The following is a 144,179-nucleotide window of genomic DNA, read 5'->3' as shown; positions in this document are numbered from 1 at the left end:
CTGCGCAAGGGGTCAACAGCAACCTGCCAGAGGCGGTTGTCATTCGGCCGGCCGCAACCGAAATCGCTCCAACCGCCAATCCAACGGCCACAACCAGTGGAATAAGGACAGGGCGAGACCAGACAATCCGGACGGTGGAAATCGCGGGGGGGTAATAATAATAATAATAATAATAATAATAATAATAATAATAATAATAATAGTAATAATAGTTTATTTTTCCTCTTTTACAAAGGAAAGGAGCAGCCGCGAAAAAGCTGCTTCAGAGAGCAGCTTGACGGGGCGACTGCCCCCTTTCTGACGGCATTTGGCAGCGCAGGATAAATCAACTGATTGAATTTTTGCATCAATAAATCAAAATTGAAAGAAATTTGTGTTAGAAAGCACAAAAAAAATCAAAGTACATCATGTACAAAGCACTAAATGCGGACATGGACAAACTGTTCAGAAAAACATTTGACGTAATTGTTTCACGGAAACAACTGTAAAATTTCCGAATATTGCGTGAGTGCTGATTGAGTAAAACAGGAAGCCTGTAACAAAGCATCTGCTTGCCATAGTTTGTGTGACAGCCAGTGATATGCCAACGTTCTGGATTTCGGATGTTATGTGTATTGATGTTTTGTTGAAGCACCGCTAGTAATGTTAGAGTGTCGTCCTTCTTGGTGATGCCTAGTCTATAAAGTAGGGAAAGTCTGTAGTTAGACAAAGATGTCATTTTAACAATTTTAGTTGCTCAAATAATGGCCCTGTGTGTGCGGCGAAAGGGGCTTTAGAAATTAGTCTGATTGCTCTTTTTTGCAGCAGTAATAACTTGGTGATATTTTCTCCAGTTGTGGTTGCCCACACTAGTGAGCAATTGTTTAAAATAGAGGAAAAGAGTGCATTGTATAGGAGAATATTAATCGAGAGAGGAAATACTGAAAGATGTCGACTTATGGAACCTATTGTGCGTGAGAGCTTTGTGGCTAAGTATTCTACATAGGCATTCCATGACATATTGTCTGAAAAATAGCGATCAAAAATTAGAGATCACTGTGGCCGCCAGCATTGTGAAAATGCGAAAGCATTGAAGCCTCCTCGGCACTCGGCGCCTCTCTTTGCCTGTCTTTATAATTTTCATATTGTTTGATAATTAATTTAACAACTTAATTTGCGTAATTATCGTGTGCTTTATTTAAGCATCAATTCTTTTGCTATGATTATACCTTCTTTTATCTTCATGAAAGATTTCGATTTTTCAAATATGACACCGTGCTTGTTTTTCCGTTCACTTACTATATTCCCGTCCCGCCTATTTAATCATGCAAGGTTTTTGTAATAATTAACAAATTATGTCAATGAAACTGTTTGTTGGATTAAATATCACTGATCTAATGGATTTCAAATCATTTCAAACTTTTTTTCACTCCATTGCCTATTTTTCCAATATTTCCGCTGTCCAGGGCGGTTTTTCCGTCGACTCACTATATCGACGTGCTCCCTATTTCGGCGGTTTTTCAGCATTTTTGGCTCTATATAATTAACTGATGATGCTATTGCCATATTTTTTTTTTTCGAACGTCGCAAGTGCTGCGGGCAGGTTTTGCATGCACATTTTGCGGAGGCGTTTTTGTGACACGGCCACGCCGACATAGCCTAGAAATGCTTTCGCATTAAAAACACAATTCTACACGTAACAGAGACCGCGTAATCACGCCCGAAAGTTGCCGAGCCCTTCCCGGCGACTTTTTCATGCTCTCACCCTCCTCCGTCGCTCGCACTTGCGTATATAAGTTGGGAGGTGGCTATTGGTTAGATTCTTTCAGACGTCAGGCAGCTACCATGGCTGCAACCAATAAGCCAAGCAGCTGCGGTGGGTCAGGGAACTTCGCTCAGGGTGGTTGGGCGGACGTAGGAGCGTCGACCTGCCTACGTGCCAAAACTGACTACAGATTTTGACTCCAAATTTGGACTCCAGAAAACTCACTTTCTACAAAGCGCATTAAAAATTCTTGCTGTTCAATATCAGTGAAGCGGCGGGCTTTAACATACCCGGCATACCGCAGTTTCATTAGAGCCCCTCACAGAGCCCCTTCAACGAGCTTCAGCTCTTTCTTACGTGAGTGTATACCAGGTGTTTCAGTGAACACTCTAAAATTATCAAGAATACGCCTTTTGGGGCAAAAATACGGCAGTGTTGGCGGACACCAAAAAACCTGCAGATCGTTTGAAGTGGTAAGATGGTTAACTAATTTTGAATAATTATCTTTTTAAATACGGGAGTCAGACGCCTTGTTGCAATTAGATATTTGTAGCCGGTCGTTAGTACCACCCATATTAGTTCTCAGAATTTCGAAAATGCGATTAACCTAGGCGCTGTGGCTCGACAAATTCTGGCTCCATGCTGCGAATATAGATGCGCTTACGAAAGCATGCAAGCAAAGCAACCGTTCCAGTGCCCGTAACTGGACGAAAAAGCGAAATTTTGTCGAGCGACAGCGCCAAGGGTAATCGTGTTTTCGAAATTCTGAAAAATGATATGGCAATTTTTGTCGACATCCTACAAATCTTTAATTTCAATTAAGCACCTAACTTCATTACTTACAAAAGTAATTATTAAAAATGAGTTAACCAGCTTACTGCCTAAAACGATTAGATAGTTTTTTGGTGTCCGTGAATGTCGATAATACTACACCGCAAAAGCCATAATGCCCAAAATGCCTATTTTCAAAAAATAAGCTTATTTTTGCCTATTTTTGAAAATAGGCATTCTGGTGTCGTCGAACACTGGTAACACTATGCGGCAAAAACCATATTTTCTCCCCAAAAAAGCGTATGCTTGAAGATTTTTGAAAGTATAGTCACTAAGACACCGGTATATGGTTTACGGTCAAAGCCAAGAGCACCGTAATGCTTCCACTAACCAGTGGGTTATAAAATTTCTGTGGCCGAGGAAGTAGAAAAAGGAAGTAGGGCATGAGCTTTATAGCAATATAGAGTAATATGCGTTGTGGGGCTAGTTGGTTTATGCTCAAATCTCTTTTATGCGCACAGAAAGACGACACAATAAGGCAAGGTAGACAGGAGGGAGCGCAACTTTCAACTGATTTCATTCCGGAAAAAGTACATGACATTTATACCAAAAAAGAATGGATAGTCGTTAGTGCCACGTGCAAGTCAACACCCGGGAAAAGCACATAGGAAGGGCACAGGTGACTCACCTCTTATGTAATTTATCTAAAAAGGCTATATCTTTATCATATATTGTCAAAGATGGTGCACTGACACATGAACTACTGCTTTTCCTTATATGGTAGGCCTCCGCCAATTCTCGCGCAAGCGTGTCAGTGCTCCTGCACAAGATGCTGGTGCCTTGGAGCGTTGCATCACACAGTTTTTTTGCTTTCTGTTTTTTGTCGTTATCTTTTCCACACTCACTGATGTGCGCCGGCAGGTGCGAACCGGTACCGTTCTTCAAAGACAAATTGTGTTCCCTTAGCCGCTCATTAACACATCGGCCCGACTGCCCAATGTACACCTTTCCAGACTTCAACGGAATTTTGTACACTACCCCTTTTTCACACTTCACAAACTTATTAACATATTTGATTTTCCAATCTGAGTACAGCTGTTTGCAATTTTTAGACATAAAATAACCCTTAAGGACGAAGGCTTTTGCTGGAAGTACCAACCGCGTGCACAGAAGAAATTGTTGCCTTTTGATTCCAAGCAATCAAAAACTGTTAAACGTGCTATCGCTTTAATGTGCCTTGAGTCATCTATAAGAAAGTCCTGTTGTCACATGGCGCAGGAAAGCTTTCACGATCAGATCGCTAAGCTAAAACAGGCAGGCTTTCCCCAGATAGTAGTGAGTTCAGTTGCTGAAGCTCTTCTCAAGAAGATCAAACAAGAAAGGAATAGGAACCAGACAATGGTAGCAGTTGCAAAAAAGAAAGTGAAACCTGTGGTCATCCCATATCAGCATAAAGTGGCTCATAACCTCAAGCGCGTGGCTAACAAGTTTAAGGTACCCGTGGTTTTCTCGGCCCCAAGGAAACTCTCTTCACTGTGTCGTCTAGTTTCGCAAGATGGTAGCCGCAACTCAGATTGCAAAATCAAGCATGTTAATAAGTTTGTGAAGTGTGAAAAAGGGGTACTGTACAAAATTCCGTTGAAGTGTGGAAAGGTGTACATTGGGCAGTCGGGGCGATGTGTTAATGAGCGGCTAAGGGAACACAATTTGTCTTTGAAGAACGGTAGCGGTTCGCACCTGCCGGCGCACATCAGTGAGTGTGGAAAAGATAACGACAAAAAAGAGAAAGCAAAAAAACTGTGATGCAACGCTCCAAGGCACTAGCATCTTGTGCAGGAGCACTGACACGCTTGCGCGAGAATTGGCTGAGGCCTACCATATAATGAAAAGCGGTAGTTCATGTGTCAGTGCACCATCTTTGACAATATACGATAAAGATTTTGCCTTTTTAGATAAATTACATAAGAGGTGAGTCACCTGTGCCCTTCCTATGTACTTTTCTCGGGTGTTGACTTGCACGTAGCACTGACGACTATCCATTCTTTTTTGGTATAAATGTCATGTACTTTTTCCGGAATAAAATCAGTTGAAAGTTGCGCTCCGTCCTGTCTACCTTGTCTTATTCTGTCGTCTTTCTGTGCGCATAAAAGAAATCTGAGCAATATAGAGAGATCCCTAATTCGTTTTTAAACTTCAGAGAGACAACTGGGCTACCAATGCAAAGTTATACTCATTGCAGACTGTGGCTGACAGACTCCGAGTAGTTCTGCCTACATTCTATTCTATGATTTGCACTACAAATGTTCGCGGAAAGACGTTCCTATTGTGATGTTGCAGTGACGGCAGTCCAGCGGTCAGGAAGACAGCAACAAGACTTCCAAACGAAGTTCTTTATTAGGGCTGCCTTGAGCCCGAAAAAGAACTAAAGCACCAAACATGATCGCGAGTCGTCGAACTACGAATGCCCGCCATTCGCTGCATCGTTCAATTTAAAGCCGCCAAGGAGACTTCGAGATAAAAGGTCAAAATCAACTGCAGTAATGTGGAAACACGTAGCTGCAATTCTTCATGGCTATGATCAATCGAGATTAGTCCGGTCGCTTCCCGCGTCACGAACAACAATGATAACGCCCCCCCCTCCTGCGGCCTTGAGCGCGAACGAACGCGCACTACAATGATATGGGGCATTATATAGCCTACCGCGGAGGTAAGTTTCAAAAGCTATTAGCAATGATTAACGTTTTATCTCGGTTAGTCCCTGCACACCATTTCAGTCTCTTTTTTTCTTCTTACTGCACTCTCTGCTTTGGAACTTGGCGTCTGACTCAACATATTTCATGAAATCTGCATACGTTATGCGTTTTCTTTGCAGGTGTTACACAACATCGAGGCATCGGGCTTGTTGCTACTCCATAACGCGCGAAACAGGGCGAGAACGACAAGCGCAAATTCACCTACCTAACATATCTTGAAAACGCCTGTTGACCGTCAGCATTCTTCTAGAAGCTCTTCCGTTACAGCTGCCCTCGCATCATAAAAGGATCATCACAATGTCATCTCCCATCACAGCTGATGCGTCGCAGTTTGCGCACGTGGACGTAGCTAAGGTGGTTCCTAGCGATAGTTTTTGCAGGACTCCAACAGGGTGGATGAGGCCTCAGAGAAAACGGCGTGCATAATTTCATTAGGGAATCTATACGAAGAGTTACGACCGCCTGTCTCGCCGCGTTTAACGCAAAGGCATCAAATAGTTTTCGCATACCTTCCGCTTCATTGAAATTGATGCATTAACTGTTTCAGAGTGAGGACCTATGTCGTATCCATATCGTAAGTCTAACGTTTGCGTTTTTTTATGCAGTGTTCGGATGTTCCTGCTGATGGCCTCATGCTGTCCCGAAGAGGACCAGGACCGCAAAGGAGCAATGACGGTTCCTTTGAGAAATTTTCAGTAGTAAAACATGGAATAATGCGTCAAAAGATAGTCTCGCTTATTCCATCAATACTGACAGAAAAGTCACGGTATATCCCTTCCCTTGCTAGCGGCCTCATCATGTAACCGCCTTTTTCCGAGCATATGAAATCTGCAGGCGATTTGGGGGAAGCCCGTTAAGTTAACTGCACGGTAGTATCATCGGCACGTTTTGAGAACTCCAGCTGAGGCATACCCTTTAAACTATCTCCTGCTTGCACACGTTGTCATTGGGTGGATGAGGCCTCAGAGAAAACGGCGTGCATAATTTCATTAGGGAATCTATACGAAGAGTTACGACCGCCTGTCTCGCCGCGTTTAACGCAAAGGCATCAAATAGTTTTCGCATACCTTCCGCTTCATTGAAATTGATGCATTAACTGTTTCAGAGTGAGGACCTATGTCGTATCCATATCGTAAGTCTAACGTTTGCGTTTTTTTATGCAGTGTTCGGATGTTCCTGCTGATGGCCTCATGATGTTCCCGAAGAGGACCAGGACCGCAAAGGAGCAATGACGGTTCCTTTGAGAAATTTTCAGTAGTAAAACATGGAATAATGCGTCAAAAGATAGTCTCGCTTATTCCATCAATACTGACAGAAAAGTCACGGTATATTCTTTCCCTTGCTAGCGGCCTCATCATGTAACCGCCTTTTTCCGAGCATATGAAATCTGCAGGCGATTTGGGGGAAGCCCGTTAAGTTAACTGCAGGGTAGTATCATCGGCACGTTTTGAGAACTCCAGCTGAGGCATACCCTTTAAACTATCTCCTGCTTGCACACGTTGTCATTTAAGGCAACGAGTTTGCTCACGGCGAAGCGTGTCCAGCGCCACCTATGACGACATTTGGACCGAAAGTATCTACTACCTCATAGGGCGAAAATGCGGTGCTTAGTTGGTGATAGGTTTTCACTTAAATTCTCAAGCAACGGTGCCTTATGGCCTTTTATCTTCAATGAGAAGCGGGAGGTAGGCTGCGCTAAGGTAGCGCGTATCAATCTGCCGATTTCAGGTAATGAGACACACCTGTGTAGTCTTCAGAGTAGGTAATGCTGTTCTGCTTTCGCTTTCGGTAATAACTTGCCGTGCTCGCCTCCTCCGCCTGCTGTTTCCGTGGCGATGGTCGTAAGGAGTGGGATGTGCAACAATGCTATTGGCAATTTGGATAAGTTCGTTACACAGAAAGAGAAACTCTGCATGGATCTGCATACTAATTAAAAACTACCCCATGATTCTTCGAAAATTTCAGCCCTGAAAAACATTCTCGTCAGAAGTAAAGAAGAATTGAGATTTACAACTCAAATTTTGAAGGTAAAATTTCGCATCCCGTGAACTGCCGCGGAGATAACGCTGTAGATCAGGTTGCAACGCTGTGAGAATGCTGGCATAAATGCGGGCCTCTCATTGGCTGTGGCTTCATCGACGATTCTCGAAAATAACCCGATATTACCCGAGGTACTCAGATCTCACAAGACAAGATACTGCCTCGGGGTGGCTACGTCCAGAGTAGTGTTTCCGCAGTATAAATTTTAAATATTGGAGGGGACCCTCCAGCTCCGCCTTAAGAATATGACCCGTTAGCCTTACTGGGTTTATATCTATATATGCGGAATTGGTGACTCTCTACAATTATTCTCGCTGGGGGTTCTCATTCACTCCTTCCGCAGTGGTGCAGCGCCAAAAAGACGACCACAGTAGAAAGGTGACGCGCATGCGGGTTCGATTTCTTTCGTCGTCATCGTTTTTGAGCTGCTTTTTTTTTCTACAAGCTACCCCTCGAACTCGCCCAGTTTTGCATCCTTGATCTTGTGCCACCCTGATTGGTCTTCCCGCCCAACCTCTCGCGACCAGTAATTCATATAATTGCCTCCTGCCGTGGTAGTCAGTTTGCTCACAATTCCGTGGGCAGGACGTGATCACGCCACAAGGTCACGTGCCCTCGGCGGGTTGCCGCAGCGGCTGGCGCAACCGGCCGCTCCGGATGCCAGGGTCAACGAGTCGCCAACGTCGACTCCGGACAATTTTTTTTCCGACATGGACGTACTACGCTTTTGTGTTAAATATGATTACAAAATTAATTTCACATTAATTAATACCGCTGAATGAAAAACATATCGCACAACGCTTTTTTTGTCTCAACTGCGTTGGGGATTTCTTTGGAGGCAAAATGCTTGAGGCCCATGCACTATGCGATGTCAGTACATGCTAATGAATCCTAGGTGGTCGAAATTATCCAGGGCTCTCCACTACCACATCCCTCATACCATGAGACACTTTATACATACACCTAACTATTGAACCAAATTTTTAATATCACTTCTTCCTAAATGAATGATTTGATGAGCGAAAGGGACAGGTTCACTTGAGTACAGAAACGTGTTCTACGGAGATATGGTTTTTATGTTTTATGTGATTTGTGCGAAATATTTTTTTCTTTTTTTTTCACACAGGTCTAGATGATGAGACCTGCCTCACTGCCGCACACAATCTGTGTTGTCAGGTTTTTCTCGACCTTAGTATCGGGAAGCGCACACTGAGATCTCTCTGCAAGTATAGCGGCTAGTTGCTCAACAGTGCTCATAGCAATGCGACCGCCAATTTCCTATGGACGAATATCACGGAATTTGTTCACGATTAAGGCTGCTTCACATGCTAGCGACTGAGCTATTTGGGCGGTCCGTCGCGGCGAAAAATTTCCAACTTGTTGGAACCTCGTCCCTCTGGCCGCTCGCCTGCCCCGACGGCTCGGAATGGGTTTTTCCTCCGCGCCGGCAGAAACCACGAGGGTTTTATCTTGCACCAGAAAGAGACTTCACAAATCCCTTTCCTTGTGACGAAAGTCGCCGGCCGCTAAATACGTATTCGAATAGTCAAGCGTAGTGCAGTACGCGCCTGCACATGTGCCATGGACAACAAATGCGTATTTTAAGTATGTGAACCAGGTACGTACGTCGCTAGAGAGTTTTTTCCGGAGGGGCGAGAAGTGACTTCTCGTATCGGGGGCCAGCAAGCCCTACAAGAGCACGCTAAAAGCAGTGTGTGTGTGTGTGTGTGTGTGTGGGGGGGGGGGGTGGCGTGTAAGTAATGGACTCCGTGTGCTACGCATCAGTTCTGCGTGAGAGACTAGTGCGAGGCAGTGTGTGCGGGTAGTCTCATAAAATTCATTGTATTGTGATATTATCAGCCTCCATTTGCTCTGCCTGCGTCTTGTTTTTCCTTCACATTTTCCCTCTGTGGTGTGGCAGGACAGAGTCACGTCAAGCCTCTCCACCTTTCCTCTCATTGTTTACTTGCTTTGCACCTCCTGTCGATGTAGTATAAATAAGCGAGACTCTCATTTGACGCATCAATCAATTCTGTTTTACTGAAATTTTCTCAAAGGGATTATATTATATTCCCAAAATTCTTCATCGGTGCCTCTCCCGGGTGCCTCCAGAAGAAGAAGAAACAGGCTGCTGCACCTGGCACAAGCTGCATAGAAGTAAGAATAGAGATACCATGCTCATTCTCAGTGCATAATGGTTTCAGTACGAGTATACACTCCACTATAGTAGCTCAAAACCACACACAAGAAAAGAGTTCGACTTCCAGCAGATGCCAATACAACCATCGAACTTACGCACATATACCTGTGTTTCTCCCAACAGTTCCATTACCGCATCGAAAGTTCTCCTACAACACGCTAGTACAAATAAGAGTCACTTCAGCGTACGTCTGCTCAAACGAGCTGTAAAGGCAATTTCTCACATCATTCAGAAGAGCCAACAAAACACGGAGTTCTGGATTATAGACAAGGCTTCCGAGTCATTTAGAGGCGATCCTTCCTCGTTTAAGGGCCTAGCCTGCAATGTAGCCATTCATATTAGGCGCTGTCTTCTGCGTCTTGCTGCTACACTGAAGTGCGAGCTTTATCGTGTGCTCCCTGCAATGGAAGCATTTATTTTTGCTTGGACTGGTGGTGCTAGGTTACCGTATTTACTCCAATAATAGTCGATGCGCAATACACATAGACTATCCGGAATCGGAAAGCAGAGAATGAAAAACAAGTTGAACGTTGTGCCGGAGACAAACGGATGATTAAAGGCAACATGATTCAGTTAAGGCGACTGGCACAGCGCATCATATATCGGAGCTTGGACAGCGCCGGGAGGAATCTGTCACCAAAATTTGACGCTTCGTCCTCAGCAACGGTCGATAAAACATCCGAGGCGTAGAAACATTCATTTCGTTGGATTAAAATAAGGCAGGCACGCGGAACATCGGAAGCGCCGCCGATGCCGTACATAGACGACAGTGGTCTTCAACAGAAGCACGAAACGCACGGCGCAGCGCATCAAGATCATTTTTCCGCAGTCTTCGACATCTCTTCACAAAAGACGACGGCTCACTTAGACACTGCCGCGCGGCTGAGCGACTGGGCGAAGTTCCCTTTTGAACGTTGCCCCCGTTAGAGCTGTGACGGCGCGGCAAGCCTCAGTGTTCAACTTCCTATGAGCCTTATCTGAAAATCCTCCGTTTGCGAAAGAAAAGCAGTTTGGTAGGAATGGTAGGAATGGAATGGTAGGAGTGTGGTAGTAATGGATTTCGACTTAGATGTCGTCAACCCGAGTATGGTCCCTCACCCACTCTACCTGTCTCCAGTCTCTTACCGTTACACTTGCCATTTTTCTTTCCATAGCTCGCAGCGTTGTTCTGGAGCTGAACCCTTTCAATTAGCGTCCACGTTTCTGCCCTACAGGTGAGTACCGAAAAACACAGTTGCATGCTTCTCTCTTTATGGGTATTGATAAACTGTCATTCATGATCTCAGACAACCTGGCATATCCGCTCCACCCCATTCTTCTTCTTCTAGTTAGTTCCCTCTCGCGATTCGTATGAGCGGTCACTACCTGCCCTAAGTAGACTTAAGTATTCCCTTAGCATTTCTAGCACCCCACTACCAACTGTGAACTAGTGTTCTGTTGCGAGGCTGTTGAGCATTACTATGATTTTCTTCATGTTAATCTTTAGACCAAACGTTCTGCTCTGATCTCTAATTCATTGGTCATTTTTTGTAGTTCGCCTCCTTAGTGACTTATTCAGGCAATGTCACCAATGAATAGCAGGTTAATTGGGTATTCTCTATTAACTCTTATCCCCTATTGTTCCAAAACCAGACCTTGGATTACCTCCTGAAACAGGTGGTGAATAGCATTGGCGAGATCGCGTCTTCCTGCCTCACACCAATCCTTACTGGAATTATAGTGCTGACTTTATGGACAAAAATGGTAGCCGTTCTGTCGTTATAGATATCTTCCAGATTTATCACATAGATTTTGTGCACCCCAATTCCACCATGCCTTCATAGCTGCTGAGGTTTCCGCTGAGTCAAATGCTTTCTCCTAATCCCTGAACGCTAAATATACGGGTCGGTTATATTCCGCCCACTTCTCTGTCACTTTATTGATAGCAGCATGAGTATGGTCTATTAACGAAAAATATAACGAAAGCCACCCTGGTTATTGGGTTGATTGAAGTCTAAGGTTGTCCTGACTCTACTGGCGATTACTTTAGTAAATACCTTGTAGGCAACGGACAGCAAGCTGACCGGTCTGTAATTTTTGAAGCACTTGTCTCCTTTCTCATGTATAAAACTAATGGTAGCGTTCCTCCACGTAATTAGTACGCTCGAAGTCGTAAGTCATTGCGTATACAGGGTGCCTAGTTTTTCTAGCACAATTTCCTGTTACAGATCATCTCTTACCTGATCTTGACCAGCTGCTATCCCCTTCTGCATTGCTGCTAAGGCTTTCTTTAATTCCTCTTCGTTCTTCGCGAGATGGCCCCTTGCTGAGCGCTACTGCCTCTATAACTGGCGTTCTGACTACATTGGCTATTGTACAGATATGTGTAGAACACTTCGACTACTTTAACTATCGTATTCATTATGTTAATGACATTGCCCTCATTGTCTTTTATCGCATACATCTTGTTTTTACCTAGGCATAGCTTCCCCTTCGCCGCTTTTAGGGTACCCCAGTTCTTTAGGCCACGCTCGGGTTCTTCATATTAAACTTCACTCTGTCGTCTGCATTCGTCTTATTAAATTTATAGCTCTGCCAGTTCTATTCTCTCTGTTGGGTTAGAAACTTTCACATTTTTGCGTTTTTTAAACATATCTTTCGTCTCCTGAGAAGCCTGCCGATATCCTGCTCATCCATCTTACCGTCTACTTCTGCAGTGAAATCCTTAATGATAGCTGGGAGATTATCGTCCACTGTTTAAAGAATAAGATTGCCTTCCACAGCTAAAGCTGAATATCTGCTCTGCGGCGATATGACAAATTTCTTTGCTTTCCATCTTACCGCTAACCCGTTAATCGGCTTCCGCTTCACTAATTTCTTTTGTTCCCACTTCAAATTTGAGCTAATTCAAGACCTTAGCACTCTGTGGTTGCTACAACGCACTTTTCTGAGGACATCTGCATTATGCACAATTCCAGGATGAGCGCAAAGTATGAAGTTTATGTCATTTTTAGTCTCAGCAGTGGGCTCTTTGACGTTTATTTCCTGTTTTCTACTTTGTGGAAGGTATTGATGATCCGTGGATTATTTTTCTCTGCGGACTAATAACTCGATACTGCTACTCCTAGAGACGATGCCGTGGTCGCCTATCACCTGGTCTCCGGCCTGCTTCTTGCCTACCTTCTCATTGAAGTTCGCCATCACTACAGTGTACTGTTACTTTACTTTGTTCATTGCAAATTTCACGCCCTCATAGAAGGTTTCAACGATCTTCACGGCTGGATGTAGGCGCGTATGCATGCACCGCCTTCAGCAAGCGCCTCTTATTAAGCCTAATTACGATAGCTGCCACCCTCCCGTTAATACTATGCAACTCATTTATGCTGAAAATTGAAAACCGAAAAATCTTTATTTCTCTCGAAGAATCTACCCTCAAAAGGGACACAACAAAAAAAGCTGCAGTATGCAGCTTGGAGGCCATTGTGCCTCCAAGTTGCATTCTGAAGAAGAGAAATCTAAACCTAGTTCTCGTTTGTCCGCTAATCCATGATAGCTCAGTACAAACGGCCAAATCCTGAGCTGGCGTGCGTGACGGTCGCGTTTTTCGTGCTCCTGCAGCTCATGACGGAGCAAACCTGCGAAAATATGTACTCTAAGCAAAGGCTCATTAAGCATGTTCTTAGAATTGAGCTTTCTGCAAGGTTGTTCCGTCGCAGACCGCAGTAGCGGAGAAAAAGCGGCCGTCGCGCACCCCAGCTAAAGATTTGGCCGGCTGTACATGCTCGTCCCTTAGCACCTGCATACGCCTCATCTGTCCTAGCCTCACTAAGCCATATCACATCCTATTTAATCATCGATAGTAACAGCACTGCTAGGTTAGCCTCACTGGAGAAGGTCCTAGGGTTAAACGTTGCCAAGATCAGTTACAAATGGCGGCCTGTCCAGAGCCAGAGATTCTCAGCACCCTCCGCTACGTCACAGTTCTGGTCGCCGCCTTACTCACTTCTTCCGTAGCTGCTGGGAACTGAGGGCCGAGGGTTAATTGGTTTGGTCATAGGAGATTGTGGCCGAGTTCTACACCAGGGTAGCCAAATCATGCTCTGGTAAGAGAGTGTGTTGTCGGCTCTGTGCTATCGGTCGCACCCCAGACATGGTTACGCGTCAATATCGACACCATGAGTTTTTTTTAAAACCCGGTAGAGACTTGAGCTGCATCAGGATTCGAACCCCGGTCATTTTACACACTCGGCGGATGCTCTTCCTCCACAGCATTGCTGAAGCTGAAACGTACAATGTCAAGCTAAGATAAGAGGAGGCCTCCTCCTTCACCACTGTTGTGTAGCATGAACTCACACAATAACTGTGGTCTTGACCTTATGAAAATGTAGGAACCAGATCAAACTGATTTAGAGGCAAAAGTGGCTTATAGGTCACTAGTGAAATCATAGCAAAATTTAAATAAGCAGTAAGAAAGTGCAGGCTGACACTTTTCGCCCTCCGGCTTTGTAAATACACTGAGGAGGTAAAGGTACCTCCAGCTGTTTGGTAATTGGTAGAGCACTCCTCTTTGGCACGCTTGAGCCGCCGAGATCAACCCCAAAGATTTTCGAGAGACGGGCGAGCCGCCGCTGCTGTTCCCTTTCCTAGTTCTTGAAACTACCTCAGGAGCTGTATGCAGGCACCGGTTAGATGCGGACGCTGTGTGCGTGTGCTGTTGAGGGGTACTCACGCTGTCGCAACGCAGTGCAGCCGCAGCTGCCCCGCAAAGGCCCGTCGTAGGACCACCGCCGTCGAGTGCGCTGTTCAGTCCGGTGCAGCTCCAGCAGAGTGGTGGTGGTGGAAGTCGGCCACGCCAAGGCCACCATGAGCATGGGGGCCACCACCCACACGCCAATTTGAAGGGCCCAATACCATGTTTTAGGCCCGGAAAGTGCTCTGGGCCATATTTTGGTGATGGGCTGCAACAGAAAGGTTTAGACAATTTGTATAGCAGCATCTACAACGAATACCTTAACGGACAACTTAACATAGGCGAACAGCTCCCGCGTCCTATTACAGAATCCGTAGTTTATAGACGGGAAACCTGTAGTTGTCGGTGGTTTTCTGATTTATGCCAACAGGTACTTCACAATAAAGTGGAATTCTGGAGGAAGGAAGATCACTTAATGGTCCTTGTAAATCATTTCGGACGCGCCCCTTTCACTGCGATGGCGTTAAAGATCCCGTGTCGCAGATTAGCCGGCGTCGTCGCTGCCGTTCGTTCTTGATCTCGGAGTCTATTCTCGGCATCGTCGACCGCGAGAGAAAAATCCACAAACAATCTCCTGAGAGGCAACCTATGCGGCAGGTGGTAAGCTGGGTCGCGCGATATTGCGGCTTTATCAGAACGTGCCCGCTGGACTGTGAGAAAACTCATCGAGCAAGGTTCCTCAAAAGAGTAACTTTTGTCGCGTGAACCTTAGCTTTGGCAGCTTATGCCAACGAAGGCCACAGTGGTGCGCCGCTTCTCTACTGGACCACTGCGCGATAAGTGTTGTGAGGACATAGGGGATCAATGAATGTGAGGTAGAGGATGAACAATTCCGCATATATGGGTATGAACTAATTAACGCTACCATGTCATACTCTTCAGGCGCAGCTTATGTGTACCCCTCAATTTCTTCAGTTCACTAGCACTACTAGGCACATGTTCCGATTTAAAGCATGCGTACATACTGCATACAATACGTTCAGTCGAAATGAAAAGGATTAGCACTATGACAACACCGGAGCGACAAAACTCGCACCATTCGGCTGGCACAGCGCTGTGCTTCGCGAGCACGAACTGCACTTTTCTAATCGGTGCGTTCATAACCACCGCGCCGAGCGCTGCTGTCTGCCGCTCCGGTGACACATGATAGTGCTAATAATTTTTCGTCCTGACTCTGCGTACTTACGTGGCTGTATCCTGCTTTGTAGTACGCGGCCCACCTTCCCACTGTCCTGCAGGTGTGTACACCTCGCAAGCCTTCACCTGAGTGAAGGCCTATGTGAAGGCCCTGAAGGTAAATATCTTCTAGGCAAACGCCTTCTGGTCAAATGCATTTAGCTTGTAAGGCTATTAAGTACATGCTGTAACTAGCGTTGACTACACGATATTCTGCCTTTAGCCATCATAAACAGTATGCAATTTTTGTGTGTCAAACTGCCACTTCAAGGGAAAAAATGCACCTTAACACCTAAGACCGCGACTCCACTGCGCTTCCTGGACATTATCAGATATGTGGTGTTTACCCTGGGTCAGACCAACATAAAAAAAATTGGCAGTGGCTTAGCCCTGGTTAAGCCTGGATATACAGGTACAAGCGAAAAGCCGCAGTTATGCTTGTTTGACACCATGGCTGTCGCAGTTCGTGCACAATGCACTGGGAGCACCACAATAACGGTGCAGGCAAGCGCGTTATAGCCCTCCTTCCGCATGCCTAGCAACTGTGGTAAACACGCGGCTGCAACGAATGTGCAAACGGTGGCGAGGAGGCGAGCGCGCAGTAGCCAGCTCCCTCGCTACCACTTCTGGGTCTTCTTTTCGTCCTTCCATGGCGAATGTCGGCGCCTCTTCTACGGCCGCCGCCGCCGCTCACGCGTTCTCCCAGCGCCTTGCGAAAGAACTTTCTCCTCTTGGGACTGCCGCGGCGACCGCGCGGCAGCGGCGAGGGGTAAAACGGTGGCGAGGAGGAGAAGTGGCGACGTAGCGCGCCGCCGCGGTGGCTTCAGACCTTCAGACTTTTTTATAGTCGGCTGCCTGATACACGAAGACGGATTGTACTTGCCGCAGGTTTACGGCATCCTCTGCGGAGAGCCAACGACGTGTATTTAATTTTATGCGCGCAAAGTTGAGCGCCGATGGATGATGCATAATTAGAGGTAGCATCTACAGCTGATCGAAAGGCAGGCTCCTCAGCTAGGAGATCGTAGTGAGTACTCCACACTGTGATGTCATCAGCGTATTGCAGAAATTTTATGTCTCGGATGTCATCTAAGCGCCATGCCAGCGGGATGAAAGCAATTTAAAATAATGCCAGAGGCAATACTGATCCCTGGGGCACGTCGCGGAGCGGAACAAAGGATCCGAGCGCTTCACCGCTCAGGTGTATTGCAATTTTTTTTTGCCTTCTAAAAAGGATTCAACAAAACTACGCACTCTCAGAGGGAGATGAAGCATGCCAATGGAGTTTAGGATGGCAGCATGACTCATGTTCTCATATGCATTTAAACCTCCATTGCTAAAACGGTACTCACATTGCGGCTGAGGGCAGATGACGAAACTGCGGATGCCAAGACAGCCTATTTCCAATTATCGGCCACGACGCCATCCAGCCATATTTTGTTTATGGTGTCTAGTAATTGAGGGAGTGCAGCGCTGCTGAGGTTCTTGAAAACTTCATAATGAGTATAGTCCCGGGCGGGCGCTGTTTTCCGTTTCGGATCATCTATTGCAGCCAGCAACTCAGGCATAGAGAGTGGTCATGCGACTCCATCTGTGCCGACATCAGATGGCAGTTTGTATACATGCGCTGGGATACCTGCCACAATAAAAGTAGCAGCTGAAGGAGGCAGCGCATCGTATTTTGAAAAAAACTTTCGGACTGCTTCTGTGGCTAATTCATCTGGCGACAAGTTAGCTGCGGAGCATGCGGTTGCTGCTGTGTCAGTACAACGGCGACCGTGTTCCACTGTACGGTATGTTCGCCAGGGAGAGGCGATCGAGGATTTTGGCGAAGGTTGTCCACATCATGCGTTCCACCGCCGTGCGTGCCGTGCCTTAGCAGTAATATAATGCGTCCGTGTACGTGACTGCGCCGAAGCGTAGCAACCAGCTCGGCGTGACGGCGTGCAGATCACAAATTTAAGTACAGAGGCCGAGATCTGGTGCCGGTCGACCAACATCAATCCAAGTGGTAGTTGCAGCACTGTTGAGCGCTGTATGAATGCGCTCAACTAGGAGATATAGCCGAGACAGGAGCGGAACCAGTCTCAATTGATCGCAGAACATTTGTAGCGTAAAGGCCGGAGATGTGAGGCATGATGACCGATGAGGATAGAGTGATGATCACTTCCCCAACAGTCTGGATCCATGTGCCACAAGGGAGTACCCGGACCCGACCACGACTTCAAGTCTGGAGCATAGGAATCCCTGTGAGTTTGACGCACTGGCCGTGCTGCTGTGCTAGGGTGGTTGAGCAAAACAAACTGGGCATCCGTGAAGGCGTCCCGCACACGGCTCCCACGAGGCCTCGCAGTGGGGTACAGCGAATCCAAGTGAGGGGCGTTAAAGTCGCCCCAGACTAAAATCGGGCACCCGTCGTACTGCTTGACGCACACTTAGTAACTACTCAAGATTAATACGGAGGAAGCGCCACCCCCTGGTGTAACGGAAAATGAAACGACCACGGCGGTTCCCTTCTTAACTTTCGCAGCCACTGCCACTACCGCTTGATATGATGTGCACCAGCTTTCAAGAGCAAGGCGTACATCGAGGAAAAATGAGTCCACACACACCGCCGCCTTTCCTGGGAGGGAAGCAGTGTGTACACGAGGGACTATCAAGGAAGGAGACGGGTAGGCACTTAAGCCAGGAATAGATGGAAAGGTGTTCGTTTCCTATAGCAACGTGGTCCGTACCTGGGGCTTGTTATTTCATAGTCAGGACTTGAGCTCACCCACTTTCATGAAAATGCCTCTGCCATTCTACTGCAGCACACCAGGACGACTGAAACTTGCCATTTACAGTGACTAGCGCGAGCGCTGGAGTATCATGGAGGTAAGGTTGGACAACTGGTTGATCATAAACGGTAGCAAAGATGTTGCAGAGTTGTCCAATGTCATTGCGGTAAAGTGGCAAGAGGAAGGAAATGACAGAGGTGGGCGGGAGGAAGAGTTCTTCCCTAGAGATCTTCTTGAGGAAGTCGATGTTGTTGCGCTACTGATTGACGTGGCGAATGATTCCACTGCCCGTCGACGACGAGCGAGCAGTTCGCGGCGTTGCCGGAGCTTGGTGACTTCCGGCAAAAGATGTGCGATTAGTTCGTCGACTGCGGCCAAAGAGTCCTGCTGTAGTTCAGGCATACTGCTCTGTTTTGTTGGCGGTTGTCGGCGGTATTCCTTACGCACCTTGTCGTTAGACGGCTGCTGAGCTGAACAATCGCGTCAGGTGTTCTCAGCAAGCTCCGACCACTCGTCGTCATCCCACTGGAGAGCTGCGAATTGATTGGATGCCTGCAATGGAGTTGCATTGTCGTTTATTGGCCAATGTTTAGTCATCCGACAACGAGCCTTTTGTGTGGCCTTTTGTATTCACGGGCAGCTTGGAGATGTTATTTCGTGGTAGATGGATTTACAGAGGCCGCATCAATAAGCCACATTACCTTCCGGTGTACCTTCATCGGCAGCAGCAAAGGGGATGTATATGCGCATATGACAAGTACGGAAGCAGTTGTAGCAATATACCGCACTCGGTTTACATGGCCGAGGCCGTAAATTACAGCCATAGTGGTGCAGGTAGCCTGGTAGTATCAGAGGGCCTTGCAAGGTAAAAATGCAAGAGCACCCCTTTGCCATGTGTCGGGCCTGGATGACATGGTGCCTGGGACAGTACAGCTCACGCTTAAGTGAAGTTTTATCCTCAGTGATGTCGACGTTGGAGACGACGCTGCGCTGCAAATCGAAGCCTTCAAATAAATACATTTGGGTAGGCACTGAGATTTCGGTTGTGACTGAAATACTTCTGAAAAGTGTTATCTTAGAAAATAAAGGGGCTATCATGCGCTGAACGATAAACACAACTCCCTTAATTGTGCTTCCTGACTCGCACACTACGCGCAAAAGCGGCATCCCGCCTGTTTTCGGCCGCTGACCGGCACAGCATTTCATTTCACGGCAGTGTCGAGAGGTGGCGCGTCGATTGTCTGGTTCTGCAAGGAGAACAGGGCGAGGAGAAAGCGTGCACAAAGCAATTTCGGAGAGCGAAGCGCAGACGAGGGAGAGAGGACACAGCTACGCTATGCGCCGCAGGCACGCTCGATGTTGGCGTGGTATTATCAAGGCCTTACGATTCGGTGCTCGATCCTCTCTATCTTACACCGCACACATGGCAAAGGGTATCGCAGAAGCAAATGCGAAAGCTCGAAAAAAAAAACGAGAAATAATTCACCCCATACTCAATACCAATACAGCCAGCAAGCCAAGCACGCGTATCTTGAAGGAAAAACGACCAAACAATGCTAAATAGAAACTTCTAAATTAAACATTGCCGAAGCCGTGCTTAAAGAAAGGCCAGCCGGTAACACGTTCAGTTATAGCAAGGTTTTTGGCACGGAAATGATAGTAAGAGGCCTAGCCCGACGTCTTGTTACATTCAAGCTGGAGTTTACAGGTCACTTCAAAACACCGATAATTTCAGCGCCTAGGTAAAAGCTGCTTAGGCTTGTTCAAAGAGGGTTTTTGGTTCCTCATTAATCGCCCAGAGATGTGCCATGGTTTCTTTGATGCTTTTCAGTTTTCTGGTTTTTGGATGACTAACGTCCCAATGAAACTCCGCCTATGAAGGACGCCGTACTTAAGTGCCCCGGAAATTTCGACCACCGGGGGTTACTTAACGTTAACTGACATCGCAGTCGACACGAACCTCTAGAATTTCGCTTCCATCGAAATGAGAATTCCATGGCCGGAATCGAACCCGCGTCTTTCGGGGCAGTCGCCGAGTTCCGCTCACCCACTACAGCTTTGCAACTAGACTTGGTTTTAGCGATACTTACGTCGAACCAAATACCAAGGAACTGTGTACGAAGACAACTATACATGAGGAAGCTCGACCTCACAGTTGCATCTTTCTCTGTGCCTTGACTTGCTCCTCCACATTGCGGAAGTATTGCTAAAAAATGGTTGATGATTTAGCAGGATAAGCCCAAATGCAAACTTTTTGATCTATCCCTTCAGTTTCCATTACGGTTTCGATTCAAAGCTGAGCTTTCAAGCAGCTCAAATAAGCTTCAGGAAAAGATCGCCGAAATCGCACTTAAGCTCCGCCTTAATGGTACAACGCGATTACATTAATGGCTAATGCGCCTATATGCATAATTGGTCATTTTCTACTTTACATTAAAAGGACGGTGGGAGTGCTCATACCATCCGTGCAGCGGTTAACCGATGTGTAACCTGACTGCCACGGCAGGTGCTGCCATGGGTAGCAGCACCTGCACGGGTGGCCGCACACGGGTAGCAGCACAAGCAACCTCACGGTCGTGGAGAGAGGCTTCGGTAAGACAAATATCTGCGAAATTTGAGGTTGGGGTTTAGCGCTGCCACACTATAAACAACCATGCGGCTTGTTTATAGAGTAAAATACACATGCGTCTTGGCATTCAATATGTTTGTCGCGCAAGATCTGCCAGTTTTGTTCGATTGTCCTTTCATTAAACTGATGCAGGTACTAACATGAAAATCATTCAGCATTGTTAATACCTCTTCGCATCTTGTGTGTTATAATCGAATTTTTGTTCGGCCATGCGGCCACATATTTGAATTTGAAGTGCTAAAATTCATTGCACAACACGATGATCACTCATACATTCAATAACATTGCACGTCACGACTTCAAATGGGTTGTCAAGAGTACTATTAGTAAAAGACTTTTATTCGATTATAATTTATAGGCCGAGCATGTCGACCACCTGGGCGACCAGAAGCCGGTGTTCTTCTTCCCCTTTAGCGCCAAGCCAGTCGAGCCAGGTGGTGATGGATAGAGAGGGTGGGGGGAAGGAACCCGACTGCTGAGCAGCCGGGCAATAGAAGAGGCAATGGGCCAGGTCCGCATAGATACAGGGGCAGTTGGGACAGGAAGGGTCCGACCGATAGCGATAGAGAAAGAGGCGGGACGGGGTGATAACTGCATTCATTTCGATGTGCCGAAGAAGGCGAGACTCCGGCACCGTGAGTGATGGATGAGGGTTAGTTTAAAGGCGTTTGTCGGGGCGGAGATCACGGTAGACCTCTTTTATGGTGCGGCGAAGGGTGAGTCTCCCACCGTCCTCCGAGGGCTTGGGCCAGGGGATCAACGGTGCTCGGAAAAGTGTGTCGAGGGCGAGCTGATGGGCCAGCTCCTGTTGGAGAGAAGGGGTTAGAGTGCGTTTCTTTATGTGGTGTATAGCGGCTTGGGAGTCTGAATAGACTGTGTACTCTTGGAGAGAGGGAAGAGGGGCAAATGACTGGAGGGCATGCGCAATGGCGAGGACCTCGAGGGACAATGTGTCTGGAGGGTGTAGATACGGCCCGCTGGTGTGGGTTTTAGGAGCAGGGAGGTGTGGATTGTACAGGGCCTAGCCGCAGGAACCTCAAGGAGCCACGAAGGAGGCATCCGTGTAGGCTACACACTGGATATCAAAGAGAGGGGAATAGTGCTGCGCGGCCGCATGACGACGGCTGGCGTGCAGGATGGGGGACATGTTGGTTGCGAGGGGAAGGATACGAAGATTGGTAGCGGGGGTGAGAATAGGAGAGGTAAACGGGGAGATTGGAATGGGCGAGATACCCGCTTGAGTCAATAACCACTGACTCTGACGGGTAAGGGAAAGCCGGGGAAGCTGCGAGTCACGATGGGAGACTGAGAAGAGAACGAAGAGGATGGAAGAGGCCTGTGGCAAAAAGCTTAGTGGTAGAGGTAGTGACAGGGAGGTTGAGAGCTGCCTTGTAGAGGCCCACAAGGGCAGTCTCGAGAGCGTTAAGTTGAGTCTGAGTGAAGGAAGCGTAGGGTGCAAAGTACAAAACCTTGTTGAGGGCCAGCGCGTGGGCAACTCGGCACGCGTGAGCCTCGTGGAGACCTGAGCGTTGAGTGACCACGCGCCGCAGGAGGTGAGTTACCGAGTGGCAGGTGGTGACAGCGCGGTGGAGGGCTTGCACATTCTTGGTCGCATGCAAAGGGAAGCCAAGAACTTTGCACTGTGTGACGACACGAATGGGAGAACCAGAAAGGTGGAGAGAGACGAAGTGGTTGTGTGAGCGCTTGTAGGAGGAATGGTTAAGAAGGAGAAGCTGGGATTTCTCAGGAGCAGGAGACAGGCCAGCGGTGGTGAGAAAGGAGTCAGTGAGATCTAGGCCACTTTGCAGGGTGTCCTGTACGTGACCGGGAGAGCCAGATGAACACCAGAGAGTGATGTCATCGGCGTAAAATATATGATTCAGGTCGGGAATTTCAGCTAGCTGGGAGGCGAGAGGGGTCATAGCGAGATTGAAAAGGATAGGAGAGAGAACAGCACCTTGAGGAGTGCCACGGGTGAGGTGGTGTGGGCCAGACAAGTGGGTGTCTACTCGAAAGCGAGCCACACGTTTATAGAGGAATGAGCGGATATAAGAGTACATGCGGGAGCCACAATCCAAAGAGGCGAGTTGAGAAAGGATGTGATCGCGGCAAACACCGTCAAAGGCCCTGCGAACATCGACGGTCACACTCGTATCTCTGGTCAACGTGCTAAAAAATTGTTTTAATTCAAAGTAATCAGTGATTTGGATCATTTAATACATTCACTACGCGAAGTACATTTGGCCGGAAGTTGATCCAGTCATTACCAGGATAGTTGAAATCAGTAGCCAGGACAACAGGGTATTTGGAAACCTTGGCTACACATCATCGAGCTCCTCAGAGTGATGATCAATATAATCTTCGTCAGCATCACGCGGTCTGTAACATCCACCGACCAGGAGTTTTGGAAACGTATATCTTATTGTTAAGTGTGGAATAGACAACTAAGAGAGAAGAAGGAGTTGTGTCCTTAACGGCAATCAGAACGCCTCCTGCCCTGGAACAAGACCGGTCCTTTTCCTATAAACCGAAAATACATATGAAAAAACTAGCTCGGCATCCGAGATACTTGGGTTTAGCCATGTTTCTGTTCTCAGAATAATATCTGCATCACACCTGTCAGTGATGGAAATTGTCTCCTTGTTTTGGTGTCAAACTACGTAAGTTAGCAACAATGAATGTTATAGGTCCAATTGTTTCAAATACATTGATTCTGAAATTATCACCGGAAGTGGGCTGCTGTCGCTTGATTGCATGGCATGGTTATGAATCTCGTCGTATCAATAAATTATATCCGTATTTGCTCAGCTTATCATAGAAGAACCAAAATTTGCGTTCTCCTGCATTAGCTTTCGGGAACTACGTCAACTTTTCCGTGGCACTTGCAGCTTCGGTGAAAAGTCTTCGTCCATTCATACTTTAGGTGAAGTTACGTCATTCAGTTTTGATGCGTCTTTTAAGATGGAAAGTTTTCTTTTGTAGTTGGAGGGAGGAAGAGGAGGAATAATAGGAAAGGCAGGGAGGTTAACCGTAAGAATAATCGGTTTGCTACCCTACTCGGGGGGAAGAGGGTGAGGGTATAAAAGAATGAAAGAGAAAGGAGAGTAACAGAAAATTGAAGTCACATGAAAGTTAGCATTCGTGAAGTCCCAGCCTACCATGCAGGCCAGTAATCCGCAAGAAGCGGAACAGTGCCTTTGAGAACTTCACCGCCGACGATCGCCGCGGCCAGTGGCTGAAAATCTTCATTGCCTCAGTGGGCGTGGATCTAGACGCTCCAGCGCACGTCTCAGACACTCCCTTCGACGCTGTAGGCAGGGCAGTCACAGAATGTGGGGTATAGTCTAGTTATACCCGCCGATGGCACATGCAGGCTATCAGCCATACCGATCAAGAAAGAGTAATGGTTGTTGAAAGATACACCAAGCCACAGGCGACACAATAAAGTTTCATCACGTCGTGGTAGGCCGAATGGAAGCCGGAGCTTCAGATCTGGGTCCAAGGATTTTAAACGTCAATCGGAAAATTGGCAGTAATTCCATGCGACAATCGTGATGTCCCGCGCAAGTGCGCGAAGCCTACCCGTTGCGTCTGATCTCGTAAGGGGGATCGACACAAAATCGCCGTCCTATTGAGCAGTTCGCGCGACCTCATCCGCGCGGTGATTCCCTGCTATGCCGCTGTGCCCCGGCAGCCATTGGTAGATAATGTCATGTCCTGCACTGATGGCAGAGTGGTGTGGTTGTCCAATTTCCGCAACCAGTTCTTCATGGGCTCCACGGCGAAGAGCAGCTTGCAAGTCTTGGAGGGCAGCTTTAGAATCGGTGAAAATAGACCACCGCTGAGGGCGCTGCTGATTGATGTATTCAATGGCGACACGAAGAGCGGTGAGTTCTGCACCCGTCGAAGAAGTCTGGTGAGCTATCCTAACTCTAATTTCTGTAGTCCTTGCCGGTATGACCACAGAGCCCGAAGAACTGTTAGGGTTCACTGAGCCGTCGGTGTAGACGTGCACCCGGTTTGCATGGAGCTCATAGAAATATTCCACAGTGGCTTGTTTTAGCTCAATTGGCGATAAATCGGTCTTCTTCCTGATGCCAGGTATTGAAAGAAGCACACGGGGATTGAGCAGGCTCCAAAGTTGCGAGGATGGTCCAGAGGTGGGTGTAAACTGGGACGGCAGAATGGCGCGATGTGCATCAATGGTGTCTGTAAACGATGCGCGCGGCCTAGTAATAGTAATACTGGAAAGGTGGTGGGACGGAACCCGGGATATGTGTCGGAAATGCGCCCTCAGTGCGTCAACTGTTAGGTAGGTAGGGAGTGGATGCTCCTGTGTGGTGAGTACAGATGCGGCCGTAGAGGCACATTTCGGCAATTCTATGCAATTCCGGAGCTTGGACGCTTTTCAGACTTCGTATGCTTGTTTTTCGAATGTTTCTAAGTGCACGGAGGCTGTAGCGAAGAAATCCCATGAATAAGGCGTTCTAAAGCTGCATCATCGACCACACTGGCGCTCCCCTATTGAAAAAACTCTGCGTGAGTTTGCACGAGAACAGTGATTTTTGTACGATCACGTTCATTTTGCACACGAATGCGCAGAAATTGTGCGTTACCTGTACGCATTCTGTGCGTCCTGTGTGTACATATGCGCGTACTGTGAGCTGATAGACGTTCACGCACACTCTTTGCGTGTAAAAAATCGTGGACTCTCGTGGAGAACTCTCTGTACGTGGACATCTGCGTGCTGAGAGGGGCTTGCCGAAGCTGTGCGTGCTTATGTGCATACTGAGCAAGCTCAGTGAGGCTGCGTGTGGCCATGTGTGCGTTTGCTTGCTTAGTAGCAACTTGTCGAGACTGTAAAGGCCCATTTAGGGTGAAAGCAAACAAAGTTCGAGCATTCAGTTCATGATTACTTCTCAATAATGAGCAATAAGCTCACGTTTTGCTGTTTTATAATTTTCGTCTTGGCGTAAGTACCCATTAATCATTTTCAACTTCAGCAAACAAATAACCAAAAAATTATCTTTTAGTGCAAAATGGTTCCCTTCGATACTGCAGGGACCTGTACATGACAACATGCACACTGAGCAAGAACTTGTCAACATTGCAAGTTCATTGTAAAATAATGTAAAAAACAAGCTGCTAATGACTCTTACAGCATCCTTCAGTTCTTCCTTTAACCAATTCTGAAAGTTACAGATATCTTATAGATGCATGATGAAAGCCATCCAGAGCACTTATGTTGTTGCCCGTCATGCAGACAGCCATATTTCGAAATCAGAAGCAACACAACCATTTGTTGCTTGCACTCGAAAGGAGTCAATCAATGGAATAAAGGGCAACAGTGTTTGTTAGGTGCAACAAACAAGCTTGGGGATATAATCAGGTTCAATCAAACATGACGTGCAGAAAGCGAATTGTGAGCTGTAACAGGAATGTTACGAGGCAATTTCCAAAACCATTTCCAAAGCAATTTCCAAAGTCATTAGCATAAATTTACATACACGTAAAAAGGCCATGTAAGCCTACACGAAAAGACAGTTTTGAATTCACAGTTGGTGTCAAAAGTTCAGAAATTAGTGCCCTCTCTCAATTTCAGTGACAAATCACAGATCGATTAATTAATTCCCAGTATGGCTCCAGAACAAATCCAATGAATCTCAAATGTGCGAAGTATATATACCACACATGTTGCCTGATTAGCACCAGCATTGCATGATGCATGACGAAGTATCACACTCTTCATTCTTCTTCAATCTGTTTTGAAATTTGCACTACCACAAAGACCATCTGGATGGACTATGATTCCATCATATTGCTGAGAGTCACATTCGGAGACCAAGAGCAACACAACAGTGTGCTGCACATGAGTGGATATAATGCACTGGGACAACTGTGCACAGTAAGGAACGCTTGTAAGGCGTCAGGTATTTGCTTGGGGAATGTAATCAAGTTCAGTCATGTTTCATGTGTAGAAAGGAAGATAAAAGTTGTAGCAGAACTACGAAATCCAACATACAATACTGAACTTCCCCAGGTGATCTACACACACATAAAAAGCACGAAAGGATAAGCTCAGCGGTACTGTTAAGTTTGATGCCCTTTGAGGTTTGACTTGCGCGTCTGTATGCAACCATCAGATACCATCTTGAAGTTACCAGAATGCCCAAAACAACTTTGTTGAACTGTTCTACTCTAAACTGAAATACTTTTCCTTAAAACATTTTTTTTTGCGACATGCTGTGTAGCTAATTATAAAATAAAGAAAAGAAGCTGATAAAATTTTCTCATCTCAAACATACTGATAAGTACACAAATCTGAGTGCTTTCAAGAGAGGTGACGCACCCGGTATTCAGTGTCCAGAAGCATACATAATGCTGCAGAATCCTATAGCAAGAAAATTTCTTTTGGTTGACAGATGGCTATGTCTGGTTACAAAGTCAATACCATTAAGGCGCATATCCTAACCTGCAATTACATGAAGCTGCACGTGCTTCATAGGCTGTAACTCCGCCAATAACTGCTACATATTTCCCACCTCTAGCACGAGTGCGGAATCAATATACAGCATGGAAACAGCAGTTTTGTTGCTTTAGCTTCTTTACTATGCTGTTTAGGCAAGAGACGAGTTGAAATATTTGCATGGGCAGTTCTCGATTGAAGTAACGTAAAAAACATCCGCACTCCTTTCTGCTGAAGCGACTGGTGGACCACTTTTGCATGTCGCATCTCGTATGACTTGCTAAGGGTCCAGACTGACACACGCACTTCGTCAAACCTTCACACAAAACACTCTTCGCTTTTGCTATAAGCTCCGGCCACAGGCAGTAAGTGTCCCGTCACCGTTCACGTCGCAAAAGAAGGCAGCGCTCGCAGGCGGGCAGTTTGAGCTGACAGCGACAGGCGTTGCAGGCACACCGCCGACTAAGTTTCCAAGGAAGCCACACTGTAGAAGGGCGCCGTCTTGTAATCGAAACACACCACAGAAACAATGGCCACTGTCGCTGCTTATGAGCCAGGCAGTTTTGCAACGAAGTTAGCAGTGCAATAGGCCGAAAGGTTCGACTCATCAAACGACGGCACCGCACTGCTGACCTCATTATCGTTGTCGACCAGACATCCATAACACATATGCCCCGACGGATCGCTTAACTACCACTCTTGGATGAGAGCGCGCCCACCGGCAGCACACACCGGTAATCCTTCTTCTTTTGCGATTCCAGCACAGTAACAGCGGCGCGCAAGACTGCCCAGCAGCAGCACAAGAAAACAAGCGAAGCTCACGGCGGTGATCTCAGAAACCACGCAGCATGTCGGATAGGCTTTGGATTTGACGCGCTAGACCATGCCCACTCACGCACGCACGCACGCACGCACGCACGAATGTACCGACACGCATATTAATGCGTCCATGCGTCACAAATTTCTCAAGTTTTTAATGCTAATATGTGCACAATAACTTAATTATTTTTGTAACGAAAGTTTCATTTGGTTTTAGTCCTTTGCTATCGCACTGCCCAAAAGCATAGAGCCCGAAAGAGACGACCTGGAGGAATGCCTGGAGGCGATGCCTTTCTAAACGGGCCGAAGGAAGCCGGAACTGGCCGAAGCGCTAGCCAACGAACGCAGCGTCTGGGGAGGGACAGCATGGCGGTCAGCGTTACTACGTTTGTCGTGGTCTTTTGTGGTGCCGAGGGCATGAACCGTCGCTGGCATGAGCATTTGTCACTCTTCCGATATGTGATGTGCCGACAGCAGTGAAATTCGCTGGTGCGATGTACGAAAACGTGGTAAGGTGCTGAGTAAACCTGTGTTTATAGCGTGCGGCAGCGGGCTCGACGGATAGCGCGTCGTCCTTTGCGCGCCTTCACTGGAAACGCTATGCTGACGGTGGGGCTCATTTCCTCCATGGCGGAGCAGCTGGTGGGAGACCACTACCCGGGTGACATCTCGCATCTTGGGGGTAAGTTAATTTTCTTCGAACCTGTTCATTATTTCAAAGCCTTTGCGCACAACTGGCCACGTCAACACAGCTAGTACAGAGACGCGAAGACGCAGTGCCTATCGCGGCAGCACGCAGCGCTGAAAGGTTGTTTGCTGGCGGCACACGGGCATGAATGCGCGTGTAGTGTCAGTGGTCACACGGTCATGGTCAGTATGCCATGCAAATATGCACAGCTGATCCGATCGCGGGGTGCACGATGTCGGCGCCGTACTGCCATTCATCTCTCGCCGAGAATGGAATATGTGCCCACCAATAGATCTTCGGCCCGGGCTTTACATTCTCGCCGCATGTTACGCTGTAATTGAAGTAACAGCGCTCGAGCAGTTTAACTACGTAGACTGCGATTCAGCTGTATGCGTTAGGATTGAGCTTCCTCCTGTTTCACTTGTATTTCACTTGTACTTTTATAAATTGTGTATTTAAGGTACGAAGCTGCATATGATCCAGCTGCGTTCGTACTTATAGCCGAGCCAGTGTAGTCGAGCCTTGAATAGCAGAACGGTGAGATAAAAACAAATTGCTCTGAAGTTTTCCGCCTCTATTTTGGCATTCGCTTTTTCATACTTTGGCTCGGAGCTGAAATGGTACAAACAACTGCAAAATGCACACAGGTGCCCTAGCTCCATTTGCCCTAAATCCCGAAGTTGCAGTGAAATTTAAGGGTAATTGAGCCTTTAATATGTACGAATAATAAACTTGATTGTTTCATGATTATAACCAATGGCGCAAATAAATCTGACTTTGACTTAAATATGCTGAGGTACCTCTCCAATACCTTATTTGATGTTAAAGGAAAAAGTGTGGTTTTTCTGCAATTGGCACTATTAATTCATCATACTTGTGAGAATGTGAAATCAGTGCTAATCATGCCAGATTTCAAATTGAGGGACGCATGCAGAATTTGAAGCAAACCAGCCTTCTACTGAAAATATCGTTCTGCTGTGGTCTGTTCTTTTGAATGGTGGCATGTATTGTAGAAACGATGCTGGATATCGATATGCAAGTGATGTCTCGTCTGAGGCTAGCTTGTGAATGACTGCCGTGGTTATGAATTTCTTGTTGCCTGGCCCACTTCGAAATGTGGTTAAACAGTTGTGTTCCATTCTGCGACCGGCTCCTTTTTGTGCCTTGCACTTTGCCTTACATGCTTGATTCTAGTCCATTTTTTGCACTGTGCTGCTGTTAAATGTGTCTTTTTACCTTGCAGCGATCTCCACATAGCTTTACCAGCAATGCCTCTTCCAAGCTCTCCAGTATGGCTGTGCCAGCCTTTCACTTGGTGCTAGGATGCCCAGCAAGCAAGCAGGCTTTTGAGGTAAGCACTGAAGACATCTTCCGACACAAGTAGCTTTTATTTTCCTAGTCCACTGCTACTTGTGTGACCCCTCGTTATGTTGATTTTCGCAAGTTAGGTTGCCTATTAAGGGCTCTCTTTTGTTTTTCACCTGCTGCTGTGGCCTACTGCATTGGTGTTCGGCTACTGAGCCCAAAGACGCGGGATTGAATTGTGGTGGCTTCGTTTCGACAAGGCGAAATGCATATTTGCTCGTGTGTTATGCAATGTCAGTGCATGTTAAAGAATCTTTGGTGGTCGAAATTTATGCACAGCCCTCCTCTATGAATGGAGCTATTGTTCAGCTTTGAGGCATTAAAGGGACACTGATGGCAAGCTGAAGTTGACCTGTGATGATGAAGTTCCGCATCCTAACCACAAAGACGACACTTTTTGTGAAAGTGGAGCTTTATAAGCCAGAGAAAGCAAAACATACAATTTTCATCAGCACCGGCTGATTTCGGAAGTAAATTGCGATGCGCTGACTCCGTTTTTTTTTGGCACAGATTCCAGAGGCTAGGCTGAACTGCCATTCACCTCAGAACGGTTATCATGGAGTCCTTTGTGTAGACTTCATGAGTTCAAATCGAGTGGCGGGAAAATTTTTAAATGTAATTTTTGCGCCAACCATTGTGTTGATGGCCTTTGCGCTGCTGTTAAAACCGGGATAGCAGTATGGTATCCCATAAAACTAGGTTCAGGACTTGCAGGAAGTGGTTTATCACATTCCGCTAGCTTGTGCAAGAAACTACTTCAGGGATATGTGCAGGTGTCTTTAATGTGTTCCTGAGTGAGCACTAATTTGTTAGGGGGAAGGCAGCTTCTAATCTGGCACTACAGTGCCAATGTCGTGAGTGTAAATCATAAGATGACCCATCAGAGTGTACGCCTGATTTCTGTGACACTTCAGTGGTGTATAGAAGTGGTAAACAAATCTGTAAGGTATTTGATGCATATCTCCAAGGCAACGGCTGTATGAGTAGCGAAGGCATTAGTCAATCTTCAACGGAAAGAATTTTCTCTTTTAGATGACGTGCTTGGATATCAGTGACAGTTATTTGTTGTCATGCCTTTCGCTGGTGTGGGTCATGTGTGGCGCATCTTCATGCGAGCCTTCTTTTCCTTTACAAAAAATTCAATTGATAGTCCAACCTGTTTTCTTCTCTTTTCCTGTGTTGCATCTTTTGGCTGGTTTTAAATCTGTAGCTGAGCTCAGACCGTGATAATTACTGCCGGTAAACAGAGCTACTGAATGTGAGCTTGGCATACATGCATACTGTATGTGTGAAAGTGCAGTTTACAATATTCAGAAATGCTTGATAGCCTTACAAGAATCTAAAATTTTGTTGGAATTCCTATTTGTTCTCTGTTCAAGTGTCGAGAGTTTTTCCGCTTCATCGTGTGATTAGAGCCACTTTGGTACTTAAGCTGAAATCTTTTCTTTAGCCTGCATGTTTCTCACTTTTGGGACAGAAACTTGGAGGCTAATGAAGAGAGTTCAGCTTAAAAGAGTATAGACACCTAATCTTGGTGGCATGTTCTCTTCTCTATAATGGTGCGGAAGACACTACTATGCATGAATCACCATCTGGTATTCGCGTGAGACCGCTAAATAATTTATAATCAACTTTTTCTGCCATCCTGTTTCGGTGAACAATTTGACTATGGCTATGACATCAAAGAGAGGTTATAGGTCACGTGAGGCGTGGGAAAACTGCACTTATAATCGCTGCTTCATCATTTTAATTCGCTACAGCGCTGACACCAGCATTCCTTAAGAGCCAGAAGTACCAATTGTATTGCAGTTTTTCATGCCTCACGTGACCAATAACCTCGCTTTGACGTCACAGCCATCATTCAGCTGTTGAAACCGAAACAAATACAGCAGGAGAAAGAAATTTGATTATAAATTATTTAGCGGTCATAGGAGGATGCCATGTGGTAATCCGTGTATAATACTTTATGCCTTATTACAAAGAAAAAAACACTTGCCAAACGATAAGGGCAGCAAAGTGAGCTATGGAAAGAAAAATGATAAGTCTAACATTAAGAGAACAAAAGGGGGCGGAGTGGGTGAGGGAACAAACGCGGGTTAATGACATGCTACTTGAAATTAAGAGGAAGAAAAGGGCCTGGGCGGGGCTTGTAATGGGAAGACAACATAACCGCTGGTCCTTAAGGGTAATGGAGTGGATTCCAAGAGAAGTCAAGCGTAGCAGGGGGCGGCAGAAAGTTAGATGGGCGGATGAGATTAAGAAGTTTGCGGGGATATGGTGGCCACACCTAGCAAAGGACAGGGTTAATGTGGAGACATGGGTGAGTCCTTTGCCCTGCAGTGGGCCTAGTCAGGCTGATGATGATGGTATGTGTCGCACCTGCTGCTTCGTGCTATCAGCTGGCCCATGCTTGGCCGACCAGACTAGCCAAATTTGTGATGTGGGTTTTCTATTGCACCTGCATTTGTGTACACAGAGGACTTGAATGGTAGCAGGCGATGCTGTGCATGTGTTCACGCCACAGCACACATGACCCACACTGAAAGCTTCTCTGCCTTTAGTAAGACAGCTGCATCAGTCTGGGACATAAGGTATCCCAGTGCTAGAGTATGAGTAAATTGCTCTGGAATTTTAATCTGGTATCAGGTAGCATAGTGCAAATGAAGGCTAGCGCGGCTGCCTAATATTCTCTTGGGCAGCTGTGTTGGATTTTCAGTGCCTGTTAGTGTAATCCGTGAAAGTTCACTGTAACCCATTCGTTTCGATGTAAATTAGGAAGTCCTTAGAGCCCTGTACTTTTTAATGATAATAACAAGGTAATGCAGTAATTCAATTGTACCTGTTCTCTTTCAACACAGTAAAGTGCTGCTGGGTCGAGATCACAGTTTTACTTTGTAGGTGTGCTCAGGCTGTCATCATCATCATCATCAGCAGCAGCAGCAGCAGCCTGACTACACCCACTGCAGGGCAAAGCCTCTCCCATGTCTCTCCAATTAACCCTGTCCTTTGCCACTTGCGGCCACTGTATCCCCACAAACTTCTTAATCTCATCCACCCACAATTTTTTCCTGTGTGTGTGTCTGAAATTCTATCATACAAATGGATTGATGCACGTAGTGTCAGGTGCGTAATGTGATACCACCAGCTCACCCCAAGCTGTGCTCAGATTTGCCTCATTGCTGCAGGAGCAATAAGGCAGGCTTGAGGCTGAGTGGTGCAAAAACATGATTTTTCAAGAATGTCTCTGTGGAAATTGCAATTAATCATGTGAATTTGCTTTCATTTTAGGAGCTGCTCACAAGCTGTGCGCCTTTCCATGCTGATCATGCTGGCCAGGTACGCTTATGGTTACATTACTAGGTTGTTTTCATAATGGCAGTTGTGGATTTCTGTGTGGTTTTAAAACATAAATTGTATAAGTATTTGGCCTGCCACAAAAGTATAGTGGTGCATTCAAGGCCAGTGTTACAAAGGGATGTTTTGATTGCTGCAAGAACTTGAAGGCCCCTGTGTGGTCACTGTGGAAGGCCCCCTCCCTACTTAGGAATTGCTATTTGGGTTACTCAGTCATTTGGCAGAGGAATAGTGTATAGAGATAAGGGATGGAAGAATGCTTCCAACTAAAGAAAAAAATCCAGCAAGCAGTCATAGAAGCAGAAGTACAAAAATGGCAAGGCTTTCTCTAATTTACATCGAATCTTTTTCACTTAGACTTCTTATTGCATACAACGGCTGATGCTTGGCTTACACACATATTTTCTTTAGGTATGCAGTAGGTCTCACATTCTTGTATGATATGGTCACGGTGCCAAAAAATGATGGTGGTGTTAGAAAACTCGGAATATAGAGGAATTTTATTGCTGACCTTATGGAGAACTATGGTAGCTGTGCAGTCGTTATAAATATCTTCCAATATTTTCACATAACACTCTTCTACGCCCTGATTCCACAATGCCTGCATGGCAGCTGTGGTTCCACCGAGTCAATTGCTGTCTGGTAGTCAATGAAGGCTATATATTGGGGTTGGTTATATTCTGCCCATTTCTCTATCACTGATTGATTGCATGAATGTGGTCTCTTGTTGAGTATCTTTTACGAAAGCCTGCCTGATCATTTGGTTGATTGAATTCGAAGGTTGTCCTGACTCTATTAGTGATTACCTTAGTAAATACCTTGTAGGCAATCGATAGTAAGCTGATCGGTCTGTAAATCTTCAAGTCCTTGACATCTTCTTTCTTATGAATTAAAATAATGTTCGCATTCTTCCAAGCTCCTGATACGCTCGTGGTCACGAGGCAAGCGTGTACAGGGTGGCTAGTTTCTCTAGCACAATCTCTCCTCCGTCCTTCAACAAATCTGCTGTTACCTGATCCTCACCAGCTGCTTTGCCCCTTTGCATTGCTCCTGAGGCTTTCTTTACTTCCTCCCTCGTTACTGGCGGGATGTCCCATTGCTATGCTCTACTGCCTCTCTCCGTAACGTTCTGATTACATTCACTACTGTAGAGATTTGTGCAGAACTCTTCGGCTACTTTAACTATCTTATCCATATTGCTTATGACATTGCCCTCTTTGTCTTTTAGCGCATACATCTGGTTTTTATCTGTGATTAGTTTTCTCTTCACTGATTTTAGGCTACCTCCATGCTTTAGAGCATGCTAGGTTTTCTCCATGTTAAACTTTCTTATGTTGGCTACCTTGCACTTATAAATAACTTCGATAGCTCTCCTAGTTCTATTCTATCTCTGAAGTTAGACGTCCTCATGCTTTGGCGTTTCTTCATCAGATCTTTCGTCTCCTGAGATAGCTTGCAGGTATCCTCTCGAATGATCTGACCACCTACTTCTGCAGCACGCTCCAATGAATTTAAATATGTATTTAAAGATAACAGTTGAGGTGGGAGATTGAGCTTCGAGATTTGCACTTCAACTCGGGAGTTATGCCACTGCTACACAGAATACTTGATCGCCGTAGAGATATTTCATCATCTGGCACCAAGCTGCTGTGGCGCCACTGTCACAGTTGATAATTTTGCTGGGAAGCTGTTGTAGCGCTCACACAGTTTTGAAAAGGTGGTATTCATTGTTTTTGTGCTATTGGCAACAGTAATAATATGCTTGCTGCAGTGTTTTGTGGCTAGCCTTCTTTTTTTTTAGTGAAATAAGTTGTACATTTCATGTTGAGTATTCTTTGAGCGATTAAATTGCTTTGATTTTATTCCTTCGTGTATAGTTGCGAGTGCTCCATGTCTGAGTGCAAATTTCTACCACTGAAAAGCCTTCAAAATCTTAAAAGATGTCCACACTGTTCTAGGGACTCAGTGGCTATTGGAAATGCCCATTTAGCTGTATTCAAGTGCCACTGAGTTAATAGCCATTTGAGAGCCTTCAAAATGCCTGTGTGACACGGTTATTAGATTTTGTGCAGGTTTGATGCTGAGCAGTCTGCGTGCTTGAGTCGGGTTTTCCAGTGTCTGTATTTCAAACCTGAAACTTTTCGAAATCATCATTAGTTCATTAATGGAAGAAGTACTTGTGCCCTTTTCTCGAATTTCCAGAAAACAGATTAACTGAACTTTTTTGCATATACTCCTACCTTTTTGCAGGTGCTGCATAGTGAGAACCTGTATCAAGACGCCAACCTGCTGGACTTGGAGAAACTGAAGAAATTGTTTAGCGACTGTGTGGCACCCATCATGAGGGATGTGGCATTAATAAAGCCAGTTAAGGTGACCTTATCTATGTCCTTTTGCAAGCATGCTACACACATGAGAACCATCCCACGAAGCACCGTTTCTGCAAAGCTTGTTATCTCACAACATGCATGCTGAATGAGGCAGTGACAGACAGATGAGGAGGCCTTAATGCAGTACATTAGCGTACCGTGTTGAGCAGTGATGTAGGAGCCTTGCAGCCATGCAAGGTATTATCGGCATCATGATGGTAACTCCATTAGACACTGTCTAGTGCTCTGTGAGCCAGACTCGGCTCTTGAACATTCTGGGACTCACCCTTGGCTCTCGGACATTCTGGAAGCCTCACCCGGCTTGCGCATATTACGCGAGGATGTCTCCTGTTGTACGAGCCTTACGCGGCTTGCGCACTTATGTGAGAGATGTCTCGCGTTTGCGAGCTTGCTCAGCTTGCGCAAATAATGTGAAATATGTCTCGCGTTCTGCGACCTCGTTCAATCGTCGCATTTTGCGTGGCAATAAACACGCAAAGATAGGCACGCAGAATTCACGCTCAATATTTTCAATAGGGTCCCCATGACTTTCCGCCAAGAAAGGCGACGACGTGAAAAATCGCTGTCAGTATCTTTTTCATGTACGAAATATGGGGGTCCATGATGGATTTCTATCGATGATTACTCCCTGAAACCGGTGGCTCATTACGTAGGGTATTGCTGTGCCGTTTATGCATACGGTATAATGAGACGTGTTCTTGCGTGTAAGGCAACAAGCGAGCACTTTTGGGTTGAAATCTTTAGACCTTGTAGGTGAGGGTAAGCCGCAAGAATATTTGACACCTTTTGAAGTCTCTCTCGTACTTGTGGGCACGTACCTCCGGCTGCCCAGATACAAATGTCGTCCGCATAGACGGAGAGTTACGCCGACTGCGGTAGTATATCGACGATCCCGACAAGTGTAAGGTTGAACAGCGTTGGGCTGAGCCCACCACCCTGCGGGACTCCACGGCAAGTGAAGTGAGTAGATGTTGGGCAATCCTTAGTCTGCACAAAGAGAGATCTTTTGGATAAACAACTGCGTTTCCAGCAGAATACACAACCACCTATCTCGGCAGCTTCCAGAGCGTTCAAAATAGCCTGGTGAGTTACCTTGTCGTATGCACACTTTATATACAGGAAAAATGCCGCAGTTAAGCGCTTCACATGTTTTTAGAGCTGGACGGATGACACCAGGTTGACCACGTTGTCAATTAAAGAGCGTCCACGTCGAAACCCAGATGTTATAGCCGGATATATGCGGTAGCGGATGATGCTATCAGACTTGCGCCTACTAATGACATGAACGCGTTCAATTTGGCCCGCTTAAACCTTCAAGTGGGTGGCGAAAAACTCCTTGGCGATTCTTCCCGTGCTTTCCCAGTTTTCAGTTTTCAGCTCTGGTAAGCCTTTAACTATCAAGTTATTTCGTCTAGGGTGATTATTAAGGTCATCAACAATGTCCGAAGACGCACACTGCGACGTTGCAGGCTGCTCCGTGTGAGCAGTCACCTTCCTCCTTGCTCATTGAAAATGTTTCCCGTCGATCCCGCACTCTTGCTTTCTGGCGGCAGCATATGTTCATTGCCAACTCATGATGTCCTGCAAAGTGACATTCTTCGGGGGCCTGTGCCATCGTCATGCTCCTGCGAGGACGCCGTTTCCGTTGCCTACTACCGCTGCTGTGAGGTAGCCGTCTCTCTAAAGACGCAGCCAGTTCCTCTCTCGTGCAACTGTGTACTGTTTTGGCTGGCGCGGCGCTCCGTGCGCGTTCCTCACAGACTAATTTATCAATTTTGACAAGGAAAGCGCTCAAAAAGACAAGGACGACAGAAAAAGAGAGACATACAAAGCGCTTACTTTCAACTGACTTTATATCAAGCAAAAAACAATTTTATACTCATGGTAACACCCTGCGCATGCTTACAAGAACATTACCAACGAGTGATAGCTGCCACGTTATTTCAGACAACCGGCGGGCCCGATGTAAGATAGGACATCTCTTTTTCTGACAACAAAATTGATGGAGCGCTTACGCAATCATCGCCCGCTCGTGCTATCTCGGGAGCCTCCATAATCTCTCGCGTTATTCGACATTTACTTTTAAAAAGCACTTTACAACTGTGAAAAACGGTAAGGCAGCCTTCCTTGCTTTTCTTGCTTATGTCCATGGACTTCAGACAATGGATACTCAAGTGCGCACCTTTTTTGTTTTCCACGTTGTAATTATGCTCTCCTAACCTCTCGTTTATGCATGTTCCTGTCTGGCCTATATATTATTTGCCACATGTCAAGGGCACCTTGTACACGACGCTTTCTACGCATCTAAACAAATAACTTCTGGTGCCTGATTGTGCAAGCGGCCTTTCCCTGGTTTCCGGAAGTGCTGTTCCTCCACAGGGCGCTCAACTTATTCGGGGCTGAAAACAAAACGTTTACGTTTACCCTGTTGCCAATTTTTCTCAGGTTGTATGATAGCTATGCTTATATGGAATAACAGCCAATTTTCTTTTGTCACTTGTCTTATCCTGCTCTTGCTTGGTCGTAGCTTTCCTTTTTTTCTTTCTGACAAGTCCTTCGGCCACTGATGCCAGCAAGTGAAGCGGATAACCCGCGTCTTGCAACCCTTTTGACTGCATAAACAGGCTCTCCTCAGTCACATGAGGGCATGACTTTTTTAGACAGTTGAGAAACCCTAAACGGGCTATGTTTCGTTTTATGAGCTTAGAATACCAGAAGTGAAAGGCAAAGGCATTTTTCCTTCGCTACGATTATAAGTCCAGCATGTGTCATCTTCTAAAAACATTAACCTGATGTCAAGAAAACGTATGCTATTGTTTTCAGACAGCTCATCTGTGACGACTAGTGGAGTTAAGCAGTCTGAAAAATGATCTAAAACACGTCCAACGGCGTCATTGAGGGGGACACAAGTGGTGTCTAAAAGTATTGAAAAATCGTCAATAAACCAAAACACCTCAACCACTCCTAGTGCTTTAACTTCCTAGGCTGCCGTCCCGTTTTTCACAGTTGTAAAGTACTTTTTAAAAGTGAATGTCAAATAACACGAGAGATTATGAAGGCTCTCGAGATAGCACGAGCGGGTGATGATTGCGTAAGCGCTCCATCAATTTTGTTGTCAGAAAAGGAGATGTCCTATCTTACACTGGGCACGCCGGTTGTCTGAAAAAACGTGCCAGCTATCACTCGTTGGTAATGCTCTTGTAAGCATGCGCAGGTGATTAGCATGAGTATAAAATTGTTTTTCGCATAAAATAAAATCAGCTGAAAGTAAGCGCTTTGTATGTCTCTCCTTTACTGTCGTCCTTGTCGTTTTGAGCACTTTCACTGTAAAAGTGGAAAACCAACTCGCCCACTCAATTCCTTTATTGAATTTACCAAATTTACAACTCGGTGGCGGTTACCTTTGCAGCATTCACTTCTTGCGCTCGCTAGCCAATCGTGCAGCTCTGGCGGACGTCGCCTAACTCTTGTATTCACTCCGCTCCACACAGGGTGCGAGAAGGCTCGGATTACATTTCCTGAATCATGAAGGTTGGTTTCCTCATTATTGCGAATTAATAGGTTCGATGCAAAAGAAAAAGCCTTTGGGGCGTGTGTTGCGCTGTGGCTCGTGGCCCTTCAGTTTGTCATCGTGCATACTGCGCTCATATTAGTAAAACTTGCTGATGATTCCTAATCGTACCGACATGCACTACGATCTGCTTAAGCGCTCTAAATGCGGCAGAGAAGCGACGATTGCTAGTAAGAGAACCATTCGACAGTGACTTAGCATGAAAACGCACCGCTGGGAAAGTGGCGGCTACCACTCCTCGGAAGCCCGACGGGGCAAAGAAGACCGAGGATACACACAAAGCGCTGGTATTTGTAATCCTTTATTAGTAACGGCATTACTTGGCTGCGTGCTCACCTTAGTGTTCGCTTTCGTTTGCGTTGCTATTTAAAGAGCAGAAATGCAACATGTCCAGATACCAGTTTCCCAGCTTGAAAAAAATTTGCGCTCATAGATTTCCGTGTAACACTTTTTTTTGCATCCCCAGGAGCATTAAGCTTTCACTGAGATCAGGCTTTGTTCGATGCTTCATTACGCTCCAGGTAAGAAAGAATTAGACGAAAACGGCGCTAGCGACGAAGTACGCCGTCCCCAAAAGCAGCCTAACAAGAATTCTTCAGGATAAGGACAAGCTGCGGGAGGCGTTCGAGACGTCACACTTTGGTCCTCAAAGAAAAAGACTGCGAGCGGCTGACCACGAAGACTTGGAGAAATGCCTGGTGCTTTGGCTGCGGAGAGCCCGCAGTGAAAACATCCCAATCAGCGGGCCACTCATTCGTGCAAAAGCAGAAGAATTTGTTCTTCACCTCGGCATCGAGGGTTTCTCGTGCAGCGAGGGGTGGCTGACCCGGTTTAAAGAGCGGAATGGACTGGTGTTTCGTGCTGTTTCAGGTGAAGCTGCCGCTGCTGACGCGACGGCATGCGGAGACTGGCGAGAAAGACGGCTCCCCGAGATTCTCGAGGAATACGATCCAGAGAACATCTACAATGTAGATGAGACTGCACTCTTTTACAAGTTGCTCCCCTCAAAATCGTTATCATTTAAAGGAGAGAAATGCACCGGAGGGAAACTGAGTAAGGACAGGCTGACCGTCCTTATTGGTGCCAACATGACGGGCAGCGACAAGTTGAAGCCGCTAGTGATCGGCAAATCGAAGCATCCTCGTTGCTTCAAAAACGTCGCAACCTTGCCCGTTTCATACCAGGCCAATGGCAAGTCGTGGATGACGCAAGCCATTTTTAGTGAGTGGATTTATCGCGAGGATGCGCGCTTCTCTCGCGACAAGCGGAAAGTTCTGTTCCTGGTCGACAACTGCCCTGGACACGGAACTATGACAGGTTTTAAAGTCCATACAGCTGGAATTCCTGCCAGCGAACACCACAGCACTGCTGCAGCCTATGGATCAGGGTATGATTCAAGCGCTCAAGTCGCGCTTCCGCAAAAATCTTCTTAGGAGGATGCTGTTATGCATGGACCAGGGGAAGGAGTACAAGGTGGATGTACTGCGTGCCGTTTACCTCCTGGATGATGCTTGGCGGCAGGTTAGTGCAACAACCATTGCCAGCTGCTTCAGGCATGCGGGGTTTGCCGCAACCACAGAAAAACCCAGCACACAGGGTGAGCCTGATGATGTCCACGACGCAGCCGAGGAAGATTTGCTGCTAGAGAATTGTGCTGCGATGGGCATTCAACTTGATGAATATGTCCAGATCGACCGCGATGTGGCAACATGCCCAGAAAATACCGTGCACAGCATTATAGCCGATGTCTGCCCCCCTGATGAAAGTGAAGACGAGGAAGAAGAGCTTGAAAACGAGACCGCTGACTCTGATCCTGTGGTGACACCTGTGCAGGCGGAATCGGCAGTCCAAATGCTGAAGAGTTTCTTCCAACGAGAAGAAGGTTCTGAAGTGTTTCTGCACAGCCTGTCAAGTATGGGTGATGCCATTAACAAAAAACGGCTGCGAGAGCTCAAACAAGCAAATATAAAATCCTTTTTCACTAGCCAATAAGTGGCAATTCCCACTGTTTTGACATTTTTTTTTAATTCCAGTACGAGTACTGGAAAAAAAATTCACTGCTTATCTTTCTCTAATAAAGTTTGTGCTCATAGGGTACCGTTCTTATTACCTAGATTTCGCAAATTGAGATCCGCTGAGACTGCCAACTGCGCGCGCGCGCGCCAGCCGCGTCGGGACCACGCGGAAGCGGATTGCGCAATGCTGAACCTATTCTCTCTATAAACGAAACTCCTAATAAACAGAACATATTTTCCCGGTCCCTTGAGGTTCCGTTTAACGAGAGTCCACTGTACAGTATTCTTTTCCTCCTCGCCACTGGACTAAAACTCACGTCAAAGGAAAAAATTCCTAATCACTATTTGAATAACAAAAAGAAACAAGAGCTGCACAAAAATCTGTCTTGGTATCAATCCAGTTTGCTTCTAAAAACAAAAAAACAGCCAGTGACAGCAATACTCGCATTTCATTTCAGTGCAAAAGTACTAGTTCATGACATCACCAAGTTTGTGTGAAGCTTGACCTTGGCAAAACCTAGCACAGCAATAGCCCATGCAGAAGTAAAATAAATATTGCCGCGACTGGGTTTCCAGCCCGTGGCAGAGTGAAGAGGTCAACTTCGCTGGTCACTGCACGTGGGCACTATGCTTATCACCGCAGCCGATTACGCTTTGTGTTTAACTGCAAGACACTCTCGCGCTGCTCCAGGCACTTTTCCAAAGGAGGGAGGGAGGGGGCCTGAAGCTTAGCTCCCCCCCTTCAATACAAAAAATTGTCTGGGCTCCTCCTGAAAAAATATTTCTGGCTGTGTGCCTGCGCTGCACACTACACATCGCCAGTCTTCATCAACTTCCATATGCGGCACAAAAAGCTCAGATGAGCTAAACCCGAGTCAAATATTGTGGCCAGACGTGCCGACGACCAAGCAAAGTAAAAACATGAGCCAACCAGGCTAAACACATGCTTTCGCACAGCTACTCAGGTTGGCTACATTAAAACCCTACCACTTATTTTGGTGTCTTTCTAGTTTACTAAAAGACGTATACTGTTCATTAAAAGTAGCCTCTTCGGCAACAGAATGTGAAAATCTGCTGACCCATGTCAACTTAAGTTAGTACTCATCCTCCCTTTAACCATTTTCACATCTTAACAATGCAGTGAATACACCCCAAACACACCAATACTCAAACGGCTCACAATTCACACAATTGTATGAAAGAAAATGTATGCACTGGCCTCTTTTCTTTTTTTCAAATTTTTTCTGCACAGCCTGTTGCAGAGAAAAATGCCCAGAATGTTCAAGAGGCTTAAAGTTTTGAAGTAAAAAATATATTCTAGCCCTGTACAATGAATTGTACCAGTTATAAGGCCTTCAGTGCACACTTTCAGCCACCGCAATGCTGACATGAGAAAACGTGTAATGACACTTAATAACACTACCTGTAGCACTAACGACAGCAGAACGCCGTTATTGCAAACTACTAGGACAATGAGAAATGTTTATATCCCCAAAATCACATCCACAATCCTACTTCAACAAACAAGACCTTATCTGGAATGTGAGCAAGGCCGACCAAAAAGGCATGGATGTAAATTCATCCATCCATCTGTGCAAGCTAATTATGTCAATATGCTTTTAAAATGCTTTTTATCATTTTATTTAGCAGACAGCTCAAACCCCAAGAGTTAGTGCCCGGTAAAAGAGGATTCAAACAATTCGTCGAGAACTTTCCAAATGTGAGGCAGAGTCCAGAAAATGATGAGAATAGTAGCCAAAAACTGATTGGTTGAAAAGAACCTAATTGTACTGACGTGATATCCTGTACGACACCCGAGAATCCACACACGCCCAGTGCTTGCACTATTTGGTTTTATGGGGTTTTACGTCCCAAAGTGACTCAGGGTGCACTGTCATCGTACAGTACACAGGCCTCAAGAATTTCACCTCCATCGAAAGCTCGCACTTTTTGTGGCAGCCTGCTGGAAAATAACAGTTAACATGATTACAACCAATGTCACAGCTTCCAGACGTTGTCCCCTGCAATGGAATGGCATCCAATCAAATGTGTCCTCAGACGGAAGAAAAGCTTTTGAAAAGCTGTTTAGAATAGAGGCAGCCAATGAAGTGTGAAGCAGTGCATTGCTCTCGTGAAGATCCACGAAACAGCAATTTCATGAACCAAACAGAAAACCCTCTTCCCCAGATGATCAATACTGTATTTAGTCGCACAACGGACTTACTTACTTTCTTTAAAAATCTCTAGATGTTTGCGGGCTGAGTTCATTATATGGCGTAATGCAACCACCAAGCAAAGGGTGCGTGCATTCATTATGTGTGTAGATACGGTAATTTTCAAGTGAAACAATATTTGACTTTGTGACCGACACTGCAGCATAAAATTTTTGTTAATCTCTCAAGAGTAAAAGGTGACAATCAGCATTAACTTCATTCTATTATTTTGCCCACACAAGTCATTGGTGAAGTCATGCAGCTAAGTGGCTGAATAAAACAAGATGTTCATTTCAGATTGATGGATTTCAATAATATGCGAAGTTTTCACTGCGCTGTTCTACGGTATTAAATGTCAGCTAAGGAACTGGCAAGCACCATTACAGACAACTTGCTGCTGTTGAAGAATTGACGGACTAGATGGCAGAGTCCACAGTAGTAGCATGGCATACTAACTTTGTGCAACTCCGCGGCCACAAACAGCAGCCTCAAGGTCATGTGAAGTGTTGGTAATGTTAGTGACAATCACTAATGCTTGATGCTATCGGACCTTTTTCACATTTATATGTGGCCCGCACAAAGCTACGTTTATGTGCTTTCTGGAAAGATTTCAGTCAAAAAGCCACACACAATGAAAAAAACCGCGAAGTTGCAGTTTCCCAAAGCCTTACAGGTTATTACTTGCATCAGCTGTTGCTTTTTACCGTTGCTGCAATGGCTCAGTGGTTATGGCACTCAGCTGCTGACCCAAAAGACGCAGGTTCGAATTCGGCCACAGTGGTCACATTTTGACAGAAGCGAAATGCTAGAAGCCTCGTGTACTGTGCTATTTCAGTGCACGTTAAAGGACTCCAGGTAGTCGAAATCATCCAGAGCCCTCCACTGCGGCGCCTCTCATAGCCAGAGTCGCTTTGGGACATAAAACCCCATAAACAAACAAAAATGTTGTTTCAGGTTTACTTTGCACTTCAGCACAAGAGCAACAAAACCATGAAAAACTTGCGTAAGAGTTGAACAAAATACAAAAGTTCTGCTACAACTGAATGCACTGGGAGCAACAGCAAGACTGCGCAAAAAAATTAAATACCGTATTTACTCGCGTAATAGGCGCACTCGCATAATAGGCGCACCCCTAGTTAGGGCGCGAAAAATCAGATTTTTTTATTTCCGCGCATAATAGGCGCACCCCGAACTTGGCACTGTGATCAGTACTGTATTTACACGATTGCAAGCCGACGCCTCGCCACCCCCCGCTTCCCAATCTTTATTTTAACAAAGTTTTTGCTGAACTGACTACTAGTCCCTACTAGTGCTGCTGCCGTCGCAGCTGCTGCGGACCCACAGCACGTACAACGACATCGCGTAGAACAGCCGCACACAGTTTTCAGGGATGCTCACTTTAAACGTCTGTTTGGAAAGCTTCATCTCCAGCCGGAAACGTTCCCGACTTAAGACCCGTTCACACTTGCGAGTCGCAGAGGTCGCGCGACTGTTTTGGTCGAAAAGCGACAGTCGCAAACGGTCGCCCTGGTCGAAATGCGACAGTCGCAGGCCAGTCGCTCGCTGCTCGATTTTTCAGCTTCGCGACTGCGAGTCGCAAACCGCTGAACCAATCAGCGGCGCTTCGGAAGTTGACGAAAGCGTCACCTACATCCGGTTGTTCATTCCCGGCGGCAAGATCAAAATCGGCGTCACACCAGCGTGGTCACTCAAAAGATGGAGTACTCCGCAGAGCTGCTCATCAACGCTGTGCGCGAGTACAGATTTTTGTATGACAAACACCACCCCGAATTTAAAAACCGAACTAAAAAGGACTGCACATGGGAAGAAATTGGAAGACTATTCGGCTTAACCCGTAAGTATCCCGCGTTTGTTTTTTAGATGTGCTCAGTTCGTATTGTTGTAGCATGCATGACGAGGGCAGCATGTTTTTCCTCACAAGAGCGCGTGCTCATGTTTACACACGATGAAAACATATTCCGAACTGGATTTTTCCTTCTACCGCTTGGCGTTCGTCCCCGTTTCGCTCGAAATCGGAGAAGACTAGGGCCGAGACGTGTGTTTTTACGCTCGCGTAAAAGCGTGCATTGTGTGCACGTAGACACGTGCGTTGGCTACTGCGAGGACAGTGTACGCTCGGCCTCTTATCTTTTTTTCTCTCCCCGCGCCTTGTGAAACGCTTGCTCAGGTGCAAGTTATTATTGCTACGCACTTCCATGCTCACCCAACTGCGGTACTTCGACGACAGCACAAAATGTGCACATGCGGAACATGCACGTGCATCAGCATCTCCATGCAGCACAAAGTTCTAGAGATAAGCCACAGCAGTGATTACTTGAAAGAAGCAACACTTTGAGCTTTCAAGCACAGTCAGACAAAACAAGCTGAATGCACAGCGTTTTTTGAATGATGATTATTTTATTTGCGATATATATTCATGAGAACGTTTTTATCTTCCAGGCACCCAGGCAGAGAAAAAATTTAAAAATTTGAAGGATATCTACATTAGGAAACGCCAGGAAATAAAAGAAAAGCAGAAGAGTGGAGCTGGGGCGGCAGATATCCCTACTGTGAAATGGCCGCATTTTGAATCCATGATGGAGCTCATGGAATCTTCACTGCAGCCTGCACTGTGAGTTTAATTTGCTTGTGTAATGAGAACTTCTGCAACACTTGATGTAGAAATACATGTGAAAAGGAGAACAGAGCCAGAGCAAGCATAATATGACTTTTACAAGGCCAAAAATATGGTAGTTGAACAACACGGGCATCTCATAGAGCACTCCATTGAACAAACGCAGGCACCTCATAGCATGAAAGTGATTGTTGGGGTAGTCTAAGCAGAAAGGCTAGTTTAGTGTTATCAAACTATATGCTTAGTGCCTCTAGCAGTATTCTTGTTACATATCTACACTGCTAGCAACATTAAGCTGAACGCTAGGATTTCTTTTGCTAAGGCAGTCAATGTCCAAGTCACATGTTTACAAGTCACCCTCTCATCTGTGCCTCAGTGCATTCAGCAGTAGTACTGTTATCTCTGCGTGTAATCAAGCAGCTGTATTTGCTTTCATGAGAGTGGATCATGAAATGTTGAACTACATAATTTGTTTTTCCAGAGTCCTATGCAGTACAGAGGAAGATGGTACAAGGTGAGAAACAAATAGGCCACTAAAAAAACAACTAATCTTGCGCAAACAAATTTCACAAGCAACTGCACTTGGTTATTCAAAAAGTTCATTCTGGTGTAAAATATGTACGTTAATTTCTTTTCAGCTTTGTCCATGCTGCTGATGACGGTGGTGAAAGGTTAGTGACAAAAAGGAGGCTTTTTAGGTACAACCTAAGACCTATACCGCATGGTATGGGCCTGCCAAGGCAACATGGAAATAAACATGATAAATGAACTGCCGATTGAGCAGCTGGCCAACTTAGGCCTGTGGAGATGGATCGTGGGCACCAGTCATCGTCAGGTCTCCACAAATATATTCGGCTGGACGTGCTCAGCCAGGCTTGGATGGAACAGCGCTGCGCCGGCCTTGCAGTTAAGCAGCCATGAAAATCCAGTCTGCGCGTGCTTGGCAGGCGTACTGGGACAGTCGTAGTCTTCGGCTGCCGGACCACGATGGCACGCTTCAGGGCCCCCCCCTCTAGCGATGAAGCCACGAGCAAGGTGTGAATGGCGAAAAGCGGATAGGCTTGGCGCAAATCGTACGCGACGAGGACTGGCACGGTCGGGAGGGAATGCAGCGGCACAGTTAGTGATGACGTCGGTGTCAAGATGAGCAGGTTTAACGCGGTCAACTGAGATTGTGTCCTGCCGGCCGTTGATGAGCAGGAGAAAGTGCTTAGGAGCACGCCGGAGCACTTGGTACGGACCATCGTATGGTGGCCGTAAGGGCGGGCGTACGGCGTCGTGGCGAACAAAGACGTGAATGCACCGCTGAAGGTCGGAGGGGACGTGGACACGACGGGAATACTGGCGTTGACGTGGTGGAACTACACTGCTCATAGCGCTACGTAGGCGGTAGGCGTAATCTGAGACGTCAGCAGGCGTGGGTGCTGAGGGCTCGAAGAATTCGCCAGGGACACAGAGAGTAGTGCCAAACGTTAGCTCTGCTGCACAGGTAGAAGAGTCACTGCGAAGTGCAGTGCGGAGACCAAGCAGGGCGAAGGGTAGGCGCTCAATCCATGGCGAAGGAAAAGCGGACGCCATAAGTGAAGCTTTCAGCTGCCGGTGAAAACGCTCAATGACACCGTTGGAAATCGGGTGGTAAGAGGTCGTCTTGATGTGATTGACGCCGAGGAGCCGAGAGAGGTTAGCAAATAAGGTGGAGTCAAATTGACGACCATGATCAGTCGTAATGGTGCAAGGGACACCGTAGCGGCTTATCCACACTGTGATGAGTGCTCGTGCGATCGACTCCGCCGTTATGTCCAGAGGGGGCATCGCTTCAGACCATCTCGTGAACCTGTCAATGCAGGTTAACAGGTAGCGGTGGTTCCCGCAGGTAGGAAGGGGACCGAGAATGTCGACATGCAGATGGCTGAAGCGGGCATCCGGGGACGGGAACGTGCCAAGCGGCGTCGCAGTGTGTCGATGCACTTTGCTTTTCTGACAGCTCAGGCACGCGCGCGACCAGCGGCGAACGTCGACGTTGATGCGAGGCCAGACATAGCGAGCCGTGACAAGGCGCTGTGTTGCGCGAATGCCAGGATGGGCCAAAGAATGGAGGGCATCAAAGACGGTTCTTCGGTATGGTGGAGGCACGTAGGGGCGAGGGCGACCGGTTGATGTATCACAAACTAGGGGAACGGCGCAGTCGATTCGCCTCCACAAATTTGGTGACTCCGGACTTCGCGTCTTCGTTCTCTGCTCCTGCCCTGCGCTTTGCATCAGCCGCTTCGCTAGGCCTACCGCTGGCCGGAGCTCGAGACCCCGCCTACCTTCCATTGTGTAAGCCCTGGCCATGGATCCCTCCACTCCTGTGCCGTCTCCGTCGCCTCGCACGCTGTCACTTCATGAGTCCGCGGTCTCCGCCCTCAAGCTCCCCGACTTCTGGTCATCGGACTCGGAACTTTGGTTCCTCACAATCGAGGCCTTGTTCCGCCGGCACCGCATCACGTCCGGGTCACCAAATTTGTGGAGACGAATCGTGGGCACCAGTCATCGTCAGGTCTCCACAAATATATTCGGCTGGACGCGCTCAGCCAGGCTTGGATGGAACAGCGCTGCGCCGGCCTTGCAGTTAAGCAGCCATGAAAATCCAGTCTGCCCGTGCTTGGCAGGCGTACTGGGACAGTCGTCGTCTTCGGCTGCCGGACCACGATGGCACGCTACAGGCCCAAAAGTACAGCAGGAGCAGAGCTTTGAAAGCAGTCTTTTTTTAAAGCGGTCTTGTTTAAACTGTTGCCATCAGCGAAAACAAAGAACATATTCATGGTGCCTTTGCACAGTCTGTTATCATACTGCTGCATATTTATCCTTGATCTCTGGCATTGCAGCTCCACGCAGGCAACGCAGGAGGGGCATGTGGAGCTACTGCCTCAGGCCACTGGCACAATGCCGAAGGAGAAACCTGGGAGCAAGAGTAAGAAAAATTTGCAATACCCTGGTAGATTTTCACATTCTTGTCGTCCACCTACTTTGCACTAGGTTGTGTTCTGCTATAAATTGCACGTGCAAGAAAAGTGCCCTAATGATACTCGTCTTGCAGATGCAGTCCTGACGTGCATGAGCAGGATGCTGCTGAGCTGACACCTGCAAAACGGTACGTGGGCAGAGTTTCTGGCAAAACAATTACTTTGCTAAACAGGCGGACCAAGACAAGTTCTTTCGTCTAATGAAGAAAACTTTGTATTGCATTATAGGCCACGCACGTCGCAGAAGAGAACAACAGAAAATTCTGGGTGAGTTTTGCAATCTGATCATTACTGAGAGTGTACATGTTTGTGTTCCCAAAGTTGAAGGCATTTGCAGTAAGGTTAACTGTGAGACTGCGGTTTGTCTGTTGCTCTCCCTTGTCCAATCTCTTTTGCCCATGATTTCCTTCCATGACGGTTGGTGAACTGACTAACCAGTTTGCATTACACTAAATTGCTTGGTCTGCAGGAATGCTGGCGATGACGTCATGAGGGCTTGTGTGAGCCATTTGGCTCAGATTAGGGAACAGCGGCAACAGCGGCAACAGCAGAGGGATCCCATCGGACTTTTTTGTATGCTGTTGGACGCCCGCATGAGACTCATGCCACAACACCTGGCTGAAGACCTCATGCACAACATTGAAGTCATGACGTATAGCCTGCAGGTGCAGGGCAGGATTGAATAATTAACATACAGACTGTTCCGAAATTAAAGGCGCGCTGTAGAACGCTGCTCACAGCTAAACCAGTGAATTGGTTGAGCTCAAATTTCGTGCAGAAATGGCATTTGGTCGGCAGAATTGCTTTCTACCACATTTCTTTGAGGTACTTGCCTGAATCAATAAGAAGAAGTCGGATATTCCCATAGTTTGCAGCAACGATGAAATGAAATGGGCCAGTTTCTCTGCGATTGTATTGGTGGTGTCGTCTCGTTGTCGGCCATGGAGATTCGGCAAAGGAGGTGGGGCAGAGTTTTGTGGGAGGTTTTGAAGGTGCTCTACCCTAAGAAACTTCAAACTTGGTGCAGTTTTGGCCAAACTAAGCCTTTTGTGGTCATTGATAAAGCAGTTGCTGAAAAGTCTTCAAACCTCCCACAAAAGAACCCCCTCATTTGCCTAATCTCCATGGTTGACCAACGAGATGGCACCACCAGTGCAATCACCGAGAGAGCGACCCATTTCGTTTCGTCGTTGCTGCAAACTATGGGAATATCCGACTTCTTCTTATTGATTCAGGCAAGTACCCCAAAGAAATGTGGTAGAAAGCAATTCTGCCGACCAAATGCCATGTATTTGCGATAATTGAGCTTGAACAATTCACTGGTTTAGCTATGAGGTGCATTCTATGGAGCACGTTTAATTGCGGAACACGCTGTAGTGTTGATGTGCTTTTATTTTTCATTAACTGCAAATGTTTTATACAAATGAATGTGCAATTGCAACTCAGTCATTTTTTAGGTTCCTTTTTTAAGCGCTACAATGTAATTTATAGTACTCAAGTTAACATATGCTAATCCAGATTTTATTGTATTGAACCGCAGAAGTTCCCATTTTTAGCCCTGTTTTACGTGACATGACTAAACTGTGATATTTTTTGTGCTTTTATTTTTCATTAACTGCAAATGTTTTATACAAATGAATGTGCAATTGCGACTTAGTCATTTTTTAGGTTCCTTTTTTAAGCGCTACAATGTAATTTATAGTACTCAAGTTAACATATGCTAATCCAGATTTTATTGTATTGAACCGCAGAAGTTCCCATTTTTAGCCCTGTTTTACGTGACATGACTAAACTGTGATATTTTTTGATCCCAGTCCCTCATAGCCCGAGTCGCTTTAGGAAGTTTAAACCCATAAGCCCTCACCCAGCCACACTTTGTGTAAGGTTGGCTGTAGAATTGTAATATCACAGTCGAGTTTTCTGGGGCTTGACGTCCCAAAGCAACTCTATAAGGGACGTCATAGTGGAGGCAGGGATTGAACCTGCATCTTTTAGGTCAACAGTCTGGCACCGTAACCACTGAGCCACTGCGGCGACGTGACTGCCCTTAAAAGTACAAGTTGATATCGATGTGCCTAGTATTTATGTTCCTGTTTATTTTTTGTGATCAATGTGATTATGTGATATTTTTAAAATAAGGAACCGATAAAAATTACCAATGGCTTTTTACATACAAACACTTGTGCAATCTTCATCTTCAACTACTCACTGCTAATGTTACTTGCACTTAATTTATGAATGACCTCACTTCATGCATTGTTCTTATGAAAGAAGCTCATATTTTCCCTCTTCATGTAAAAGTACCATCTGCTGCAAAAGTTTACAGTGTGCTATACCCTTAGAAGCAAAGGCATGGAGGACTGTCAACTTTTGCTACAGACAGTACATATTTTTATCAAGCAAAACATCATCTTGCAAGCACTTATTGTATAAAATAAAATTCACCATTGTGTAACCCACCTCTGGTTACTCGTGATTTCCGGTCACCATTCCATGTTGCCACGGTACTGCACCTGCCGTGACGAAGTGGTGCGTGAGCTTTTCACGTACTTGCTTGGCATGCCTGGGAAGAAATTGCACTCAAGTTATATTTCATTATCTTGATAAGCCAACTCTAGTGCTGCATGTCACACAGTGCTGAAATGCTCCGAGCCTCTGATGTGTACCATTATAAACGAGGACTTCTGAAACTGGGTTCTACAGAACCCTCTAGTTTATTGGGTTACTTTTTTCCTTTGAGATTTTCTGTACATAAGAAATCAAAACAAATTACATGAGGTTTAGTAAGTTGAACGAGTATGATTGACAATGCCGGACACCTAATGTATGCGCCTGTTTTGGTGGCACATGTAGTGCAATGATTGGAACAAACAGCTGTATAACAAACCACATACCGTGTTGCGTTGCAGCCTGTGAGCCTTTGAACCCTCAAGGCCGAGCTGGAGTCATCACTCCTCCAGCTTCCAGGACAGAGGCGGCCCTCCCAATCTTCAGCGTCGGCAGAGCCTGGCGGGCAGTACATGGAGGAGGATTCTGCGGACTCTTTAAGGAGATAGTTGTGCAGCACTATGCATGCACCAACATATCTATTGATGTTAACTGTTTTTGCCTTAAAGGGTCGCCGCAGAATCCTCCACCTCTGTGCCAGGATGCCAAACGCATTTTCGATGATGCGGCGTACCCGGCTCAGCCGATAATTAAAAATCCGGCGCTCGTAGTTGGACTGCACCGCAGTTTCATGCAGGGCTGAAGACAAGAACATGAGTGATGAAGTATAGAGAACATTTGCATGCACTTCTCAGTCGCAAGCAATGCACTGTGAGACCAAACAGTCTACTTGTTTGCATGGGAAGCATGACCTTGGAGCCTTCACTGAAGCTGAAAAGTTTCAAGCATGAAGAATACTTAAGGCTCATGTTGCTGCCAAGTGTAGAAAAGTTACTGCATGTGTATTGTTTTTTCTAGTACTCCTGCCAATGCACACCTAGAGCGGCATTTCTGTAATGTGATTTCGATACACTTGTTAACAGCAAGGTCACCGGTTTACAGGAATGAACCACAAACGTCCTAGTTAGATGAAAAAGTGACACTGCAAAGGCTGGGCTGACAAATTTGTGGCATGCAACACAAAACTCTTAGAATGCTTTACATGGCCTGTGTTACAGCTTTCTTGAAATGGTAAAATATGACAAACATTGATGAAACTAGGCATGCAATATTTCGAGAGGAAAAAAATATTGAAAATTCAGATTATGACAGATGCACACTTCACTGCTTGATCATGCCAGTGACATAGCTCTTTACGTTTTAAGTGCATTGAAACTTCAGATGTGGTCCTCTACCTCGTCTTGGAAAAGGCCGCATCATGTAGTCCTTCAGCGGGAAGGCCTCGTCCCCCACGAAGAAATAGGGCAGCGGCCCCTCACCACCTAGAGGCCTTGCAGTGGGAAAGCCCCACTCGCCACCAGCAATCTTTTTTTGGAGCGTCGACGAGGCGAAAATTCCGCCATCAGAGTCGCTTCCAAAGTGCCCCATTTCAACGTAGAGGAACCTGTATGGAAGATAGTTTGAAATTCAGTGCAGATTGAGTAGCAATGAATGTGTTTCTGACAACTGCTCTTTTGATTTGTACCTGTAAGTTATGTTTTAAAGGTCACTACATGTTGCAGTTGCTGAGAATGTGCAGTTTGAAGGTTTGAAGGTTTATTTCCGCAACTAGGTGTTGCGAGGACAGCCAGGGAAAAAGCTGTATAGACAGCTTGAGAGGTCCTGGCTTCCTCTTACAGTGCAGCATTGACGGCGGCGGAATAGGACATCAAACAAATAGTAAGAAAAAACTCGTATGTTCTGTACATAGAATGACACATGTACGTTCAGTAAGCAGTACATTCTGCTTGTAAAAGAAAAAAAGAACTATATTAGGTCAAAGAGACTATAAAGGCAAACACAGGGAGGAGAAAATAAAGGACAGCAGAACTGACAGGTGCACTCAAAATGGTAATAGCAAGAAAAAGAAGAACTACACGAATATTTGGGGCAATTCTTTCAGAGAAATATTGGAGACATCAAGATTCTTGTGGCAGTGCAACTGGTTCAGAAGTGTCGGTAAGGTATGCTGCAACATTTGTTTGCCATAATTTGTACGGCATTTCTTAACATTCCAAGGCTCTGCTGCGCGGGTATCATACACAGTTCTGCTTTGCTCTAACCTAGCAAGTGTAAGTAAGAAGTCATCATTTTTGATTATGGCTCAATGATTTTATACATGGATTGAAACCCAAAGGGCTTAAACGAAATGTTGCCCTCTGCATGGCATTGAGATTGACAGTGTGTCTTATTTATTCATCGCTACCTGATAGTCAGCAGTCATGCAAACCTGTGGTCGGCCTCATTATTAAGAAGGTGTCTGCAAACTGAACATGCCAAGATTGTCATAATAGAGAGCCTTACCTGTAGTGTGCATCACAAACAGCAAGCAACGACTTGCTGAATGATCCTTTGTAATTTCGATCTGCACTCCCAGAGTTGGCAGGGCATTCAACCAAGACATGCTTGCCGTCAATGGCCCCAACGCAGTGTGGCATTTGCCACTTTTCTTCAAAGTCAGCTGCGATCTGCAGAATAAAGTTTAACGGATATACTTCCATTCATCAAAATGAATTGCGTTGGTCACTCATTAGTTGTTCCTGTGAAGTATTCCGGAACACCATGTGCAGTAACAACCTTTGCCTGCAGAGCACAGCAACAATAACATAATTAATATAATGAAGCTTACTTTTAGCCACTCGTCTGCCACCTGTGGATGCCTTAGGTAAAGTGGCTTCAGCACATCCCACAGTGCCTGGCAGACTGTTGCCACGAGGCAGCACGCAGTAGACCTTCCTATCAAAAAGTTGTAGGAAAGCTCCCTGAGGCTTTGACCCGTGGCCAGGAACCTGCCAAAGCAATGACATAGAAAGGTTGAACAGCATAGATACTCACTTCACTGGGAAATTGATTTACACACCACAGATGAACTGTTTATACTTGAATATTTATAATGAAAACAGTGCTCACTACTATGCAGCATGAACTCATGAAACAGATCAATTCAGCAAGCATTGTGTTATGACATCGGAACTACAATTGTTATACGCTATACATGAGAAAAAATGTTACCATTTTTCTGACAACGCGGGTTACCTAATTGTCATGGCCAAACGGTCAGCCGCTGAAATGGCACTCCTGAACCTGGTGTCCCGCACAGTTATAGAACTTCGCACCAGATCCAGGAGTGTGTCGAAAGTCCGAGGCGACATCCGGAGAAAGCTGGAATGCGTAAAGGAGAAAAAAGGATTGAACAAGGAAGGTTGCAAAGTTGTGCTTTGCGCCATAAAGACAGAAATGAAAACTTACTCTCGGTAGTATTCTTCATCGTGCGCCCGCAGCTGCGGTAGCAGGCGGCTTGCATGTCCGGCGACATCCCGCGATCGGAGGCATGGTCGAACCCACCAGCGACGCCGTCGCCGCTCTTTCTGTGCCGTACGCGCGCGCGCAGCAAAAGCTTGCGCGGCCGCAGTGCACATCAGAACAGCGACGACGTCTTCCTCCTCGCTGAGGTCGCCGTAAAACATTCTTGTGTTGAGCCGAGGAGCGATGCAACAAAATGTCTCGGGACAAGCGCGAGCAGTGACTGGCGCGAACCGCAGCAGACGGAAAAAGGGCGCGTACGACCGCATTCCTGATGGTTCTCGTTTGGGACGAGAACAGAACGAGAAGGCGACTCGCGTAGTCGCCTTGCTAGTGTGAACATCGGTAGTGGCGAGCTGCTCCCAGGTCGCATGCGACTGCGAGTCGCACGCCCTTTGCGACTCGCAAGTGTGAATGAGCCCTTAGGCCCGCGAAAACCTCGGCGCTTGGAGTCGGTGCTTGGAGTCGCGTACGAAAATTTACGGACGCCGCAGTCGCAACTGCCGCACTTCTCGGCCACGTCGTATTTTCCGACCTGCCGCACGCTTGCCGCGTTCGAGAGCACACTCCCAGCCGTGTAGCTGTTAAGGTGCTTGCCCATCGAGCTAAAACATCAACGCTCCCCGGCAAAGCCATAAACCACGATAACTATCGCGCTACCGCAAATCCCGGCACTTGAAAGCACTAACAACAAAAAAAAACGAGCTCGCGGCGGAGGAACACGATGATGATGATGATAAGCTTGGCCTTGGGCGCCCTCCGTGGGCGGCGTCGGAAGCTCCTGCGCGCGTGTGTGGCCTCCGCGATCAAGCGCCCGTTGCGCGCAGCCGGAGCCGATCGCGGAGGCCTCGGCGCGGGCATTCCTAAGGCTATTCCCGCGTGTGTCGTGGAAAGTTTCGGTGCAACCCTTACACGGATCTTTTTTTTTTAACATTTTCTTCGCGAAAACGGGGTGCGGCCCGTACACGAGTGCGTTTACGCGGTGTGTTCAATTTTGCGAGTCGAAAAATTTCCGGAAATTTTACCCCGCGTAATAGGCGCACCCCGAACTTTGAGCCGGATTTTCTGGAAAAAAAGTGCGCCTATTATGCGAGTAAATACGGTACAGCTATGCTAAATGCAAAACCGAAAGGTACTTTATTCTGCCCATTAAGGGCAGCAGGTGCTATTATGAAATAGCAGGGCCCTCCCAAGAAGACCAGCGCATCAAGACATATTCAAAAACTACGGACCCAAATATTAAGTTTTTGCAGTGACATAACGGTGACAGCTGCGTTAGCCTAGTGCTTCCAACGCAACCAAGAAAGCTAAATAAAAAATTAGTGTGGAATGGAAAGTGGACAGTGGTGCAGTCAAGAAACAACAGTACGCAGTTGTCAGCAAGAAGGAAACGGCAGAATAAAACTAAGCTGTGAAGCAAGTTGCCTGCAGAGCTGACCTGTGTAGAGACATGCACCGCAAGATTGCACACAACCTGAACAGCAGTAGCTACTCTTCACATGCTGGAAAGTGCATGACACTGCTTTGTTGCCTGCCAAGTTACAAAATATTCAATAATGAACCACTCTGGACAATGTGCCTGAGATGTGGACTGGTGAAAAGACAAGCCAAGAGCATTTGGGAGCAGGTTTCACAGAAGGCAAGACTTACTAAGTCATCTGCACTTAGCGTGAAAATGAGAGCATGCGGCCACCCTCTTCAGAATGCCAATGCGACCATCACAGCCACGCATTGAAGAGGAAGTGGCAGCCCTCACAAAGCAGCACCTCCAGGTCCATCCTCGCCTGCAACACATTTCTTCGATTCGTGGCTGTGTCGAACGTACTGGCACTCCACAGAGCATAGCCACGGGCTCACACATTTACACTAAGTGCTGACAACCCTGTACATTTGCAGCAGCTTTCTAGTGTTTGGAACTACAAGCCCAATGCTGAAGTCGAGATGAATATATGTTTTTACACTAGAACCACAAACTCAAGTACCCCATAGCACATAATATGCAAAAAAAGGAAACCTAGGTGCCCAAACAGAAACTGAAAGGAAAATAATGTGACAAGGAGCGTATCAGCTGCAAGCACCCTACCAGTCACATACTCTCTCCACCTTTTCATTGCCGCTGCAGGTCAGTACTTATCAGCCAGAATTGAAAAAGCAAGGGGTTCGCGCCCTTGGACCCTGCTGCCCTGAAACTAGTCATGAGGATATGGCAAGAGAGTGAAGCTTGCAACGTGCTGCAAATGCGGGACCCAGAGATCAAGAACTAAGTGTAGTGGCAGTAGTGAATGTTAGATGGTAATGAAATGCACTTGGACCACAAGGAGATAAAATTGTGAACGCATGAAGTTTGGGCGGAAAGCACAACTTCTGGATGCAGAAGCAACAAGAAAGAGAGAAACCAACAATGACGGGGAATGGACTCAAATCTAGCACAATCCGAAGGTTAAAGAGACACTGAGGAGAAATTGAAGTTGGCTTGTATCGACAGAATACCAGCTCCTGATTACAAAAACGCCACTCATACTGACAACAAAGCTCTTGTAACGTAGAAAAGAGCAAGAACCAAAATACAGGTATCGCCGCCACAGGCCAAACTCTCAAGTACAAGCGTGATGAGATCATAGGCCAAAACAGTGTTGCTAGAACGAATGGTTTTAGCAACACCAGGAACCGAGAAACCATGCATCACTGAGGCGCAGCAAATGCATGCGCAAATCTCCTTGACGTCGCCAGATGGCGCCACGTGCCCGGCTGCTACGCGCGCTCCTGCAGCATCGGGACAAATCAGCGCCTGTTTTCCGGCGGTAGGCGGGCTCCCGTATTCCGCTAGCGGTAACAAGGTACACGGTATGCTAAAGGTGTCTATTTGCGAGAACTTCGTTGACGACTTCGAGAACAGGATCCATCGTAACGCTGGCAAAACGCCAGTGCAAACGTAATCGAAGCGACTGTAGCGACGGCCGCAATAGCCGATAGATGCCTTCAACGTGCGGCCGGCGGTAGCTTTCTTTTCGGCTGCTGCTAGGCCGCACTGCTGGCAGTCAGAAATCACGGAGTCTGCGTTACGTCATGTGCACGTCATGTTTCACGTCTCTTAGTCCCTTGTCGTCATAGACGAATCCCAAGTTTGAATCAGAGCGGCGGGAAAAACTTTTTCAACTTCGAATCCAAATTTCTTAGAAATAAATGCATCTTTCGCTGCCGGCCAAGTGGCAACAAAGCCATGACATGCCGAACTATCGGATTTTACTATAAAAAAAAATATTAATAGTGCTCTCCTCAGTGTCCCTTTAACTTCAAGTGGCACACGAGGCAGTGAGAATGACAATATGAACGTGACAAAAACAAATTAAGCTCCTTTTAGAAGTATTCAAGTGGGTCTATCGCGGAAACCTTTTTTTTTGCTTCACACATGTGCACTTATGTTCGTTCTGGATAACGATGTCTGCTCAAGAGAAGCAGAGGGGAATAATGTGCATACACTGTGCAGACCTTTAGCAAAAAAGTGCGCAAAAGTGGAATGGGGATGGAATCTGCTGATCACACCCTTCTTGGCACACACAGAGGGAATAAGCCAATGGGCCATGCACATACAATAGGCAGCCCTTGCAACCTGTCTTTGGCTATGGCTCCTGTTGGTTGTTGGATCCCAGTTACAGCAGCACGTAGCAGACAGTGCAGTATGGCTGCTGCTTACTACCACCACCACCAGACAAGGCGTAAATTGAAACACCTGCCCAGGACACTCGCAAACCATACAGGAAGTCCCCTGCAAATGCTGAACATAAGCTGTGCACACCTGTGCCACTCCGTGGGAATCCCTAAGGATGACGCCGATCTGGGAAGGTGTGAGGCCCTTCTTGGCGAGCTTGTAGATGTGCTCCTTGACGTCGTCAGGGGTCAGCTTGAGCCATGTGGGCGCGCTCCGCCGGTATGGCAGCGCTGACTGGGAAATACCCTTGCCACTGCAGTGCATACGCCCCATCCTGGATACCTTGTGCTACGCAACCCTGCAAAACCAATCAGAACACACATGTCAAACGAGCGCTAAAGCGAAATCCAGCAGCAAATCCAAGACTAAACCATGAAAGCCTACAAGTCAAGAAAGCAAACATCTGTTGAGTATCCACATCTGGGTTCAAAGCAAGCTTTAATTATTCCTCGCAAGCGTAAAATCGCGCCATGCGGAAAGACAAAATGCATGCAGCGCTTACGTTTCAAGAATAACGAGATTCAAGCGACATGGTCAAGAAACTGCGCACACACGACCGGGCGGGATCACAAACTAACTCAGCAACCTTGCAGACTGATCGAAAGCAAAAATGCAAAGTTAGGCTGTTCAGGACAGCTTTCCAGCTTTACTTTCAAAGGTGGCGGGCTGCCGACATGTGCAACACGCAAAAATCGTGCTAGTCGCCGCCTACGGGCCCTTCAACATTTGCAGCTGCTAAAATCAGCTGGACGTTCCCGTTCAGATGACATTATCTTAAGGTTTAGTTTAGCTGAGGAGCTAATCGAACGAAGGCTTGTCACAAACGCGGTTATGGTTCGAAACCGGCATTGCAGCGCAAGTGCAGCCGGCGTGAGCATTAGGGCTAGCGCAAAACAGACACTCGGCAGCGCAAGCAAGGTAAGACGCTGTTACAGCCATTCCATGCCAGGTAGTCACGGTTATTCGAAGTCTCCGTTTTCAATAACCACATCCTAGCTTCAGGCTCAAAAAAAAAAACTAGTTCAGCACCCGACCACATGTGGTCGTATTAGCTAGGGACATCACTACCAGGCCGAGAGCCCAATACGACTTAAGCCTACCCAACAACACGTCCGTAAAACAACTAACGACATTTAATACACAATGCCTCTGGTTTTAATGAGTGAAGGAAACACTAAAAGCACACCACCAATATTATTTTATGCTTCCGATGAGGTTCATAACATACGAAAGGCACACTTACAGGCTCCTATGACACGCGTGGCCGCACTCGCGAAAGAGTCGGTGAAAAAGGACGTTGCCAGACGAGTAAACCCGACAGTGCCAAGTTGACCAAGTTTAGACCTAAGCCATGCTAAGCCGTCCAACCAAAGTGCCGAGCTAACGGGTATTCTTTTTTGTCTCACGCTCTAAAACATTACCAAACTGAACAAAAAAATATATAACAAACTGTGAGCACTTCGTGTCATTATCTATTGATTTAGCTATTAATTAGTTGTATATAAAATTAACGTTATGGCACTGCACAGCACACAGGCACCTTTTGCGTTTAGCTTCGCGTTTGCATTGCGTTGCGCATTGCTAATTTATTACCCGGGTTTACTAGCATATTTTATGCTCCTTGCTGCGCTTGGGGAGAATGTGCGGCTGCGTGCATGATGTGGCTGTGGAGGTAGAGGAGTGGCGAAGGAATGCCTCTCAAAAAGAAAAAAAAATTGGAAAGACGCTTTGGACTTTGCCTTAAGAGTAGACGCGGTAGCAGTTTCCGAAATCACGTCTCAATTACCAATAATCATCATCAGCCTGACTACGCTCACTGCCTCTCCAGTTAACCCTGCCTAAAGTGAGCTGTCCTTAAGCTGTGGCCACAGTATCCCCGAAGCGACTGAGCGATTGAGCGGCGCATTGCAGCGGAAATATCCAACTAGTTGGAACCTCGCTGCTCATCGCTGCGACGAAGAGGTTTTTCCGCCGCAGCGACAGGTTTCGCTAGCATTTTCACTTGCATGTGAGGCTTTAATCTCATCCCCTAACTTTCTGCGGTCCCCTGTCCCTGCTACACTTGCCTTCTCTTGGAATCTACTCCCTTACCCAAAAGGATATGCGGTTATGTTGCCTTCGCAATCATAAAGAGGATTTGATTACCAAGTACCAATTCCAATTATCGACTACAATTAATCGTCGATCACCAATCACTAATCACCAATTACCAACCATCATTATATATCACGGTCGTCGATTACAGCCGCACTCACCGTTCACCAATCACAATTATCGATTATCAATAACCAAACACCAATCACTATCTAGGTTACGCTGCACGACATACTCATACACATAGACACACCCTATTAGAGGAACTTCATCCCCAATATTGGCTTCATTTGTTTAATTTGTTTGCATTATTTGAAACTTCAGGGATTTTTTCTGACTGACGCAGGACGACGGGCTATCCCAGGTTTTCAGCAGAACCGAGCTTACGCGATTATGTAAAAAGGCTCGAAGATCCAAAAAGGATGCGTGCATATCGAAACGGTGCTTGTGGAGTTGCGAAGAAGGGCTAAGTGACTTCTAAAGCCATCACATTTGTCTTCCCAAGGGCTGTTTAGGAGTTTGCAATTTTTGTTTCCATTTACCTGACTGCTGCCTTTGCAATTGTACAGATTTTTTTGCCGCGCGAGGGGCAAGAGCTGAGATGTCGACGTACAGGCGGCAATATATGGCATGTATTGTACGCTATGACCTTTGTAGATTTTTAAAGACAGGTTCCCATAATCTCCTTGTAATTTGTGCACCCCCTTTTTGAAGTCCTAATTTAAAGAAAAAGAGTGCGCAAATTATGCCAGTAAATATAGTAATTGGTTGTATTTCCACATCCTGTATTTGTACATAGTGTATACTGCCGCCCTACCCTTATCCTTTTTTATCGTGCCCCCCTCTGCCTGCCCTCTCCTTGTCCTTTTATTCCCGCTAGCCGCAGCTCAGGTGCTTCAGGTATCAATGGTACATGCCGCGGCTAGCAACATCTTTTCCTGCTATTGTTATATTTACTTTGGTAATAAATAGCCACTAACAACATAACAGCAAATGGCACACCTGTACAATATGCAGCACAGGTCATTATAAAACAAGACAATGAGCAGCAGTGAAGATGGTTCTTTAATGATTCCCTCAGGCACGCAATGCAGCAAATTGTTGGAAAACCTCCAGCACGTGTGGGTCAATGTCGCTGGTGAACAAGAGTGATTCCAGTGTGGTTACATATTTGAAGACATGTTCATGGTGCTGCAAGAAAAGGAGACACACAACCAACTTCAGTAAACAAGAACCGACGGCACAGAACGCTAGTTAGCACACAAGTCACCGACTTCAAAATGACAATTAGAATTGATGATGAACAGGAAGCCACTCATACAAAGTGCTAAAGTATCTCAAAGTGTAAAAAGAAACAAAAAATACTTGGATGGTGCTAAACCTACCCTTAAGAGTAGTACTACAATGCAACAGCATAAGAGATCCCTCCATGAAAGCACTTCTTCTCTTTCATGGAATCACAGATAATGGGAAGTCCTCATACCACCACTGGCGCAGTGGTGCAGTGGTTGAAGGGGTATGTGGGCCGAAAAATGAATTTATGAGAAAGAAAAAACTTCTGGATTCTCATTAAAAAGGTTACAGATCAGGGACATATCTTCTAAGTTTGGTCATGAACTGCGCTGTAGAAGTTTAGAAAATTTAGTTTTCTTCTTTGAAGGGTGTTGCACGAGGTGTCGCCAGCAGTGCGTAAAAACGTTGTTTCTAACACATGATCCTGGCCTTGCTAGCTGTAACTGGTAGGCAAAGTGAAACTAACTCAGTGATTAGCGGAAACACATCACGTGACACTTGAGGTGAATTTCAAGCCTTTATTGCCTTATTGTTCAAATACCTCGGTTTTATGGCTGCCTTAGCTGCCTATATTCACTGTTCAGCGCATCTCTGTGGGTTTCTGAGCACAGGCAAAGTCGCCCATAGTTCAAGAACAGAAAAATAACCCATCAAAGCGGCAAGTGCTTGCTACTGAGCTGCATCACATCGAAGGAGGAAGCCTTACGAATGCAGCATGGGTTTTTAAACAAACAAACGAAAAAAAAGCCCGTAAAACAAAATCACAGGTGCTCAAACCTTTGAAGTCATTTTACTCAGTTCACATTCTTGGGCGTAACTGCAGATTTAAGAACCCTCGTTTTCAAACTGCGAAGGCAAAATTTACATTCAAGATGCTTTCTGAAATCGTTAGGCCTTTATGACAAAAAAAAAATTATAAAGCAGTGAGCTCAAAAAGCAAAGTTGCTTTTGAGTTGTGGGATATTTAGAAACACTGGCAAAAAACAACACTGTCTTCCCTTTATTCTGTACGAGAGGCTTTTCTGGGGTCATTTATGCCAAAAGAGTGAACAAATCAAAGAATTTTTAAAATGATAAGTTTTCCTAATCCTGACAGTCTTATTGGCTCATTCTGTGTTGAACAACTTTTGCCACACTCAAGGTACAGCATTAAAACTTCGGTTCTGTTTTAACAGCGTAAGGATGCGGCATCCCTGAAAATTTCATTGCAATTGGCACAGTGTTTCAAGAATTGACCGTTGAGCTGATGTGCAGTGCCACGGTGGGCAGGTGGCAATTGCAGTGAATTTATTTGAATTGATGATATTGCCACAGGCCATGGTGGGCAGGCTGCCCGCACTGGGTGGCGGGCCACCTGCTTGTAGAGTCAAACCAAGTGGCAGCATTATCAGTGAAGAGAAAGCACTAATCTCAGAGCAACAATGACAAAGTTGGTCATTAAACTTGCTGTTCCATGAGGTGACGTCCTCAGGCAGTGTCAATGGCGTCACATGTGTATGCTTGACAAAACTGAGTGGCTTCAATTGAGCATAACATACTCAGAAGTAACAGACTTACGGTAATAGACATAAGTGACATAAAGCAATAGTAGACATGAGTAACAGACATAGTGATAATTCTGTCTATTACTCAGAATAGACCGAATGAAACAACTGAGGGAATTTCCATTACCTTTGTAGAATTCAAATCTTTCCGCGTTTTCGATCACAAATTCTGGATGGCGCGGATATTTTGCAACGATGTGAGAAATTCATATCACTGAAATTTTACTTTTTCCAGGTGAGTGAAAACCATGCAATCTTTAATACATAATAACCTGGACACTGAGTTAAAGCATAAGCATTCACTCAAAACATTCATCCAATGAAATCAGAAGTTCAAATTACAGTCTAGTCCGTTTATAACGAAGCCACTTATAGCGAAATAGCGGTTATAACGAAGGGATTTCAATTTCCCATTTTCACATTTTCAATACATTTTGAGTCCGGTTTTAACGAAGTAAATAAGAACGCGTCAGCGGATATAACGAAGAGATTTAATACCAACCGAAAAATAATCTGCCAATCATCACATTTTTGCGTCCTTGAGGAGATTTTTTCCGCGAAAATAAGAGCAAAATTCGGCTGACGGCGTCCTTTTGTGGCGTCGTCTGCTCTTCTGCGGAGCGAAAGGTTGCTTCACTGCATCGCATGGCACGCCAGTCTCGTGTTGCGCCGTCCTTGAACGGTGTCACGGCGTAGAGCGGTAGAGCACGCCGCGCAGGGGAAAAATGTAAAAAAGTTGGATGGTATGGAAGCCGCAATCCTGAAGTCCGCACTCGCGAAACGTGTTCAGGGGACGCTGGACGACTTCTTTCAGCGGCAATAAATCGGTATGCCGATGTTTGCATTTTTTTTCGTAGTCCGCATATTACGAAATAGCGGATATAGCGAAGTGATTTCCGATTCCCGCCGACTTCGTTATAACCGGGCTAGACTGTACCAAAAAATTCCACACTCCACTCTACTGACCGCCTGCGTGAGCAACCTCACCTGGAAGAATACTTCCTGCAGGCGACCCAGCGTCCAGCGAAACCAGTACGTCTGGAAGTTGGTGCCTTCAACTTCACACTGGCCAATGTGCTCGGTCAGTGTCATGATGAATCTCTGGAGAAAGAAAGAGGGGGGCAAGCAATGATGCAGACTTAATTGTGCTACTTGTGCCACTAGGTATCAAAGAGCACACGCTAAAGTAATAACTCCAGAGTGCAGGGGTCCTACATCTCTTTAGCCTCGGGAAACCTCAACAGCTTTCAAACTGTGCAGAGGAATCTCGCATGTTTCGGCTTCTGACATTTCCTACCTAACATGTGTGCAAACAAGAGCATGCAAATGTATGGCCCATGAGAAAATGTGGCCAAATTAAAAAATTACGCCTGGCTCTATAGTAAAACAGCCTGTGATGAGCAAAACAGTATACGATACTTAGTCACAAAATAAAGTGGGTAAAGCAACAGTGGATCTGAAGGCCAGGAGAGCATACTGCCAGCATGCATACCAGGCATGCAGGGATTTAGGTGCTTGGGGAACCAAAAAAGTGCTTCAAGGAGCCCAAGGGTTCTGCAGAACTCTGTTTCGGTTTGGTTTATTGGGGTTTAGCGTCCAAAAGCGACTCAGGCTATGAGGGACAGAACTCTGTCTAAGGGGGGACACTGGTCTTAGACCTGTTTTCCTTATTTTTAGTCCAATTCTAATGAAACTGTACCACCTTGCTCAGTTTTTTATACTGATTTCAGCAATGAAATTACCTTTCTCATAAATTAGTCGGCTCCCAAGATAATTAATTTTAACTAGTCGTTCATTAGTACCTCGGTGCAAAAAGAACTGCTCAATAAAAAATTATTTTTAATCCATGGCTACATAGTATGGTGAGTAAAGAGTGCAATAATCAAAACCATTTTTTCATTTTACCCTCATTAGTAATTTTACAGCACTTGGAATATCAGTGTTCAAGGTTCGAATGTAATGCATCGATAAACTTTGCGAAATTGTAGATTTTTAAAGTGCGATTGAACAAATCTGCTTCGATTATTGCACACACTGTGCTTTCAGCTTCCCCTAGCAAGCAATATGACATCTCTGTCTGTCATAGATGTTGAGATATCGACATATTAAGACAGCCAGATGTGCGAAATTTTCATGCCATTAAATTATCTGCTCCTGCATAAATTCAGCCCACACAATGATCTAAATCGAATATTATGGTAAAAAATGTTGATTCCTTGAAAGAAAAAATTGTTACAGTTGGAAAATCATAGCTGTAGATTCCGCAAATGTCATTTCTTGAAAATTGATTTTTTGGTCTCAAAGACCAGTGTAGGAGAGGCTTTTAATTTCACATTACGACATGGACAAACACCCCAAAGACAGCAACGATACCAATCCTATCTGATCAGCTTTCTGAATGTCAATATAATAGCATGGTGGTAGTAATGGGTGAAAAATGTTCAATCAGTTGTTTCTAATTAAAAGGGCACCTGCCCACATCGCACCTGGAAAATGATGAGGAACAGGTTCTTTAGGTCACTTTGGGTTGCTTCCAGCTTCTCTTCCATCCTCTCCACCATCTCGTCTGTGGGCTGATCCTTGTCACCTGAGTCACCCTGTGCGTAACACACCATCACCACACACATCACCAGCTTGCTCGATTTACTAGCTTTAACTACAAAGCAAGGCAGACAGTAGCAAACAGCCAGTGGCGTGGCAATATATGTCAGCACTCTGTAAACTCATCAAATGGTAATGTGCAAGCAAAAAGAGAAAAGAACAGCACCACCTTGTAATGGATAAATGCGATCGTAGTCTACCTACACACAGAGAAGTTCTAGGTGAAATAAATGAGGTACGAATGTCATGTCAGCTCGAGCTAATGAAGTACAGTCGAACCCCGCAATAACGAAACCGCCGGGGAAGGAAAACCTTTTCGTTGTCGTGAGAATTTCGCTGTCGCGAAAATGGACAAACAAGCACACCCATTACCTTCCAGAACCAAAATTTAATGAAAAAAGTCGCTTATTTTGTTCTGCTTGACATTGCTGTGCAGGAGCTTGACGACTCTGGCTTCGCAGCTTGATAAGCTATGCATAGCTTCGTCGTCGTCGTGGTCGCCGAGAAAAGTCCGGATAACATCGAAAGCATCAAGCACATCACGCGAGCTTACTTGCGTAACTTTCCTGCATCCAGGACGATGCTGCTTCAGCGTCGACGCGCGCACACTCCGCTGACAACACTTTGGCGACGATGCAGTGCCGCGCTTTAAATCGACTTAGCCACCGGCGCTCGCCTTAAAGTTGTCCTGCCCCAGAATGCACGCGAAGTCAATCGCCTTTTGCTGCAGAAGGCTTCCAGACAAAGGCACCTTGTTCGCTCTCTTGTTCAGGAACCACTGAAATACGGCTTTGTCCACGCCTTCGTAGACCGGCGTTGCCAAAGTCTTGTTCAGAGCGCGCGCGCCGTTCTGGAGTGCCGCCATGATGCCATTCTTTGATTTCAGAATCGTAGAAAGTGAGCTGCACGGGATACTGAACAAGTGAGCTGCACGGGATACTGAACTCCTCCGCAATGTCCGTCTTCTTTCTGCCTTTTTCAGCTTGGGCGAAGATAGCAGCCTTTTCCTGCAGCTTAAAAAACTTGCGCTTCTTTACAGGAGGCAGCATGTTTCCGACAGTCGAAAAACAACAAAAAACACTGTACACAAGCAAGTCGAGGGCGAATTCGGCTTGCACAAGGCGGACGGCGAGATCGGCGAGATAGCGTGGTCGCCGCACTAGAGAAAAGAAAAAAAAGGGTTCCTTGCTCTTCCCCGGTTGGCCGGCGGTGTAGTCACGTGAAACGTCACGTGCGTGCGTAGTCGCCAACAGACGGGCTAGCAAAAAGCCGCTTTCAGAGGGCAAAAAAAGAAATTGCTTTGCTATCATCATTACCGAACCAACCGAAACTAAACAAAAATGGCTGTGCCGGTGCTTGTTGGCAGGCGAAATGAATGGGCCCGACTTGTCGGATGAGTGTGCTGCTGCAGTTTTGCCCATTCTATGTTCCCGACTGGCTGATGTGCCGAAAAAATGTTGCAGATCACTACCTCAAACTTTCGTTAATGCGGGACTGCTTTTTAAAAACCCTTCGCTGTTGAGAGGGGACAAATGTATTGAACCCTATGGGAGTTCGCCGGGGGCGCCAGAATTTTTCGTTGCCGCGAGAATTTCGTTCTTGAGGGCTTTCGTTATTGAGGGGTTCAACTGTAGCACGAAATAATGTTGGAACACCTACCTTGCTGAGCTTGCTTTTGGCATCCTCTAGTTCATACTCCAATTTCCTGACATGCTTGATCATCTTACGAATCGTGAGGTGGAGGATTTCCCATACGTAGGGCCTGAAAGAAGAGAGAAAGAAATAAAAATGTAGCATGTAAAAAAACGCCAAGCATACACATACTTCTACCACTGAGATAACTGATTACTATTGCTGAAAGAGGCTGCTGTTTAACAGTAAACTTGGATGGCGGCGATGAGCCAGCCTCATTACAAGAGAGTTGCAATGTTACAAGTGAGCTGCAAAGCTTCTTCCTGTAAACTGAATGCATTGACGACTGTGCAAAGCACATAGCTAGGAGAAGTGATAGGTTTGTACAATGCTCGCATCTGAAGCAACTAGCTCGCCTGCACTAAGTGAAGCTGAACCCCATAGAAGGGTGCAGTAAATATCTCACACCGACATGAATGGACTGCACACAAGTGTATTTCACTGCTACTAATATACCGAAATTTGCCACAAAAGGATTAACTACTATAAAAGAATGGGGAAAACTGACAACAGAGACTTGCACCTCTTCAGCATTAATCCCTCCGCTCTAGCATGCACGTAAAGCAGCATGGAAAATGTACATTCTACAAGCAATATTGCCAGGAGTCAAATCAGCAATAGCATATTCACTACGGGTGTGCGAATAGCGGTTTTCTGGTTCGAAGTGAATTTGAAGCAAACAGTAGATTTCTTAGAATATTTTGGATACTTCTAATGCGCAAAAAAAAATGTAGAATGGCACAATAAGCATTTTCAAAATCATGTACGTTTCTAACGCATAAGGCGATTACACGAAAAGGAAAAAAAAAGTGTACTGAAGCTTTGCAAGCTCACTGAAGTAATATTTCTTCCAAAAATTGCCAATCGGAAATTGGGGGGGGGGGAGGAGTTGATCTACTTGCAGTGCCAACATATATATACTATTAATGGCGTGTAAGATCTGTCTGTGGGACCTTCAACTGCTGCTCTTAACTGCGAGTGCGTCACTGCGCAGCTGTTGACTATAAGTGGTGACTAGACACCTGCAAGTTGTACACCACGTGCCCAGTGCACTGGCCAGATCATTTGGTCTCAGTAACCGTGTGCGTGTCCAGCGTTCTGGCTTTTTGGAAGCACAGCTATCATGTGCACAGCAACATGTCATCTAAAATTATGCAACAAACTGTGGGAAGAACGAAGAGCCACCTGACCTCATGAACTCAGGTGCCAGGTCTTTGGAGAAGATCCAGTTTGCCACTGCAGAACACTCGACGATTTGCGTCTTCAAGTACTTGTCCACAAGTCCAATCATCATCTGGCAGCACAAAAAAGTGGCACTCAAAAGCAGCACTTCTTTTCTTGAAAAAGCTTTACAAACCATAAAAGTCAAAAGAACACATTACTATGTTGATCCAACCAAAGCCACAAGTCAGCAGATGCTGTCATTGTTCTTTTTTGCTCCATTACCCTTCGCTACAAGTATTTGGTTGTTTCAAAACTGTGGGCTACATACGCTACCACCCTTGAACTACCAACCAGCATCTACAAAAGAGATCAAACACGCTTAACTATCATGGCTAACCTAGTTGGTGAACACACATAACATACGGACAAGACGTCTGTCACAATATACTTAAAAGGGATGCCAGTGAACCAAACTGTAATATTTCATCAGCCCACAGCACTGCACAATTGTGTTCAAATTATAGAGGAACCCCACAGTACATCTGACCTGGATGTAACGTGCAAGCATAAAGTGTGCAGGGATAGCACAGAGAGCAAAACACAACTAATAGCAAAAGTGCAGAGCAGTTTGACCCTTAATTGGCAAAGTAAAGCCTAATATACAGTGGATTTCTTGGTCTTCTGATTCCCATTAGCCCAGAACGGGCATGGCGCCCAGTAGAATTACACTGCAATATGTCTTACCGCGAAAATGTCATTAACACCTCTTTCGAGGTCTACCACATGCATGTCATTAACATGTGGGACACTGCAACCCACACTGCGACATCACATTCTTTCTGAACACATAAGCAAACACGCTGCTAATACAGGTTCATTAGCTGCTTCAGTTATTAAGGCGGAAGCCTTTAATGCCTCATCGTTGTAAGCAGGAGTTGTCGACAGAAAATGTCACGCTTTTCAATTGGTCGAAATGCTCGTGACGTCACAGTGCGCGAATTTCAAATGGGGCCAATTGTACTTTGGCTAGTAACCGTGCAACCAATCAAAGGGATCGTATAGTGATGCTCCAACTAAGTGGGACTGAGTTTAGTTAATTGCTTAATGAATCAATTAGCCTAATTAAGATAGAGGAGAATGAAGAGGTCAGAAGACAGAGGAAAAGAAAAGACGCGCGTCGCAGCGACAACAGCGTCCGCGGAAGGAAACGCTGCTGAAAAAACAGATAAGTACGAAGCCGCGTTCGCTCCACCACCACGCACTTCCCCACTCAGTTCGACGTTGCTCGTTTCATATACGTTGTGTCGAACATCCTAGACAGTTCCAACATTTGACAGGTGAATGACAGAACACGATGGATAGAAATACAATGATATAAACATCAAATAGCCTAATTAACCTTTCTAGTTAGACCGCATAAATCAATAAAACCGAGAACGAAATTGGTCGAGTTGGGGAATCGAACCAGGGTCTCCGGAGTGCGATACGAGCACGCTAGCCACTCCGTAATGCCAGCTGAATGCTTTGGAATGAACAAAGGCGCGTCTAGCTAATACGGCGTCTTCGTTCACTCCCATCTTCCCCCTTTCCCTTACGGCCAGGTGCAGGTGTCCACCCAGATATGCGAGAGAGATACATTTCCTTTCCTCAAAAAATAAATTTACCGTCCAGCAAGGCGTACAGCCGAATTGGCGATGGCGTTCTGTGGACTCCCTGGCAGCGTTTCAAGACGCTGTCGCGTTCCACTCTTACCGGCGAAGCTTAACATGTTAACCACACATCAGTAACACACGCAGACAGCCAATGGACGCGTCATTCGCTGGTAGCACTTCAATCATCATTCACAACCACATTCGTGGCAGAATGCTGTACTCAGGCTTTCGCCTTGCACCACTTTAGTCGCCAAAGTGACTCCTAATTTTCATAAATGCCTAAGATAGAAGCCATCAGGTTCCAGCAAGGCAGTTATTACGGCGGAAGCCTTTAATGCCTCATCGTTGTAAGCAGGGGTTGTCGACAGAAATGTAACGCTTTTCAATTGGTCGAAACGGTCGTGACGTCACAGTGCGCGAATTTCAGACGGGGCCAATTGTACTTGTATAGTAACCCTGCAACCAATTAAAGGGATCGTATAGTGATGCTCCAAGTAAGTGAGGCTGAGTTTAGTTAATTGCTTACTTAACCAATTAGCCTAATTAAGATTTCTAGTCAGACCAGATAAATAAATAAAACCGAGTAGGAAATTGGCCGAGCTCGGGAATCGAACCCCGGACTCTGGAGTGCGAGACGAGCATGCTACCACTCCGCCATGCCAGCTCAATGGTTTGAAATGAACAAAGGCGCGTCTAGTGAATACGGTGTCTTCGTTCATTCCCATCTTTCTCCCTTCCCGTTACGAGGAGGTTTAGGTTAGAGGCTAAGCTTAACACCTTAACCACACATCAGTGACACAAGCAGCAACACCACGCTTAAGGCTTTCGCCTCACCGCACTTTAGGTCATCAAAGTGCCCCCTGATTTTTTCTCAGCAAAGAACGCTCTTAATGCACAGGTCAGAGCAAAGCAAAAGGTTCAGCTGCAAAGAGCAAAAAGGTGAGCACCGACCTGCTGATGGTTGTGCCAGAGGTCATAAGTACTGCGCAGGACACATATTTGGGCCTCCTCTGTCGAAGCTAACGTCTTGAATGCATAGTGAAATCTACGCAACAGAAAAAGAAGTTTTGACTTGAGAACAAAAAGTTCCACATCAGTACACAATCCAGGAATAATGTAACACACAGCCTCACCCCTGCTAGGGTGGGTGATGCAGGCGAGGCTGAGGGGACCAAGCCAAAAACTTAACATTTCTCCCATAACAATACCACACAGTGCAAAGAAGGCTGAACTTTTTTCAAGTACCGCTGTTGCATGTCACATCTTGACACACTTTTGTCGAAAGAACACACGTTGGTAGCAACACGAACCTGAAACCAGAAAATCTGAACACAGACTTGTCCGTTTTATATTTCACCAAGCTGCAGTGAACCGAAATTCACTACAAATATAGAGGCTGGTGAGATATGACATGATGCTCACAAAATCTAAAAGCAAGAACAAACGGCTCAACTCAGAAACCAGTTGTTCGGTATGCTACACAGCATGTATGAGAAGAGTTGCTTATCCATTTTCTCCAAATCGTCAGTAAAATATATAGAGAAACGAAGAATTTTAAAATTCGCCTCCACACAAATGGTGAAAGCAAGAATCGAAAAAAAAACAGCAATAGTTACTTGGCAATGCCTGCAAAGGAATGAGAGAAAGATTTGCTTGCTATGAACAGCAAAGTCTCCACAAAAACTTGGATCTTGAGGGGGTTGTGCGCAGGCTCCACTGCAACCACAGTATGGAAACAACAGCCCGATTTGAACCCCAGTGCGACAGCAAGCACTCAAACAGCGCCACGAAACATGTCACTACACCATAGACGTATTTATCGCAAACAAGCACTATTCTGTGTCCCTTTGGCACAGGAAGTTTCAATGATTATTAAGGGTCTTAGAGCATTTTTTTTATTTACAGACCAAATGCAATGAAACTGCACAGACTTATTCAGTTTTTTCTGCTGATTTCAAATATGCAATTTGTTTATTTCTAGGCCAATCAGTTCCTGAGATATTAATATATATCATGCCATTGTCTGCTGAAACAATAGAAAAACAATGGGCCACCAGAAATTTATTTAATTTTAATATGTGGATAGATACTAAAACGTGTGAGGAATGCAACGCTGGAAGCAGTTTTCAGTTTTTTGTCCGTGTGGACAAATGGGCTTAATAGTTAGTTTTCAAGTGAGTTAAGCCCGACCCACATGGAGCGGTTTTCTCGCGGAAAACCTGCGTACGGCCGCCCGGCGGCGGCCGCTTGGCCGCCGGCGGCCGTTCGCCGCCGACCAAGCAGTGCTAGATACGTTCGCCCGGCGGTCAGCCGCTCACCGGAAGCGGCGAATGCGGGCTGTCAGCGCGGACCAATGAGGGCGCTCTCTTCCCGCATCTAGCTTCCGCCCGCGCGCGGCGACAAACATGGCGGCGCCTTTCGAAGCCGGACCCCTCGCTTTGGACTGAATTCTCGTTGTTGCTGCCTTTTTCACTGCGTTCACTGGCCGTAAATGGAGCACCGGTCTTTCACTTCGTCTCGCCTTGCCTATAATAAAACTTATAAGTGATAAATTTGCCTTATTTTTTTATTTAGAGTGACGATTCTCCCACTTCTAGGCTTAAGAGGAGAGCCGGTTAGTTTACAATAATGGTTCCTGTCCCGAGAACCAGATGGCGCTACTATAGGCTGAGTCTATTTTTGCGTCTCTGCTAGCAGCAGCTGCCGGTGGCTCGGCGCGCAGGGTGAAACCGAGTGGGGGTGGAGTGGAGAGGGGAGATGGCATACGCTGAACTAAAAAGTGAGAATGCGCCCTCCAATAAACAATGGCTTTAGAGTAAGCTTACAAATCTTTTTTTTTTGTTTTTGGCGGCAGCGGTTTGGCGGCAGCCGCCCGTTTTCTGCCTCTTGTGGTGCGGCACAGCGGCGGTGCGTCCGCGTTCCGCCGCGCCGCTCAAAATCAGCAGCGCAAGTTCGCTCCATGTGGGTCGCCCTTTAACCAGACATACAGTGCCAGAAAACACATGACACACATGAAACTAACTATTAAGCCATTTGTCCACACGGACAAAAAACTGAAAACTGCTTCCAGCGTTGCATTCCTCACACATTGCAGTACCCACCCACATATTAAAATTAAATTTCTGGTGGCCCATTTTTTTCCTATTGTTTGAGCAGACAATGACATGATGTATATTAATATCTCAGGTACTAATTGGCCTAGAAATAAACAAATTGCATATTTGAAATCAGCAGAAAAAACTGAATAAGTCTGTGCAGTTTCATTGCATTTGGTCTGTAAATAAAAAAATGTTTTAAGACCCATGTCCCCCCTTAAACCTGACAGGTATCAAACACACGAAGCTCACCTACAGCCTCACTATACATTCAAATTCAATGGCCACTAAAAGTTCGCAAGACACCAGATGGAATTAAAGGAGCAGCAAGAACAATGTGGAGTCTTTGCTGCATCGCTCTGTATGCAAGACTGAAACAGCAGAATGTCATTACACCACCAAGTTATACGAACAAAAGCTCTGTTAAGCATGGTCTCCACTGTCTCAAATCAAATGTCAAGGTCAGGTACCCAATGGTCATAGTCATATGATCACGTGGTCATACTACCATAGCGTAGGCCATACCACCACGCAGTTAAGTTCGGATTGACCACTGAAGGTCATTCTCTCATCTACATTGAAACTGGAAGTTGTACCCCGAGGAGCAGAGCTTTCACTTCAAAAGGAATAAGGCAAACACTTACATAGGCATTTGGTCCAGAGACGGTTGTCAACAGTCAGAGAAACACTACTCTTCAAAGCAAAAGCTGCCTGATTCCCAAAAGTCTGACACATATTGTTATGCTTATAGGCGGCCATCACACTAGGTCTTATCCAGCTTTTTTCTTTCAAAATTCAGTTTGCCTTATACATACCAGGTGTCCCAACTTAGTTTAGAAAAAAGGTTAAAAATATATTGAGGCAAGACTGTTGCAGGCAAGTTCAACAATGTTGCTGACCATTGTATGCAATCACTCAGTATTTCTGTATTTTGTTCAACTAAATAATGAAATAAAGTAAAGAGAGTAATTGAAAGTGCCTGAAATATGTAAAAAATCTTATTTGGCCATGTAAGCGCACTCTCAAATGCGGAATCCATGAACGTAGCCAGGTTCGATAGTGCCATGAATGTGACGAGGCAGAAACAATCAACGGAGCGCTGCCACCAAAACTGAAAGTAACACTTGTGACCTCGCCACACTCAGTGCAGAAATAACACCGGGTGCGCTAGTTAACTGCAGCTATACACAGGCCGAAACCCTACGCTGTGCTACATTTAGCGGACAGCGTTTTGCGTCTGGTACCTCGCATATGTCGTCTTTGCATTCCAACACAGTGCTGTGCTCCTTAAAGTGGCAATTTTACTCCACAATGACAAACGAAACACCCAACCAATGACTAGGAATGCTGCTTCGCTTTGGTCTGCATATAACTACCAGCAACTGGCGCACCCACTGTTCTCTACACAGAACGTGGTCCGGTCATAGGTGCTCCGAAATGCAAAAACTATAAAGTTAGTGTGACGATTCCCCAAGTCAGCGGACGTGAAGTACACCGCAGGCGCCGTCTCAGCGGCACCCAGCTGGACGGGGAAGAAGGGAAAGGGAAATAAACGCTCCCTCGTTTTTCAAGGAGAGGAGCCAGTTTGACTCCCGCCAGCAACGTGTACTGTCGCTTTACGGGCGCCCCTTCCCGCGCCCTCCTCAGGGCACGTCGGTGACCCGTTTCGGCATGCGCTTCCAAGCTCGCCCACTTACAATACTATAACAATTCTGGCGACGAGGTAAAAGTTTTCCGGCATCGCATCATCTGCAACCATGCCGACCTACGGAGCATTGGAGCCATTCCACGGGGAAGGAGGAGCCTGGACAGAGTACTTAGAGCGAGTCAAGCTCTTCTTCGACGCCAACAGTGTTCCAGAGGAGAAGAAAAGGTCCGTGTTCCTGACATGCTGCGGGTCCAGCACCTACTCCTTACTACGGAGCCTGCTGACGCCAAAGACTCCCGATCAAGTCTCCATCGACGAGATATTCTCCGTGCTGTCGGGCCACTACATTCCTAAGCCTTCCGTGGTGGTCTGCCGCTTCAGATTCAACAGTCGCTCTCGTCAACCGGATGAATCTGTCAGCGACTACATCGCATCACTCAAAAAGCTTTCTGCAAACTGTGAGTACGGCACCTTCCTTTCTGACATGCTGCGGGACAGACTCGTTTGCGGCATTAATGACGCGCCAATGCAACGGCGCATGCTTGAAGAGCCAAACCTGACGTTCGAGTCTACAGTCAAGGTCCTAGTTGCAATCGAGACGGCGAAAAAAGACTCAAGCATGTTGATGCAAGCTCAGTGTATGGCCGAAGCTCAGCCAGTTCACAGTGCGATGCGAGCGCAAATGAAACAGACGATAAGTTGTTATCGCTGTGGAGAGCCGCACTACACAACAGTATGCCAGCATGCAAAATCCCGGTGCAACGCATGCAGCAAGATCGGGCATCTGGCCAGAGTATGCCGCTCAAGGGCTACCGACACGAAGCAAAAGAACGTGTCAAGGAAGTACAATACGCAGAGGCAACAAAAGCAGCCAGTTCACAGCCTTGCAGAGAGTGGAAATCTTCCTGAAATTCAGTCACAGGTCTACGAGACGTGGCAGATGAAAAGCGACCAAACAATTCCTCCGTTTGTCGCAGTTTTACAAGTCGCAGGCAGACCTCTTAGAATGGAGCTGGACACGGGGGCCAGTGTCTCCGTAATGGGGGAGACCGAATTCCAACAGCGGTTTCCCGAGCTCTCAGTAGATCCATCAGACGTGATTCTGAAGAGTTATTGCGGAAGACTGACACCCGTTAAGGGCAAGGATACCGTTCCAGTCCAGTTCTGGCGAAGAGAGGCAACACTGCCTTTGTTTGTAGCTCCGGACCAGTGTCCAACTCTTCTCGGACGAAACTGGATCAGTGCGCTGCAGCTCAACCTCAATGACGTCAGATCCGTTGACTCACTTACAAGCATTGACGAGCTGCTGACTTGCTACAAAGAAGTATTTTCAGAGGGACTAGGCACATTCAAAGGCCAAGAACACCAGAGAATGGGAAGGAAAGCACAGTCTAATCCGTGGCCGTTTCCGAAGAAACCATGGTCTAGACTGCATGTCGACTTTGGTGGTCCATTTCAAGGGCACTACTTTTTCGTGCTAGTCGATGCCTACTCTAAATGGGTAGAGGTGGTTCCCGTTCATGCACCTTCAGCGGACGCCACAATTCGATGCCTGCGAAGCATATTTTCCACACATGGCATTCCAGACATCATTGTCTCCGACAACGGCACCGCATTCACCAGCGAGAAGTACGCTGACTTCTTGAGCAAGAACGGCATACGGCGTATTCTTATCCCGCCATACCACCCGGCATCGAACGGAGCAGCGGAACGCGTCGTGCAGACAATTAAGGGGAAGCTCAAGAAGGCAGCGCCTGGAGATTTCCAAACAAACATCGACAGGATCCTGCTTTCCTACAGAACAACGCCGCACGCGTTTACTGGGTCTCCTCCCGCTGAGCTCCTTATGGGCAGGCAACTGCAAACGCCCATTCAACGAATGCACCCCGGCCTATGGGCGCATGTGGACTTCAAACAATTGAATCAAAAGATGCGCTGCGACAGCAACGCACGCAAAAGTTCTTTGCCTTCGTCCGGCGAGCCCGTCTTTGTTCGCAACTTCCGACCAGGCCCAGCTTGGATTGCCGGAACGGTTCGCCATCCCACAAGTTCTTCGTCGCTTCAAATACAGCTCGAAGACGGAACGCTGTGGAACAGACACGCGGACCATGTGCGACCGCGAAGGACCCCCGGCGTTCTCTCCGCCGACGAGGAGCCTCTTCCTGGACTGGCAGCGACAACGGACACGGAACAGTTGTGCCCACCTCGCTGCTCATTAAGCACCGAGCCGTCTACAACAGCCTCGGCGCGGCAACAGCAGTCAAGTGCGGCCCCTTTGCACCCCCAGCTTCGTCGGTCTTCCCGGGTCCGGAAGCCTGTTATCTACTACGGACTATAGAGGCGTAAACAAGCACCGCTCGACACCAGTGCCGTGCAGCAGGCTTCATAACAAAGGGAGGAGTGTGACGATTCCCCAAGTCAGCGGACGCGAAGTACACCGCAGGCGCCGTCTCAGCGGCACCCAGCTGGACGGGGAAGAAGGGAAAGGGAAATAAACGCTCCCTCGCTTTTCAAGGAGAGGAGCCAGTTTGACTCCCGCCAGCAACGTGTACTGTCGCTTTACGGGAGCCCCTTCCCGCGCCCTCCTCAGGGCACGTCGGTGACCCGTTTCGGCATGCGCTTCCAAGCTCGCCCACTTACAATACTATAACAGTTAGTTTTTTCAGCTTATTTAAAATAATTATTCAATTGAACAACATCATACAAGAATACTCTGAATAACTACATATAATGGTCTACAGCATAGTTGAGGTTGCCTCCACCTATTGTTCCTCGGTATATTTTAATCTTTGGTTAAAGTTAGTTGGGACACCTAGTACAAAAGTGAGACTATACTAATAACAGCCAGAGCATGACAAGTGCCACGGCAACACCAGCGAACAAAGGCACCGACAAATTGGTTATATGCAAAAAGTTTAATTTCTTGTCTTTCTTTACAGCTGTCCGGCAGGCGTTTATCCTTTTTTTTTAACACAGCTTGCAACATGCAAAACTTCTGCAACATGCAACATTAAAACTTCGGTTGGGCCTAGTTGGTACATGTTACTGTTCAGGTGAAGGTTGCGCAGGTGAAGGAAGGTTAAGGTGAAGGAAGCGCCTGTGTGTGTCTCTCTGTCTCTTCATTGTGGATCGTCCTGTGTTTGCGCAACCTTCACCTTAAAGGTGCGCTGAAGAGGAATCTGAACTTGTCTTTTTGCCGCGGGAACTCGATCTACACGTTCCGAGCATTCTTAGAAACTGCGACTTATTGCCCTCTGTGGCCGATTTCCTAAATTAAATCGAATTAACGTCCGGCTCCCGCCCTTTTTCTTTTTAATTCTCCCTCGTACGGTGGGCAGAGTCGACAAATGTGTGGAGTGCCTTTCACCCAGTCCCATGGCGGCTTGCCGCTCTGCCATCGGTGGAGTAATACGTAGTAGTCCGTAGTAGCAAATAGTCCGCGTGTATTTTTATTTCTGCGGGCTTATTTTGCGGCTATATTATCTGCGAATGAAACTATTTATTGATGGAAACCTAAAAAACAAAATAAAGCGAAAGCAAAGCCTCCACGGAGCTGGCTGAAAGGAACTTCACGCGTTGGTCGACTCCGCCCATCATACGAGGGAGAATTAAAAAAAAGGGCGGGAGCCGGACGTTAATTCGATTTAATTAGGGAAATTGGCCATACAGGGCAATAAGTTGCAGTTTCTAAGAATGCTAGGAACGTGTAGATCGAGTACCCACGGCAAAAAGACAACTTCAGAATCCTCTTCAGTGCACCTTTAACGGTAGCATGCAACATGTGTGGAAACAAAATTTTCACATGAAGCAACCTGCACGAATTCAGGTCTTTTCCGATGTTCAATGGACTTACTGCCATCGTCCTCCTGAAGAGGGTTGGGCAACTCAGCAAGCACTTCGAGGGCTTCCTCTGGGGTGCACTTGTTACGAATGCAGCTGCTCAGGCGAGCTGCCACCGCCGCTCCTGGTAGGCTGTCTGCGTAGCCATAAGAAGTGTAAGAATCAATTTCGTTTCGTTACCACCCTCTGCCAGTTCTGGGGCAGTGCCATAGTGGCATGACATACCAGATATTGAGGCAATCCAATTGTAACTTTCTATACAACACAATGCGCCTTCTCCATTCATGCAAGCCACCCCCCCCCCCTTCAAGTAAAGTTGTAACAAATCTTTTTCATCCCAACTTCTTGCTTTTGTAGTCTGCTAACCCGGACGCTATGGGCTGCCACAAATGCTTCCACAAACAAGGTGGTCAGTGGAAACATCCTTTACATATAGCACTTGCCAATGCATTGGGCTATCCACTGGTGTGCGACTCTCACTGGATGAATGCAGCCGATCCCTCAAACATATCCCGTTGATGTTGCTGCCTTCCATCAGCGCTAAATGCAGCGCCCTTTTACTGGTAACACTGCCAACAACACAGTTTGCAATGCTAAACATACAGCGGGCAGCATCTTGCCAGATCTGCAAAGCAGGCAGCCACCTTTCTGAAAGTGAGTGCGAGATGAACCGGTTCTCAAGCATGTGCTGCAAGATAGCACACGCAAGTGAAGCATTGCACTGTTTATTATTAGTTAATTTCAGGTTCATTTTCTAATTAACCAATTTTATGCTACTTTTATTGGCTCTCTAAAAAAAAGGAACAGTACCTCCTCTAATAGGATGGTGCAACAATGCAACAGCTTTCTACTTGCATTCACGACACAGCCATGGCACAATGGGCATGCCACAGGCTATCTGGTTTGATTTCAGCTACAGCCAAGTAAGCTGTGCTTTAGAACACTAAGTGCTGCCTCTCTAGCAATGTGTGGTCTGCCCCTCGTTCTTCTACGGCACTAAGAATTTTCTGTTTGGAAATTTGGAAAAAGCAGGTGCTGATCCTTGGTCAATCTCTTCTAAGGGCTTTTTTCATTGAAGCTTCTGGCAGCTTACAGCTTTCATATAAACTGATCTTCATTTGGAAGTGCAACTAGTCAACGTGACAATAGATAAAAATCGGCATAAAATAAAATATTACAGCAAGCAGGTTGGCAGTTTATTAAGTAGAAACAGCTATCCCCACCTTTCGCAGCTATAAAAAATCAGCTTGACGACAACTATTAAGCCAAATATAATGATACCTGGCATGAGGTTGATGTTTATATGCACTAATGTGCTCACGCCAGTCAAGAGGCGGAGTTGTGTTGCAGCATTCTGAGGTTGATAATCACCTGCTCCTTCCTTGTCGTAGGGGTAGTCGGGAACTGGCTTTGCGGGCAGGAAGGGGGCAAACGAAGGTGGCACAAGTTCCACCACACGCTGGTGATAGGACAACCTGGTGTCGGATGGAAAAAATTTTCAGGAATTTTAGACACACAATAAAGCAGTGCCCGTCAACACTAGTTCCACTAGGATTTGCCAGCTTGTAGGCAAGCCAAAAAAATTTAAATCAAAATCTGTTTTCAAGACCAACTACAGAACAATGAATGTAGGAGAGGCCTGCAACAGTCACACTCCTATCTCGATCCTTCTATCACGATTATGTGCAGTTAAAATTAACATCACAAATGATGAACAACACAAATTATGCACAAAAAAAAACAGCCCCTTCGCTCCTTGGCTTCGCTGACTGTTGGCTTCCGTCATGTAATGTCAGAAAGAGCCCCTCTTTTTCCTTCTCTTGTCTGTTAAAATTAGGAGGAGCATTTTCAAAACCCCTGATACTGACAAGACAAAACTGTCAGTTCAAATAAAGCAGGTCTTAATTAACAAGAGTCTATTGCAAGAACCTTTCACTTCGCCACCCTCATCAATACTCAACGAAGAAAAGTCAAAGCTGGTGCACATTCCTACCTATGCTTGCATCAAGAAATGAGCATACAATACTGTACATTAGAGCTACCCCTTTGTTTGAAGCTGATGTCATCTTATCTGTATACCACTTCAAATTCAGCAGGTGCTAAGAGGTTCCAAACTCCTTGCCTGAGGCAACGATGCAGTGCCTGTCTCAAGAACACAGCTTTGGGGTGAAGAAGATCCAGAGAGACGGCGTCAGCCCAGTCGTCCCATGTCCACCGAAACTGGAAGTTGCTCAGATGATAGGCAAACCAGCTGCAGAACCTGCAGGAGGCAACGAGAATGAACAAATCCTTGTTTGCCTGCCTAAAAAAAGCAACTTACAGAAGCCAAACTCTATCACGTACTAACTGACTGGTGTAAACACCATGCTGTACTGTGTGCATGCACATGTGCACTTCCAGCTGAGTTGATTTCAGAGCTACCCCTGCCTTGTGCACAATTGAATCCAGAAGAGGATGATCCTTGATGTGCTCCTGACGAGCCCATCATGACAATAGGCGATGCGGGCAGGGCACTGTTATCTTTCTTTCTTTTTCTAACCCTCTCCAACGTATGTTCCCCTGATGTGCACAGTTCTTCTCCCCTGAGCATCACCTGCTTTGCTAAAAAGCTATGAGGTTTCCTCAGGCATTTTTAGTACATTAGATTCCCATATCAGGGCCAACACTGTTAAAAGTTGACTGCCAGCTCAGCCTGCCCAGTTAAAAATGCAAAGGATGGTAGCAGACAGCACAAACATTCCTAAAAGGAGCCTACATTACCCCAAGAATGAAAAAGAACATATAAATTTGGGCTACACATGAGGCACAGTAGAATGCAAAGCATGCTCACAAAGCCACTTCGCCTGTTACTTTTCAACATGTTCAAGAGTCAGCAAACATTTGGTAGCAAACTTCGCAATGTCCAAACTATTTCTTGATTTGCCGAGCATCAGCCACGAACCCGTAAACATCAACAACCCTTCATAGCAGGCATTGCCCTCATTCTATATTTGCTTGGGTTCTGAACACTATGTGCTATGGAACAAAGGCTTGTCCACGGTGAAAGAGAGGCCTCTTACAACATGCCTGGGAAGTAAGGGAAGCATCAAAAACTGGCTCACCTATCTAAGCAGTCAGTATTCATTGTGTCCAACTGCTCATAAAGAAGCTCGACAGCCTGTGCAAGCTGAATGCCAACAGCATTAAGTGCAAATAAAATCTCACAATGGACAAGACACAGAGCACACACACTGCACACAAAACCATCGTCCTTCTCGGAAATGAACAAAACAGCTTGAGAAAGAGGAGGCTGTTAAAGGTGGGCGACCAGCCATGCAATGCAAAGCCAATGACTGTTCCCCGCCGCGGTGGCTCACTGGTTACGGCGCTCGGCTGCTGGCCCGAAAGACGCGGGTTCGATCCCGGCCGCGGCGGCTGAATTTCGATGAAGCCGAAATTCTTGAGGCCCGTGTACTGTGCAATGTCAGTGCATGTTAAAGAACCCCAGGTGGTCGAAATTTCCGGAGGCCTTCACTACGGCGTCCCTCATAGCCTCAGTCGCTTTGGGACGTTAAACCCCAATAAACCAAACTAAACCAACCAAATAAGCACAACGTCTTTAGCCACAAATTATTATGTGGCAGATGAAGCAGATGCCCACACTAAGAGGTGGTATAAAAAAGTTTTGAGACAAGTTTTGTAACACGCTAACAGAGGGCAGCACAGGGCTTGCAGCACAGTGATGCTTTTTGTTGCACTGTACGCCAGCAATTTGTAAGGGCGCAGGGGCCCTGTCAAGCTGTCTTCTGACAAGCTTTTTTGTCCCTGTGCCCTGCATTTCTTTGTATGAAGTGCAAAATAAACCTTTGATTTGATTTGATTTGATTTGATTTGATTTGCATACACAGCCACAGAAAGCACCCACCTTCATAAGCCAGTGTGCCAAAGAGATGTCCAATCTATACCAAAAACTGTGCAACCGTTGCTATCCTGACCACGTGTATTATCACGTCTATAATTTCATTATGAAGAGCATGTTAGAACAAAGAGCGAACATGAAATTCTGTATGAGAGTGGGCAAATCTCCCACACAGACGTCTGGCATGATTCGGCAAGTTTACGGCAACACTACAATGGGTCATGCAAGGTATTTTGAGTGGCACGCGTGGTTCAAGTACGGCAGAACATCGCTGGAAGACGACAAGAGGTCAGGAAGACCTTCATGTTCAATCCGTGGAAAAGTCGAAACCATTCAGCAACTTGTGCATAAGGATTGCCGGACAAAAATCCACAACACTGCTGCCATCTACGAGGTGTCATACCGAACAGTCCTGGCAATCTTCACGCGTGATTTGAACAAGCACCGTGTTGCTGCCAAGCTTGTCCCCCGACTTCTGACCCAGGACTTCAAAAAGAAGACTTCGAGGGCAGATTCCAACAGTGGCAGAAACACTGGGAGCATTGTACTGCTGTGCGAGGGGGGTAAACGCAGATAAATAAAGCCCTTCCTTGTAGACAGAGCTAGTCTCGAAACTTTCTGACACCATCTCGTACAAGAAGTGAAGGCTGGATGAAACCCAAGCTAATAATCTGTGCTTTACTCAATCTAACTCATACCAATTCACCAGCACGTAGATCCATTGAAGCAAGCTAATCTTTCCTGAAGCATCTCATGATGCTGTACAGGCATCCACTTTGAAATGATATTTGTTTACAGTCACCCTCTCAATGGATGTCACAACGGCAGAAGCTGCAGGCACTTCCTGCTTTCTTTCAGAAGGATACCACTTGGGGCATTGTGCTCGGTTGTAGCTTGCACAACTCCAGCAGAAGCGAGCCGTAGCAAATCTCCAAGTGCCTGGAGGTGGGAAGCCGTAGTAGCTCACCGAAGATCACCTGTGACGCGGCGACAAGAGAGAGGACATTCTCTGATTCACTTAAAAAGAACTCCAAGCAAAAGATGAGTTTTTATAAGGCGGGTCATTCCGCGCCAAGTGATTCAGCATTTCCTCAACCATGATGGATTTCACTGGAATAAATGTCGCAGGTTTCCCCACACTTACACATTGCACTTGCCGGCTTAATATTTAAAAAAAATATTTTCGCATCTTGATGGCGCTTTTATTTTTCGATTTAACTGGTAGAGGGTGCACTGAACAACAACAGAGCACCGGACGTGTAATTCGGAGGTCGTGGGTTCGGATCCCACCGGCGGCATGTGGTTGTTTTTTCTTCTGCCTTTCTAATCAATTAGCTTTAAGCGATAACATATTCAGAATATAAATTGATCAACACCACAAAAAAATAAATAAATTAATTAGAAATCCCCTGTGCCCCTTGGTTTCTGTGGCTGTTGGCTTCTCTCATATTAATAACGAGCCCCTCATTCCCCTTTCCTCGTCTGCTTAATTGCTTAACGAGGGCCTCGGTTCTGGCAGCCTTGATGCCTTAGGAAGCGTAAGAGGGTTCTCACACAGCTTCCACCCTCGCCGTTCGATGACGTTCTACGTCACATCAGCGGTAACTCAGGACGTGCTAAGTCCGCCGCTTAAGAACGTGGGTGGTGCTGGTGAACACTCCCAAGGTTAGGTTATTTGTAAAACATAAATACCCCCGAAAGCAGAAGGTTTGACAGCCGTCGCCGTAGCTCAGCGGTAGAGCACCGGACGCGCAATTCGGAGGTCGTGGGTTCGGATCTCACTGGCGGCATGTGGTTGTTTTTTCTTCTGCTTTTCTAATCAATTAGCTTTAAGCGATAACATATTCAGAATATAAATTGATCAACACCACAAAAAATTAATTAATTATTTAAAAATCCCCTGTGCCCCTTGGTTTCTGTGGCTGTTGGCTTCTCTCATATTTATAACGAGCCCCTCATTCCCCTTTCCTCGTCTGCTTAATTTTTCATATAAGTTTTTTTGAATAGCTAAATACTTTTATTGGTTATTACAGAAGGCCAGAGGATTGTAGAGGCTGTCGGAAAACATTTTATGTCAGATTCGGTGATAACACGGTTATATACCTCACATAAAAGCATAAAAAAAATTGGAAATTTGAAATTTTTTGCTCAAAAAGCTCCAAGGTGCAGAGGCAAAATTTTTTACATAGGCTGTGGTGCATGAAAGAAAGAAAACAAAGAACATGTTAAAAATATTTCTGGTTAAAAATAATCAACACGGTACCAAGGAAAAACTTCCAAACCATGTAAGGTATCAAAAATGTCACTTGGCATTCGAAGCAAAAATACATTTAAAAAAATGCCTTTGCAAACCTTAGGCTTTTCCCAAGAATAAGAAAAGTTCTGAAATGGCATCAATTTTTGACTGTGAGAAATCCTTTATTTTTAAATTTTGCAACACTGCGCACACAGAGCACGCCACAAGTAGTCTGCACCCCGGAGACCACAGACTAAAGTGAACAAGAATTAGAGGTATAATGGAAAGAGTGGAAGCTGCGGGGAACCAGTAAGATTTTTTCTAAACGAAATCTGTGGTGTGTGTGGTCACAAATAAATCTCGTCAGCTGCAAGCAGGTCTCTTAGAATGCAGTTCCTGAGCTTCTACATGCGGATTTTGCTTGTTTTGGATGATACGAATACTGTACAAACTCATGTAAGGGCCACACATTTTTTAATTCAGGCGTGACTTTTGAAGGTGTGGCCCCTACACAAATAAAAAAAAACAACTTATAACCATACTTTTCTTACTTATCTAGTTCAAAACATGGTGTGTGGCTCATACACGGAGGTGGCTCTTACACGAGATTATACGGTATTTGTTGGGACCCTGTGAGATTCATATCATTGAAATTTCACTGTATATAAACCTAGTCGCGACTGATTCACTGAGTGCACCACCAATATCTGAGAATTGTCATAGAGCGTGCTCTGCAGCTTTAGCAAAGCGTCTCATAATAACAGCTACACTTGCCAATATTGTTCTTTCTACCTACACACCAATAACCGCTCCCACATGTGGCGCATCCTCACAGCTGTCCACTACACTGTCGCCAGTTTTGTTTCTTGTGGCCCCCACATGGTGGTGCCACAGGGGAACACAAAAGGGCAGTACTACTCAAAATACGAACACATGTCTAAAACCAAGGAGTGACCTGTGCTGCCAAATGCTGAGAAGAGCCATTACTGTGCAGTGCTAAGCCACACGCCTTCATATGAGACCGCACAGCCTAGCAAGCACTCTTCAACTTTCGGCCACAGATTGTACCGATGTTCCTCCCACCAAAGCAGCCAGACTCGAGAGCTTCTCTGCCAAGGCTCACTCACCTCAACGCTCATGTACTCCAGGGGCACCTTAAGCTTGCCTTGGAAGCTCAGCAGCTGCGCAGCGCTAACAAAAGGGGTGGGAGAGAGAGTGGTGAATGGCAAAACTTGACACAAACTGCTTGTGGTAGGAAAGGACAGAAAAAACAAAGGCCAAAGAGAAGCCAAGAAATAAAATAGGTTCAAATAAAGGTACAAACGGGCAGGCTTTCCAGATGCCGCAAACCTACTGCACTGAGTCGGAGCTCCTGGGTTCGAACCCGGCTGCGTTTCGATGCAGGTGAAACGCTAAAGGCGCCGGTGTACTGTTCAATTTCAGTGCATGTTAAAGATACCGGGGTGGTCGAAATTATTCCCAAGCCCTTCACCACGGCACCTCTTTCTCTCTTCTTTCACTCCCACCTTCATCACCACCCTTATGGTGGGTTCGGGTGTCCACTTAGATGTGAGACAATTACTATGCCATTTTCTTTCCTCAATAACTAATTGCCGGGATTATGCGTGCATGTTTAATTTCTAGCGGTGGCAGCTATACACTTTTATGGTGGCAAAGCTCAATAGCATTTCAGTGCGCACTTGAAAAGCCCCCTTTCTCAAGTCGCAGCAGCATTAGATTTCATAGCCGATGAACTAATGACTTGATGTGCTTGTGCTGGAAGAGCTGCTCTGCTATGTGATAGAAGTGCGGAGCAATGGCTGCACGTCGACAGCGGGCATGTTGCACGACTTCTTGTGGGATGAGCGTGCACCAGAGCACAGCACCAGCTCGGAGTCAGAAGACCGCGAGTGACAAGTGGACGTAGAATAAATGCCATTTATTCCCTGATCGCTGTGTTTTTACATAAGATTTTTTTTCACATATCGCGTGCATAAGCTGCACCCCGAAAATTGGCCCTCGAATAAGGAAAAAAAAGTGCGACCCTTACACGCGTTGATACGGTATTAGCAAGACTCTGCTAGCAAGTGAAAACTTGTACTATCACACACATGTCCTACAGTAGGCAATACATTGCCTAAGCACAGTTCCTGAAGCAATGCAACCTCAGCAGTGCTGAAACGTTACCCATTCAGACTATGGCTCCTCCTTGGAGTGTGTCTGCATGTTATGTGTTGTGCATCAAAGCGCATTCATAAGCTTGAAGACCAAGGTGTTGTAAATTGTAAATTGTTGGGTTTAAGAAGACGAAGAGATACACAAGCTATTAGATATGCCGTAATGGAGGGCTCCGGCTTAATTTAGAGCACCTGGGGATCTTTGATATGCGTTTACATTGCACGCACAGCACTTGGGCACCTTTTGTGTTTCACCTCCATCAAAACGCGTCAGCTGCGGCCGGGATTGAACTCGGGACCTCCAGCTCGGTAGCTCAGTGCCCTAATCATTGTAGGTGTTGCAGGCCATATTGGTCTTGCCATAGAGTACACTGTGAACATTTAAGGTATCTAGAATGTGTAACAAAATCACTATGAAAGTAAGCATTTTTGCCCCTTGAAATCAGATGTCAGCATCTTTGGCTTTGGAATCTCTAAATTGATACTCAAAACTGAGTGCAAGCAAACCTGGCCCATTTTATGAGGCAACACTCTACCTTATATTCACTTCTCTTATATCTCTGGTGTAAATTGCCAGCAATTGTGAATAATTTTGAAAATTTACATCTATTTCTGAAGGAGTTGCAAGGACTTAGGCACCTGATGTTAGACGGCAACGTCTTCCTTATAAAACTACTTTCAGCAGCAGAAAATTTTCTAAACACCTGTGTGAATTTATTACAGCAAACAAAAACGAACATGCAAGAGCCTGGTATAAATCAGTTCAGCTTATCAGAACAACCCCGAAATTGCGCTTGTGCTAGAGCACGTGGATGCTGTTAATTTACCAGTAATGGATGCTATTAATTTAGCAGTAACGAGAAGTAGTTTTTGGTGCAGATATTCTCAGCACAATAACTATCATTTAGAAAGCAGGAAACAAAAAGACGGTCGGCTTACCAAACTTTGCGGTCAGCATAGTTGCGGTCACGAATTTGGCGCAGCTGTTCTTCAGCCAAGAAGCGCTCAATGGAGTGGGAACCAGGTAATACAGGGCCCTGAAAAACCACAATAAGTGAGCAGAGTTATTTTCTGCTGTGCTTTCCTTGGTTTCAAAATTTTGTTGGCTCCCAAGTATACATGTCCTAATAAGCCTTTCATCTGACTATTTTATAGATACTGCACGCTTTCACAGTCTAATGCAGTTGTAGGCCACAAGAAAACAAGTGAAGCAAGGGTCATAGGAAACAAGAAAATATGACGCAACTCATCATAAAGCAAACACAGCACACACTCAAACGAAAACAATGAAAAGGAAACAAAATGAATGATATGAGCAAAAACAAAATGCAAGGAACTACGGCACACCTCATAGTCCATATGTTGCTTCTGGACAGTTGTTCCAACTTCTGATATAACCAGTATAATAGGGGAAGGAGTCAGTAGTTATAAGCACAGTCTGAAGCGTCACATCACTAAAAACCTCACAGCATGTCATGTGCACAGACGAGGGGCAGTGATCGCTTTCATAAACACAGCATTAGATGTTTGTACTGCTGTTGGAAGTTACGGACGAACGCACGAGTTGGGACAAATTTCAGACACGAAAGAAAATCCACCGCTACAGAATTTCGCTGTGCCTGCCGTACGAAGGACCCGAAACGAAAAGGAGAAGACGGCAATAAAGGTAACAAAAAATCAAAAAACGGCCAAAGCAAGCATTTCGCTGGCGTTGGTTTTCCCTATAGTCGGTTACAACTTGAAAATGCAGAAGAAGCTCGGCTTTCCAATGCGCCTCTAAGTGGCATACATTTGCCAGCTAATCACAACAACCCCACGAGGTGACGTCGCACCCCAGTGAACTTCTTTCAGAATGGCTGCTCACGCTTCACAGTGTGCCGTCACCTTGACTGTTTGCTTAGCGTCGTGTTACACTGCACCAGCTAGTCTCACCGTGCACCGAGGCCTCACCGGCCAGTGACAACTGGGCAGCCATGCTTAATATTTCATGCCATTTTTTTATAGATGTCAGGTGGGGGTACACATGGCCAGTCTACATTAGCCACATGTGTAAGCATGCATTGCGTGTCGATGTCACCAATAACCCACGCTCACACAGATGACACTGCACACAGTGACACGGAAGTGTCAAGTTCTCTAAAGCATGTCGCGTACTTGGCAATGTCTTGTTACTTCTGATATAGTGGTTGAAATAACAGCTCTAATTCCACTGAAGATAACTAATTTTATTTCAGCAGATGGTGCAAACCGCGCGCGTTCGATTTTTGCCAGGAGTTGATCGCTCAGCTGTTCCACACCAAGCTTTTATGGAACGAAACTTTTTGTGTTTCCGTTACCAACGACATACGCTCATGAAAGCATTCTGTAAATTCTGCAACTTCCTACTTGTCATTATGAGCACCTTCCAGGCATGGAACTTTTTCTGCCTAGCAGTTGTTCAAGAGACGCTTCCATCTGTCAGAGAGCCGGAAAGGCAGTAGAAAGTCCGTGGAGGCGAAGCCTCTGCTGCATTCACAAGTTGTAACCGACTATGGATAGTGGAGCCAAGAATCAACTTTGGAACTAGTAATATGTTTCATGTATCCACGCTACAGTGGCTTGTTTGTACTGAGAGGCATTTTTGCCTGCAATCAAAACGCCAGTTCTGATGGTTTGCGACAGAAAAGTCAGGGCTGCGGTGAATTTGGTCATGGGCATGAGCTCCTAGTTTTGAAGAGCAGTGCCATTTTCTTCTGCTTGCAGTCTCCAGAAGCTGTATGCCTCCCAAGCACTTCGCTGCTGCTTCTTCACTAATTCGGGGCAAAAGGACTCGGAAAAGGTGAGCTATGTGAACTATGATCACTATTCAAGTTTGTGCAGCGGATGATGTCCGCAACCAGTACAAGCTCTCAACAACGAGTCCACAACGTGTCACACTGCAGAGAATATCAGCTGTGCCATTTAAGACACTTTTAGCCTGAATTCTGATCCATTAGACCAAGTTTTAACGCGATAACATTAAGGAGCTCATGTCGCAGAAAATCCAGCGTCGCCATTGACCATGAGTGAAAAATTCATGAAATATCCCCGGAGAAGCAACCCAGGAGGTAGGTGGGCCATCTAGGTCACGTGACCTTGTGGCGTCATCGCAACCTGTTCACTGGATTGTGAGCAAACTGCACATCATGGCAGGTGGCAGTTAAATTAATGACTGGCCACAAAAGGTTGCTGCAACCTGGATCGCACAAGTCTCATCATTGGCAGCATCTGATATCGAGGGCAGTGACGCATTGCACCAGGAGCGGTATGAGGACCCCCAGGGATCAATGAACGCTAATTAAGTGGAAAATAACCAATTCTCCATATACGGACATTAACCCATTGGCTATTGCATCATATCCTTAAGGGGGAGCTAAGCGTCCCCTCCAATTTTTCGAATCCCCTTAGAATTTGAAGTAACATGGTTCTACTGTACATATTTCAGTGCAGAAGTGAGGTCTGAAATATTTAATTGTCGGTTGTAATGCGTTCGAAATTTCAGTTGCTCTTATACATTGGCTTTAAGGGGCATGCCATGGTGCCGCAAAAAAAGTAAGAATAATCAACCATGTCCAAAAAATCAGGTGTCTGAATGTTTGCTCCACAACATTAATCACATGCAAAGCTATTCGTGCAAGTGCGCACAAATTTTACTTCTAAATAAATTAAGAGTCAGTATTCTCAGCTTTTGGAAGGCGATATCATTAAGCAGTATTATGGTAACATTAAGCTCATAATCCTGGCTCAGTGCCAGTGGCTATAGGCAGTGGCCTAGTATACGCGGTTCAAAAGTTGGGTTTCGATGAAGGCGCAATTCTAGAGGCCCGTGTACTGTGTGATGTCAGTGCACGTTAAAGAACCCCAGGTGGTCGAAATTTCCGGAGCCCTCCACTACGGCGTCTCTCATAGCCTGAGTTGCTTTGGGACGTTAAACCCCATAAACCAAACCAAAAGTTGGGACACAGCCTCCACTAATAACCGACCTCGGGACAGTCTGTGTAGTCGAAGAGGCGGAACACGACGGTCGGGAACGGGTAGGAGAAATGTGGCTGGTGGGGTGGTGGGCTCAGAGTGGGCAGGTTGTGCTGCAGGGCCTCGCACAGGACCCCGTCAAAGGCCAGGTAGGGCCGCACCAGGTGGCGCTCCACCCACTTCTCCGAACGCAGCTTCGACACCTGCGCCCAGAGGCAGTCCAGACCCTGCAATGCATACAGAGACAGAACGATCAGACCAATACGGCACCCATGCATGGCACAGGGGCATTTGCTTCAACAAAGCCTATTAGAATCAGAATTTCCTTACAAGTCGAAGTCCCAAAGACCTCCTGAACAAAGAGAAGGAAATTAACAGCAATTGCAAACCAGATAATACAATATGTTGAATTTGGTAATAACAGTCCAAAATGCGTGTTACCGCGAGTACTGATATTGATGAATTGAATTTAATGGTGCAAGGGCAGCGCAGACATGGGAGTCAGCAGCCCATTTTTCCAAGCATTTTAGCTAGCAGAAGGCCAAGGGAAAGCTTTTATCCCCTGAAAAACCCTACACTTCTCGATCTCGATCTTTTCAGCTGATCACGCATCCTTTCTAGGTGTAGTACTTGACAAACATCTTAAATTTCAGACCCACATTACATCCATTTCACGAAAAATGGCATATGGTATTAGAGTACTAATTCATCCACTCCCATATTCAGTATTGCATTTCATCTTGGGGAAACACATATCATTCGCTTTTATCATCTCTGCAAACTATTCAAAACCAAGCCATTCGTATTTTAACTTACAGTCACTACTCTGTAAATGCGCCTCGTCTGCTCCTATCCCACAATATTTTGTCTGTGCGCAAAATAATCGAATAAAAATTATGCACCATTATGTACAAATCTGTTAAAAGTCTACTTCCTTTTTCGCTAACTACCGGTGAACAAATTCCGCGTCGCAACGACACACGCTTTGCTGATCACAATAACTTCTTACTCCCTAAACCTAACACTAATTATGGTAAACAAACAGTTTGTTTCTCCACTACCACTTTATGGAACTCATTACCTATTACCATTAAGCACTCATAAAATATCTGTGCCTTTAGATCCGCTCTTCGTCAGTTTTTACAATCCCTCTAATAGTATTTCTCATGGTAAATGGTACTAGTTTTGTAATTTATATCACTCTATGATTTTTGTTTTGTGTTCTGTATGCTTTTAGGTGTGTAATCATATTTAATTCAAATAAGTTTTTGCATTATTTCCTGTATCTCACTTTCTTCTCTTTACTGATGCCAACATCTTTATAATTTTTGCATCTGCTGCCCAATATTTATTCTTACAATTGTTCTTACAGGAGGTCCCGTCCACAGTCTCTGACTTTGGGACCTCCTTCTGTTTTCCAGTGTTTTTTATTCTTCTTGTACCGTAAACATGCAATACACGAACCTTGAACCTTGAACTTCCCTGGGGAGGGGGGCTGAAATGCACTCAAACCACTAGCCCCTCCACTGTAGACGCTACTGCTGTAGAAGTGCAGCCTTGAATATTCATAAAATAGTCACCTGTTAGCTGCCATAACCCTACGCTATCTACAAAGAATGGCTGGGTTCAAATTTTCCTACAGCATCAGGTAGGCTGAATTGGCTGCAGTGCTTTAGAATACCCCCCCGATGTCGATCTGTGCCAAACCTAAGAGAGAGAAAAAAAAGAAGAGGGCACTAGCTGCACTGCCGCTCCCCTATACTACTTGCCTCTACACATACTAGTCAATAATACATCCCATCAGCACACACGGTTGGCAACTACGGCAGCTGCTGTCCACATGGAATGACCAACGTAACACTGTCCATGCCAGCATACTAAGATTATCTGCAAAACATGCAGGCCAAATGACGGAAGACCAAAGAGAAAAGTCAAGCAAGTAAAGACCAAACCTTCACTTGAGCATCGCTAGAGGGCTACAGGAAAGCTAAGCAACTTTCTTAACCCTTTGAAGGTTTTTGCCGTATATGTACGGCGGCGGTTTTCTGCTCCGCAAGGTCTTTGCCTTACGGGTACAGTTTCGATCTTCCGTTTGAAATTTTGCGCCAAAAGAACAATGCGTGCTCACTGGGGGGTGCTGCCACCTCTTAGGACTTACAAGAAGTGTTTGAATTTTGTGCTGCCTTCTTACGAAGATAAGCAGAACTTATGTCTAGCTTTAGCGCTGCGGCACAGACTGCGGCAACACCTCTTTTGTAGCTTTGGTTTCGCCGCGTGATCGCAACGGAGTCGCGCGAAATTTGAGTTTTCTTTTTGTCAGCACTATCTTGCAGGGGCTGCCGAAGTTGATTTCTATCTTTACTGGCGCTGCTCTTAGCTTGCTTATCGCCATTGCTCGCGAGGTATTCTCGCCCTCTGAGGCAACGCGCCTACGCGGTTTCAATTCCGCCGCGGGATCGCAACGGAGTCGCGCGAAACGTGTTTTGTCTTTTTGGGCACTCTCTTGCAGAGGCGGCGAAAGTTGATTTCTATCTTTATTGGTGCTGCTCTTAGCTTGCTTATCACCATTGCTATTCTATTCTATTGAACATTTTCCAGTTGTGAGTGATGCTGTCACCAAAGTACTGTTCCTAATTTTTTTTTACTATTTATTCTCGATTATATACATTTTGTAGATTCAAGATCCGCAGTAAAGTAATTTGACCACCTGGGAAAGTTTTCTTCAAAATAATTCGACCCTCAAAGGGTTAAATACACTTTTTTAAAAGACAAACTCATCCTACCAATTTGGGACTCAAAACCCAGCACCACCGCCTCACCAGAACAGTGAGGCTGAAGTAGCCAGAAAGCGGTCGGGCGAAGTTGCTTCGATCAAAGTCTTCTTCATTCCAACCAAGTAGAATAAAAGAATAATGCCCAGTTTTCCTTAGCAGCCACAAGACTGAGCTTTGTTATTCCCACACCACCTTACAGGATTTTCGCAGAACACGACATTGGTAAATGACTGCTGCTGCCCTTGTCACAGACTCTGCAACCAGCAGCGGTGAACCAAACACAAAACGCTGGCATGCGGGAAGTGTGGGGCCTACAACTCACCTCTTCCTGGGCATGAGGAACTTCAGCTTGCCAGACACGCAGTGCTGGGGCATGCCTCTTCTGACGCTTGCTGCATTCACATGCACACCAGGTATGAAGTGAGGCAAGCCATTAAATAAAACAAGGATACAAGTAAGAGCTTCCAAACCCTTGCATTGACTAGTCAGGTGCAACTAAAACAATGCAGCATGAAGAGCACAAAAATGACACCCACTTCTTTTGATATGAATTTTAAATAGGGGTGTAAGGATATTGAAATTTTCAAATATGAATGTGAAAAAAAAAATTCCTTCAAATATTAAAATATCTGTTCGGTATGAAAAATATCTTCAGAAAAACATAGTCAAATGTTGTTGGCCTTAATTTTTTTTTTAAATATTCCATGGTCTTTGCAACCAAAGTATACAAAAAACTAGGCTGACTCAGTACGAAATGAAAAAGTACACACGACTTGCGCAGGAATGTACACTGATTAGACAGAGTAACAGCGCGCTACTTGCAATGTGGTCATGCAAAAAGAGTGACAAAATCAAATTCATGATTTGACGCTCATACTGGCAACTTAAAATACAATGACGGGTAGTAAAGCCTCATTAATTTGTACTTCAATGGACAAGAGAAATATGCCCGAATTGTCCGAAGGTCGAGCTGTAACCTGTCTCTTTCCCTCACAAAAAAAATAAAATAATAATAATAATAAAAATGCAAAAGAACCTTTTAATAATCGTCAAAAAAAACCCGTCAAACTGGTGAAAAAGGAACAAAAGTATGATTTTCGTTATGCTATGTTAAAATATGGGCCAAGAAAACAAGCGCCTACTGTAGAATCTAGTATTTCTTCCATATATATAAGCTGACAGAAAATGCTTTTTAAAGTGTGGTGAACAAATTTCTCCAGAGAAATAATGAGCACGAATTAGTGTAGCACCACAGAAGCATTTACTTGTCTTTTTTCATTTCTTTTTGCCAAACAGCATCACACTGCATTGAACATAAAAATACATAAAATGCTATATTTAAAGGAGTGCAATACTGCTTGGCAGAAGGAAATGAAAAAAAGATAGGGAAATCCTTCAATGGTACTGAACTAATTAATGTACAGTATTTCTGCAAAATCTGTAGTCTATCTCGTCCTCCAGAGTTTAAGCAAGCATGAAATGCATTGCACAAAAGGCATAGCACATTCCAGGACAGTGAGTGGTGATAGAGTACTCAGATATTGGCCAGGTCCTTTGGCAGCTGAACACGCCCTTTTCCTGAACACGTCGCTCAAGAGGCTGCGGAAATGGCCCGAGTTGTCTAAGGCACCAGGGAACAAGGTTGATCTGCCTGTGTTGCCCCTGGCTCAAAGCCAGCTCAAGGATACATTACGGTAAGCTTTTTCCTGCTGGATACTAGTCAGATGTGTAATGTTTCACAATGTTTGAGATAAGTTCTGCTTCACGTTTGCACTCATGTTTGGCTTGAGCTTCACCACGGTTCCTGAACAATGTTCCACCTTAGTTTGCCAAGAATGGGAGCTACAGGTATTTCATGCTTAAAATGCTACGAAGTGTGCCGACTGCATAAACCTTCAGCCTAAAGTTCCTTCACATTTTACACTTAGCAAGCTACACACCTGATATAGTCATCAATGTGACGCATGATTCTGTCCAGTTCTTGGTCCTTCTTTTCATAGAGTTCCCGTCCAACCTGTAGCAAAAAACAAGTGAAAGATGAACAGAATGAACACCAAGTTCAAGATTATTTTGAAGCGCAAAATGCTTCACTTCCAATTCTTAAAATGAGTATAGTAGAATGCTTTTTAATGCATTCATGGCCGACATGTTCTCCCGGAGGTTGTGAGAGAGGAGCCCCCAAGAAAAGAAACACCTGCAGACACCCAGGTAATAGTATTCGATGTACAGTCAAACCTCGATATAACGAATAGGGATATTACAAATTATTTTTTATATCAAATTATTAACTTTATATATCTCACATGGTTGGCCACAAAGCAAATATATCTAATTCCCCAGCATCAAGCAGAGGCCGCTCGGATGACAGATGGCAGACTTTGCCGCGCAACAGAAGGTTTGCGTTTTTTTATCTCACACTAGCGTTCGTATCTCGCACTTGCCAACAGCGCCACAGAAGATATAGCAGCGTGGAGAATTGATAGCCAGGTGGTCAGCACAAGTTCACGTCTCTCACATCCATTGACAATGCCTAGGAAGCAGTGGCATGGACAGCTATAGCCTTGCAGTAACTGTCCTTCGCTTGTATTGACTGTCACACAGAGGTGGTGAAAACAGTGACAGCTTTTGGTGCAACGTCCTGTTTCTCCGTCAGCCCGGCTGTTACGCTGGGCAGCCACTCCAGCAGATGCGTGGCCTGCCATCATTGTGCGCTTGCGGTGCTGCGCGGGGAAGAGAATCTAACTGGTGCTCGGCGTTATACAGCTTCTCAAAACAGCACTAAAAATTGAAGGAGACACTGAAGCTCCACCTAAAGGTTTGGTTTGGTTTATGGGGTTAAACGTCCCAAAGCGACTAAGGCTATGAGAGACGCCATAGTGGAGGGCTCCGGAAATTTCGACCACCTGGGGTTATTTAACGTGCACTGACATCGCACAGTACACGGGCCTCTAGAATTTCTCCTCCAAAGAAATTCGGCCGCCGCGACCGGGATCGAACCCGCGTCTTTCGGGTCAGCAGCCGAGTACCATAACCACTGAGCCACCGCGGCGGCCAGCAGCGCACATCTGTCGCTACCGCCACGTAGCTTAACTCTTAAAGCACGATTGAGGTGTCCACTGTTCCAAGAGGGCAGTTCTACGCCCACCTAAAGGGTATGACGCGAAAGCGTAATGGGTTAACTGCCATACACGCAGGAGGTCATTCTCTACTTTGCATTCGTAGATCCCTGTGAGTCCTCATGCCCCTCCTGGTGCAGGGAAGCAGCATGTAAATGATGAGTCACTGCCCATCGATGGCAGGTGCTCCATGCTGTGGACCATGTGTGGCCCAGGTTGCTCTTCTCAAGCAACCAATCATTAACTTACGGTGGGCAGTCTGCTCGTCACGCTTGTGATTATTCGCCCACAACACCAGCGCTAGATTTTCTGGGTAACGCCTTTAATGCTGTCGCGTTTCTTTAGTAAGGGTCCCGTGAATTGCCATCCCTTTCACTGAGTAAATTGCGCTGCTCTTGCATATCTTTTTGATAAAATTTTATTCTTTGAAGTCCAGCTATGCCAAACTGTTTTGCAATTTTTACCTGTTCACTATAACAAGGTCTGACTGTACCCTTTGATACGTCATTTTCACACGATGCATTTTTGAACTTTGAACAGAGAAATCAAGTTTCAGAAAAATAAAATGAGTCACATAGTCTACAAAGAAGGACAAATGTCTTTGTAGACTCAACGCAAAGCTTTAAATGATTACTGTGTTGGTCACACAATCATCAGAGATTGCATCTGTTGACATTCAGGCTGCATGCTTAGCCACGTAAAACTCAGCCTTTTCTCGATTTCGCACTTCTGAAGGTTCCAAATGTGGCATAGGCACACACTTTCACAACTTAAGTAATTACTTTAAAAGACCAATACCAGTTAATATTCAGATAATCTGCATAATTCTCTCAGTTCAGCATCACACACAGCAAACAATACTATACAATAGCAGTGAGCACTGCCCTAAACTTAGTTGAAATCAATTTTGAAAAATCTTCCGTAACCAAAATATTCACACAAGCCAAAGTTTACTGTTTGTACTCAGCCAAATAACATGCAGACAAATCTGTAAGAACACTTACCCATGGCAAAGCAGTCAGCACAGCATACACATACCAATCTGAGCGAACCTGCAGTTTTCCAAAAAGAAAGTGGCAATGAGTCAATAAATGAGAATGATGACTGACAAAATGGTACACAGGAATGAATTAATGTTCACCTGTGGCTACAACCATGGCGAGCAACTTGAGCATCCCAAATGCAATGCATGTCGTGATGTGCCAAGCAGTGTTTGAGTGGCTTACCTGAGGTGTGTTTTCCTCCAGGGTGACCTCCAGCATGCTCTCAAAGAGACTGACGACTGAGCCAACCGAAATGACATGGCAGTTAACAAGGTCGGCAAAAAACTCGTACCTAGAACAATGAAAGCGCATTGTTTTCAGTATGGCTTTCAATAGGGAAGGGAGGTAAATCCACAACTTACGATGATCCTCGCATCTTCAAACTTGCACTCCTTGAGCCGTTCCTTGTAACTCTTCACCAGAAGCTCCAGAAACTGCACGGCACACAAAGGCATTTCAATGCACGCATCTAATAAGACAAACGCAGTATGGCAAGCCACAGGCACATAGGATTTGACCATCTGGTAAGAACCATTCAAAGATGAAAATTTCCATTGCGGCAACTTCTTAAAGGGACAGTGAGGGGAGCACTATTAATATTTTTTTATAGCAAAATCCGATAGTTCAGCTTGTCATGGCTTTGTTGCCACTTGGCCGGCAGCGAAAGATGCATTTATTTCTAAGAAATTTGGATTCGAAGTTGAAAAAGTTTTTCCCACCGCTCTCATTCAAACTTGGGATTCTCCTATGACGACACAGGACTAAGTGACGTGAAACATGACGTAACGCAGACTCCGTGATTTCTAGCGGCCAGCGCTCCCTAGCAGCAGCCGAAACGAAAGCTACCGCAGGCCGCACGTTGAAGGCATCTATCGGCTATTGCGGCCATCGTTACAGTCGCTTCGCTTACGTTTGCACTGGCGTTTTGACAGCGTTACGATGGATCTCGTTCTCGAAGTCGTCAATGAAGTTCTCGCAAATAGACACCTTTAGCATACCGTGTACCTTGTTACTGCTAGCGGAATACCGGGAGCCCCCCTAACGCCGGTGAGCAGGCGCTGATTGGTCCCGATGCTTCAGGAGCGCGCGTAGCTGCCGGGCACGTGGCGCCATCTGGCGACGTCAAGGAGATTTGCGCATGCATTGGCTGCGCCTCAGTGATTTGTGGCTTCTCGGGTCCTAGACTTGCTAGAACCATTGGTTCTAGCAACACTGTTTTGTCTTATGGCGTCATCACGCTTGTACTTGCGAGTTTGGCCTGTGGCGGCGATACCTGTATTTTGGTTCTTGCTCTTTTCTACGTTACAAGAGCTTTGTTGTCAGTATCAGTGGCGTTTCTGTAATCAGGAGCTGGTATTCTGCCGATACAAGCCAACTTCAATTTCTCCTCAGTGTCCCTTCAATGTCTTAAATGACAAGGCAGTGCGGTGAAACAGATTCCATGCTGACAGGCTTCAGTGGAATGACAAGTACCAAAGGACTAACCACATAAAACACTGGCTAAATTATGTTCCATTTCATGCCTGTTCGCACTCATGATTGAAAATTACTGGAAGGCACCACCATACACAGAGGAAACAAACCAGAGGATTTGTTAGTCTAAGCAATTTTATGTGCCACTTAAACGCAATAACACAACATCAGCTGATGTCCACTTATGCCTAAGCAGGCTGAACATTGTGCAGTGCATGCTCACCTCTCCTCCAAAGTTGTAGCTTCGAGCATTCAGCAGTCCAATTAGTGTTGTATAGATTGTTGTCTTCTCTGGCATGTAGATGGCACTGCAGATGGGAAGTGCGCAAGCATCAGCCATAAGATTTTCCTCCATAATGCACACAGTCTTGGACAGAAAATAAGCTGCAAGCAGTTGACAACTGAAGCACTTTTCAATGTGATACAACATGCAGCCCTGAGCTAAAATTCCATCCCTCAGAGCAATAGCTGACATGCACAAGTCATCAAATCTTGATTTTAAAGAAGCAAGCTACTTGGTGGACCTTATTTTCTCTGTGTCTAGTTACACAAAGAAAATGCAGGGAGTGAAATAAAACTACTGACTACACAATTTCCGAAATGGTGCACTGCTGCGGCAACCGCTTCGGAGTAGCGCAGGAGCTATAAATACCTAATATCAACAACTGTAGATTCTGAGCAGCTATTCAGGAAAAAAACTGAGCACTTAGGTGTGTACATTAAAATTCAACAGTTCTATGGAATATCTGCCACTGCAGGCGTTATCAAACAAAATCACCTACTATCCCAAGCTTGACAGTCTGAAAAATGAGGAATTTCCTATTTGACAAACAATGCCCTCACTGTTCAGCTTAGCTGTTCTAACATCTCAGTGAACCATAAGACTAGAAATGCAACGCCAAGCTTAGGCCAAATAAAAACTAACTACTAAGATATCAGATACTAGGACAATGAGGCCTAGATATACCTTTTAAGGTTTAGCTACCATTTGTGCACAGCTACGCAATAATGAATAGACGGCTACTTGCCCCTCAAAGATTACAGGTTGATTGCAAAGCATGCCCTTGCACAAATAGCACAGGTTGCCATAAAAAAGAAAACTCCACCTCTCAAGCAAATGCAGCTGATGTTATTCATGCTGATGTTATTCAGCCAGACGAGCTCCCATTAATGCGCATATGAATGTTAGCCAAACGATGAAAACAAACACAAACAAAAAACAAAACTGCAAAAACCACCAGAACTGCTACAGAACCAAAAAAAAACAAGTTTTTGTCAGCATCAGTTTTGCATAATAGAAAGATTAGATAATGTGCTTGGGTTGAAAAGGCAGCAAAGGCTAAAAAAATTTAGGGGGGCATTTTGTTAACCTAAAGTGTGGTGAGGCAAAAGCGTTTAGCGCGGTGCTGCTGCTTATGTCACTGATGTGCGGTTAAGATGTTAATTAAGTACACAATTGTTTGTGAATCTTAACCCTTTCAGCCCTGAATTTTTTTTGCTACTTCGGGAATTTTTCTAAAGTGTTATTTTGCTTCACTGCCACCCAAGGAACACACTAGTGCAAAAAATTTCTCTAGGACTCCCTTGGTTTTAAAGATGGCGCCGTGTCCTATATATAGGACACCAGGGCTTAGTGGTTGCAAGAACAAAAAAAGGAAAGTTTGACCTTACTCTTTATTTCAAGTCTTTCACAAAAATTCAAACATTGAGAACAAACAAGCTGGTTGCCTTGAGGTGCAGCTAATACTGGACGTCGATTAATCCGTGTTAAAAGTTTTGAAACAGCTGGAATGAGTTCAGTGGATGAACCTTGATAAATGACGAAGTCGTAGGTAATCCCCGAGGCGGCGCACAGCATGAAAACTTTCACTTCCCACGTATGTGGTTTCCCTTTGATGTATTGTTTTGTCTCGCTGTCCTTTGAACGGAATGATTTGCTCATCGCTGCAGAGATGCTCCTCGAAAGAGGTTTAGGCAGGCATCGTTCACGAAATGTGTCCAAATCTGTTCTGACCTTGCAGAAAGGATAATTGGTGGTGTGGTCTTGTTTGAAAGCTTGTACGCGCATTGCGCGTGCCGTGCTCCCATGGAACACAAACGGACGCTCGGGATAGAAAGAGCGTTTATTTATCCCGTTCAGCCAGCTTACATAGCGTGACCGGGCGAGGGTAAGGGGAGGAAGGGACGAGGGAAAGCGTGAGGAGCATGTGCTTCGCGTTCGCCGTTGTGAGTCATAGCGTTCGCCGTAGTGAAGGCATAGCGTTCGCCGTAGTGAAAGCATAGCGTTCGCCGCAGTGAAGGCAGAGCGTTCACAGCAGGTCCTCGTTCATGTCTACAATGTGCAAGCAGATTCTAGCCGTGGCTAGCGAAAGACACCCGTCGCTAAATGCTGTGAAATCAGCTTTCTGATTTCTTCTTCGTCATCTCAACGGATTTTCCTTCTTGATAAATAGAATACATGTTTGTTTCCTCGGCAAGAACAGCAAAAAACACTCTTCGGCACGTACCGAGAAAAATACCGATACGGGAACGGGGTCGGTAGACCATCAAGATCATTCTCATTCTCGTCACCAGATTATTGAGGTTGATACGTGGCTAGCTTATTGAAAGCTCTCTTGCACCACGACCTGTCTTCCGGTGTTGCTTTGTCAACTTCATCACCGCTGGAGGCAGCCGAGAGCTCAAATCCACGTCCTCCTCAGCGTCTTCAACCTCCGACACGTAACCATCCTTCAGTGCAGCAAAAATGACATTTGGATCCTCGAGACGCAGATGTCTTAATCGAGGCCGCTTTGCCATTGAGTAAGGTCACAGTTTTTGCCTCTGCAATAAAACAAAAACAAAAATTAGGCATCACCAAAAAAAAAATGTTGCACACTGCATGCAACACGCGCCAGTGGTTTATAACCACTGAAGCCTGGTGTCCTATATATAGGACACACATATCGCGGCGTGCTGCGACAAATGTACTAACCGCACAGAAAACGTTCTACAACTGTTAAAGCCTTTAGTGTCTTTAAAACAACCTGCAAAATTTTAATCGCGAACACGCTCTTAGGTATGGAGTAAAAAAATGACAAAATAGCACTTACCATTGCATCCGCCGTTCCCATCTTCCGCCATTTTGTTTGTTTACTCTCGGCGCTACGATGAGGAAGACGAAGGAGAAAGTGCTGTCTGTGCTTATAGGGATGCCTTCGGAGTCGGCTCAGTTCTTGTTTCAGATTATTGGGCATTTTAATCATCACTTATAGCCGTTTTGCTTCGTGTCCTTTTTATAGGACACCAGGGCCGAAAGGGTTAAATGCTGAGACACTGGAGGGCGTATGAAAGGCATCCGTCTGATTCAACGCCTTTCTGCAAACACTCACCAGCGTCCTAGACAAGGAGAACAACATATGTGTTGGTAGGAAGTAGCGTAGCCATTAGCACGCTCGGCTGCGGAACGGTAGGATGGTGGTTCGAATCCGATTGTGCACAAAGATTTTTTTTCTGGTCTGACAAGAAAAGCGCGACACCTCTGCTGACAACCTTCTGTTGACAACAATGAGGCATTAAAGGTTTTCGCCTTAATATGCTGCACAGATAGGTCTTAGTTATTTTGTCGTGTTTGCAACCCACGTTCACTGTAGGCAAAGAGGAAAATACGTTCGCCACCCTCTACTCAAAGCCTGAAACACCTCTTAAGCCCAGGTAGTAATGAAAGCTACCCGTTCACAACATCTGCATTTGTTCCCACTTCGCACAGCAGCGTTTTAAATAGGGCCGAATATGCAATCAGATCGAGCACATTAATTACATAAAAACAATGCTTGTACCATTCCACCAAATGTTCAAGATGTTTCCCTTGTAACTTGGAAGGTCTGCATCCAACATTCCAGCCAATCCTTCCAGATTGCTCTCCAGTGATGATGTGCTCTGTGAAGTACAAATATATATAAAAAGAATGACCACTGATGGTCACAAACACTAATCACATCCATCTGTCACCAGAGGCAGTAATTCCCAGTGTAAAGTTGCTTTTAAGAAGGCAAATACAACTATAGATATGCAGGCAGTTTTCAAATATCAGTGCCACAAGAATTGTGCATGCACTGTGCCAGTGCATTTTTAAAGGAGCTCGGCTACTGACCCGAAAGACACGGGTTCGATCCCGGCCACTGCAGTAAAATTTCTATGGAGTGAGTGAGTGAAAAACATTTATTGTCCAACAGAATGAGACTAACTCATCCAGACCTCCCCCATCCTATACCCTCAGTTGAGGGAGGAGGATCAGGAGAGAGCCGGCCGCATGGAGTAGTTGCGTCAGATGCTGGCCAGGATCTCTTGTATCCCGGCGGCCTCTTCAGCCAGTCGGACGGCGGTGAGCTGGAGCTCAGGGTCCGAGCTCCGGAGCAAGGTCTCCCAGGCGTCTCTACTATTATTGTTGTTTGCCCTGCCTGAGGATTGGCTACACTCCCATATTAAGTGGTCGAGGGACCCTCTCGCTCCGCACTTCTTGCATTTATCGTCTTCTATTTCAGGAATTATGTGTTTGCATAGAATTGGGCGTGGGTAGATATCTGTTTGTAGACGCCTCCACGCCACCGCCTGTTGATTGTTGAGTGTTATGCTAGGCGGGGGAAAGTACCTGCTATGTTGTCTGTAATATTCTCTAACTTCCTGACAGGAGATTAGTCGCCCTTCTCTCCCGTGATTTGCGAGCGGTGGACCGTCGTGTGCAGCTCGGTGGTAGAGATCTCGAGCCACCTCGTGGGCCGCCTCGTTGCCACGGACAGATTCGTGCGCGGGGGTCCAGATTATATTGATTGTTCTATTCACTGTCGCTTGTCTTAAAATTTTGGCAGCGAGGTGAGAGACTCTCCCTCTACCAAAATTTTGGAGTGCAGCTTTGCTGTCGCTTATGACGTATTTAGCTTTGGAACCGACAAAAGCTAGTGCTATTGCGACCTCCTCCGCCGTCTCAGTGTTTGTCCCTAGGATAGTTGCGGCCGTAATGAGGCTACCCGCTCCGTTCACTACCGTGACGGTAGTGTACTGACTATGTGTATCACCTGCTGCGTCTACGTAGGCGACCTCCTCCTGAGGCTTGTCACCGTAGATGCGGTCTATCACCTCTGCCCGTTTTTGTCTTCTTTCCTTGTTTATTTCTGGGTGAATGTTCTTGGGTAAGGGGGGAATCCTGAGATTGCTCCTAACCTCCATGTCGATATCCTCCCTCTGTCTAGCTCCCCTGTCTGTTTTGAGTCCGACTTTGGCTAGTGTGGCTCTTCCCGCATGTGTTATGCTAAGTCTCTCTAGCTGTGATGTATGGACTGCTTCTGCGAGCTCTGTAAGCTTGTTATATATGCCCAGTGATAGGAGTATTTCCGAGGATGTGCACATGGGCAGGCCTAGAGCTTCCTTGACGCACTTCCTTATGAGAGCGTCGATTTTGTTCCTCTCTGCTGCTTTGAGATTTAGGTATGGCGTGGCGTAGCTGACTCTACTTATTATGAAAGCTTGTATGAGCCTAAGTAGGTTTTTTTCTTTAAGACCGCCTCTTTTGCTCGATACACGTTTGATGAGATTGAGGGTCTGCATCACATGGCTCTCAAGCGTTTTGATGGTTATCATGTTTTTTCCATTTGACTGCATATAAAGGCCTAGGATTCTGATTGTGTCCACTTTGGGTACCTCCTTTCCTCCTACAGAAATCTGAATTTCCGAGGGTGGTTTGTTCCTCAGAGCCTTATCGTTATATATGAATATTTCAGATTTTTCGGGCGAACATTCTAAGCCCCTTTCTTCTGCATACGTCGAAATTATATTGGCAGCTGCCTGTAGGGTTTGATTAATCTCTGCATCACTTCCTCGGTTGATCCATAGATTAATGTCGTCCGCATACAGGCTATATTCTAAGTTTGGGTTGCCAATTTTCTCAAGTTCGCCCAGGAGTTCTCTCATGGCCATGTTAAAGAGAATGGGTGATAGCACCGACCCTTGAGGGGTTCCCTTGCTTCCCAGCTTTATTTCCCCGGATTTAATCTCCTGGAAGCTCATGCTCGCAGTTCTATCTGTGAGGAAGTCTCTTATGTAGCGATAGGTTTTGTGGCCTACTCCGACGTGGCTGAGTCCTTTCAATATTGCCTCATGTTTGACGTTATCAAATGCCTTTTTGAGATCGAGACCTAGGAGGTGAAATTCTGGAGGCCCGTGTACTATGCGATGTCAGTGTACGTTAAAGAACCCCAGGTGGTCAATATGGCATCCCTCATAGCCTGGGTCACCTTGGGAAGTTAAACCCCATAAACTAAACTAAACTTTTAAAGGAGTATAGACACCAGATTTTGGCTGCATGTGTTCTTTGCAATGATGCATAAGGCATTAGTATAGATGGATCACCACATGGTATTCACCTATGACATCTAAAAAATTTATAATTGAATTTCTTCTGCCATGCTATTTTGGTTACATTTCAAAAGCCGAATGATGGCTGCGACATAAATGCTTAGCAACAGTTCACGTTAGGAATGAAAAAACTACGACAGCATCGCTACTTCTTCATAAGTTGTCATTATGCCCCTTGGAGCAGGCTGGTTTTAGTGTTGTCATGAATTAAAACGAGAAAGCAGTGATTATATCGCAGTTTTTTACTTCCTCACGTGACCTATACTGAACACTGACATCACGGCCATCATTCGGCTGTCGAAAGGGAAACAAAACAAGAGAACAAATTCAATTATGAATTATTTAGCGGTTGAAGACAAATACCACATGATGATCATGTACACCGATGTCTTACATATAATTACAAAGAAGAAAACACTTAACGAAAAATTTGATGTCTATACTCCTTTAAAGAAGATTACCAAGATCCACATATTCCAAATGCTGATGCAAACAAGACATGATAATCAGGAGCAAAACTAATCTAACCTAAATAAATGGTACCCACATTTTTTTTTACAAACTAAGCTTCTTGTTCATGCTGTAGCTGCACAGGTCAGGCTACAAGTCTTTTGCACCATCAATGATGCAGAATGACTGTGTCCCCTGGCTCCGTCCTACACTTCTACGAGGTTCTTTTAAATGCCTCATTACAGCTAGGCGTAAGACGGCCCATCTTTGGGCCCCATACGCGGCTGCATGTGCAAATGCAACTACCAGATAACGACCCCAGACAAAGAGTGATGAACTAGGCAGCTGAGAGAATTTGATCACACATCGTAACACAGCTGTAGGCTGGCACCAGTCTTCGAGTCACGCTTTATGCATTCAGCAGCTGCAATCACGGGGATGAATATAAGGTACCTCGTCTTTTCAACGTCAGAGCACGGCAGGCTGTCGAATGCCTGTCAGCTGCCACTTGCAGTCAATGCAAGGTATCCTGCTTTATTCTAACGCACTCCGAATCGACAACACCCAGCAGTAGACGGCATGGCTCGTTAATTAAGGCTGACGTACTTTAATTATAATCCATCACAATGGCAGCCTAATTTAAACGTTGAAAGGAAAGCGTAAGCGACCTGTAGCTCGACGTTTAGCTCACTATGTTCCGGTCATAGTCCAGCGCACTTTAAAAGTAGTAAAGAGTAAAAGAATACACAGGGTGAAAACTGAACCGAACTGCAGGCACGGTGAAAATGGAGCACTCACCTTCTCACCGACCCTCTCGATTAAAGATTTCAGCCGGTCCTCGATCTCCCTGGGCTCTGAACTGACCCTTCGTCGCTTGCGAACGCGGAAATCTGAAAATCAACAAGAACTTAGTAGCGGCAACCATGTTCTGAACCATGAAGGGACTTGAGAGGAATAGATGAGCCACTGAAATAAGGTATGAGTTCAAAAGCTGTTTGGCAGAAATAAACACACGATGCCAAAGGTGCAGTGAGCGACGGTCAACACATGCCGGCGTTTGCACGTCAAATAAGCACGATGGGCAAAGACGCTAGCGACGCCCCAAATGGCAAAACATTAATCTATCTTTTTCAGGACAACTCTTACCATCCTCATCGTCGTCTTCATAGGCTCTTCTTCGGCTCATACTGAAGCCGCCGCAGTTATATTAGCAAAAGCAGCTACTCTGCTAATGCTCGTCCACGCAGGAGACCGAAATAAGCGACGCCATAGTGACCCAAGCCGGCTGCGCAGACTGTCAACAAAACTGGTTTTGGATTGATGCTCAAAAATTAGTCATTTTACATCTAATAATTAAATAAAAAAATTAAACAAAAGTAACTATTTTTTGCATAATATGATTTGCTGAAATGCTTTGAAACTCATAAATGTTGCTATCTGCATGTCTAAATGTAACCAAAACCGAAACCATTCGGACATGCGGCCGGCTGCATGTCGTAGTGATCACTTGTACCGATATGCAACAAACGTGGTTAACCGGGCCAGTACATTAATCACATCTTATTAATGCGTAAGCATTAATTAGGTGGCTCATATACACGAAAAGCCGGCGTCCCTCCGAAAGTGGCGGCGTTGCAAAACTCGCGATTGGTAGTAACGTGTGACGCCACAAAAGAAGGGAAAACGCGAAATATCTCTTCCCTCACGGTGCGGTTCAGGTGTCCGCCGATATATGTGAGACAGATACTGCGCCATTTCCTTTCCTCAAAAATTAATTTTTACCAAATATTGAGCAATAAAGTAGAACTGCAGCAATAAATAAATTGAAATGGAATTTGAACGCTTTCGAATTACTCGCGCGTAAGCTCGTTAAGTGCCCCTGGTAATTTCTGAAGTGATTGCTGATCAAAATGAAGATGGAAATCATCTGGTTCTTTCGCTACCATATCGATATTTTACACAATTAGTAAAATATCTATCTGTATTGATCAAAGTGTTGCACAAGGCTCAGGAAAATGGCTCTACATTGAGTTCTGACACAAACTGCCTAAGACAAAATAATGTGCAATATGACAGAATTGCAACCCTGCCAATCTTCCTTACCCTTTTGAGCATGCTAAATTACAATATGAAAATAATACCAGCCAAGTGATACGGGCCCATCTTTTACAAAATTCTTTGGTGTACATCGTAATCTTATTGAGCAAAATATGTTCACACTGCCTTTGCCATTTTTAGACCTGGTTCTGATAAAAGCATGCAAAGCTCCTGAACGCTGCATTTAACAAAACCTGCAACTTACTTCCTTGGGCGACACATGCACTATGTCAGCAGACATTGAACAATGTAAATGATCATCTAAAATAATAAAGATTTTGCATATTGAAATGTTTCATAAAGACTAAGCACCACTTTATGATCAATATTATCTGCACTTTGGCACAGTTATGCTTAACTCGAACACATAGCAGCACATCACTCATGCTGTATTGTACCTGTTTGTCAAAAAGACCAGCAAGTTAAAAGGTAAAACGTGATAGGTTATACCATTGCTAATAAACCAAAGAACTTGTAAGCAGAATCACAACACTAAGACAATAACGCACTGTATTTATTTACAACAATCGAGGAATGGGCATGACAGAAAAACATGTCAGCTTGCATACAAGCACCGTTCTTACATTTCCACGAAACCACTTGACAATTCAGGTTGATAACAAATGAGTGGATGTGACAAAAAAATATAAAAATTAAAACTTTTCAAACAAGCAAATCCACGCGAGGAACCAGGTAACCACAACAGCCGACCAGTGAGAAATGTTTTGGCATCGATGAGGACCTAAGAGATGATAAAGTATTTCATTGCTCTATTTACAATCAGCAGAACATAAGAAGAGTAGTAGAAATAAAAGTGACAAAAACACGACTTCACAGCACAAAGTCGTGTCTTCACAAGGTGAAATGGTAAACTTAGAAGACTCTTACATCCACGAAGTACTATCTGAGCAAAATTAAGAGACCCCTTGCCTGCGCGTGCCGACCCATGCCAAACTGCATGCGAGCGCCACCTGACGACGCAGTTCTGGTTCCGAGACCAGCACACCGGCGCACGCTGATCTCGAGCAACATGAGCGCTGCGCCGGTGTCATAACCAGGAGTGCTTCGTCAAGTAGCGTTCGCATGCTGTTTGGCGTGGATCGGCGTACGACGGCAGCGGTCTCAATTTTGCTCTCGATAGTGCAAATGACGCCATTTGTGTTATTGTCATGATACTGGTTCGCTTGAGCTGATCTTCAATGGAGGAGCTGAAGTTGCTTGTATTGCTCTTTTGCTGTGTCTCATCCCAATATGAATAGCTTTAAATTAAACTTCACTGTGGCCAAATGCATTTTGTATGCCTCTGATGGCACAGCTTTGCAATCAATGAAAGGAGACAAAGAAATGAAGACAAAATATGCACACAAATGCCACATTGAACCTTCGATGGGATCTATCCAGAGCTCGTCACAGTCCAAAAGGTGAGGCAAGAACATCTGCTGCCAACAATAAGATGGTGTTACTCTAACAGGTACAAGAGCTGCACAGGAAACCAAACTCAGCACATTGCACATACTCCCACAGGGGCACCCCTGCCCCCACTGCACCGCCACGCCTGCGCGGCTGAGAAGCGAGATCTTTGATGAAGGGACATAGAGTGGGCATTCTTTGGTGATGAGAGGAGATCCAAGACTGCATCGCGTGGTGCTTGAACAAGAAAGGCCATTTCACCTGCCATTGAGGCAAGCCTGTAGCCTCTCCAAAGTCATTCTATCCAGTGCACAAAGGTCAAAGTCAAAAGATTCCTCGGTCATCTTGTAGAGACCGGTGCCCTCCACGAGGTCCACAACTGCCTGCAGCCGGCGTGGGTCGTCCAGGGTGAGGATTTGATTCTTGAGTTCGCGCAGCTCCTCCAGATGGTCCGTGGCAGGCGCTGGTGCTTTTGCGACAGGAGCAGGGAGTTCCCGAGTCGGCCTGGGTGATACTGATGGGCTTGACAGTGGTGAGAGCAGATCTTCCTGTTCCATTTCCAGCATGAGGGCATTCAGAGGGCCCCTCACAGGGGCTGCTGCCTTGGGGCTGTTCGAATCTTCAGACGGTACGGGTGGAGGGGCAGCCTGATTCATCGTATGCACGGGGCTTGATTCACAAGTTGGCAGCACGGGTGGTGGGGAAGCAGGCAGAGGGAGCAGTGGTGACGGAAGCTTCTCGGGCGGCTCAGGCGGCTTCCGATCGAGAGGTTCGGGTGGCTTCCGATCAAGGGGTTCGGGTGGCTTCCGATCCAGCTGCTCTGGGTGCTTCTTGGGCGAGTCCTTTGGCCGGTGCAGCTTGGAAGAGTCTTTTTTCTTTCGTTCTGGCTCCTGCAGTCGTGGCTTCTTAGGAGGAGGTGGTGATGGGGGGCGGCGAGGTGCTGAAACGCTCTTTGAACTTTTTGAAGAGCTAGCTTCCGCAGGTGCAGGTGGTGGCAGTGAAGGCGCCTTGTGGGATGTCTCTTTCTGTGAATTATGCTCCTTCACAGAACGCTCCTTAGAGCTTTTGTCTTGGGACTTATCCCTGTGTTTCTGAGATGACTTCTCTGTTCGCCTCGACTCTGTCTCCGACGGCCCCTTGGCATCAGGTAATTTAGGCTCGATAGGCTTTGCCTCCACCTGTTTTGGTTCGGGAGGCTTCGGTTCAACTGCCTTGCGCTCAGTCTTATGTTCAGCTTTGTGTTCAACTTTGTGTTCAACTTTATGTTCAGCCTTGTGCTCAATCTTGTGTTCAACCTTGTGCTCAGATTTGTGTTCTGCCTTGTGTTCAGATTTGTGTTCAGCATTGTGTTCAGTCTTGTGTTCAGTTTTGTATTCAGCCTTGTGTTCCGCCTTGTATTCAGCCTTGTGTTCCGCCTTGTGTTCAGCCTTGTGGTCTTGCGGCTTCTGCTCTGGTGCCTTGACATCAACCTCTCCTGTGGAAGGAAGTTTGGTGTCCCGTGACTTGTCTCTCTCCTTGTTTTTCTCCCGTGAAGGGTCTTTATGCCGATCCTTGTCTCGAGAGCTGCTTTTGTGCTCTTTGCTGCCAGATGAAGACAGCTTGTGTGAACTGCCACTGCTGCCACTGCTGCTATGACTTTTACTTGACTTGGATTTGGACTGGCTGCTTTTTTGCTCCTAAAGCATAAAAACAAAAAAGGAAAAAAAGAAACAGCATTAGGAAAATGCCAGCCAAGCTGGCAGTCCGTAAAGTGCCAGTCGATGCCCATCATAGAAAAAAAATCTATTGGACACAGTTGTCGTATGAGGCACACAAGAACTGAAACATCAGGCTTTTCTCAATGCTAAAAGCAAACAGAAAAGAATTATTACCTGTTGTCCTGCAACAGTCTCTTATTTTCTCATTTCTCCCTCTGATCTCTTATTTTCAGACAAAGCCCAAGTTTCTCTAACAGTTTCAGCGTCCTGAGCAAGCTTTATGAGAATCAGATTGAAACTTGAATTCTACCGGACAAGACGCCTCGGCAGAGTAGTGAGTTGGCAATGTTTCTGAGGGCAAACAGCAGGGTTGCCAGATTGGGCTATTAATAGCCAAATTGGACTACTTGTTGTCCGAGTTGGCGTCAGAAATTTCGTTTTGGCTATGTGGCTACTTTTGGGCTGCATCTTTTTCGTGCGTGAAAAAAAAAAAGTTAAAGTAGTTATAATGTGCTCTGTTACAATTATACAGTGACAGAAATAAAAGGCATACTGGAATCGAAATGCAGGCTATAGAAGGTTAAAGAAATTGAACGCGTCTGCTACAAAATGACAATTTGTAAACGCTGTGTTCGAGAAAACTTGTACTTCAGGCGGTCAAGGATCATGGCCTTTCGATTTCTAAAGAGTGGACACTACGTGAAAGTTGCCCCCCGGAAACACTTCACGGCCTATGGATTCCACTTAATCCGCGAACTAACGCCACCCCCCCCCCCCCCCGCGCGCGCGCCACCGAATATAAACTGTTGCCGTCTGCACATGTGAGCGTTCTCCCATTGACGGTGCACCTCGGGTGACCATGACAACCGTGGTACCAGAATAGAGAGAAAACATTAAGAGAACTTAAGTCTCCCTACGTGGTGCGAATGCGTAAGCATTAAATGCTACTATTTCACTTCTGTTGCCTGGTTTCGTGATCCTCACGTGTTAACCGTTAACCATAGACGTGGCCTAGTGGTTTGGGCGTCCGCTTCGGCTGCGGTAGGTGGCTGGTTGGAAACCCACCGGCAGGCATGTTCTTTTCTTGTATTGTTTATTCTGGTTCTGTGGACACATTCTGCTCAAGACACGCATGAGGCAAGTAATGCTTACGCGCATTAATAAGGTCTTTTTCTGTTTCTTCCTATTCGCGTGGTGGACACAGCAAGCGTGCCGCTCTCAAGAGCCTACGCTTTTTCTGCAGCCTCAAGAGGCACACGTGCAGCCCTCGAGATTCATTGCAAGCGACGCGAGAGCGCCGTGTCCGTTGCTTAATCTGCGTGCACTCATGCGGAGCCATCCTTTGGCGCTGCGTGGATCCCACTGTAACTATCGAAGGCGGCGGAAGTTAGTGGCATGACATGGCATTAGATCCGTCGCTACGAGAACTTTCAGAATGGGCAAGTGGGCGATGTAGGTACATCCGGAACTACAAAAAGAAATGGAAAAAGGAGCCGGAATTCAAGGGTAATTGTTTTTCTCATTATTGTGAACATGCTGTTATACTGAAGATAAAATCGACAAAGATTATCATCTAATGGCATATATCCTTGATTTATTCTGAGCTCATGCATATCGTAGAATGTAGCTTCAAGAAGGCGCATGCTCGATGCTTTGAGGCGACGCTCTCAGTGAGAACCTTTCTCTTAAAGCATAAAATAGAAATGTGAGGCTGCGTAAGTATACAGTAAGGTATTTCCACTGTCGATGTGTCTAATCTGCGCGCGAACATTTAAAAGGTGAAATATCCCTAAACTAGAGCTGCAATTGCGTTCTTTAGCGGCGCCTTTCTTTTCCGCATGCAGACTGGCGGGCGTCACCCGCCTCAGGTGATATGGCCTACTGCCGCGCCTGCAAAGTGGAACTGCGGCTCCGTCTTTAGGACCTGGTTAGCCGCACCTGTTAGCCGCACTGGTTAGCGCGCATTACGGATGGGAAACGTAACAACGGAAAGAACACGCCGTGCGCACCCCCTCAGACATCATCTGCGTGAAATAAATCTAATATGCAAATATTCTTGCCGAAAATTAATTCAATATGCTTAAGAAATGTCGTCAAAAACAAATATTTTTGGTTACTTTTGGGCTACGCAAAAATTTCGCTTTTGGCTACGTTTGGGCTACTACGGAGGCCAATTTGGCTACCTGAGGTCGGAGCCATCTGGCAACCCTGGCAAACAGCTGAACAGAGGGCATAGAAAACAGCAGCTACAATTAGGCCTACTAAGAGATATCTCCTCAGATATTGCACATGATTGCGCACCACTTTCACCTTTTGTCAAAACGAGTTAGAACTGCTGCATCAAGCATTACCCCATGTTAGCAAACACTGCCTTAATGCCATTTTACAGAGACATTTGTTAGAGGCTCACATCATCTGATTCCACCCAGCACTGAAGCAGGAAAATCTTATGAACAGTTGATCGATTCTCCTTCACAATGGAGAGAGAATTCTACTGATAAACAAGACCATACATAATGCATCGGCTTGCTAGCTGGCGAGTGACAGTGCCTTCGCTGTTCTGACAGCCATTCACACAAATAGTAGGCAGCAGTACCTCAAGCAAGCATAACCGTTCATCATTACACGTTTATTTTAGGCTTCTTTCAAATGAAAAGAACAAACATCATGCACAACAAGCTCTGCAATACAGTGCACATAATTACTGCGCCTTCCTAGAAGAGTGCCGAGTGCTCAACACGAAGAAAAAGCGCTGCATTGTTTGAGAAGCAAAGAGCCACAAAGTCAACCTACGTATGTTGTTGGAATGCCAAAGAAAAACGGCACCGCATCACTAAAGGAGTGGAGCTGTGAATTAAACACTCGTCAGAATCCCACTGATGCGACCAAGGAGCGGTACAGCCAAGAGTAGTACTCCCAAGGTCACTGGCGGACTTAACCAGCAGTTCACGAGCAATTAATTTGAAATTTGCAGATGTTGACCAATTGTCGGCATTATTTCTGTGTGATAGCACAAGTTTCAGGCTTATGGTGAATTCCAACTGCTGATTCAGAGCGGTGAGCCCACCCTACAACAGAGCACCTGCCCCAAATCCATGTTAGGAACACCTCTCTCCGTAGCAAGCTGGTAGCGCTCGCAAAGTAACCAGCATTCCTTGCACTCTCCTGCATGCATCGTCTGCTGCGGAACATTGAATCCGCCATTTTCGGTGGAGCAGTCTGGTCTGCTTCATGGAGCCATCTTGGCTTGACAACTGCTCCCAATCTGCCGCCAGAACAAACGATCCCCAATCCCAATCTACCATTGGAATAGAACGGCTCTGAAATGAGGCAAAACATGACCTTGAAGCGTTCCAAACCTGCGGCTGGAATTTCCCAATATTTTTTAATTCCAGATGGCAACTGCAATTCTGAAGGAATGCTCACAAGGTTAGAGTATGTACAAAGGCCTGACAGGGCAGCAGTCGTACAGATATGTGCACAATGAAGACGGCAATGTGTAAAAAAAAAGAAACGGTTCGAAATAAAGAGAAAAGTGTAAAAGTTAGAAGATGTTACCTCAGTGCATATTGTCCTTTAAAGCGCCCTTGGGAAAATTAAGTATATTTTATGCTCCACAAAAACTAGTGCTCGTGGGCAATTCTTTTCTACACCACAAACTAGAAAACAGTAAACTCTTGCAATGGCTTCTAGAAGAATTCAATATGTACTTTAATCTTGGGTCAGAAGAAAAGTGCCCAATTTCTAACCCCTGAATTCAAGAAAACGAACAATAAAACTGCAACTAAAGGGTCCCAGTAAAACAACTGAGATTTAATATGCCAGATTTCCTTGGCAAGCCTATTTCGTTTGCTATAGTAAGTGCCTTAGCTTGGATGCCCCAGCATGATTATAACTCGAAAGAAAAATTAATAACAGAAGAACAATCCCTGTCTACACACAAACTACTAAAACATAATAAATCAAGGATTCCCAGGAAAGTAATGCTAATCCATGCTACCTTTATCAAGAAGTGTGCATGCTAATAACAACACAGAAAAGGCTGGAAACAGCTCTCATAACAAATGACTGCGCTCGTTAGCATCGAATGTTATAGCTACTTGAAAGGAACAGCCCCATGTGCAGTGCGGCAAAGTCTGCAACATGCTATCGGAGCAGGAACTGCTTGGCACTGCAGAGTCCAACATATCTCATTATTTGGATTGGTTATTTTAGGACGAAAAAGTCCATAACATTAGTTTGATCCGTTTTTCTTTTCCTTAATGTGGCCAAGTAGTTTCTTTTCAACGGCATCATCAACACCAGGCACCAGAGGGCAGGCATCCGGTGGTATGCATGTTCCTATCATCCACCATGGCTTGAGAAATTGTTAACATCACCCTGAACCTTAACACATAGTAAACAATGCACTCTGCCCGAGACATATTTAATCTTCGTATCATCACGAAATTCAAATCAACCGAGATAGTACCATCGAGATTCTACTGCACCCCTCCCGAAGGATTACAATATCCATGCCCCACAGTCAATATCAACAATTTTCATGATCTAGAAGGGGCGCCTCAACTGGTCCAATATGGCGGCACTATGGAAGACTGCTTGAGGGGTCGGTGTAGGTATAATATCTCTTGTCATAAAATTGCATGTTAAACTCGTGCTTCTTTGCGGACGCTGGCAACCTCACGTGAGCTAGGTGGTCTTTCTTTTCTCAAGGGTGTTAAAGGGAAGCTGAAATGCTTTTTTGAGGATTCGAAGAGATTCACGGATGCTGCTTGTAGGCTAAGCATACCAAGTTGTTTGCTTAGTTGTTTAATAAAAGTCACGACAATCTTCAAGCTTTTCTTCAAAGCAGTGGAGGTGTGGAGATGCCCGAACACCCCCACAGGCTTATTCAGATATTACGTCATCACTTTAAACGTTAACACAAAAAGATTTAAAACTTGAAAACCTCTTCAGATGCCCTTTAACGAATAAATGAGAGACAAGAAAGAAATCGCTGCATGGCGTTCAAAAATGAACAGCATGAAAGCAGAGTGAGAGACTGTCCATACGCGTTTTGGAGGGATTTAAAATTCTCTCCCAATGACATCGACGATGACAACTTTTGTACAATATGTGAATGATGAAAAAGAAGCGCAATTTTTTTAAATTCAGCATCAAGAGTAAGCAAGACATAAGCAGGACGCAGCATATGTCAGTTTGTCAGGTTGCTTTGCAGAAGAGAACTTTGTGAGTAAATTTCCCTTAATTTTGAAATTATAAATATGTGCCCTTTCATGTTTTTTGCTGGTGGTAAATTTTATTACCCATAAGCAACTATGAGGGGGGAAGCTGATCCTAGAAAAAAATTTTAAGCAACAGTGTATACAGCTCCTTCCATCCAAAAGTCGCCGTCCTAGTATTCATGAGCACATCGTGTCGGAAAAAATTCGTATCATGCCAACTGTTTGCCGCAGAATGTTCTGGATGGTGTCATACGATTCAGCGTTTCGTGCAACATAAACGTACTAGTAAAGTTAGAGCCTAGCTCGCAGCAGGGATTTGAACCGGCGACCTATAGTACGGGGTTGCTTATCATGCGCAGTTCCATTGTCCATCAAGACAAGTGAGACTACTACTGCGTCATTTCCTTTCTTCAAAAAAAAAACAATTTTCGATTTGTGCAAGGGCAAAGCATCCCGCCAAATGATGATGGCGTTCCATTCTGTGGACTTTCTGGTGTTCCACTCTTACAGGTAAAGCTTAAGCGTCCTCGAAATTTTTTTATTAATGAAGGCACAGTTATGAAAACATCGGGAAATATGTATGTTTGCACGCTGATTTTAAATATGTAATTTAATCTTACATAACACAAGTCTCTGTGCACTTATATAATGTATTATATAACTTTTTGCCGAGAGCTTTCAAGAAACTTTGCTGCAGGGAACTTCTCTTAACATCAAGCTATGCAATAAGCTGCCACTTCACAAACAGGAAGAAAAATTTGTATTCCTGTGCAGTAAATTTTCTTTAAAGCTCTCAGCAGAACGTTACATAATGTAAGGAAGACGACGGGCATACGCGCGAGCCGCATTGCCATCGCCTGGTGCACGCTCCTGGCTCCACTGCCTGACCTCGGACTGCTGTTAGCCATTCTCCCGTTGAGAAGCTTCGCTGTACGAATCCCACCTTACATTTGGTGGAGGTACGGGGTAATATCATCTCGCCCTGGAACTCCGCAGCCGAACGCTACCCCCTACCGCGATGCCTTCAAGTGAGCCCGGCCGCCGTCGTCTGTGCTGGTTCTCTCCACCAGCGGCACAGACGACCATGATGTTGAAGATTGGCTCACATCGTACGAGCGGGTGAGCGCATACAATAAGTGGGACGCGGAAACCAAGCTGAACAATGTCATTTTCTATCTGACGGGCGTGGCAAATCTATGGTATCGGAACCACGAGGCGGACATTACATCATGGTCCGTTTTCAAAACGAACTTCTCAGAGGTATTCGGCCGCCCGGCTGTCAGAAAACTTCGTGCCGAACAGCGGTTGCGTTCGCGGTCGCAGCAGGTAAGAGAGAACTTCACGAGTTACATCGAGGATGTCGTGGACCTGTGCAAGAGGGTGAACGCACAGATGACCGAAGCCGACAAGATCAGGCACATCCTCAAGGGAAATGATGAGGACGATTTTCAATGTTGTTGGCACGAGACCTGCGCACCGTCGCCGAAGTCGTCACCCTATGTCAGAGCTTCGACGAACTCCGCAAGCAGAGGGCTCTGACACGCGAACACACCACGAGCATCGACTCGCTTGCTGGCCTGAATGATGCAAGAGACCAGTCATCGCTCCTGCCGCACATCAAGAGCTTCATCCGTGAAGAAGTTGCTCGGCAGCTCTCGCTTATTTCAAGCCATCAAGAGCCATCACCAAACATAACTCCGAATCTGGGGTACATCATTCAAGAACAGGTCGCTGAGGCTCTTCCGCAAGCCCCTCAGCCCACACCTTTCGCGGTCCCGCTGACGTATGCGGAGGTTGTTGCGCGACCTCGACCAGCTACCTATGCTCCACCTCCTGGTCCTGTTCGAGAGCCTGCTGCTTTTATTCCACCGCCTGCTCATCTGCGAGCCTCCTGGGGCACGCCTGATAACATTCGACCGCCAGCTCAACTGGGCAACTCCTGGCGCACGCCTGACAACCGCCCAATCTGCTACTTCTGCGGCTTGCCAGGTCATGTGGCGCGGCTTTGCCATCGACGCAGGAATGCCTCACGACCACCTCCTGCTGAGCCGCCCCTAAGCCGTCCTCCTGAGCGCACCGCCTTCTCTGGACGCCGTTCGCCTTCTCCACGTCGGCGCTCCATCTCTCCAATGCGATGGCGTCCCTCGACCACTCAAGAGGAAAACTAGGTGCCGCAGTTCCTAAGGCGAGAACTGCGCAGTCGTCGAAATTTGGAAGGTCTCATTTGTCTGCCGCTAATTTAATTGAAGTTTTTGTAGAGGGCGTATCTGTCATGGCGCTTGTCGACACCGGTGCTGCCGTTTCTGTCATGGATGCAGCGCTTTGCCGCTCTTAGAGGAAAGTGAAGACGCCCCTCTCTGGCCTGTCGTTACGAACTGCAAGTGCGCACCTCATCCAGCCGTTAGCAGCGTGTACTGCTCGAGTAGTCATAGAAGACGTTTTATATTTGGTCGAGTTCATCGTTCTGCCATCATGTTCGCATTCGGTCATCTTGGGCTGGGACTTCCTATCGCTCCATGACGCCGTCATCGACTGTGCTCGGGCTCAAGTAGAACTCTCTACGCTGCCGAATCTCGTGCTAGAGACTGAAATTTGTGGTGCCCCTGTTTCTGCCAAAGCTTTTGTCGCCAACAGTACCGATATTCCAGTGAGCTCTTCCGTGATCATGCCTCTCTCCTGTGACTGTGTTCGCGATGCCAGTGTCACCTTCACGTCGTCTCCCACTTTTCTACGCCGCCATTGTCTGCCGCTGCCTTATGCCCTGCTCACTTTATCCGCCGGCCTCACCGCACTGTGGGTCTTCAACCCGTTTTCCAGCCCCTTCGCACTGCGCCGAGGGGAATGCGTCGGAACCGTGCAGCTCTTTGATTCTGTTTTCAACCACCCCGACGCTGCCGCAGAACCACCGCCGGTCGCCATGGACGCCCTCAGCTCCACTGCCTGACTTCGGACTGCTGTTAGCCCTGCTCCCGTTGAGAAGCTTCGCTGTACGAATCCCACCTTACACATAACATATTGAATAAGTGTACAGGGACAAGTGTTCATAAAATTAAATGCCACATTTGGAATCAGCACGCAAAAATACACGTTGCCGGAAGGTTTCACAATTGTGAATTCATTATTAAAATTTTTTTCTAAGACCCTATACCCCCTTAACTATGAATATAGCTTTCTAATCGTGCGTACAGCAGGCAAGCAAGAAAAAAATTGTCTCCTTTTTTCGTGCACTGTCTTCTCAGAGCAATTAATGGCACCTTGTGCTCTGAGTTTATTTGTAAGCAGTGGACAGAAGGCATGCAATGAACGTAAGACCATTAGATACTATTCTTTTCGCCCAATTCTATTCGATTCTGGTCATCCTCCTATCTGCCCGACTCAGACAATGACTCAGTGACACGGCAGCGTGGGCATGAGGCAGTCAAAGTGAAAGAAGATTCAGAATGAAACAGAATTCAAATTAAATCATTTTATCACCTCGCTGCCCCATCTTCATTGATAACAAAGCACCATATCACTATACAGCATGCCGTAATGAGGCCTCCAATTACAGACAGTCAGGCACAAAGCACCTTGCATTCAAAATGTGCTTGTTAGTCATGCATGCTCAGCCATGCTGCTTAACAAACAGCACTTGGTATTTGTGTAGGCCCTGCTATTCCAGGTGAATCATCTCTTTAGAAAATGCAGAGTGGGTGCCTGATAAGAACTGAACTGAAATGGTCCTGCAGGCTGCAGCATGGAAACTTCCTGCTTCCACGATTTCCTGATTTCCCTGTACTGTTGGCAGCAGGATGACGAGATAGAAGCACCGCTTCTATCTCGTTAACAAGCAAACATCCACATAATAGTTAAGATGTGTTTCTACTAAACTCTGATAACAATGACTGATGTGCTACCAAAAAATTCAAGCAACACAAAAACGTGATGTGATTCCACGCGCACCAATTCTTATTCGGCTAGCTCACAATGCTGTCGCAGCATGGCGTCTATTTCATGAAAAATTCAGGGGGGCACTTTGTTGACCTAAAGTACGGTGAGGCGAAAGCCTTAAGCGTGGTGTTGAAGCTTCACCTCTAAGAGTGGAACGCGACAGCGTCTTGCAACACTGCCAGGGAGTCCACAGAACGCCATCGCCCATTCGGCTGTGTGCCTTGCTAGTCGGTAAGCTAGTTTTTGAGGAAAGGAAACGTATCTGTCTCGTATATCTCGGTGGTCGACATAACTGGAAGGGAGGAAGATGGGAGTCAACGAAGACACCATATTCACTAGATGTGCCTTTGTTCAATCCGAACCATCAAGCTGGCATGGCGGAGTGGTTAGCGTGCTCGTCTCGCATTCCGGAGAACCTGGTTCGATTCCCCAACTCGATCAATTTCCTACTCGGTTTTATTTATTTCTCCGCTCTCACTAGAAAGGTTAATTAGGCTAATTGGTTAATTAACTAATCAACTAAACTCAGTCCCACTTACTTGGAGCATCACTATACGATCCCTTTAATTGGTTGCATGGTTACTAGCCAAAGTACAATTAACCCCGTTTGAAATTTGCGCACTGTGACGTCACGACCATTTCGAACAACTGAAAAGCGTGACATTTCTGTCTACAACTCCTGCTTACAACGATGAGGCATTAAACGCTTTCCGCCTTAATATCGCCAACACCTGCCGTCCCCACAGACAACATCCAGTACCCACTGGCAATAGCCAGTCCCCAGACTGAAATAAGACACAAAAAGAAAGAAGGGCACTAGTAGCAACCCACACACCTTTCCTTTGGATGGCTTCTCAACTGGTGCCTCCTTTTTAGCAGCCGGAGCACTGAATAAGTCGGGAATGGGGCTGTGAGGTGATGGATGAGTGGAGGACGGTCCTGGTGGGTGTTCCATGGGTGGGCTTTTGACCATATCCTGGATATAAACCAAACAGAAGCACACAACCACTAAGCACAGAGTTAATCTGATCACACACAAGGCTTAGCCACTAAATGCACAAATACGTTTCAGACCTTCCAGCTCAGAACAAAAACCCAAGTGGCTGTAGGATACATGAAGACACAGCACTACAGTTTTGCAGCAATGCAGAACAGAACCCGCTTTCTTCGTGGAACAGGATTTGACGCAAGTTCTGCGTCTTGCAGTGCTTCTATGATCCCGATAGTAAGTCACAGATTAAAACAACAAAGGACTCCTGCATCATTACTGCAAACCATATTTCACTTCAGTGAAGCCCAGATGTATGGTTACATACTTGGATAATGCAAGAGGGTATCGCCGCGCACCAAATCCAATGACCATGTGTGTTCCGCAAGAGAGAGTACACTTCGACTACCTCTTCATCTATGTGCCACCTGGCAACTCATTCCAGAAGAAAAAGAAGAACATCAGCATAATATTCATGGAACGGGCTCCCAATTACCCACCATAGGTATGTGTTATTCCTTCAGAGGCAACAACAACGGGCTCTCAGAATACGGCGACCAACCACCAATTTGAAGTTCAATAAAGGATGTTATCATCATCATCATGGAACTAGGCAGCTCAAGTAGAAGAGGAAAACGAGGATGGTATAAAGGAAGAAGCAAGCTTAACTGCCCCACAAAGAAAAAAGAAAAAGCCCAGTGTACTGCTTAAGACATACTGTTTCGAAAGTACAATATGCACAATCTCGGCGTGGCTGTATCAAAGCTATAGGCTACAAGGTACCCTCCATAGGGGCTTCACCATTCCATCTGCTGATGTGGTGCAAGATTTGTGCGGTCCAAAATAGCTGCCAAGCAGGTATTCAGACAAGCCTGCGAATAAATGACGATCTACACCCTGAACTTGCACACTTGGCTGATAGTCAGTTCATTCGCAGGGACGATTATAGTGATGCTGATCTGCATCTCAATGCTGCATGATCATAGTTTATAGCGCATTCTATATTCATTAAGTCCACACTGCACTATGCCTGTGCGATTGCACAAGCTTATCAGTAGCATCTTGTCAAACGTTAAGGGGGCCAAATCTATCCGCTGGATTTGTCAATAGTTACTAGGGTTGACTTGCAAATATCTCGGAAATAAAAACCACATCAAGACTGAACTCAGACCAAAGCTTCTCCATCAAGTTTATTATAACAAGTCTGCTGTCAGCTGTGGCCGCTATCTGTTGAAGCCAGCGTACCTGTCATCTTGTTGAGACAGTACACAAAAAAACCTTTGGACAGCAGTACAACCCCAATACTGTTGCTTGTTTATTTACAATGAAATACTAGAGGAAAAACCAAAGATCTGATTATTATAAACTACATTAATTTCTCTATTTTTTCTACAAAGTGGCACTTCACAATTGGTGCTGATAATGAGTTATTCTTCCCGAATCCTATTTTTGTTTGTACACACTGTACTACTTATTAAGCGATACTTTTGCACTGTTTCCTTTAAATTGTAGTCTACTTTCTCGTGCGTAACCTAATGTAGCCTGTTTGTTTAACACCCCTTGTGCAATGTTTCTGAGGCAATATAGGCAGTAAAAAATTAAAATGAATATGGGCAATCTGACAAGCTTCCTCAGCAAGCTGAGCATTTTGCTCAGTGTGTACGGTGATGACAGAGTAGGTTTCACATGGAAAGACAAGATAAAATGGTGCGAAGTGCTGCACCACGGCCATGTTACAAGGAAATCTGGTGTACAAAAGGACTACATCTGAAGCTTCTGCGGGGCACCAACATACACCGAGAGCACACCAATGGCGGTTCTGTTTATAGTCTTTCTGTCAGTGTGTTTATGTGCAAGCGACAGGCAGTTTCTCGAAATCTACGCAGACCGGCGTGAAGGTGTCCACCAGCTGTCTGTAAAAGCCATCCGTCTGTCAGCTGCCATGTATTATGAGCATCATGGTGCAAGACAATGTTGGCACTTAAAAATTGCACACACTGGGATGTTGAGCCAAATGGTAACACTTTAGCCTTTGCTGAATGAGGAAAGTATAGTCAGTCATGGATATTATCCACTTATTCACAGCTGGCTACGAAGGAAATGGTCCCAGAAAGTCCAAGAACACGAATGCTGGAAGCAGCAGCCCTTGGCATATTGTTTTGATGGTTGCAGCAAGTTGAGATCAGCAGCACGTCCAGTGTCCATGAAAAACCCCGCTGCCAAAGATGGGCTTGTCTTGACAAAGCAAAGCAGAAAAAAAAAGTAATCACAGACGTTCGTTGGTACAACTTGAAGGTAGGCTTTGTTGTCTGAGCTTGCTTTTCCTTGTAATATTAGATGCCCCTCTCAAGAGAGGAACAGGTCATGTTTAGAGAAATGTGCCAAAATTTAGAGGCATTCTGGCCCTCTAAATGATCGATCACGAAGTGCATTTCCATGTCAGTTAGCAACTTTGTGATCAAGCTTGGTTCTCCCATTGCTCCAAGAAAGCCACTGTTGTCTTCCGCGTTTTGAACACCAAGTTCAAGAAGTGTGAGAGGGAGCATGCCCGTGTGTTCGTGCTTACGCCCTTGGCAATGGCTGCCATTAGCTGGTACTCTTTTTTTGCTGCTAGCTGCACAACGCATGAGGTGATGTATCCTCTCTGCTTGCTTGAAAAGGTGCATCATGTCTTGGACAACATCTTGAGGTTTTCATTCTGCACCTGAACACTCGACTTGATCACATGCTCAGCTTGTTCACAGCAACCTGTGCAGGTGTAGGCTGCCAGACGAATGAGCACCGTCCTCAAGGCTGAAGTAGATATTCATCCATTCTTGCTGCACCCTCCCGATGGACGAATGCAGCAGCACGACCAAAGTGATTCAGCCAGTTTTCAAGGTCCTTAAGAAGATAGCCGTGGAATGCCCTCGGGATCTGTCAACCCTGGGGAACGTAGCAGGCTAGCATTGCACTGTCCACAGCTGTTCAACCAGTAGTCGACATGGTCCCTGGGAAATATACCAAGCTCAGCGAACAGTCCTGAAATTCTCTGACAGGCGAGATGAACCTGGCTGTCAAATGGCGCACGGCTGGCATTCTTGACTCACTGAGACGCAGCCAGCAATCCCACCAGTTCTTTCATGCACCTGGAGCACACAAAGGGATCATTTAATGCAGAGTACCAAGCATGGTGTTTGCACCCATTTGAAGGTAAATAAATGCACACTATTGCTACCGCTTCTTCTAGGCACCACCTGGCAAGACCACACAGCAATATGTCGGCAGACAGAAGGCGTAAAGAAAAACATGACACAAAGAAAGACTAGGTAAGGCAGAGAACAGCACTCCATTGCCTTTTCCAGTATTTATAAATACTGTGACCTCCTACAAAAACATTAGAGGGTGGGTGCACAACAAAACACACACATACAATACACATGCGAATTCAACAATTGCAGTGCAGCTGCAGGTAATTTCAAGAAGCAAAAAGTTATGTCAACCTACTATTGCCCTCCGAAAGAAAAAAGAATGCATAAGACAGTTATTTCGGGCATTTAACATGCCTGTGTCTCGCTGTATAGCCCGACAAATGAGTAAAAATATCCGAAGTATTAATGCTAGTATAATGACTACTGGCTAAATGGCAAGCATAAATGCACTTAAGACACCACAGATAATTCAGTGCATACAAATAGTTTCCCTAGAAATGTTTAAGATGTGCGAAGTTGACAAGTTTCAGACAAAAAAAGTCACACTTTCATAAAACCCTGAGCCTTTCGTCGACCTAGTAGTATCATCGACAAGCTCATACAAGGTGGGACATGCTGTCATTTCTGCCACATGCCATGGACCTTGAGAAAAGTTATTTTTGGGTGGTTATATTCCATGACCTTTAAAAGCAGCTGAAATGAACTGCAGTCAGTAAAAAAATAAAAAACTAGCATGCCATGAGGGATGCTGCATCATACATAACACCTGGATATATCAGTGCGAGACTGAATAACGCGGCAACGCTCATAATTTGAGTGTTTCTTAAGAAACCAAGAGCAGTGAACGTTGAAAGGGACAAGAAGCATCAGGGGAAAAAAAGGCAAATGGCAGCTTTCACCGAGTAAAGCTGTTATGCAGAGCCCTCCCAAGTGGATTTAGGGTGCAAACCGTCAACATCCAATCACTTGACCATCCATATGAGGTCACCTGTCATCCCGTGACTGCACACCCGTTGCGATTGTTGTGGTAACCCAGGCTGCCACAAAGTCTTTAGACCTTAGCCACCTGGCAAAAGATAACTAGGAGCACAGTGAGAGCTCTCGCTGAGTTTAGTGCGTTACACAAAAGAGTGTGTAAACAGTTCGCAAGTTTTTTCTCGACAGCAATTTGTGCAGCAGCGGCTACTTCAGGAAATCAAAAGAACGAGTACAGTTCGATGTACAGCAAATCCTCATAGCCTTAGCTGCTTTGGGACGCTAAACCCCATAAACCAAACCAAACCAAAGTCATTGAGACCACGAAGAATATTTAAATTAACGGAGAGGAGTGCAGCAATAACAAAATGGGACCCAGGAAAAATATTTGGTATAGGGAACGTGCTACCTTCAGTGGATGAACTTTGTGATTATTTTAGGAAACATAGATGCCGGCAACCTACCACTACGCACCCCACAAAGAAACAGCACAAGGCAGCAATGCATGCAGTCAACTTCTCAGAGGCACAGCGCAAGAATGGTTGCGTCGTGAGACATGCACTGTCGTTGCTAGAGGTGGGAGGCACTTTAGCATCGGCATTGCTCTGCACTGCTGCATCGTGAAAAAGCTATTAGAATTATCCAGGATTTCGCATTAACCAAGTCTGAATAATTGAGGCTTTACTATATATTTGTTTACTTGCCAGTTAAGTGACTAAGAACCACAACATGACATTATCCCATATCACACTGCCGACAAGAGGGGAGATGTCATCAGGAGAGGCCTTGCGTGAGGCTATTCACCCACCCGACTGTAGGTAAAGCAAGGCAGGTACAGGACTATGGGTAAAGCAAAAGCGGTGCGAAGAGTGATATCCAGCAGCCAAAAATGCGTTGAGAGCCTACAAAGGGCTTAAGAAGGAGGTCTGTTAAACACACTACTAATGCTGGCTCACTGCATGAAATACCAGGAGAGCACTTGAAAGAAGATGCAATAGTCAAAAATGTTCCTTCACTGATCATTGTGCTCAAAAGTTATTCGACCGTCGCACAGTAGGGTATACGATTTCGTAACCTTGTGTCTGCGCATGCTTAACAGTCAGCGCCTGAACAAGCAGCTGAGAGAACATAACAGGAAGGCAACAAAAGGAGCTAATCATTACTTGGGACTTGTTACAAGAGTGAATGATGTCCATTCCTCACTCAGAGTTCTCTGAATGGTGCACAGGTGTCCTGCAGCTGACATCAATCCCCATGTCAGGGCTCCATTGGCTTTTATGCTGGCCCCTGTATCTTCCTTTACTTCTTCTTTGCACTGCGTGACCGTTTCGAGCATTTGACCCATAAAATGTTTTCTTCAACTATTTGTGTGATCAAAAATGTCCACATCATTACGAGTTAAAAATCACGGCTTTTAAAGAAGAGCAGCGTTGAATCATGTTTACTACTCTAAGCCGGTAGCAGGACAGATTACTGCACCCATCGCTGAAATGGTGAAATGGTGTGTGAAAAGCCTGCAGCAGTTCTGGCCCACTACTTCTCTACAAGTATAGTAGTTTCTTTTTTGCTTATAAGGTTCTGCAAGTAGAGCTTAACACTACCTGAATAAGATGATTAAAATTTTCAGCACGGCACTTACCACAGCCTCAAAATTGTCACTACAGTATTAACTCCTCGGCACACATACTGTAGAACTTTACAATCCACTATAAAGGAAAAAAATGCTTCTAAATCTAGCTTTTCCACGCAAAGCACATGAGCACCCAAAGCAAGACGAGGCACACATATAACTGCCTGGCCCGCTCAAATAACCAAACAGCTATGCCCTCAGAGAGAAAGCACAATAAACTGATTGATAACCCAAGCCAGACAGGTACTCATAAACTACTCATCACAGTTCTAAACAAGGGTGATGTAGTGGGGCACATAGTGTGCACTGAAATGGAAGTGCCCTGCTAAGCTACACATCAGACTGCACAAAGGTACTTCCCCTTGGCCATACGTCAAACTCCGAACAAACCTAAGAGCTGAAGAATTAAACTTACTGGACTGGATATTGACACAAAATTTGTGGAGAATGAACGAGCCTGGGAGAGGCTGTGTATCGTAGGCTGTGCTCAATTCTGCAAAGCCTTTTTGCGCGCAGCTCTGGCTGAACTTGAGACCAAAAAAAAAAAAAAGAGAAGTCAGTCAGTGTTTGCCAATTTGCAATGGCAGAGTCTGTCTTTTTATAGAAATGCTTAGTATACCTTGCATTGAAACTGCAGCATCTGGACTGTGCACCCAACAAACATGAAGTAGCCATGGTTGTAATGGCTTAAGAATCACAAAAATTCAACACTTTTATCGCAGAGTGCAAAGTGATATAGTCTCCGCGTAACAGAAAATTCATGGGGAGAGGGGGTCATTGCGATTTTCTTTATTTGTCCACACAACTGCAAAGCACGTTTCCAAAGAAGCAGAGAAATACTGGGCAGCTGAACATGAATGGATTTAAAACGGCAAATCTGTACTTGCACTAGCACAGGCAATCCTCATACCTGCTCAGCAGAACATATTCCACTAAAGATATTGAACATCACGCATTGAGCATGCCTTACCAAAGTTGTTTTATTCTGAATTTTCATTTAGAAAGCTTCATACTAGCTGCTCTAGTTTAACCAAACTGAGACTCCTCGTTCCTTGAACAGCTACTGAATAGCCCGTTTTAATTCAGGCTAGGTCAGAGACAACTCTCCAGTATTGGAGAGCTATATGAGACCAACCTCTTACATGTTATCAACAGTCCACTTGCTGTGAGGAACATTCAGCCAATAGTTCGCACAATTGGTCACATAAGTTTAGTTTAGTTTAGTTTATGGGGTTTAACGTCCCAAAGCAACTAAGGCTATGAGAGACGCCGTAGTGGAGGGCTCCGGAAATTTCGACCACCTGGGGTTCTTTAACGTGCACTGACATCGCACAGTACACAGGCCTCTAGAATTTCTCCTCCAAAGAAATTCTAGCCGCCGCGGCCGGGATCGAACCCGCGTCTTTTGGGTCAGCAGCCGAGCACCATAACCGCTGAGCCACCGCGGTGGCGGTCACATAAGTTTGAAAACTACTTGCTAGGATGCCATTCTACAACCAACTTTCCTGTCATCAGTCAACCATAACAGAACATCAGTATGATTACACGAAAATATATAAGCATAACGACATACAAAGAACTAGGACCATTATGAGAATTAGAATGTTACACTACTCACTGCACGATAAGAGGGCAAAGGGTGCTTACGCTTGCCATCCGTGGTTTCTTGTGGCCTTCACTTTTTGACCGGGCAGGTGGACCACTGTTGCGTGTAGGACTGCCGGGAATGCCGCTTGGAGGTGCGGGTGATGTGTTTGCGCCAGCACGGTTGGCCTCTGTCTGGGAAACCAAACGAACTCTAGCATTAGTTTAGTGACAAGTTAAGTCAACCACATTTTGCAACACGATAATCTTAATGAGGGTCGTTGATTGCATTAGTTGATGCTCAGTCGACACCAAGAGAAATGAAAAAAAAAATTGCTGAGGCTCAGCTTGGCTAAGCCTGGGGAATGCGAAGCATATTAGTGGCTAGGCTTGGTAATACATGGCTTTCCTTGGTTGAATACTTGGTCATTTTAATACAACCACTAGAAGCCTTCGTCGTGGGGGAAGACAACGGCATGGCTACAGCGGAACGCCGACTAACCCCGAGACGCGCGTTGGGTGAGCGTTTCACCTACACCGAGTGTGAACGCGCGTTCGAAATGCGCGGGAATGCGCGGGTGTGACGGCTAGGGGTCCCACGGCGACGGCGCGAGGTAGAGGCCGGCTCTCTCATCCGATGTCACGTGGTGTGACGTCACGGTGTCACGTGGGGGTCCCACGGCAACGGCGTGAGTGGTAGCTCTAGCAATATGCTTCGCATAAAAAAAGACAAACAGCGGGATGACAGATTCGTTCAAGTCTGTTGTCCTTTAGTGTATAGCAAAAACGAAAGGCGCACGCAGCAATGTACAGACAGTGAAACTGTCTACCCATCACTGCTACACAAATGCTCCATTAATAAATCCAATTTTCTCACCAATAAATGTATTTTGTTGCAAAACAAACATCAACATAGCTACAAATAGCCAAACAAGCAATTTTTACTGAGATCGAAAATTGAATGCAGTTGTCGTCAGTCTCCCTTTACGCCAGGCCAATAACTGAAGGGTACAATCATAAGCAGCACAGCGGCAGCAACACAGCTTATCAGTTGGTGCTCACCCCTCCTGCTTTGAGCAGCTTGTGACAGAATCATCCGGTGGGTTGTGGAAGGTGAGCTTCTCGCACCGAATGTTGGAGATGGGTGTGCCATCCATGGAGAGGTACAGGTCGTACACAAACTTGACCTTCTTGGGGTCTTCCCGAGTGCGGAAGTACACCTCCACGGGCATGTTGAAGCCTGCATAGCCGCTCTCGGAGACTTGGTAAGGTGGCTCCTTGAGCACTGCGTAAGGGAGAAAACAACACAAGTGTTTCATCTTTCTAGACCATTTTGCATACTTTGCAAAGACTGCGTGCAAAACTGTTGCACTTGCAATGTTCAGAGCCCTACTGAAAGCAAAAGGGAGAAACTGATGCCCACTGACATGAAAGGTGTGTGTTAACACTACCTCACTCTTTTCACAACAGCAACTAAGGCCAGTTAACCAAGTCAGTGTTATCATGACACTCTGCTAGCACTGAGACAATGGCCAGGTACTTTCAGAAACAGTCATTAAAGCTATGTGCAACCTTTTTCCTTCGATAACAGAATGAATGACAAATGCAGATGCTTTATTTATAATTCTTTAACACATGCATTCTTTTTTTTTACTGTCACTAAGTGCTTCACTAGGAGAGTATCAATCTTCACTGAATTTGAGACAACTACACACACTAGTTTATGGATACACAGCTGCAGCAGAAGCAAAGGAATTTATAAAGGTGCATTTTTCTAGATTAAAAAGAAATGTGGGCAGCTGCTGCTTATTCCACTAGTCCTCTTCAGTGCCACCTGATTGATAAATTAATTGACCGAACACTCTAGAGTAAAGCTCTCAGGCGGTAAAGTAGCTGCAGTGGCTCAGTGGTTATGGTGCTCGGCTGCTGACCTGAAAGACACGAGTTCAATCCCGGCCGTAGCGGTTGAATTTCGATCGAGGCGAAATTCTAGAGGCCCGTGTACTGTGCGATGTCAGTGCACGCTAAAGAACCCCAGCTGGTCGAATTTTCCGGCGCCCTTCACTACGGCATCTCTCATAGCCTAAGTCGCTTCGGGACGTTAAACCCATAAACCTAACCAAACTAATTTCAGTCTCAGTTCATGTGAGCATGAATCAAACACAGTGAGGCTCCTCTAAAGGAATATTTACACCCAACTGTTCCAAAGCTGTGGCTATAGTTCATAAAACTTGAAACATGTTTTGTTGAGGACACCATGTTACGCAGTGTTCCAGGAGGCAAGAAAATATCAGGTACTCTGATTCAAAGTGTTTTTTTTGTTTTTTTTTCCAAGTTCCGGACTTATCAGTGGCAGTTGTAATTCACTTTTCCAGTGATCACAAAACATGGGCTCTGGTCACGTCGGCTGGGAAGGAGCAACCAGAGCGAAGGAGATAAACGAAACAGCCAACATAAACAAGAGCGACGCAGGCCATGAGGAGATAAGGCTAGGTGAGAGGAGAGCAGAAGCAGGCGTACCTCGCTTGGGCTTCCGGAAACTTTCGTGCAGAAGGAAGACAACTTTGTCAACGAAGTGCTGGATGTTGCAGCCCTCGGGTCCACGCACGAATACAGTCCAGTCGTGGGTGAAACCCTCGGCCGTCGGGCGAGCACGGAGCACAGCCCTGTGACCCAGTTCCAGCTTCACCTCGATAGACTGCAAGTTGGAGAGCGCGCGCTTAGTTCGGCCCGCTCTGACGCCATAGCGGGGCGTCTGCATGAGCTCCACTGGATGCCGCCGCGCCGCCTCGGCGTCTCAGAAGCGATGCAACGAGAAACCGCGCTATGTGAGATGCGCGCCGGTGCTACGAACGGAGAGAGTGAAAAGGTGGCGTAGCCAGCAAGCACTGAGCTGACGTTTCAAGGGAGCAGGTCTGAACCGATGTTCGCATGCAGGTAGCGCGCATAATACCAGGCATTAATTACTTCACACCAACGTATCTTAATTTTCTTTTTCGACAACAAGTCATGTTTTGCGGGAAACATGCGAAGCACGATAACGTGAAATCTTAGCCGAGATGGGCGTTTCATGTAGCGTTTTGGCAGGTATGCATCCGGGGATCTCAGATGCGTTAATTTAGACAGCGGAAATTTCCCGCGAAAAACCACTATCCGACTGCTGCACATAACTCATTCATCGGAACTCTGAACAAAGCGTGCAATGTTTAACTCAGTTAAAAACCGGCCGGTCTCTACTCATTCTTCGAGAAACGTAGACGTCGGCTCTGTATTAAGCTAGGAACTCATTTTAGGAAAGCGGTGCCGCCAAAATACTGCACGCGCCTGATGAAAAAAAGCTTGCAGTCAAATTGTGCAAACAGCGATTACTACAACCAATGATATATATTCCGCGCCATTTAAACGAACGACTAAAATGAAAAACGGCTAACTGTCGAAACGGTTACCTTCGTCGGAGATGTCATGTTGGCTGCAAACTTACGCTCACGACGCGGCCATGTTGTTTTATGCGATGATTGTTTGGATTGTATAAGCCGCCTGAGCGTATTTTAGCACTGCGGCTTGAAGCGCGTTGTTCAAAGGCGGTTTTGCATTGAGTGAGGCGTTTAAAAAAGTATCGTAATTTTAATTTATCTCACAGCGCGTGCCTTTGCTCTGCAACATTTTTCATGCTCATGCTCTCGAATACACTCATCGCAGCCGCGCAGTCGCATCAACCTTGGCATCACGGCCATAGTCACCGGTGGTCGTGATTTGTCAGGCCGCATTGGCCGCCGTCTCCTGCAAAATCTCGCCGCGTCTTTCCTGCACAACACAGGTAGTACGATGCTCTTGAGCTCCGCACGTGTTCCCATCTTTCGGCTAGTGGAAACCACGCGAGAAGTCTCATTTCACCATGGCCGGACGTGGAAGGGGACGCGGTCGTGGCAGTGGAATCTCCTTCAATGTTGAACAGCTGGGTTTGACACGGCAAGAAGCAGCGCTGACACTGTGCCAACAGCCGCCGCCAGCATTCCCGGTTTGTCTGAAGAGCGTATCTTGTCTGTGCCATGTGATTGTTGTTTGATAAGGCGCCTGTGGTGTACCAGTGCTGCTGTGCGAGGCGCTCACATTTAACTTTGGTTCACGCTTTGCAGCCTTTGGACTTCTCCCCGGCACCGCTAGTTAATTCGGGGGAGAACACTTACCTGGCCGTCCTCCTCCGTGAGCAGCGCAAGAACTTGCGCGAGTCCAGCTTCAACGTCGCACATTGCAAGCCGCCTCAAATTGTGGAGAGGTACTCTGACCGTTACCAGGTGCCGAAGGCGCCTGATGTTGTATTTGGTAAGAATACTCGCTCGCCAAATGTGATGTTCAGGCGTCCTATGCGGCCATCTATGCAATCTGTACTTAAGCTTGTATGCATGCAGTTTACTACGCTTTTAAAGACATGGGCGCAGTGCTATTTATTGTTGTCTACCAGAGGTTGGGCTTCCATCGTTTACCAGCTCAGCGCTGCGGTGTGGACGCAAAAGTGGGTGAAAGTCTGGCTTACAAGCCGTAAGGTTCATTTCTACATTGTAAAGATAATCTGGATTAGTAAAATGCTTTCCACGGTAGCCTGTTCTTCTGAGTTAATGGTTTATATACCAAATCATACTATCTGTATTCTATGTGTGACGCTGGTCACTGCATGACCATTCTGATCAGCGGAATTGCAGGTTATATATATATATATATATATATATATATATATATATATATATATATATATATATATATATATATATATATATATATTTATATATATTTATATATATATATATATATATATATATATATATATATATATGTATATATGTTTTGCAGACTTCTCTTACTTCCCGTCTGAACTCAAGGTCGCTAAAAAGGCTAAAAAGACCAAAAAGCCAGCCAAGGCTTCCAAAGGACGCGATGCCATTGCCACCGGACTAGACATACAGAAAAAGCTGCAGGTATGTGCTGAGACGTTAACATATAGGTTCCTGACTCACGACCAATGCAAGTTCCTGCTTGGGAAGCACGCTGATAAAACAAGTGTTTCATTCCAAAGGACAGGTTATCCAGCTAAGTGAGCCCATAACTTATGCACGATGTATGTAGTACAAGACCGGAATCCAAGCACTACTGCAATCTTCAGGTTAGCACGCTATGCTTAAGCACAAGGACTATATTTACAAAAAACAGGACAAGACAGATATGTGCGCGAACTTTCAAGTGTTTAGCCTCCGTGGTGGCTCAGTGGTTATGGTGCTCGGCTGCTGTCGGTTCGATCCCGGCCGCGGCTTTTGAATTTCTTTGGAGGAGAAATTCTAGAGGCCCGTGTACTGTGCGATGTCAGTGCACGTTAAAGAACTCCGGGTGGTCAAAATTTCCGGAGCCCTCCACAATGGCGTCTCTCATAGCCTCAGTCGCTTTGGGACGTTAAACCCCATAAACCAACCAAACCAACCAACCTTTCAAGTGTTTATTAAATGTATCCTTATACTCGCATACAAAGTGCAAATGTACAAACACATATGAAAAACAAGATGGAAAACAGACTGGGTGGGCATCGAAGAAACTGTGGCAAAATCAACAATCCAAACAATCTCGCCAAGCTTGTAGCTCGCTGCAAAGAATGCATCCCAAGATTCGAGGAAACCACTATAATCGGGAATTTCACAGACCGGAATGAAAGATTAGTCTTTGAAGAGTACGAAATGGCACGGGCCGGTTCCGCGGAATGCGTAAGCGATCTGTCAATAGTGCTGACACACAGCGAGGTTGAATGGTTAACAAGCAGCGCGATGGAAAGCGGTGGTACACGGGTTACGGTTTCATGAGTAGCACTGAACATCTTGTATCTCATGTGTGTTTGTACATTTGTACTTTGTATGTGAGAATATAAGGAGAGCAGTGAATTTAATAAACAGTTGAAAGTTCGCGCACATACCTGTCTTGTCCTGGTTTTTGTAAACAGTACTTGTTCAAATATAGCGTGCCAGCCTGAAGATGACAAACCAACTAGCTGCCATTACAGCATTGCTTACTACTGCAATGTTTCATTTTTTTAGTGTATCGATGCATTATGTCACATTAACTCTAGGCTTTTAAACAGGTTCACCTTAATTATATGAGTCTCTGGATAGGCATAATTTAGTGAATGTCATACTTGAATCAACACACAGCTTGATTGGGTCTTGTGGTCTATACAAGAAAATGTAAAGGGCTTCAGTAAGAAGCAGCACCTTTGGAGACCCTGTAAATGTAAGGATCACACAAAGCTCTTGGAACCTCATTTGAGAACCTGTGTGCTGGCTATGCAGTATTGGTCTGGATCACTGCAGCTGGTAAGACACATGGTTGCAAGTCGCAGGTTGAAGAGTAGGCCAGGGAGAGGTTAGAGCTGTGTAAATATTTGGTTATTTCTAGTGCCAAAAGACATTAGTACTGATTAAAAGCATGCTGTTTGGCATTGATGCAGCAGTACCGCATAATAATAGGATGCTCTGAGTGAAAATTTGGTTTGTTCTGCGGTGACCTGAAGCATTTCAAATGAAGGTGCACTTTTATGGCATCCTTAGGTGCAGGTTTGAGGTAATTTATGAGGACAGAGAAAAACCTGTGAGACCAATATCGCATGAGGGTTGAGAAATCTTTCTGATATTTTGCCGCCGCCATGGCATTTGAAAAATTTCTTCACTGCTGTGAACTGGTTGGTATGCTATCTCTGATATGGAACTTTAGTCGGATACAACTCAAGAACAAAGTGACAGACGCCCCTCAGAAGACGCCCTCCAGCCAGTGGGGTGGATGGATATTTTCATGGCCTCGTGGTTAATCCTTTTAAGCTGTGATTAAGCCCCTTTCATCTGCCAACCCCTGGGATTTCGTGTTAGCAGGCCTAAGGGGATTAACCATGATGTCATGAGAATCCGTCAATGCTACTGGCAGGACAGCCTCCTAAGTTGGCACTGGGTGAACTACAGAATTTCTTTATTTGTTAAAAACGTCTGCACTTAAACTTCTTGCTTTGTGGATGTTTTATGCCAATAAGCAGTGGAGAGCTCATTGTGTACCCTGTCGTCCCGGGGAGGTTAATGCATGCGCGTCATATGCCATTGCAGGCTCTGGAAGAGACGGAGGCAGGTGGTGAAAGTGGTGAGGAAGGTGATGAAGAGCCTGGTGAGAAGAAACCCAAAGAGGGTGAGGAGGAAGAAGAGGAAGAGGGAGCTGAGGAATTGGACGAAGAGGAGCTGGAAGAGGTAAGGCGCTTATAAGTTGGCGTTACGGGTGTCGTGCCTAGCAGCTGTTGCGTGTGCATGCATTCAGCGCGGTGCTGTCCGTAAGATGGGAAAGGCAGGCTGCCGCCGCTTCAGAAATGTTTGCATCAAACCAGTCCCTGTGCCACTTGGTTGGTGGTCATTCAGCATGCACATCCTCGTAGTAATTAAGCCAATGCTTAGCTGCATCTAGAATATTGCTTCTCAAGTTTATTGCCAGACACTGCGAAGAGTTGTGCATGCTCGGCAAGCTTTGCTTCTCGCTGATGGAGTCTCAAACGCATCCGAAATGTTGCGTAGCTACTAAATGGCTGCTGTAGCACTTTAGCATGAATTGATTGTGCGTCTTTGATTGTTTGTGCTGCATTCAGGTAGTTAGTTTCGTAGAGCATCGCATATGTGCATGCGAAGTCGCACTGTCAAAATGTGCAGTCAACACTGGCCTGATGCCCCTGCAAGCAGTAAGCATACACAGACTGCAGTTGTGAGCAAGGGTCAGGAAGGGGTCAAGTGGGGTCAGGTTGAAACTCCATGCTGTCTTGAGATAATATTAACCTATTTATAAACAACCCAGCCTTTTCCTCTTCTCTCACCTTTCTACACCCCAAGGGGCCAGCTTTATGTGAGGCATGATACTTTCCCCTGAAAAAAAAAAAAAGATAAAAACCTAGCTACACCACTGGTTGGGAGCCGTATCGCCATTTCTGTCATGTTTCCATGTAAAGATGCTCTGTTTTGTTAGCTTTCTGGTAGTGTGAAGGGAAAGAAAAGCAAACCTAAATTGCAATTTACTCTGGAACCTTGTGTGATACACCAGCCACACTAGCTTGTTATGAAAAGAGCCCACAGAATGTATCCATGTTTTTGAAATTTGGTGTTCTCTTTTGCCCAAGTGCTGTAACTTTTTTTATAAATTCAGCTTATGAAGCCATTGTTTTATACCACATTGCCGTTCACGTGCAAAGCACATCTTGTGTTAGCCCTCTATATTTTCTGCTGTCATGCTTTCAGAGTTGAGTGGTATGGTCTTCTTTTAATGTCCTCCGTTGCATTTAGCCATGCCACTTAAGACATCTGTGGAACTAAATAACAGGCATGGTCATGTTCTCGACTTCACAGGCTGTGTTTAATGACATAATATGGAGCTCTGAACCAGTGGCCTAACCTAGCGGTTAACCAGTCGTCACTTTCTTGATATAAGCTTCGTTCATTCAATGTGTACACGGAAAGCCAGTTGATATTCAGCTGAGAAACTCATTTTTACTGAAACTGCCCTGAAACCAAACCCCTAAAAACCCAAGGTTGTAAATTTTGTCTATGCAACACTTGCCAACAAGGTGTGTGTTCAGTGATCAGTGTGATTAACTTTTTGTCAAAATGCTAACTTATGAGCGAATGTGCTGTTAAACTGTCACTGTTTTCTATTTTGTTTCTAGGAGACAGATTATGCGTTCAATCATTTCGACAATGGTGAAAGTTATCTGACAGATGAAGATGACAATCTGGATGATGGTGCTGTGTACTGACACACACCCGTCTGCATTATTTATTGACATAGTACTTGTAATATAAAGTCTTGATTTCTGACGCAGCTGCCTTCGTGCAGCATTAAAATATTCTCATTTAATTGTGTTGTGTGCATTCTTATCTGGTGCAGTCATAGACAAATGTTTGTGGGATGTGGATTAAAAAAAAATGATTTGTGTTGCCTCGCTAGTCAGTCAGCTGGTATTCATTCTATAGGATGTAGGTGCAGCATGCTTTTCCCTTCGAGCGTTTATGCTTTTTGTTTACGTGCCTTGCCTGATTACGCAGAATTTTTTTTTTTGCAAACCCACATTCCCCAAATTTTTGTCAATTGTGTGAATGTCAACAATCTCAAGTGACAGCGTCACATTCAGAGTTTAAGACTGTTAGGCATGGTTTACAAACTTCTTGACACAAAGCAAAATTTTTTTTCCAAAAAATTAGGTGAAGTTAAACAAGGCCTGACAAGTACCCATGTGCTGTTCCTATCCACATAAAAATTGATATTTTGAATTAAAAATGTCGAACATTGGAACAAAATAAACAATTTTTTGATGCAAGCTGTTTTATATTATGCATGATTATTTCAAGTTTATGATGCTTGTTTTTTGTTGGAATCTTTGTCCAATTCATAATAGGGATCCCCCTTGAAGTTTTTAATTTTGAGACCTCAAGTGGTATTACAACCCATTCACAATCGTATGTAAATCCTGATGTATTGTAGACTCTAGACCAAACTTTAAGGGACTTGAGATTTTTGTCTAAATTATCAGAAGTGCACTGTAGTAGTATTATGAACTTTTTTATTGATGGCAAAATAGTGTGTCTTCAGGTGGTGTTGCTAGTATGAGTCAGGGCGAAATGTGTTTTGCTTTATGCACATCTGAGTATACAAATAGTAATTTGGACCATTTTCTCTACACTGTAAGCGGTAACGCAACATAAAATAGTGAAAGCCACTGATTTGTTTAGTCAGCCAGCAGTCACAACATGGCTCAGAAAAAAAGTTAGTATGAGTTCCCACTGGAATGAAATATCATTATAAGACACCTGAATTGCCTGAAAGTCCAACTGTAAAATGTCCATAAAAATGCTGCCAAAAATAGTCTCATATCATAAAAGATATAACTTGCGATAAAAAAATGGTCCAACGGTTGTCGATTGTCTGCTTCCGACTGAAAACTGCACGGTGACGACGGTTTTTCTCTGTTCCATCAATGCTTCATTTCGTGCACGCTGTCGAGAGCTAGTGTCGAAGCAGACCTGGGCCTCCACGGCCTCTTTCACGGTGCGACGCGGTAGCGGTGTAGTCATTCAGAAGTGGTGGCATCTACCGTATTTTCCGGTGTATAAGACGCAGCTTTTTTTCGAAAATCTTGCTGGTGCGTCCTATACAAGGGTGCGTCTTATATGCGAATTTTTCATCTTTTTTTTGCGAGTTCATCGATTACTCCGGTTCATGCTCAAGCTTTTTTCACCTAAAAAATGTCACTACCAATAACGCGGTTGCAACACAGTTAATACTTCAATACCGGGACCGCCGTGCGCGACATTCTAGGTGATCTTTATCATGAAACGGCGGGGATGACGACTTCCGGGATCACAAACGCGCGGCTGTTTCAAAGGCCCCAAGCAAAAGTAACGAGAAGCACCAAAAGATGGTGACAATCGCGCTTCTCGCCATTGTCAAGACAAGCCGGCGCTCTTTTTTAGTCACCCTTTGCAATTTTTTTGCTCCGTGTACGTAGTGCATGTTTCAGCCGAGTTGCTTCCAGAAATGGGTGAACCTTTTGATAGCGCATCTGAAGACGAAGACTTCAAAGGTTTCAAGTAGAAATAAAATGTTGTTATGGACATATGGGGAGCTGTATCGTTCTTTCTTTCTTTTTTGCTAAAACGTGGACGGGTATGGCGTAAGTGTTGCCTTTTTTGATCACTTAGCGTTGCTTAAGAATTGCTCACAAGTACGGTGCATTTCGCGATAGTCGCGCAAGCGTGTTTAATGAAGCCTCACTAGCCTAACTGGGTAAACTGGGGTGCGTCTTATACACGGGTGCGTCTTATATACAAACTTTTTCAGTGACAGCTTGCATATATGGCAGGTGCGTCTTATACACCGGAAAATACGGTATGTTGACTCGGAGGCTTCACCGCACGGCGAACAGCTCGTGACAAGCGCGCAGGTTTGGCGCACAGGAAGATCCAGGCGGAAGTGAGGGGAGCGCATGATCACTTGGTGCAGTTGGCGGCAGAACCGCGAGACACCTTTTAGAAAAGAAAAACAACTAGCGAAGCGCCAATCAGTGCCTGAAAGGGCGTGCAGCTGGACTGCTGGGCTTGCAAGGGTAGAGGTTCACGCAAGTCGTTTGTTCACAGCACGAAAAGGATAGATGAACACGAAAACTGGACACAAACAGCATTGACGATATATCAGCTCGTATGTTCATTTTAAAAAATTGTGAATTTACACAAAAATCACAGCATGACAATACCATGATAGGGAAGCATACAAGGTCATCTTGTGACATGAACGCAAGATATTTATAATGCCCACTGATGCATGGATAATAAGGTATCTGAAATGTACTTAGCTATAGCCCTTGTCAGTGACCCACCAGTTTCTTTAACAAGGAAAGAAACAGAATACTTATCGGATAGAATGTAATTACCTCGATTTCATGTCACATGTTGACCTTTGCTTCCCTATCACGGCTTTTTCATGGTGTTATTTGTGTACAAATTTACGATTTCTTGAATAAATCCACGAATTGATAGCACTGGGCTTGGCTGAGCCATACATGGCCAATAACCGCTATCGATGCAATCACCGCCACCTAGTAGCGTAGCTCAGAAAATGAAACTATACCCAGCAGGGCCTGCCGATCGTCATCACGCCTGCCATTGAGCGCACGTCAGAGCATGGCGGGCAACAGTGTGCGAGGGGTATTTGAACGCTCACCTGTCGTGTCGAGGTACGCATACGAAGGATGAACTTGCACCTGACATGGCGCTGCTAGCCTGAAGTAGCCAACCTCGGACACGGCTCTTTCAAGTGTTTGGAGTGTTGGCACAATGCAAAAAGATTGAATTAAGCTAAGCCACGGCATGAATTAAACGGCTTTAAAATGCATTTAAAATATTGCCAGCCAACCAAAATTTTTAAATTTGTTTGAATTAACTGACAGTGTGAATTATCCAAGTTTGAATTATTGAGAGTCTACTGTAAATCTCAAATCTTGGAGAGAGTTTCATTGGCCTGGCCATATTATGGCCACTGCACCTTGGTACTAACACTTAAAATAACTTTTCTGTTCGTGTCACGGAGGCAGTGCTGATATCCGAACAGACTGCATCTGTTCGGACTGGACACACTCCAGGCATCCAAACACCATAAAGCTTGGCAACTCAACATGTTGCTGTGCATGCACGCAGTTCCTGAACAAAGACCTTCATGGGCCAGGATAAATTGCGATTAAAGTGAAAACTGCTCTTAAACTTGCACATGAAGACGATGTCAACCAAGCATGTCTGCATTGTAGGATAGCCTCTACAGTGTCCTTTCAGTGCAAGTGCTTACTTCACTAAACGTATATGTAAATTCAAGAAAACTTAATTCACCCTTTTTTTTAATTTGGATAATCTGGACTGGCCTTGTATATCGTTGCTTAGTCTAATTAACATTCCAAGACTCTACAAATGAAGGGGAATTTCCAGCTCGCATTCTGTTCAAGACTCTATGTCCCACGCCATTTTTCCAAGGCCATACAGGCTTTTCTTTGTATCTAAAGCTGTAAATAAGTGAAGCTGCCTGCACAAGAGAAGTGAAAATGTGCGCTCGAACATTTCTCTGGATACAACAGAGTGAAGAAAGCGTTAAATTAATTTTATTTTTTTCCGCCAAGCTGCACAAGGTCAACTCTTGTCAAAAAATGTCACTCAGATGAGGTGGTTTTTGTGTTCTGCTGTTCAAGCTTGCCCGTCAGAATGGAGTCCCAAAGAAGAAACTGCTTTGATATTGTGTTTACCTGAAAAAGAAAGCCTGTTAGTCGGCACTAGCGACACAACATAAAAAGTGTAATATTTTACGTCTCCGGGCAACATCCAAGCTGTAAACAACTAGCAGGAAACTCTGAAATGAACTTAAATATACTCCATGACAACTTTTCTTGGAAAGGAGCGAAAGCTACAGGGCCAAAGCATGCCCGTTCTTCCTACGCAGCACAAAATACTCCCTAGTTGCAGTTAAAGGGCCACAGAAAAGGGTGTTCAAGCTTGGCTTTAAAATGCTTGCACTATGTAAACTACAAGACCTCGAAAGTAAGGGGGAAATTTATAATACATCTTTGAAAATTCCCGCTTTCGCACTTCGTGGCGACATACGGTGCCAGATTTTCGCGCGAAACCTGGCATATTGTTACGGTGCATAGTTGCTAGGCGAAGACGACGTTGTTTTGGACGTTCGGCAGTGGACGACGACGAGGACGTGGCAATTTGTGCTGGAGTGATTTAGCTCGGTGTGCCTTCTGACTGTGGCCTGTCCTGTCTGCTGCTGGGCTAACCCCCCAACGAAGACGTGTGACGAAGACGAAGCTGGCAGTGGCGCGGGACGGAGCGCTCGTGCTAGGCCAGCGGCCATTAAATCATCTCTGCTCCATCGTTCACCACGCCTCATTCTTCGGCTGGCCGCCACGTTACATTTGGTGTGAGGTGCTGGGGTCCCTTCATCGCCATCCTGGTCACGGGGCTTCGGCGTCCTGCGCCTGCTGTGGACGTCAGCAGTGAGTACCTGGTCCGCCCCCAACGGCCGTGCCCCAGCCCGCCCGACCTGAACCGACCTCGCCGCTCGCCCCAGCCCCGTCCCCCGCCCGGACCAAAAGACACGACGAACTGACAACGTTGCCGCGACCATAATGACCCGACCGACCCAAGACCCTGCCCACACATGAGGATATCACCCCCCTGCCCCTGCCGTTCGGTGTGTCCGAGGGCCTCGGCCATCAGCTCCGGGCACTCTACCGCCCGGATGCTTCGTGGACCGGGACTCATTCTCTCATCTTTCTCATCGTGGCGGCCAGCACTGCACCATCTTTTACATACTGTTCAACCCTCCACTTAAGACCATCGCCATTTCGCGCATCCGTTCGTCACCGATCGGGACGCTCGCTCGGTGGACCCGGGTAGTGTGACGAAGCTGGCAGTGGCGCGGGACGGAGCGCTCGCGCTAGGCCAGCGGCCATTAAATAATCTCTGCTCCATCGTTCACCACGCCTCATTCTTCAGCTGGCCGCCACGTTACAATATGACGTCAAGTCTCGCAAGTGACATCAGCAGCCGGGGGTTATCGTTGGTTCACGACGCCAAACTCTTTCAGCCATCAGGCAGCTACCATGGCCAGCAGCCGGCGGAGGGGCCGGCAGAGGAGCGCTGATGTTTTGGCGTGCAAAAATTGACGAGGGGAGAGGGAAAGGCGCAAG

General features: G+C 45.8%; 4 protein-coding genes, 1 non-coding gene and 3 pseudogenes across 6 annotated transcripts in view; 4 read left to right on the top strand and 4 right to left on the bottom strand.

Moving 5' to 3' along the window:
• Positions 1-45,352: 45,352 nt before the first annotated feature.
• On the top strand, positions 45,353-50,072 carry LOC149354640 (uncharacterized; annotated as a pseudogene).
• Positions 50,073-56,886: 6,814 nt separating this feature from the next.
• LOC149354639 (small ribosomal subunit protein uS15-like) lies at positions 56,887-60,329 on the bottom strand. The gene is made up of 3 exons (XM_089577532.1): positions 60,242-60,329; positions 59,086-59,296; positions 56,887-57,073 (listed from the first exon to the last, which is right to left on the bottom strand). The coding sequence occupies exons 2-3, from the start codon at positions 59,269-59,271 to the stop codon at positions 57,008-57,010; spliced, it is 252 nt and encodes an 83-aa protein (XP_089433658.1). The 5' UTR covers positions 59,272-59,296; positions 60,242-60,329; the 3' UTR covers positions 56,887-57,007.
• A 1,810-nt stretch (positions 60,330-62,139) lies between these two features.
• On the bottom strand, positions 62,140-108,439 carry LOC149354637 (nuclear cap-binding protein subunit 1-like). The gene is made up of 24 exons (XM_089583442.1): positions 108,315-108,439; positions 107,967-108,058; positions 104,155-104,246; positions 100,552-100,636; positions 99,213-99,289; positions 99,039-99,141; positions 98,817-98,864; positions 96,637-96,710; positions 95,019-95,088; positions 91,934-92,149; positions 88,872-88,969; positions 86,883-86,946; positions 84,386-84,496; positions 82,723-82,787; positions 81,744-81,881; positions 80,993-81,096; positions 79,635-79,757; positions 72,655-72,754; positions 71,990-72,083; positions 69,413-69,516; positions 68,190-68,292; positions 66,416-66,526; positions 64,917-65,030; positions 62,140-62,283 (listed from the first exon to the last, which is right to left on the bottom strand). Exons 1-24 carry the CDS (start codon positions 108,352-108,354, stop codon positions 62,170-62,172), a joined length of 2,340 nt encoding a protein of 779 aa, XP_089439568.1. The 5' UTR covers positions 108,355-108,439; the 3' UTR covers positions 62,140-62,169.
• On the top strand, positions 85,238-85,309 carry TRNAA-CGC (transfer RNA alanine (anticodon CGC)). The gene has a single exon. It is a non-coding gene; the product is annotated as a tRNA-Ala (tRNA).
• Positions 108,440-110,343: 1,904 nt separating the features above from the next.
• On the bottom strand, positions 110,344-133,633 carry LOC149354635 (uncharacterized; annotated as a pseudogene). Its single transcript, XR_016291368.1, has 6 exons — positions 133,342-133,633; positions 132,416-132,593; positions 130,958-131,180; positions 129,959-130,090; positions 122,363-122,503; positions 110,344-112,351 (listed from the first exon to the last, which is right to left on the bottom strand). The product of XR_016291368.1 is annotated as an uncharacterized LOC149354635 (transcript).
• LOC149354636 (uncharacterized) lies at positions 118,064-119,765 on the top strand (annotated as a pseudogene).
• Positions 133,382-138,769, top strand: LOC149354634 (DNA-directed RNA polymerase III subunit RPC7-like). Its single transcript, XM_089583441.1, has 5 exons — positions 133,382-133,913; positions 134,032-134,218; positions 134,744-134,868; positions 137,023-137,160; positions 138,615-138,769. Exons 1-5 carry the CDS (start codon positions 133,791-133,793, stop codon positions 138,702-138,704), a joined length of 663 nt encoding a protein of 220 aa, XP_089439567.1. The 5' UTR covers positions 133,382-133,790; the 3' UTR covers positions 138,705-138,769.
• Positions 138,770-142,567: 3,798 nt separating this feature from the next.
• The window catches only part of LOC149354633 (dynactin subunit 3-like), a 5,822-nt gene continuing 4,210 nt past the window's right edge, over positions 142,568-144,179 (bottom strand). Inside the window, exon 7 of the mRNA XM_089577531.1 lies at positions 142,568-142,730. Within this exon, the coding sequence (XP_089433657.1) occupies positions 142,638-142,730 (93 nt within the window). The 3' untranslated portion in view covers positions 142,568-142,637. The remainder of the gene's footprint in view (positions 142,731-144,179) is intronic.

The sequence above is a fragment of the Amblyomma mixtum genome, chromosome 3 (assembly GCF_055824585.1).
Source record: "Amblyomma mixtum isolate Tamu chromosome 3, ASM5582458v1, whole genome shotgun sequence".
In the NCBI taxonomy this organism is placed as follows: domain Eukaryota; kingdom Metazoa; phylum Arthropoda; class Arachnida; order Ixodida; family Ixodidae; genus Amblyomma; species Amblyomma mixtum.
This window is presented reverse-complemented; position numbering and strand designations above follow the sequence as displayed.

Coding starts and splice junctions, on each gene's coding strand:
- LOC149354639 (XM_089577532.1), bottom strand. CDS start 59,271: ATGGGGCGTATGCACTGCAGTGGCAAGGGTATTTCCCAGTCAGCGCTG. Junction 57,074..59,085: donor ATTCCCACGGAGTGGCACAG/GTGTGCACAGCT, acceptor AATGTGTTGCAG/GCGAGGATGGACCTGGAGGT.
- LOC149354637 (XM_089583442.1), bottom strand. CDS start 108,354: ATGAGCCGAAGAAGAGCCTATGAAGACGACGATGAGGATG. Junction 81,097..81,743: donor GCACTGCATCGTTGCCTCAG/GCAAGGAGTTTG, acceptor ATCCGACACCAG/GTTGTCCTATCACCAGCGTG. Junction 68,293..69,412: donor CTGGCACCTGAGTTCATGAG/GTCAGGTGGCTC, acceptor CTCTTCTTTCAG/GCCCTACGTATGGGAAATCC.
- LOC149354634 (XM_089583441.1), top strand. CDS start 133,791: ATGGCCGGACGTGGAAGGGGACGCGGTCGTGGCAGTGGAATCTCCTTC. Junction 134,219..134,743: donor GGCGCCTGATGTTGTATTTG/GTAAGAATACTC, acceptor TATGTTTTGCAG/ACTTCTCTTACTTCCCGTCT. Junction 134,869..137,022: donor ACATACAGAAAAAGCTGCAG/GTATGTGCTGAG, acceptor ATGCCATTGCAG/GCTCTGGAAGAGACGGAGGC.